Genomic DNA, 144,179 nt, shown 5'->3' with positions numbered 1-144,179 from the left:
TTTTCTAACTCTTAATCTGTTTTTAAATACGAGTCTTATAAAAACGCATTTAGTATTAACAGTATCTCATTAAAATGCGTTGACGTAACGTTACACGGCCCGCGCGTGTGTGCATGCTGCGGTGCAACAGCGTCTACCAGGAATTTATGGAAGTAATCCTACTTCATAATATTCGATATGGCTGTCAGTACAATATTTCATTTAAAATATGATTAAAAAAAGACACTTCATTATGGTAAATGTATGAAATTAATAATATTTGTCACCGATCTTTGATAAGTGCACAAAGTTTGAATTGCATCTTTTCGTTAGAATTAGATCAAAAACGAGTCTACAGCAATCGGTTACATACAAACATAGAGCTAATAAGCTTATAAAAGCGTGCCAAAAAACCGTCTCTCTATTTTAAAAGGCTTCTTATGATACGATATCAATCGACATTGTGATATACTTTATTTTAACTATGAATCGGTATAAACATTTTCATTTATAACAGCTGATTTCATTAAGGTCTTATAACAATAAATATTTTAAACAATTTATTCGCCACGAATCTTATACTATCTATACTAATATTATAAAGCTGAAGAGTTTTTTTGTTTGTTTGAACGCGCTAATCTCGGAAACGAACGGTCCGATTTGAAAAATTATTTCGGTGTAAGATAGCCCATTTATCCTTGAAGGCTATAAATATCATCACGCTAAGACCAACAGGAGTGGAGGAATGCGGGTGAAACCGCGGGGAACAGCTAGTAATATTATAAAGCTGAAGAGTTTGTTTGTTTGAACGCGCTAATCTCGGGAACTTCTGGTCCGATTTGAAAAATTCTTTCGGTAATATATAGCTCATTTATCGAGGAAGGCTATAGGCTATAATATATCATCAGGCTACGACCAACAACAGGAGTGGAGCCACGGGGGTGTAACCGCGCGGAGCAGCTAGTAAGATATATGAAATAACAGAATATTCATGAAACCATTATTCGTGGCATGTTTGAAAAACTCTACATTTATAAAAGCTGTCGAAGACATTTAAGTTTAATACGTAACAAAAGAAAAATCAAATATCTAACATTACATATAACATATATATACATAACATTTTAAATTTGTAGAAATTATTATCAATTGACCGGTTTCACTATCACCCTGTAACGCTATAAGCCGCGCGCGAGTGTGCGGCACTATCAAATTTTATCGAGCCGGTTAGCACACACACATTCGGTGGCGGGGTCACGGCCGGCGGGACTTCGCCCTTGCTCCACCACACTACATGCTCCTTGGCATATACCACCTTGCACTGGTTAGACCATCAGGTAAGATGTGGTATCTGCCTGGAGTCTAGCTGTCAAAGATAAGTAAGGAAGGACCGGAATAGAAATATTTTTATTTGGTTAAAAGCACGCGTATGCGTCAGAATCTAACGGAACTCTATGAGCTCTAGAAGAACCTGGTGATGAGAACGTGGTTTCGATTTGGTAACGAACGTTGATCATCTTCTTGTTCGTGAAAACCAAGTGATGAATGATCATAGCACACATCGCGGGACGTTACGTTGTACTTTCTACAAACATAAGCATGAAATACCGGGATCGTTTGTTGCATAGCGCTACAGATTACTTATTATGAACATGTTTGTTTAGACTTAATATTCGGCTTCAAGACGTCTATCGGTAGCCTGCTCTTAGGTATGTCACAAAATGAGCATTAAGCATAATATTACTAGATAAGTAATTTAAAATATGATCGTCGTAAGTATTTTTATGCCTAGGGCAAATACAAGGCATAATATGTAGGTATATGCATTTTATCCGTCTAAGTACAACGTTAAGGCGCGCACCGACTAGAGCAAGAGTGTTGATATATACAGGAAGTTACACAGTCTAGTAATAGTTAAATTAATTTAATTAAGGAAATGAATTCCACCTCATCGTCTTCATCAAGTACGAGCGTGGTTTTTGTCCGTGTTATGGCGTCATAATCTTGCAGTTGCTTGCTCGGTTAATGTCGTAATTAATTAATTATTAAGCCCATGGAAACTGGGTAAATTAGTGAGAGTTAAACAACGAGGCAACAGTGAGCCGGCTTAACGCGCCTGGCGTTCCGTATTTTTTTATCACAGAGATTCAGATAAGTTACAAATGAGAGAAAGTTGTAAAGATTATTATTGCACAACTTTATTACCTCTTGTATTTTTGTAATGGGCTGACTTTTGATCGCTCAATTCACACACACAAAAAAACTCACAAAAGTAGAGTATTTAATTTTAATTACAATATTTAAGAACAGTAAAGTTTTGTAATATGCATTTATATTGCGCGAATTGTTTATTATTTGTAATTTTATTTCAGACCGAATAATCCATAGTTCTAAGGCTAAAAAAACACTGAAACTTATATACAGTAAATATTTGACTAATTTCAGCACACATTTGAACCTTGTGGTTTAGCACAAAATAAAACCAGCGTTGGATTATGCACAGGACAAACGGAATCCCGAAATAAAATTTGAAACAATTAAACTTATCATTTGTTCTAGAAAAGTGTATAATTGAAGATGATAAACAATGTCATGGTGTTGCAAGTGCGATACGCTATCAGAGTGACCTCTCACCCGCGCCCTCGGAGATAACTCCGCTCCTCCTCACCACTGAAGCCCCTCCCTCTGTCTTAAGTTTTGTAACACTAGCTTTATGCCCGCGGCTTCGTCCGCAGTTATGGGAAATTCTCATATGAATAGGATGTAGTCACAATGTATTATAAAATACTTTTTATATTATATGCTTATAAAAGTTTACACGAATAAAAAACATTGTGTGTTTCATTTTGAATAATTATTGTTTCGCGGTAAAAAGTAAAAAGTAGCTCATCACCTTCTAACTACCTCCAGACACTAATATCATAGCAAAATTTTCGCTCCATTGCGGCGTGAGAGAAAGACAAACAAACAAACAAATTTTCGTATTTTATTATTGCTAGTAATTATTTCAACGATTGCGTACTGAAGGTCAAACACATTGTACCTATATAATATGAAAATTTCTATATCTTAATATATATAAATCTCGTGTCACAATGTTTGTCCTCAATGGACTCCTAAACCACTTAATCGATTATAATAAAATTCGCACACCATGTGCAGTTCAATCCAACTTGAGAGATAGGATAGTTTAAATCTCAAATCGTTTTAGAGAAAGCGGGCGAAGCCGCGGGCGGTAAGCTAGTTGTTTTATAAATTTAATCATGTCATGAGTCGTCAAATGATAGTAGGGGGTTGTGTGGGCAAGATAACGGATTATCGTCAACAGGAGGGAAATGTAGTAATTATTCTTTAGTTTACTTATATTTTGTTTTTAATTTATATCATAAAAATAGTACAAATACATCAAAGCATTTATGTCGGATTTGTTGCTAACAAAATCACAAATATAATATTATTATATACCAAGGTATTTTTTAATTTCGTTTTTTTTTGCAGTTGAAAATAAATAATAATCTAGGAACCTAATTAATTTAACAACCTATTCTTTACATTAAACAATAAAACCTTGATAAGGGGTTTTTTTTAAAAAGGGGTATGGATTAATTCACCGCACTTTGTTTTACCAAGGTATTTCTTGCATAATCACTAGGTAGGTAGGTACTGAAACTACTGAACTGACGTCAAATATGTAATACTTAGGTACCTATAACCTACTTATTTCCTTTGGGATAACTGGTGCGATATAATAATATAGTTATTATGTAATGAAGTGAATACTTTCATCGTTTAGAAAATATTTTTTTAAGTAATCAGGTATTTTGTAAGTGATAAATTAATATAAGATTTACATATTTTTATAATAAAGTTTCAAGAGATATTTTAAGCACATCATAATTGTAATTAATTATTGTAAATTTATTAACAAACATAGTCATACAAAGACGAAATACAACATTCTTAACCGTAATTAATATTTTAAGTATTTAAGTATCTACACTTTAATTTTCCAAATAACTCATGTTCAAAAATATCTCGAACCACATTAATCATAATAATTATCTTTGCAAAAAATTAAAAACATTGAAAATGAAATATTTTTCAGTTTGGTAACAGCGCCATCTAGTGAACATTGTCGAAACAAAAATCTTGAACGATATTAAAAGCTGATTGGCGTAAGTAGTTACCAACATAAAAAACAGATGTCACTCATAAAAGTTTTTACTTTTGTTACTTTTCAATTTTCATACTGTACAATAATAATTATTTATCGAAAAAATTCTTTTTTTATAGGTAGTTTAAAAGGAATCATGGTAAAGATATTCATAAAGAGAATATGATAATTAATTGATTATTTTATGCGACTGCGCTAGTAGAAGTCTGATTTTATATCGCGGGTCTCAAACCATAGGGGCGTATCCACAAAACCCCTACTTTTCAGGAGAGACAAAAAACTTAATAACTTTTTTTGTGATTGAGCCACCTTGTTGTGTTTTTGCATGTAGCTATATATTAACACTGCAGTTAATATGGAATGCTTGGTTTTAAGTTATTCCCTCTGTAACACTAGTTTTTAGCTGATACGTCTATTTGCCATGACGAATAGATGGCAAAACTCCGTCAAATTTCCCCCATAAATGTATGAAATTTATGGACGTAAAACCCTTCTCCTTAAATTATTAATATTTATACTTATATTTATTTTTACCTAGTCGGTAACTCAAAATATTGTAATTTAGGAATGAGAACCCATCGAAATTAACGTTATTTACGCGGTTTTTAAAATTCTTACGCCTGTTTGGCTTGGCATTTATATTGAGAGGCGTTTGAATTCAAAGTAGAGGTATAAACCAGTTTTATTCTACAATCTAGACAAAAAAAACAAATGGGAGTAATTACACAATATTTTCTGTGTGAAAATAAAAATAAGCATATAAAAAAATTAAATTTATTTATAAATCTGAACATAGTTACTTAGGTACCTACTTTAAATGACTAAAGTCACAAACATTTTTAAACAAACGTTAAAAACAACCGACTTCAATATGTAACGGAAAAGTAAAAAATTAAAAAAAAGATTTGATGTTATTTATTTAACATATTATTTAGATGTGCTATTTACTAAATAGGTTTGATACTAAGTGCTTAGTGCTTGGCACCGACTTCAAAGCTATTTAATAAATAACTAGCACATCTAAATAATATGTAGTAATTAATAATATCAGATCTTTTTTTTTATTTTTTACTTTTCCGTTATTGAAGTCGGTTGTTTTTAACGTAGTTATTTTTATTTAATACTTTATAGTGTATTTTTCAACACGAATCAAACGAGCCCAAACTCGATAAAGTTGAGTCAATATATTACTGAGTTCCTATGGCCACCTTCCGATTCCATCATCAAATCAGCTCTATGTCATGATAATGTTTCATCGTTATCCAATTTACATACGTATACAAAATTTCAGCTTAATCGGTTACCGGGAAGTGTATCAAAGTTACTTGCTAGATTTCAATTAAGTTATCGAGATCAGACAAAAATGCTCATAAAATAAAAACTGCTAGGCCTATCCGAATAAATTTTTTATGAGACCAATTCGACAACATTACGCATCAAACAAAAAAATAATCACATAGATCGGTCCAGAAACCTCGGAGTAATCGGTGTACATACATAAAAAAAAATATACCGGCCAAATTGATAACATAATTTTTACATGATTTGCTGGAGACATCATTACATATCTTAGCATTGAAGCTACCACTCAATTTCGATTTTATCCTGGGCAGCAATCAGAATAAAGAATCAGGTTTCCACATTGGTAAGCTTGGTGATATAAGTATACAAACATATTGAGACTTCATTTGCCCCTCTGTTTCTCTCGTACTCTGGCCAAAAGTAACAGTAGCCCTGTTTGCTCACTGCATTATGTATTTTGAAATTCATAAAGCCCAATTTCCTTTTATAAAAGATAGGTTTACCCAAAACTAATGGACAGTATAATACTGCTTCGAAATCAAATACAGGTACAGAAAAGAAGAGTAGAGTCAACCATTGCCTTTAATTTGTCTTCTTCTTTTCTTCTTTGGCATATTCTTTCCTATTAACATGTTCTTCATTATACTCCTCCTGTTTTTCTTTCTGTTCTTCTTCGGGTGACTGCTCAAACTTATGACACCAACATTGGTCTATCCTCGGCTTGTGAAAATCTTAACCTTATTATTCTCCATGCAATGTTCTTTATAAAATAACTAGCTTACCACCCGCGGCTTCGCCCGCTTTCTCTAAAACGATTTGAAATTTGAACTATCCTGTCTCTCAAGTTGGATCGAACTGCACATGGTGTGCGAATTTTATTATAATCGGTTAAGTGGTTTAGGAGTCCATTGAAGACAAACATTGTGACACGAGATTTATATATATATAGTAATAGTAAATTCACTAAAGTTATTCCACGCATTAGAATTAAATCTACTCGCTTTGGCATCTCACTGCAGAATGATCGTGTTTCCGTGTTGTTGACATGACGATACGTCCACCAACTTGCTCTGTGACGTCCTCCTAGTGACGAAATCTGGAGACAGCAATACTAAAATATGTAGACGTATGTGCATACGTCCGCAGTGATGACTAAATATCCCCAGGATCATGCTGTCATTGATGGTCGTATGTGCATACGTCTATATAGCTCGACACAATGATTTCAGGTTAAAATAAAACAAACAGTCGTATGTGCATACGTCTATAAGGCACGTCAAAACTGCCTCAATAAGCAATGATATTGCTCTTACGTCTATTATACGGCTATATGGCCTAACAATAATTGTAGACTGTCTAGCTTACGGCAAATAATATTTTGCATTTTATACAAAAAGTAATCGGTATTAAATTATAAGAAAAATTGAGGTTATGTATTGCTTAAAGTAGAATCCAATGGCATTAAAAACGAAAAATCGCATTTTTGCATATACGCCCCTATGGTTTGAGACCCGCGATATAAGTAAATGACTTAAAATAATATACTTAATATTATTTAGAACTAGAGCCTGCGCCCCGTGGTTTCATTCGCGCGCGTAATGTTCTAAACTTCTAACTCAAACATTTATAACAACAGCTATCTGTCAGTGAAATTCCCGTCAAAACCGGGTCCAGTCGTTCCTGAGACGGACGGACAAAAATTGTAAAAATTACCATTTTGTTATTATAGGTTAATCATATTACATACCTTTAACATTGGAAAAAGAAACGAACAAAACCGTACTCATCCGCTAGCTAAAAGTAAGTTGGACAGAGTTCTCAAGTGAGTATTAATTTGAAGAGTCTAGAATGCATTTGCTTCTCGGATAGAATAGAACAACAACCGTGAGTAGCTTGATACTTTGCAGTTGGAGTGTATGGCGCAATAACACGATATTATTGTGGAATCTTTGCTACAGGGACGAAGTTACAAAGCTTGGGGCCCGTTTCCATGAAATAGCCTGCTGACTTCCGTCACCTTCCGTCGTATAATAAACATTTAAATAAAAGAACACTACTAATGAAATTGACTTTTTCAATAAATAAGTAAAATATTTTGTCAGTATACCAATTATTATATGTAGTATCTCCTATCAACTATAAACTAATTACCTACCTACTGAATAAAGAGATATTATAGTAGGTATATCATAAAATAATAGTGTTATACTTACATAGTATGAAATATTGAATCAATAACAATTTATTAGTCCTACCACAGACTAATAATAATATACTACGTATACAAGTACTACTAAGAAAATTGCTCTTGAAACGTTTTCTTCATAATTTTTTATAAACTTGGAGAGCACTATTATATAACAGTACTAATAAATTATTATTGATTCAGCATTTCATACTATGTAAGAATTACACTATTATTTTATGATATACCTACTTGATCTTGATTGTAGAGCTACGATGTATATAAATTAATTCTAGTAATGATTAATTATTGTTCAAAAGTAATTTTCCTCATCTATAATACGAGCGCTCTTCTCTGATTTAAATAATACTGTTAAATGATACATAAAATTTGTGGAAGGACATTTCATCTATCACATTTTTGTCTGCTTCATCGATGTTGATGAAATTTCGTCGAGACAAAGGCCAGTTTATTAAAGAGCGCGTCCGATCACGTTGTTCTGATGTTAAATGAATATGTATATTTTAGCGTTCAAATACTGATGTAAATTCAATTTTAAATGAACCATAAAATAATACTCCTGCTTCAGTTAGTAATTTTGTATCGATAGTTTACCTACATGTTACTGAATTAAATTTTAAATAACATCATATTATGCCACAATTTAGATAAATGTTATTTCATAAGATTCCTGTTATTATATTATTCGGTAGGGCTTCGACTTCCACTTTGGGGCCTCTATCTCGGCCCGGAATTTCCCCTGGCAAGCACGTCTAACTTTTGTTCTAATACATTTTCATTGTCATCACTTTCAATGCAAAATACATGACTTACAAGAATATCGTTAACAGGTGGAGAGTTGAGTGCTGTTCTTGAATTTATATTTGTTGTATTTACCCGTTTTCTGTCCCGTATTTTTCTTGTGTAGGTACAGTGTATTTTTGATGTTATAAAGTTTGGCAATTTACTATTCATTCCACTTAGCTAGAATTACGATTTTTATTTTATATTAGTTTTATTATTTACAAGTTGAGTCAGCGATTTCGTCTGCGGTGAATGTTTTTTTTGCGGGCAATCCTAATACTTTTACTCAAACATTTTCTTTTCATAAAATATGTTCTGGCTGCTGCTTCACTCGCATTAAGCTTTTTTTCTTGGTCTTTATCCTGTTATGTTGGTCTATATCTGTTTTTTTTTCTTTAGAAAGCCCTAATGAAACACAGACATTAGGGCTTTGTGAAGTAGTTGTGTAGATATTATTTTATTCAATATTCTAGAGAATTATTGACTTATATCATTTTTATGTGTAGTTATCTATTAAAATATAATTACTAGTTACTAGTTATATCTGAGAGGACTGAGACTGTCTGAGACATTACTAATTAAAGAAACTCTAGATATTATCAGTGAAAGGTAAACATAAAATGTTTCTTATATATTAAGAGATCTGACCCAGCAAGCTTCAGACGAAACAATTGCTTTCTGAGCGAGTCTTATTACTTCCAGATGAAGAAATACAAGGCATCCACGTTTCCCGGGGAGCGCTGCGGAATACAGCCGGAGCCGTAAACAGATGACAAAAACTTATTTTGGATGTAAATAACTATTCATCCAATACCATTAGCCACTCTGATATCTCAAAGTTCGACTCAGTTTTAGTCATAAATTATGTAACAAGGAATAATGCTCAGATAAAAATATATGAAAACGGATAAAGTAAATCGAGTGATAATAGAAACATTAAGCTTTCTCAAAGGGCCGCCAGTGAATTTTAATTCCTTGTTAATATTGAAGTTCCCTCGTTGAATTTTTATAAAGGTCGAAAAATAATCGAGACAATTCGAACGTTCGGCAAATGTTTGGAAAGTTCCACAAGGATGGAAATCAAGAAAGGTTAAGGGCAAATATTTACTGAGCGTTTCGGTCGTTAATTTCAATACAAGTACTAGTAACGAGCGGTTAAACGGTGGAGCCTGGGCCAGAATAACATTTTAAGTGGTCCTTAATAATTGTGAGTGAGTGTCGTGAATTCACTGCCACTACCCTTCGGTAGTGGTGAGTTCGGCGCTGACGGTTCAGTTTCTGGGGTCTCGGGGGGTTGGTGCGAAAGGGGGAAGAGGGGGGACAGGGAGGGGAGGTACAGCGAGTGTTCGCGACACACTAATTGATTTACAGCGGGAACAACGGTGGAAGTTGTTTTTTCTGAAATCAATTACTCGTTCTTACTTAGTTCGATCACGCCGCTCGAATCAAAATATGTTCTCTGGAGAATTTTATGATTTTAAGTACTAAAAGTTTAATTTGAAAGATTTTGAATTCAGGAAAGTGGGATCAAGTTATTAAATTAATTAGATTATTATTTTCGCATCATACATTCAAATTAAAACTGTTACGTATTTTATTCGTAATATTTTTATTATTTACATGGAATTAGGATTTGAGTAAAGAACTAAAACTTTAATATTTGTAATTGTTTAATAAAGTTTCCCATTTTTATAAGATCCCATGATATTGAATGGGTGGCTAATAATTTCCTTCCATACAACATAAAAGCCTCCTCTGACCCTTACACGTCAGTTTAGAAAGAAATGCTTACATAAGGATGAAAATACCCGGTTTCCATATTCATAATGTTTTGTGATCCACCGGGAAGGATTGGGCAAAAGGTTCTATAAAGAAAACGTTCATCGAGGTATAATAATAGAGAACATTTCTCTACCATAATATGCATATTATGATTACGTTTTTGTACCTATATCAGATATAATGTTCAGCAATTATCTCTGAAAATATTAGAATTAGGTGAATGTTTTAAGTAGGTATTTTAATTAAATATTGTCAAAACAAAGGTTTTTTGCTGGTAATTTGAACATGGCGTATCATAATATTATGTCAACATAATTATCTTAATAATGGCGAAGACGAGAATGACTAAATTATTGTAAAAATATATTTAGTTTTTACTATCAATTGCTTATTTGCTTGTCTAGATTATGGATTGGTTTAAATTTTATTGTTTCATAGTTATATTATTGGGTGCTATTTGTTTAAGCACACACAATAATTTGTAGAATATAATATTATTTATTGTTTGTCGAGTGACAAATTGAATGCCCTTATAAGGGACGAAGGGATATGGGTCATAGGATATTTCGGCTTTGTGTGTACAAACATACAGCAGTGACTTGCGTTACGGCCTGCGAGACATTGACGAGGATACAAATTATTAAACTTTAATTGGCACTTCTTGTTTCAATTCAGCCTCCACAGTAGTTCCAGAAACTTATGAACATTATGTTACCTATGTCAAGTATATCATGTATCATATATTTGTGTTATATGTGGTGCAAATTGTTCTAATAATGATAACGATGTTTCATTTTTAGTCTGTAGACTGTAGGCACTAAGTAAATATGACAACTAGGAAATTAAAGACATTATTATTGTAATAATGACATTGTATAAACTTATTATAAATAGACGTATAAATCATCATCATCATTAAGCAAAACTTAGTAGGGTAATTGCGCTGGTTTGCCGTCCAGCTTCTGTTTTCGTCCATTTGACTGACCTGCTACAATTACGTGTGTAAAACTTGAATACAAACCTACCTTCCCGCGCAAGTTTGCACTTTTTACGGTCCATAATGTTTAAGCAACAGTACTATCAACATTAAAATTTGATTTGACAAGAAGAGAGTTCAAAAAATTAACGTAAATGTGGCCGCTTCGCATACGTGCCTTGCAGATGTCATCGCGCGAGAGAAAAATTTGCCGGCGAGAAAAGTTCATGGTAAGGTAAATCACTGTTTTAGCTAGTTTACGTAATGTTTTTGGTACGTATGTTTATTTATAAGCATAATAAACGCAATTATAAGTGTTTATCATACATTTTTATAATACTCTTCGAAATATTAAGTGGACGGATACTAGGTTACCAAATTCTCAAAATATTTGGTTTTCGTCCAAGTGGACGGAAACTCAAACAGCTACGTGAATATTTGTTAGGGTCATTTTACTTTATCGGACCTTTAAAATACTGAATAGTTTCTCCCGAAGTGATCTTTATTGCTATTAGTTTAGTTTTTTTGGTTTCCGTCCACTGCTATGTCAGTGCTGCCAAAATAAAAAAATATTTAAAGAAGTGGACGAAAACTAAATTTAGCTTTAAATGTTTTAGTTTTCGTCCATGAATGAGTATTGGAGTATCCAAAAATTAAATATAGCCATTCTTTTGCATTACTTTTCGTCTATTTTTACGTATTGAAAAGTTTTCTATTCAGCATCTTCCTTATAAATAATTGGTGAGGGCCAGAGTGTTGTAGGTACCTAATATTGTCATTCATTCAGTCATGTATCATTCTCCTTATGTGAAGTAGAGTCAATTATTCGTAGCATAAATGGGGGTAGGTCAGACATAATACACTGTATTTTTCTTGATTATCATTCACTTGAGTATCATCTTTTATTCTAGGTCTGTTTTGCCAATGCAGTATTTTTTTATTATACTTACTCAACGTATCCTCAGAAAGATCTTATTGTTTTTAGATGGCCTCGAAGGAGTCTAAGAAATCTAGAAAAAAAAAGACGCTGCGTACACTGAAGATTCTGTAGCTAAAACTTATTATTATGGCTGTGTGTTTATAGTACGTTTCATTTGATAAACAAAGTATTAGAATGAAAATTATTGTTGTTAGAATGAATATTTCTGTTTTTTGATGTTATTTCTTAGTCCTGTAATTATTACTTGTTTCATTTACATTGTAAGGAACGCATTCCTTTCTTTATTACGAATGATTATACAGTCATCACTAACGCCTATAAGGACTGCCAAGTGCTACATAGATCTCAGTGTTGACTAGTTATATTGATTATTATTAGTAAAACCACAAGTAAAACTAAACCTGTAAGGTAGTGAGAAATTGTGATGTTAATTAAATAAACGTATATACCTGTAATTGATTTTTAACTTAATAGTTGACCTACCCTCCTTTTTCTACACGGTGGTCGAAAACTAGCTTACACTAGGACGAAAACCAGTTTTTTTGGACGAAAACTAGCATTTACCCTACTTTTGCAGAAAATAATTTAAATAAAAAGATACATCAAAATGATTTATTTTCCCTTAATATTATCTTAAAGAAGACTATATAAGGACTTAAAAAAAAATTATATGTTTAAGGAAGGGTGCTCCAAAATATTTATTTCGTATCACAAAGTTGGCAACTCCTATAATTGGACGAAAACCAGCGCAATGACCCTATACGAAAATGAAATCTGGATAATATTTCAGGGTATTTTATTTGCTACCTCATAGCCGAATAAGCAAATTAATCACAGGGGTGTTTAGAAAATAGTATTAAAAACCAAAATAAGCTGAAGTTTCATAATGTCTGGGAATGTATTTTAACAAGAAATATTAAGGTTAATTTATAAACCCACCAACAAAATAATTTCGGTTAACCTACCTAATTAATAATTAATTTATAAGTGAATCCATTCGAGAAAACAAATGAGTGTAACATTTTGGAAGTTTCATATTAAAATATTCTTCAGATGAATAGATCAAAAGGAAATTTTTTCGTTCTAATAATTTTTAGACGTCTACTAAAGAAGTGAATAATTATATTTCGGCTTTTAGACGCTCTCTATGTATTTGAGAGTTAAATAAATATGAGCAGATAAGTTTTGGAATCTAAATGAAGTTAATGAGTGTAGGCTGTAGCTATATTTGTGATGTGATTATGTAATATCAGTTTCAAACACTTGATAGAATACATTTTCATAAAGATTTTTTATGAATTTATTCAGTAAGTTTACATTACAGAGTCACAGCCGAAACTATTGAGCGCAGAACGTTGAAATTTGGTTTCTATATAGGTTCGTATCGGACCACTTAGGGAGGAAAATTAAAAATTAAATATTTTGGAAACTTTTATTGTTGTACTTAAATAATTTTGCAAAAATATCAAGTACGATGGAAAACATGTATATTTGCCATCGGCGCCATCGTAATAGCCGTATATTGAAAGCAAGAAATAACTCGAAGGCTGTCGAATCGGATGTTTGTTTGTGAGCGCAATCGGGGCGGTGACGCGTCGCAAACACGCCGTGACGCGCGACACGCGACACTCGACACCTGATTGAATTGATTTCTGAAAGTATAAAGTAGTAAATAAATTATAATAAGTGTCATGTCTGAGGTTGCGGTTTCGGAGATTAAAATTGGATTAAGTTGGGATTAAGGCTGGGACAGTAAGTAATTTTGCATGGTTGGTAGGTTGAAGCATCTTTATAACAGAGTCATTGGAAAGGGCCTTAGGCAGCAGCAGTGAATACATTAGCGTAGTTAAAAGTTTGTTTATGCGAACAATTTCCTTAATTCCAAACAATGTTACTAACATTTTTGCCAAAATTTATCTTGTTTTGTTTTACGTAAGTTCATTCTTTTTTCTTATAAATCGCTTTAAGACATATTGATAGAGACATAATTAAAGTTGTTCTAAAATTGTATTATCCCACACAGATATACAAACCATAAATATAATAAAAAATTATCATATTCTTGAAAACAAGCGTAACTAAACCATCTGAATTAGAATTACATAGAATTGGTACTTGATATGGAGTTCAATTAACCTAATTCCTGTACAAGTTTAAATTTTGATTAGCATTACAATTGTATCAATTTCGCTGACTATGAAATTATTAAGAGCATCTTAAATATTTTTAAATATGAAACGGGTCGCTTCGGGCTCCCGGCTCATACATCACGGCGATTCTGATAGATTTACGATCTCAAAGAATGTAACTCAGCAGTCCGCACAGTGGGCCGGGTTTACACGCTGATCGATCATACTAATTGTTATATAAACAATTTGCGCAAATGGTTTGACGGAACGGTGGGAAGTGACGCCATTCGCCTCTGTGGTATTTATGGATGCTCTATTTAGAATAATACATCATTAACTAGCTGTGCACAAAAAAAGTTGTCGTGTCCTATGATTTATACATATATACCTACAACTAGTTAGCTTTCATCTATCTCTTATCTCCTTACTATTTAATTTTATTAAGCCCATCGCAAATTAGAGTTGTATAGGTACTGTGTCTTTATCAATTTACGTTTTCCATCATCTAACTCAGAGAACGCAGCGCAACGCAAATATTTCTTCAGCAACCCTTCCAAACGAAACAAAGAAGATTGCGTAATTAAACCCAATTATAAAGGATCGCGTTGTACACGCTTATGAATTATTAACAAATACAAGAAAATGCTTAATTGTTAATTACGTAGCCGTTCTGCATTAAGCCAGTTAAGAGGCTGTCAAATATAATGAAGAGTTTGTTAACAATATAACTGAATGTAAGTAAATTGGAGCTGAGTGTCTCGCGCAAACAATGCCGCGTGACGCGACGCGCCGACATCCGATTAATGAGGCTTTGGCAAGGGACTACACATACTTACTGACTTAGACGAGATTAAGATTGTAGCAAAAAGCTTATTGACATTGAATTTCTAATTGTAACGTAAATATGCTGTTTAAGGTTTATTTTTAAGTACGTACCTAGTAAATTAATTATACTAAAAGTTTAAATAGAGAAGGGTTAATTAAATATTTTGTAACCGTATAAAAATAGTATACAACAAAAGTATATAAAACATAGTTAATATCACAAAAAGTAGTCATTAAATTTTCTATACACTATTTCAGCCTTTTCAAGTTTAGTTTTTGTAACAAAAACTAACTTTCAACATTCCATTTAAATAAAATTCAACCCAATTTATTCAGCGTTTCAGTTGCAAACAACAACACGTACGAGCACGTGCGGATAAATGTGTAGAGACTTTAATTGTATCTGTAGCGGATGAATATTCCTCTCGTCGATGACGGCTGGCACGTGATTGATATTGTGAGATCTCCATCAGATTTCCTATCGTAGCTATTGTATCTTATTTGATTTATATCCTACATACATTGTGTGCGGATTTGTAAGCTGTAGTTTTCGTATACCTTATGTGATAGATCCAAAATGTGAATTTGTCTGGGATGTTTGTTATGTTATAATTTGTCCCCTACATATCTACTTAATTGTTACACCCAGGTAACTAATACCTAATGTATTTAAATTGATAAAATCCACGTTTAATGGTACTAAACATTACATATTAGGTATTAAGGTTTCTTTATCTCCGTATCATTAATCTACATTAACATTAATATCACAAAGTAATTAAATTTGTAAGTTTAGTTATTAATCTAATAAACAGAGGAATTAGCCAAAGATAACGAATATACGAAGCAAGCCGTGTCTCTGAAACAAACAAAACTTCTAAATTATAATCCTTTATAGCGGCGTATTTCTATTATATATCTCAAAACTTAGGTATAATATCAATTAATTGGGTATTATAATATTATAACAGGAGATATAAAGCTCATAAAGGTATTAATACAGCCGATGTTAGGATTTAAGGGTGATCACTGATCACACGAAGGTGAGGGTTCGACGACCTGAGAATGGCCCCGATGAGGTAAATGTCAATACACCGCAGATACATCGATATTTACTTCTAATATTATCTCTCTTTATTAGGATTACTTACATGGAGTAAAAGTGATTGAGTGACTCGCATAACCACAATAATAAATAATAATAGATGTATTAGTTAGTACCTACAATTCGGCAAATTAGACTATCTCTTGAAATGACAATTCTTAATTGGGTGCCGAGTTTAAAAATATTTTTAAATAATAATTAATTTATATATTGATACCAGTTTTATTAAACATAATTTTTGTTAATTTACTCAATAATTGTTTCAATAAAAATAACACCAAATTTTATACTTCAGTATCCACACAAAGGAAGTACCGAACCAGTTTTCACAAAAAAAAGAGTAAGTACTCAATGCAGTTTGTTTTGTGAACCACCAAAATAACAGAGATTGCTCAAAAATATGATAATATTCGAATGATTGAAACAAACTTTGTGAATTAACACGAGTGGATACTACAGCGAATAAAAAGTGGCGGGAAATGTTTGTTAAAACTTTGCTGTATTGACTTTCTCTATCGCTAACAAAAACGTTGCTTTGTGTGATTCATATTCTAAAAAATGAAAAAAAAAATCTTTTTTTTTACATTTTAACTTTCATATTAATTGTCCGTGGATCAATTTGAGTTGTTGTAAAGTTGAATAATTGGTATATTTTCAGTAACGTTGTTGTATATTTATAAAATACGAAAATAACATGAATACATTATTTATTTTCATACCCAAGTAAGCAGCTTATAATATAAATAACTAAAATATATTTACTATTTACTGTTGTTAATACTTGGTAAAACTATTGTTTATGGAGGAAGTACTCTTGTCTAAAATAATCCTTAAGCCATATTCGATTTGCAAAATAATTATGTTTTTCGTTATGTTAACGATCACAATATTAAATCTAGAATAAATAGAGGTATATAAATAAAAACTTTCAACTTCTGTAAATTATTCATTGTGAACTATCAATTTATATGTAGCACATAAAATTATGATTAAAGTTCGTACTTAAACTATTTTCAGAACGTGTCCATAGTCTATCCCTACTAATTTCTTACAAAACTTTATAATGAGCGTAGTTAGTTGGAAAGCAGGTATATTGACAAAACATTTGGCAACTATTCGTGTATATCCTGAAAATTCCATAATTACAAAGTTTTTGCGCTTTACCTCCGCTTTATATTCTGAGGTTTAGGGAAAGCGGCGCTTTCTGCTTTATTCGAAATATTACTTGTTCCTGTTTTCTAAAATTGTTAAAATGGAAGATATTATGAGTAATCTAAATTATTATAAAGCTGAAGAGTTTGTTTGTTTGAACGCGCTAATCTCAGCAACTACTGGTCCGATTTGAAAAATTATTTCTGTGTTAGATAGCCCATGTATCTAAGACCAACAGGAGCGGAGCTGAAATCGTGGAGCACATCAAATCACAAATATAGATAGTGTACTGGCACACGTCTCACACAAAAGGTCGGCCGCGTGGCGGAGGTGTTGTAGCCGCGTCTAATTGCGAATTCCTGCTCCCGCGCGCAGCCTGCGGAACTCTCAGCATTCACTCGATACCTACAACTATGCAAATACTTCATAATCATCGTCCCTTCTACCTTTATCTCATTAACATTTGGTAACTGATTGATATGTGCTTATTATTTATCTGCCTAGTTTTATTTTACGGTGAATTGAAGTTGTTATTATCTTTTTTAATGTTGAAATGACAACAAATGTTGTCTATAAAGTAAGTCAGCTTTATTTTTACGTTCTTTTTGTTGACTAAACATGAATGCAAGATAAAGAGAGTTGCTAGAAAAGGAAAATTAAATACAATAATAATTACCATCAACCAAAACTGTGGCTTAATTTATCTCTCTATTATTCATAAAATTCATGCTGTCTTCATAATTCATGTAAGACAAAAGGTTCTATCAGAACAATAACTTGTCCATTAGTAATGGAAATCGCCAAGATTACAAACAACTTAGTAAATTAATCAACTAGTTAGTATAAGTGGAAACAGGCAGTTAACTAAATTCACAGCCAAGTGGGAACTATGCTCAAGTGATCCGTATTGAAATTTGTTAATAAATTCTTAATAATCGATGGTAAGTCGATGAACTTGGAACTCGTGCCGGCGCGTCAAGATTATGCACTTTATCGTTATATTCTGTGGTTATATTGTTTTGTAATTAACGCTTGAGATACGTGTGATGCACAAGGAGGAGTTATTTTATGGCATACATAGTGACTTTCAAAGTTATAAAATTTCCCATCTTATAGGTACTCCTAACTTCAATTATTGTATTTCACATAGCAATACTTTCGCAGTTTAAATATTATTTCTGTACTGCGGGTTGTAGACGCACCGAACGGCTTCGACTGTGAACTTCACTCACACAAAAACATATTATGATTTTTTTTTAAATCTACGAAAAATAAAATCACATTTGCATTGTAAAAATGGAATATTTAAGAACAAAAGATTTTTATAAAGCTGAATGAAAGGCTTAGACAGATACAGTCTGTTGAAATTCCATTGAAATGAGCACGAAATGATTCATATTGTTAATTAGCTGGCGTCCATTAATGAAACGGGAATAACCAAGAGGGATTAACTGTTCAAAGGACATATTTCACTGGAACTCTGAATGTACTGAAATAGATGCCGAGTAGTTTTATATGCTCTATAGTTTGGTTGGCGAATATGTAACGTGGGTTTTAATCGCACCTTTGTCTAACATTTTGTTAATGTTGTTTCAAAAATAGTTTTTAATTTCGTAACTATAGTGTTGTAAAGAGATTTCATATTTGTTTGCGTGTGGCTATTTGTTACCTATTCTTTGTCAGGAGACATACCTAGTCTAATCTAAAATTTTGAGCTATTATTTCTTTTAAGAGTCCGAATAAGTTTTGATTTTTATTCTTGAGTATTCAAAATACATTTTGAATACCCAAGGACAAAATTGACCGCCTCCTTGGTACAGTGGTTGACGCGCGAGCGTAGTACCGAGGGGTCCTGGGTTCAATTCCCGGTAGAGACGAAGAAAAAAAAATCTCTAGGTCTGGCAGGACACAGAAGGCTGATCACCTACTTGTCCCTAAAGAAAATCGATCAGTGAAACAGATGTATAATGCATCTTCCCCTTACCCCACTACATGGGACTTCACTTTTTATTCAAAATACGTTATTGCGAATGGAATACGAAGGAAATAAAAATGATTAGTAGGCATGTAGGTAATATCTCTAGCTAGCTTTAATTTCCAAATACTAATTTATTATCGTAACAAAAGTCTGAAAATTAAAGTATTCTAATTCATCGTTGGGCTTGATTCATCAAAGGGGTTTGAAACTTTTTGTATGGACGCTGGCATATCGACCCGCCGCCATTTTGATTTTTTTTCAAAATCGCGGCGCACGATTTAAGTGGTATGTATGGATAGAGGACACAGGTAAATATTCACTTATGAGTACGACAAACACTAAAAATAGACTTATTACGTGTCTATATGCATGACGTTATCTCCAAATAATCACTCCCAGGTAGATTATTATTATTACAGGAAGAAAGTAGGTATTCATTACATTACTTACATTTTTATGTAATGTATGTATGTTTTTATGTAATGAATCTACCTACTTTCTTCCAATAAACTGTTATTTACCTCCAAATATCTCGGTAATGTGACGCTTTAGGGTACTATGTTATTAGACATTTTTTGTTTGTCTATGTGTCCTCTATCCATACGTACCACTTTAATCGTGCGCCGCGATTTTGAAAAAAAATCAAAATGGCGGCGGGTTTGATATGCCAGAAAGTTTCAATGCTCTTTCTTTTCTTTTTTCTTATTTACAGTCATTTGTTACTAAGTATCGACTTGCTCTACAAGATTTGAATGGAAACATTATAGACAAAGAATAAATAAAATTACAGATATCTTATGTTTCATTATCATAAATTCTTTTTCATTTGATCGTTTAGTTTATAAATTAAAAATTACTCTGAAAATAAATGACACCTCTTGAAGGTCTTGCAAGACGGCAAAGCGGTTCAAAATAACGAATTAAATTAATCTCTATATCTCTATTTAAAGATTACACAATTATACCCAATTGAAATCTATAATTCTTGTTCTTGTTCTTGCTTAACAATTAATACGCAATCGTAACCGTTTATGCGTATTTCCTCGTGGACAGAAGGCACACCGCTGCACCGAGTGGGCGGCGCGTGGGCGCTCGCAGGTCTAAGCCCTATTGAAGAGACCACGTGCCCGTCCATGTACGTGTTACCCTATTGCTGCATAATAAACTATTAATAGTTGTAATGTGTAACAAGGGTCTGTTTCAAACTCAAACATATACTTATAAGACTTTGTGAAGGGCTTTTGAATCGCAATACGTAAGAATACGCTTGGGATAACTTTTTGTAAATCTTATGTTTAAAATTTACTTTAAATACATTACTAACTTTAAAGCTGCAGGCTCAGCCTAATTTAGATGTAAATGTTTATTTGAAATAATTGTTTCCGGTGTAAAGAGACTTGTTCGCTTGGATAAGAAGTTTCTATGAGAGCTTATTTCAGTAAAGTTATCATTTCAAAGCTATCTTCTCAACACCCAGTTACAGGAAATTAGAAGTTTCCAATTCGATGAAACCTTGTGAGTTATGGTGTTAGTTGCTGTTTGTAATATTATTATTATGTTGTATTATTGTGTTACTATTTATATAATTTGTTTAAAGAAATAAGTCGCATAGAAAATTGTATTACATATATTGTTTCTTTAAGGGATAGCTTTCTTTTTACTAAGAAAACATTGCAGTTAGAAAATAGCATTCTTGTGTTATATGCGCGCAAATTAAATTTACAATCAATCGATCTAGCTACGTAGAGATAGAAATAAAAATAATCGTACATAAATTAACAGTTTTACATTCAATTTAATAATGGAAAAGACAGTTATACTCAACTCGTAAGGATTTTTGTATACAATTAATTATTAAATAGCTGGTATAATATTTTCAGATAACAAGAAACGTACTTTTTATCAAAGAGATATTACTTATTAAACTCAGCTATGGAGTCCGGTACTGACATCTTTTCAAATGCAAAAGATACTTTTTAATTTCAGCGAAATAATAATTTCCTGCTCGATTTAATACTTTCAAAATATGTAAAGCGTGTAATTAATGGGCTTAAATATTCATTTCAATACGATTTATCTTTAGTCAGTAGATAAATTAATTAAATAAAAATGATATATTGGAGTCAGACAGAGTCTGAAATGATAAGCGAGTATTAGTAGTAATTAATTATTGAATTTAGTGATTTTTCGTAATTAGATACAATAAGATCTTGTTACTGAAGTCTAGTAAAACATAATTATAATTAGCTTTGATGTGAAACGAAACTTTATCGTGAATTGTGCCTGTAGTTAGATACAATAAATGATATACTAGTATCGTTCTGTATAATAAATAATTGTTAGCAAAAATTCAAGAATAAGATAGCTCTCTGTAATAGTGTAGACAAAAGGAGAGCTAATATGTGAACTCAATATTTTCGTATAACTTTGCTAGCAAATGTAATGACTGATATAAAAATAATTATTCAAAAAAAAAAAAAGAGTGCGAGTGTCGAGCACAACGTGTCAGAAGTGAATAGTAGGTATCGTAGATTCTTTGGCAAGATTCAACGATACTATTATCGTCGTCTTACTCCGTGACGTGACGGTATTGTCATGACGCGACCTTGAAATTTTACTCTCAACGCTCCTAAAGAAGTTTCACTTCAAAACAGCAAATCAAAACTTTGTAAAATGAAGATTAATGATTTTATTTATGTATTTGTAATATTGTATCCTTCAAGTGCACAAGTTATAAATTTAAAAAGAATCAAATTACATGTTTCATAATACAATCGTGTGAATATCCGTTAACTTTATCAGAAGTTTAACTTAATCCCTTTATAAACTATGACCTTTTAAGCCGAGCCTTTAACCTTTAAGCGAGGGTATTGTGGTTGTAAAATTTCACTAATAAATTGTTTTGTCATTATACATTTTGGGTTTTATCATTTATAAGTTGACATAACATGAAATAATGAAATACACGATCCATTAAACGAGTTTGATGCTTGTTAGCTTTAGGTTAAATAATATGTCTTAACTTCAACATATCTAATATTTTAAAGGGCAATTTATTTTGAAAAGTTCAGATGTTTTTGTTTAAAAAACATTCTAAATTTTAAATGAATAGTTTTTTAATCTAGATAAAATTGTTCATGTTCAATGTTTCAAATACGAATAAGTTTACCAACAAACAATTCCATAGAAAACTATTTGAATACGATTTTATATGTAAATGTACGCAATTATTTTCGCTTCGCTCGTAAAAACTAATGATCCACTAAATTTATCTGAAACAAAGAACTAAAAACCAATCCAAAGTTTGCAAACTAATTTTTATTAACGATCTCATAAAAGATGCAAATCGCGACTGGAATTAAGTTTGTATTGCACTTAGTGTGGGTTTCATAAAGCCACTACGTTCATTGTTTTAGCATAAAGTCGCGAAACTTTCTCTGTATAGTGTGTTATATAACTGCGTATATTATATTAAAGTGGCGCACAGAACATCGGTAACACAAAGCTAATAATATGAATGAAAATGTTTACTTGGCTTCTTTCTAAAGCAACAATTGAATCATCAAACGAAAACTAAACTCTACAGTTTGTACTTCTAAAAAAAGTTCAAACTGTTGTGTAATGATTTAATTAAAACAGAAGTACCTACCTACCAATAAGTTCTTTTGTTAGCCTTTGGTGTGTTCCAATTTTCCTTTCATGTATGAAAGTGTTCTTTCTTAATTCTTATAATCTGCTCAAGTTGTACCAGACCGAGACTTTGCCTTCAATCATTGAGATATACATATGGAGACGACACCGCCTACATCACTTATGTTCCGCTCAACATACGCCATATGGCGTAACTGCACGCTCATTTTTTATTTGTTTTAAAGTGAAACGCATCAAATATGCCTTCGTGTGTGTTACGATATTGCACAAATAATACAAATAATACGGAAAAGTGTTAAGGAATAACTTTCATCGGTAAGTAGGTACCTAACTAGATAATCATTTTTAAAACTTAGAGCAAAAAAATGGCGCACAGATTTTGTTCGTGGTGTCTCCTCTATACGTAGTAATATTATCTCAATGTCTTCAATATGATTTATTATAATTCAATATATTTATTCGGTACTATAGTGTGAGATGTGTGTTTTAATATTATATGCTGGATATTAATTATAATATTCTATAGATTTATACTCAGAACAGAAGGTTTGAGATTATAATGCTAATTGCTAAACCGATATTAAACTTCCATCCACATATTATATGATAACAAAACACATTGCCTGCCACAACTATTGCATTATACACTACAGAACATAGTGGAATAGCAGTAACGAATCCTTTGCCTTTTATTAACGTTTTAGTATAACGTAACAAACACTTTACTAACAAAAAAAAAACATTGAGTAAAAAATATTTATTATAAGTTTCCTTTACATAAAAAAAAACATACTAAGTAAAGCTCTTAATTTTTTTTATTTGTTAATTTAGTTAAAAAAAATCAGTTTCATCGTTTGTAGACACTGTGACATACAAGATGTAGATTTTGCCTAACTTTATTGTAGGAATCTTATTAGCTCGGAACAGACAGGAGTTACAGCAGCTTGCACAAAGTCAATACGGAAGCTGGCTCAGTGTAGATGAGATGTAATCAATCATCAACAACTGTATGTTATAGATGTATGTGCTTTGTGCAGTTATAGGTACCCCCTGTGCGAAGCAACCGCTCCCAAAAACAAAATGTTTAAAATTGTGAAATGCGCTAAATGTTATTGTTAACGAAACTAATTGTATTGAACAGTCGTACAATACTATAGTTTATACTTATGTGTGTGTACTAAGCTACAGATAATGAATGAATGAAGTAATGAATAAAGATAATTCTTATATTCTTAAATTTATATTGCTATTGTGTTTTTTTGCTGAAATAAATATACTTTCGTTTTCATTTTCCAAACTTGTGAAAACACAAGAAAACAAAAAGTCACGAAATATTTTTATGGTAACAAAACAGGCGCTTAATGTCATACGTATGTTTAAAATAATGAAATAGGAAGGTATTATCTCTATCATAGCGTGTTAGAGAAAATTTTATCGATACAAAGACGTAAGGTAATTTAATACTATATCTATTAACAGAATGATTGAGGAGCTTGGAATTGATGCAGAAAGACGAGCGGCTTTGGACACAGTGGGTTGAGGTAATTAACAATTAATTAATGAAATTGTTTCCGACACAAGTTTGTAACACGGAGAGAAGTCAATCTGATATCCGAGTACATGAAGCCTGTTTACAAGACACTGCTAGCTAATGTTCTAAGCTGAACATACTGTAGGATTTGAAGAAAGTTTGTAAATTGCAAAGGTATTATTTGCTATTTACTTCGTGTTAACTATCGTTACTGTAATAATATATTGGTAAAAAAAACTAGGATTGTGAAAGAAAGGAGAGTCTTTGGCTTATCCCTAGAAAAAATGTGGTAACATACCTAAAGTATTGTTAAAAGTTTTTAATGTCTTGTTTTTCGCAACTTGTTAGTTTTCAAACATAAATATCATTAATGAAGATAACTTAAAAGTTAAAACTTACTTGAAAATATAACAACTAACAAGTACCAAATTAAATCGAGCTTGTAATATTCTTAATTTTTCCATTAATCAGTTTAAGCCACTTCATTTGGATTCAAAGCAGTCTGTAACTCGGTTACAGCCTAATCACTGTTACTTGTTCTTGCCCGGCTCAAATTAGATTATGCGATATTCATACATTGCGCTCTACCAAGTGCCAACACAATGCCTACAGCCTTCGGAGAGTGTAACGATGTGCTTTGGAGGAATATATTATGTTGAATTGTTAGACCAGTCCGTTTATATATTCCATAATATGTACTATATGTATATAGATTGTCCTTTGGTAGAGAAATTCACTATTATTTGTATCTTTTTTATATATAATCTTGTTTTTTAAGAAATAAATATTTTTTAGTTATTACAAAATTTCGTCAAAGGATCTTTTGCTTAAATGCTTCAATCTGTTCGATTCAATCTGTATAAATATATGTAAATTCCTGCTTCAGTCGCACACGGCACAGCCTCTACGAGCGTTCGAGGAGGCATCGATATTGCAATCCTTTTTATTGCTTTTATTTACTGGTTTGATTTTACCGATAATGACATCGTTAGTTTTGCCACTAATACACGAGCTATGAAGGATTTTTATGAATTCACGATATAACGAAATCATTAAAAGTACATAGCATTTAATAACAATTTCAAATAATCTAAATTTCATAATTTAGGTACGCTGAATTCTAACAAGTCAATTCAAGCATAATATAGAAAGAAATTCTTGGAAGTAGAATCGATCATGCAAACATTATGTAGCTTCTGTCCCATACACCTCAAGGGGACGCGGCGTTTACAAATATTTTACTATACGTAACAAAATATTGAATCTCTAGTGTATTCCTTAACATTTGGCTCACGTACACATATCCAGTAATCGTCATTTCATTTCCCATAGAGTCTCGCAAAAATCGAAATATAATAAACATGTTTATTCTCATAAATGTCAGACATCAAAGAAACTGTTAAAGGACGATGTATGAAGAGTACATGATAATGAATCTCTGACTCGGGCCACTTGTGAAGCGCTTGTGATAAACTGCAAGATAACAGACATTCAATCAATCAGCTGGAGAGGGGAAAGCGAATTGCAGACACAATGTTGTTCCCGATTTGATATCAAGTGCTTTTATACCGTGCTTTACGAGATCATTTGTGATTAGGAGAGATTCAACATGGATATTATGATTTTAATAGCTGAAAAATATATTTAAAACGCTGCGCTTTCATAATTTGCTTGATGTCCAAGAAGTAAAATAATTATCAAAAAGTTTCAGTTAATGTAATTATGAATGGAATATTTCTTTAATTGCCTGCTCAAAATACTGAAATTGAAATACTCTCTTTTAATATCATTATTTCTTTATGTTAAAGTAAAACGAAATGTCTGGATACTTTATTTTCTAACTTTTACGTAGGCTGTTAAAGGTCGAAATTAATCTTTTAAATACAAGTTATTTCATCTCAGCATCTAAAATATTATATACGATAAGACAGGCGTAAATAATTCGCAAATCTTTTCAAACATTACCGATTCAATGTGTAACGTTAGAATTTCAAGATTTTCGAGAGATCAAGTTTTGCGAAGAAAAGATTTAATAAAAGCAGTCGAGATGAATATTCGTCGCTGTTTCACGTTAAAGGGACTTTTGTCTGTTGCAGACAAAGCTATCGAAAATAGTAATATAATAATGGAACTTGTATTGCCTTAAATTTTTGTCTGCATTTTAATATATTGTGATATTAACAAATATATTGGAGACGTTTGCGAGATTTCAAATTGTTTTATTCAAATGCCACCTCGATATTATACCTACTATTTCTGAAGAAATTGTTGATTTTATTTATTTTGAGAATTGTCATATTATCTTATTGTACAATACATTTTCGTTTCATAACAATATAAGATACTTCTCAAAGAAAGACAAGCGACATTTACTGTAATAAATTGATATTATATTATATGTCTGGGTAATGTGTGAAATTCTATATTACCTATATGTATTCACAGAAGTATATGTATTTTGCTTTGCTTGTAGGGATCCCAGGTAATAGCAAAATTTAATTGAGATGTATATCGTTATTTCGATTTTTTTCATTGCTTTGTTGTTACAATTCTAAGGTCTGAAGTAAAAAATTATTTAACGTTCTATTAGGTTCTATTAGGTACTACCATTTTGGAAGACAAAATATTTACGGTGACCTCATTTTTCAAGGCTATAAAAACCTGAAGCAAATTAATTTATTTCTGAGTTATTTACAACTCTTCTGGTCTACTAAATAAATTACACGCCATTAAACCGGCCGAATTTAATTTTTAATAAACCTCCAAATTACATTTTTTCCCCATTGTATGAGAATATAAAATCCCTCTGGATCAGGATGATAACTGTACCGTTGGATTTAAAGAACCGAGTCTTCGCGAATTGCTATTATAATGTGACGTCACTCAAATATTCCTAATGGATACTTCTTCGTGTTCTTTGATAGACTTTTATTTATTTACTTTGATGTTTATATTATTTCTTATGAATGATATTCATTTTTATAACGAAATTGAGTTAAAAGATCATGTTATTATGTTTTAAAAGCACAGATAATACTCAAATCAAATGTGTTTAGAAGAGCCTTTTACGAAAAATATTCTCTTGTTTCTATTAATAGGTCTTCTTTTTTAACTTCTTCTTAACTAAAAAATATACTTAGAAATTAGACTTTAACGCAATTTATTCATTATAATATTATTATTTAACTCGACGTTGCGAACAGCTTTTTTCTGCGTGACCACGCTCGTTCTAAAGTTGCTTTAATTTCTAAATGTACAGGTTATTTTATTACTCGTAAAATAACATATACTAAGATGGATGTAGTTTACGAAGTTTGCAATTGTCCTATCTTCCTATTATGCACAAATGCAAAAGTTTTAAATGTAATTTCCACGCATGAACAGCGCAAGAGACGTGTAAGAATTTGGGCGCACCTGCGAAACAGTTTCGAACTAAAAGCAGGGAAGTTCAGTTTTGTATAAATGCACTCTGCGACTAAAAACAGTTGTACATCTGTTACTTGCGGGATAGTGGAAATGCAATGAATGGTGTTTCTCGGAAATTACAATGTTTGTGGAAAATTCAATCTGCCCCAATTAGCATTCATATTCTATAGTTCATAGAACTGGTATTTCGTGTAGACTACAGCTACAGCGCTTTGATTTGGTTGATTCATTAACAAAGCTTTTCAGTGAATGCAATTGAAATTTTTTAACAAAATGCTTGTGTTGGCAGTGTTTTATTATAACAGGATTTGAGGAAGGTATACAAGGAAGAAATAGACTATACTCGTAAATTGCGAAGTGCAGGTGACAAGGGATTCAATTGTTTGTGATCGTGATAGATAGGAGAAGGGGATCCACCCCTTTTTTCCTGTCAACATGCATGTGAAAAATAATAAACGTACTTTATACAAATTGTGTTTGTACGCTTCTTCTTGTAAGATCGTAAGGTTTGCGCATTGCAAATATTGATTGAATGAAAAACTCAGCTCAGTATTAAGAATACATTTTGGTACCGAAGCGAGAACGAATTATTAATAACATCTTAATTTTAATACAAAGTGAAAGGAATGTCTGCAAAATATGTAATAATCCACATTAAAGCCCTTTAAGTAATTAGATGTAATCTTCAGTGCTCATGTAATGAAATAGCGTTTAATTCCGACCGCAGCTTGACGAGCGCGTGATGTTATATCCATTGTTGTCACGTCTGTCTGCGACTCACAAGGATTTTATAACGTTTATATATTAATTAATGTGATTGTTATGTACAAGTATAAGTTTATAATAAAATAAAATAAATGTTTTGTAAAGAGCATAGGAGAGCCGCAAGTGAAATACTTAAAGCTAATGCCACTCTTGAATAACGTAACAAAATTGGTAGTTTTGTAATTTATTCCTGGACTTGAAATAGAAGTATCCTTGTTATATCTACTACGTATGTCCTTAATAGGCTTAAAGGTTAATTATAATAATTTTTCAACAGATTTCAATTCAAACTCAAACTTTCATTGATCTAAATGTAGAGTTGATTAAATCTTATTTCTTAAATAGTCACCAAATATAAGAATTTATTAAGGAGTTTTAACAGAAAGTCTATTTATGTTACATTTGCGTTTAAGAGCTGTTGTTCAAGACAGGCCTACAGGGCTCAAGCGGTAGTTAGTTTAGGCTTCAAGGCGGACGTGCGCCGAATACTGCTTCTGTTTTTCTATGATGGAAGGAAACGGGTTCTGAATAGACAACGTTGTAAGTTAGAGACCACTATATTATGTATATAATTGTATGAAATAGATCTTTGAATTTTCTTATAGTTGAATAATTGAATTTTTTAAAAGAACATAGAGTACCGTAATAAACTAATGCATTCACTTACTTACAAATCTATTTAATTTGTGATTAAATAAAAAAGTAATGTATTTTATTCACTTTGCTACCGTTTGTCGCAAAAAAAAATATTTTTTGGGCAAACGATGTTTTAGCTCTGCAGTTTTTGTTAAAATACAATCGTCCGTAAAATGTGTTGTTATTACAGTGTATCGCAGTGCCGGCAGCGCTGATTTTTCACAAAAATTTTGAAGGTATCTGTCATTTGCACTTTGTGTAGTGCCGCTATTTCGATGCGATCATTCACTTTGAAAATATTCGAGTTGCGGAAATAGTGGCTATGGACATAAATCTCTGGAATTACGCGTGTTTTGCAAAACTATTTTTATCGCGCACTATATTGAAATATGTGTTGTGCTTGCATAATATTACACTAAGAGTTTTAGTTTATTTTTGTAATTATTTTTTTTTTATGTTGTTAAATGTTATATTTTTTGTTATTTCAATTGTAAAATATATGAATTTGCTGTACTTTTGCTGTAATTTTAATAATTCAAGATGAAGGTTTATTGCAAATTTAAACAATATTTTTGTGGCAATTTTTTTTTAGAAATACAAATTTATCATAATATTTTCAATATTATATTACTTTTACTACAATAGTGAAATAAATCAAGGTTTCATTTGAAATGCAATTTACAGGATTCAAGCAGTAATCGTTTTTCTTAAAAAAATCTAATAATAAATTTCTATCGTGAATTGAACGACATCGATACGAAGTAGGTGGCCTTAAATCATTAAAACTCTAAAAGGCATTACATACATTTTTCTTCTTTGTACAGAGTAATACTGCATTTCAAGACAATATTAGATATATTATTATGTTGGTAAGCAAAGAAATAGTTATTTTATAAAGTAAATGAAGGCTGTTGAATAATATGAAGTAAATTAGAAATTAAGTCGTCGAAATATGTTTTGTTCCAAAATATAAATTGTAATTAAGTTTTAATGAATGTACAACAAGGTGAGTACTGACATTTTCACTGGTTTTCTCTCTTATTATTTTGAAATGTCGTGTCGTAGGCGTTGCTACGGAGGATCTACGGTACGGGTCTACATGCTACGGTGCTACGAGTGTACGCTAGTCCGTTTCAGTTCGCGCTGAGCGCTCGTAGAGAGTGGACGGGTGTTTAGTTGGCGACTAGAGAAACTTTATACGATAACTCGTGTGAAGGAATATATTATAAACTTAGGACATTGTCATTCAAATTTCAGTGTTTTAGAACTGTTTTTAATTTGTGTTTATTGACTGTTTGTGTACTTATTTCTGATTGCTGTAGCAGTTAGGAGGTAAGTTTTAGATTTTTTTTTAGATTACTGTCTGTTTGATAAATATATATTTTTGGTATTGTGAACAGCGCAAAAGCAGTTGTCTTCAGAACTATTACTATCTACTATTTCATTATTAATTTGTGTAATTTCGTGCGTTTAATAATTATTCAGTTTATTTTAAAGATTTCGACCGATAATAATTCATGTAGTGTTTGTCGAGAAAAGAAGCTATGTATATTAGGTACTTTATACTGTATAGTATGTTACTTTAAAAACTTACAAAGCAGCAAAGCAATTTATGCTTAATTTTAAATGTATTTGATATCACTATTATGGTTCTTAAAGTAAAAAAGATATTAGAAAAACTCGGATCAATTTAATTTTTAAAACAAATAAAATGAAAATAGCATGATATATTGTATTTTTAAATTTCAAATGATACCAAATTTTATGTGTTTTTACTACTCCAAAGTTCAAGTTTTCTATATTTAAGTCAAAAATCGTGTTCAATTTCACATTGATTCGTTTTAAAAGAGCGTTCATATAGAAATGTAGAGACCAAGTAGAGAGCGAATCATTTCAACTTATAAGAAAAATGCTGAAAAGTAAAATTTCTTTATCTCGTAACTTAGTATTAGCACAATCATTTGATTGATTGTCGGTCGCGTCGGCGCTGAATAAATTATGTACAAATTATCGTACCGTTTGCTTTTAACATTCAACTCGTATTTGATTATATTGAGAGAGTATTGGAATTTTAAATATTCAATATCAATTGTACCTAACCTAATATATTGTTGATGTCACGGTTAAAATAATACTGGAAGAAAATTATTTTAAAGACGCCGTCCCGAAATTACGAGTTATTTTGCTTACTTTTAAAATAATCACTACATAGTATAAAACAATGTCGTTTTCTCTGTCCCTATTTCCCTTTGTATGCTTAAATCTTTAATACTACGCAACGGATTTTGATGTGGTTTTTTTAATAGATAGAGTGATTCAAGAGGAAGGTTTTAGTATAATATAATTTATAAGGTTTTAGACAAAGCTGGCGAAGCCGCGGGCGGTATGCTAGTTTTCTATAAATTATATAATGTAACTTCTCGGCAACTTTCATAAAATATAAAATCTAACCCAAACCAATTATTATGAACTAACTCATTATTTCTAGTTATTATTATTACTCATACCTTATATTATAATATCATATGTGGTTATACGATAATTTTATAAGCTCGTCGTTAATTTTTATACACTTGAATAAGAATGTAGAGTTGTAGATTATATGATAGTTATCTTACGTTATTATGTAGATTGTAGAGTCTCTTAAAATGTAGAGTTGTAAGATATATTATAGTATTATATAACGTAGAGTCTTTTTATAAATACTGGATTATTTTTTATTATAACTTCATATTTATTGACAATGTATCAAGACAATATCTACATCCGTTCTAGCTACAGTTACAATAAGTTACATCGCTGTTCAGTTCGCTGTCAGCTGCAGCTTATCTGTCGAAACTTGCGCATCCGCCGACGTGTCTGACGTGCTGCCGACATGCCGCTCGGCATGTTGCACTCATTACTATGGAAATCTGTAACGTTTCATTTAAAAGAGTCATGTGTTCTTATAAATGCAGTTCTCACTTTGATTCTCGAAGGGAAATTCTCGAGCGATTAGGCTACTCACTTTACGTGACTTGGGGTCAGTCTTCTCTAAGTATTTAAAATGTAATGAAAATAGAAAGATATTAACTAATAGCAATATAATATAACCTTTAAGTTAGTTTTAGCCCTCTATAAATAACTAATTTTACAAAATATTACCTTTAAATATGTCATTTTATTTAGTTCTCACGGTTGAATAAACATACATTTTTTTAATATTTAGGACTTGCAAAGTTTATGACAGGTAATATTTAGATAACAGTCTAGACAAGCGATAAAGTGAGCTTCTTAATTGTGAGGGAAATGGTCGGTAATGTCTGATATTTTACGCAAGTGCGGGTGAAAACACGATAAGCTGGGACATGCTTAATTTATCGATAGCCCCTTCCATTGACATTTATTTTAACAATTGAATTTTTGTTCTATCTGCCTCAAATATTTGATCACCAATTAAAAATTTAATTGCGTGAAAAATATTGATGAAAATGCGAATGCCTTTTTTACTGAAAATGTAATGCTACGAACTGAGTTTCCGCTTCCGTCGGGAAATCGTTAAAAATTCCAATTAAGAATCTATTAAGGTATAATATAAAAAAGGCTTTTTTCAAAATTTTTTAAGCTCTTCTTTAAATAAGGAAGAAGAATAATTAATATCTTTTAAAAAAATCTGTAATGCGATTTCATTAAAAATATTAATTTCGAAGTCTACAACGTTACTGTGATATCTACACCAAATAAAAATAGTAAAAAAGAAATAAATTAAAATCCGTCGCAAGACACAAACGCATCTAATTGTAATTCGGATCAGTGAATCGAGAACAAGTGTAAAGTCCAACATTACGCCGCATTGTGAAGTTTGAAGGGAAGTGGGAATGAACCGGAGCTGCGAAGCCCTCAAGTCCCAGCTTCAGAGACTTGGCGTATAATTAGACCTTACATGTGCTAATAGAAACTAAGCTACATTTTATATTACTTTTATGGGCGGAGTATATCGCAAATAACTAATAGCATTGTTTAAGTGTCGAGCAGCAGAAATCTGTGTACTATATTAAAATAATTTTATAACAAACATAATTATTTAAGACGACTTTATAACATATTAAGCATAGAGGAGCACAAATTTATATTCGGTTAAACGGAAGAAGTAGATAAGAATTAAAAAACGCAGTTTTTGAAGTACGTGGTAGATATTATTATTTCAGATATATTAATAAAGTTATATATACGACAGTCGAAAATAGTGTGTGGGATGCTAATTTAACAGATTTGAAACGTTACGCGAGGCGCCGATTATTCATACATGTATCATATTTGTTAGTTCCAATCCCACTTTAATGTATGCCCTAAAATGTAATATGGAATCCAGTATGTTAGGAATTTCATAAGGAACAAAGAGTTATATTCGAGCAACATTCTTTTGTTTTCATCTCGTTGTTTTTGTTTTTGCTACGAAATGAATTCGATGTACATTGCGCACCGAGCTTTATTTTCAGGAACAGGAACGTATAGCAGGCGCACATGGTAACGCCTGGACAATAGACTAGCTAGGTGCTAGTGAAAACTGAGTAAAAAATCAGGGAATTTATTGAATTTTAGCTGCAGTTCATATTGCTAGCATAAAAATATCCATATTGTAACCAAATAACAATTATAAATATTGTATTGAGCTCAATATTTCAACGAAATAAAGTTAAATTGGACGCTCTGTCTATGTGTCTAAATTTATTTTCTATTTTTTACGCAACGCACGATGGATTGAGATTGATGGATGAAACATTAGAGAATTGATTTTAGCTACAAAAACCAAGCTTTAATAGTGAAATAGGTGATAGATATTTGTATCGGGAGCAGTGATTTTAAAGAGCAACTACAAAGTTTCTCGCTTGAAACTGCTTTCCGAACCGGTGGTACATGGTACAACTATGACGATTTAAAAGTGATTCTGTGAAGTGATGAAGTCTAATTAATGTTTAAGTGTGTAGTAACGAGATAATGACTATATAGTATGACGAACAAACAAGCGAAACAGCGGGCACAATATATTTACATTTAAAGATAAACTTAAATAAATACGGATGAAGTTTTACGCGGCTCGTGACTGCGCACTGATTGATCGAACACAAACATTGCCGGTGCAGTGTACAATGGGTCTGTGTGTTTGTTTATAACTTAACCGATATTCATATTCAACATGTATTTTGCGCATTTGCATATTGTTCTAATAAATGCCGGTATTAATATGATTTGTATTACAAACATTTGTATTCGTAAATTATTTTGCTTTATTATATGTATGTAAATTGTAGAGTATATTTTTAAACTAAAATGAACTATTTCTATTTATTTAATTACTCAGATTCAGGACTCTAACATTTTTTCGGATACATAAATGCCTATTTTTTTGCTAGCAGAGTTTAGATTAAAAAAAAATCATCTCATTATAATCTTGAATATAAATTCATCAATAATAATATCCCTATATGGTATTTAATGTCATAAATAAATGTATTTTAAATACATTTATTAATCGTTAAAATATACCTAAATTAGGTTACAAGAGCATTAAGGCGTCTTTGCACTAATGCGAAATTATCACGTGAAAAGGCAGTTGTAAATGATAAGAGCGCAATCTGCGCAAGGTTTGCGAGCTCAAGGTCACGGCCTTACACCGGCGATGCAAATTGGAGCAAAGCATTGTCTTCGGTGGTGACGCAGTATGGTACTCATTTGAATGTATTGTACTGTAAAGGTTGTTAGGTAGAAATGGAATAGTTGGTTCTGTTTAAGGAAAATTGTTAGTTAAATATAAATACAGTAGACCCGCGTTACACCGGTATATTAAATTCCAACTATAGCTTTCTGCACGCGGTTTTGCCCGCTTTCTGTAAATCTTACCAAATTATATACTAAAACCTTCCTCGAGAACCGTACATAGTACATATAGATAGACAGCAAGAAGCAATTTTGATTTTTACAACGTACTTATGTAATTTGGAATTTTTATCACAATAAAATTTTAGAAGACGTACATAAGTTAGTCCAAGTTAATTAAAGTCTTACCAATAGACCAATAGCCGCAGGAATACTTGTTTATATATAAGTTAATTTGATATAAATAATTAAGTCGCTCAGCAACGAAATCACTTATATAAAAATACTTCTTCCCAGTATTGAGAGATAAACAAGATGATCGCCTGAAGGAGCGAAGTCACGTGAGCGACGCCACGTGGCGGGGCGGAAGCGATTGAAACGGGATCCTTGTAATTAAGGGCTCTCGGACCCGCAGGGCCTTCACCAACAGATAGATTTATATACAATAAGATGTATTTATTAAGCTTTAAATGGAAAATACTGAAATAGACGATTTTTCTTAGGAATTCAATTCAATCTCATCTTAAGCTAAAAGTCTACATCAAACATTTATTTATTTCACTCAAACTCAAATCCCGAACATTTTATGCAGTTATATACATATTGAAACACACATGAGCAACCTAGTGCAAGTATTGCAATATAAATGGAAGCACTTTTGAATCATTTTACTACATATTCATTTATTGACTATATTATATACAGAATTGTAGAGTAGAACATATTGAATATTATCGAAAAACAGTTTTGAGTATTATATACGAACCTATTTCCACTAAAAATAACAGCATTATACAGCAATACATTTTACCCAAAATAGTTTTAAGCACATAGCAACCTATTTCTACAAAAAATAAGTTGTACAAAAATGTGTTCGCGCTAACAACCTCCCGTTGAAAGACATTTGAAAAGAAAGTTTGTGTGATATTGGCAGCACTGGCAGCCCTGCGAACCTTTCTTTTTTCATTTCCACGTGATGTTAACACGTCGTAGCGTAAACTTATACTCTGATAATTGCAATAGAAATTAAACCTTGTTTCTGGAGAATAACTTTGATATTTGTCGGTTAAAACAAGCTTTCCTGACCAAATATTATATTTTATGTCTTCGACTAGTACTTGGCCATTATTTTGAAAACTTTTAAGAATATAATAATGAATATTGCTAGCGGTTTTTTGTAGAATTTGATAGTTCATATTTTTATAGCCTTCACTCTGGATTCAAATAGAAGAAAAATGTTGACAATGTCTTGACGTAACAATGAGAAGACGCTTCACATTTGACCTTTAACCTTGTTGTCTTATTTTATTGTTTTTGTTTTATTTATGTTGTTTTATTGTTAGCTCAGGGATATAGTTATGTTTATGAAATATTTAGTATGATTGAGGAGAATTTGTCTATCAATTTCCTAATACAGTACATGATAAAGTTGGTTAAATCGTTCAAAGTTCAATAAACTTTTTCCTAGTGTAACATGGCTGAAAAAATATAAAGGAAAGATTAAGTCGGAATGTATAAAATTGAAATAACATTATACTAAAATTCTTGTAGAAATGATATTGAATCGTTACGTAATAATTAGGTTAGGTAACTTTCTACGGAGACTCTTTTCGAATCAGATAAAGTTAATACCGTGTAATTAACATTTCTTTCTTGTGTCTGACCCGGAAAACAGTTTGAAAAGCTATTCTGCGATATTGCCAGAGTCATAATAATATTAAACTTGTCATAATATTAAAAATCTAGATGTTCTTACGTTAAGAGTGCAACAAGAATCTAATACATGTATTAATTAATTATTATTGTTTCGTCGAGATATAATGTTAACACAATTCTTCGAAAAGGCTGGACTGATTTTTATGAACTTTTGTGTGCATATTAGGTCTGAGAAACGCCCAAAAACTATTTTTCTGTACTAAACTATGTTTGCCAAGTTAGTTATTTTATGAAAAAAAAAAAATGGATGAGACGAATAATAACAATTCATTAGGTACACGACATAAGTCCTTAATTGATGTTATTAAAGCAGCTGAAAGCAAATCTCCTTCAGCCGAGGGTCGTCGATATCAATCAAAGCAGTAGCAATTAGACATCCCGGCAACACGTGTCCCTGACATGCAGTACATGTAGCTACGTGTGTGTGTGTCTTGATAGATGGTGTGTAATATACTTGATAGATGGTGTGTGCATTTGCTTTCATTAAACTGATTGAAAGAATAGCAGCAAATACACCCGTGTATGGAATTAATCTATTTAACTAATATGTTAAAGGTTATAAATTTATAAAGAATAGAAAAAAATCGATCACGAGGCGGGACTCGAACCCGCATCCCTTCGCGCCATTCCGGGGCGGATGCCTGACCAATTCAGCCACTCGTGACCCACCAGAGCGATCGAATTTATTCTATTCTTTCAGTTTTATAAAGCATTTGAATGCCATAAAACCAAAAATATCAATTTCAACATGTTAAATGTTGTTTAATTTTTTGTGTGAATTAATTCACAAAGTACTTTTTGGGTTCCAGTTAAAAAAAAATATCTGTGTTATTTACCGATGAAGGTTTATGCTATATTATAATATAACAAAACTACAAGCAAATGAAAAGGCATTTTCAGAGAAAAAGTAAAGTAGCATGGGTCAGCTAGAACAGTTATGAAATTTGATAAAAAATAGACCACGGTTGTAGCGGTCTACGTACGCAAAACAAATTATTTTGAAAATCGTTTTGTCGGATTTGATATTCCCCGTAAGAGGGTTTGTTAGTAATTTGATGTGGTTTCAGGATATATCTCGGGGACGAGCAAATATAATAAACGTTTGGGCCTTTGTATACAGAGTAATATGTTTCAAATAATATCTTGTAAAATATTATTTGTATATTTTGATGATGGAGAAAATTCTAAAAGAGAAATAGGCTACTTTCATAAATACAAAATATATCGTATTATACTCTGCTGTTTATACATATTATGTTTCATATATAATCAGCTGACGTAATGCACTATAATAAAATTTGACAATTTTAGCGAAAAATATACATAATGTTCTCTCCTCGCACAAATCCTCATGCAAAATATATGCATGTTACACAGTTAAAAAAGGCAGCAAAACAACATATTTTATAAGTTTTAATCATTTAACAATACAGGGCGGACACTGGGCGGCCGACACACTACGTATCGAGTGTACCGTGACAGAGGCTTACTTTTAATAACAATAAAACTCTGACCGATAGCAGAGATACTGAAACTTATCGACAATGTTATCTTGACGAGCGTATTTATAACACTGTGACATTTAATCCCGTTGTTTAAAATAACAAAACTAATTATGATATCGTTTACGTTAGTTACGTAATAAATGTATCGTTTTGCAATTATTTGGTTTAAGCTAGATCAGTTGCAGAGTTTGACTGAGACATAACTTTCTCGTGTGTCAATGTCAGACCCATTAAACAATATTTAACAAGCCCATAGCAAGCCTTATATAATAAGTATTATATTATTAATTTGAGCAATCTCAAAAATTGTTTAACGAAACGCTCGCAATCATTAATTAATTTAATTGAACCATGCCGTTTTGTTGGAGAAATAACCAATCTTTGATTTCGATATTAGTAGGTAATAAAAACATTTCAGTTTGGTAAAAGCAGGAAGAAGTACAAGCTTGATCATAATAATTGTTAGACAACGGCCTCCTATGAGTCGTAATCCAGATATTATTAAATTATCATACAGCTTCATATTATATTACAAGTGCAGTTATTAATACAGCATCTACAAATACACAATCCTCCTCGATATCAAATAACGAAGCAAACTGAGAAATACTAAAATACTCTAATATATCTGTAGATTCACAAACTCTGTAATGAATACGTTCGCAAAGCCTCCGGCGAACACGGCGTATAATTGCTACACTAGTTCCTCTTCATGTTCTTAATTGAATACAGACAAATTGAATCCATTTAAAAGCTTCATATTTAAAGCATACATGGATTCAGTTTTCACAGTTTTTAAATATCAGGAAATTGCTAAATAGCTCATTTCCATTGAAATGCTATTTTCAAACTAAATACGCTTTACATTTGCTGTTTCTAAAAATAGTTTGTATTTTATTTATCTACACGTTTAAAATAAAACTGAATGCTTTGTTTGATCGAATGGGCTAATTTCAGGAACTGGAATAATTATAGATGATGTTTTATATAACTGAATTAATGTAACATATTATTGTATATATTTTGGAGAGATATAGAGTCTAGCGTTGTATATTATGAATTTAGTTTAGCAATTATAGAGTTGCAGTCCGATTTTTTTGGGTTCAGGTTGTCATTAGCTTCGTGGCACATTAGCATACTAAGTGTTATTAAACCGAAGTGACGCGTCACCTACTTCCACTATAATACACTTAAATTTAATTTTGTATTCACATGCATGTTTTGCATGCAAATGTCGGCTGGGACATTCGTATGTTAATCGAAGCTGAGCTGCTAATTGGATAAGTATTTAATCTTATGCAAATTGTTATTAAGTGATCCCGTTTCGTATGTGCTCCGAGTTTTGTAATTGCCCTCAAATTCGCCAGTTTGGTTTTCACAATTTGTACCTTAATTTTAACGGAGCTGTTGAGTATAATTTTAAGCATGCTGGTGTTAGATAAGTGAGTATTAAGGCAGTTTGTTATGGAATTTATTCGTTTTATTGTATAATATTAACTGTATAGCTAGTTATTTGCGGAGGTAGTACAAAATTGTAATCGTGGCAGCGGAAAACGGAAAATTTGCGATAAATTTAAGTTTTTCAATACACTCCAACAACAGATAAGACTACGTTCTACGTTTATAGACACAATATAATACAATATGCTTTTACAAATGTATCGAGCGAGTGCATAGCGGAGTTAAACAAATCAAATCGTACTCTTGTTTCGTATGATGTTAATATGTACTGAATATCATGAATATAGCATTACGTATCGGAAATCTGAGATTTCAATTCATAGAATATAAACGAGGAATTCTCTTATTTCCGTACGATCTTCGATATATTACGCAATTCCACATGAATACGAACAGATTGAATGTTGAATTTCTTACACACGAAAACTCTAAAAAAAGTATGTTTGATGTAGGTACTTTTCACGTCCACTTAATACATTTATTAGACGACAAAGAGACAGGTTGTAGGCGGGAATCCGTCGGTTTTTATTTTGTATCTACAAAGTCTGTCTCTAAAGATCAATGGACGAAAAAAAGTGTCAGTAACATCCTCAGATATGCGAAAGTGTCTGTCAAACACAAGGGATGTATTGTATTTGTTATTCGTTGATTTGTAAAAATAGGTTCAAAGTTTATGTAGGTCTATCAAAAGGTTGCCTATGTATCACGTTTGCTTCGGTATAAAACCTTAGGCATATTTTGTATTGAATCTTGTAATAATTACGGATTTACGAAATAATGTCACACGCTTTCACCTTTCATTAAGTAAATTATGAATAAAATCGTTTTACGATCGTATCGTTTTTTTAAGGTCACTTACAAAACGATCATGCAATATTGCTCTGATAACGCATAATAAAATCCAATATTTTATTAAAGCAAGCTCATTTATTACGATTTTTTTATCTTAAACTCAAAAAGGTAACATTATCTCAACCAATCAAGATAAAATATTGCGAAAATTTAATTAAAACGACAACAAATTGAATACAGAAAACATTGCTTCATTCGGTGTTTAAACAAGCTGAACGTGTTTAAATATTTAATAGCGCGTGCAAACGACAATAATTTCCATAAAGTCCTCTCGCTAAACCCACCGTATCCCATTTGATAAGGCCGCCATGTGACCGCGCGCGGTGCGTCATGACTCATGCTTGCGAGTCGCGATATCTGCTTCTTATTTAGTATTTTACATTTATTTTAACACTTTATAACGTAGAAAAAAATTATAATTGAACTAAATACATTTTGAAAAATTTACGGATTCCATGTGGATTGACACTTGCATGCAGTTTGTAGTTGTGTAAGTCTGACTCCAAGTGTATAATGAATAAGCTTTTCTTGCGATATTCTGTGCACCTAAAGGTCTAAACTAATCCTAAAATGATAAAAATTTTAACGCAGTTTTTATTCATAATTATTAACCTCTGTAAAGATTTAACCAAAATCAGTCATCATTGACAAAATATCAAAAAACGCGTAATCATAAACGATCGTAACGCGGCGTTTGTGCCGCACGTGAAGACACCGCCTAAAGCTGACGTTGAGTAATGTATTTCGGACCTCCGAGATCTTGAGTTGAGTGCTCGCCAGTGTCGGCCGGAGTGTGGGTCTTTTGTTGGACCCGTGTATTTGTGGCTGAGAGTCATTATTATATTGAACAAAAACTTATTTAGACAAGAAAGTAACTTTTCCATTTGTCCCTTTATAACGAAGTGTAAGTGATTGTTAGGAAAAGTCTTACAAGAGGGATGTATTATTTTTGTTAATGGGTTTATGTATCGAACTAGAGAAATGGTGAAAACATTAATTTTATTAAACATAATAATACAATTAAGGGTTAACTCAACATCGACTATACGTAGATTGATATTATTAATTTACAAATAAAATAAAATAGTATTTCATATGATTTCGAACATTATCGATAGCTTAAGAGGTTTAAAGTTAAAGTAGTGATTAAAGGACACGCCGCGTTTAAATTTTCTTATTTGTTTCGATTTTGGAAGAGTTTAATTTCCTGTTGGATAAACTGATGAGTTTAAGCTATCAACTTAAAATTGGACTGGACGGAAAAACCAAATTCAATATTAAACAGGAAATTGAAAGTAAAATCTTTAAAATTTCAAATTCCTTGTACAATCTATATTTTCTTCTGCACAACATTGCTAAAAATTTGAGTATTTTTTGGTTAATTTTCTTATCAAAATACAATTGAAATCTAACTTTGCATATTATGTTTAAGAAAATGTATAGATAATGTGTATGTGACTTGAGTTGCTCCTAAAGTCGGCCCTTAGAACCGTCTGTACTCGACATTTTATAGTTTGCTTCGAACGAAGTGGATTTTATCGTCGCGAAAGGTTACTCGTATGATACCTATGTTCCAGTATTTTGTAGCGATATCAAACGCATTCCGTGTCAGTGAATTTTGATTCGAAATTATATGAATAAAAGTTAATGGGTTTGTTTGATAGTACACTTTTGTACTGATAAAGAAATAAGAGGTTATATTGTAGATATTATTCTTATTTTAAATTTTTTCAGTGTTCATGGAAAAGCATTAAAAACTTATGGAGTGTATTGTTATAGATTTTTACTACCTACTGTTAAGTGTACGTTTTCCGAACAAGACACGAATACGGAATTGTAAAAATAATTTTAAGTTCATTTTTTGTCATTAAAGATTAAAAATATTAATTTACAAAAGACCAATAAACAATTGTAAAAGTAAACCATTTATATTTCTTATTTATTCACTAGCTTCAGAAAGATCTAATTAAAACGAGAGGTCTATTTTCAACATATTTATGAAGTTTCCACTTTAATTTTCATATAACAAAAAGTTGTGTATTTGCTAGCGGCTTCACGTGACTGCGGCTAAGTAGGTTAGCGACTGAACACAATAGAAGTCTGTTGTTTTAGAAAACCGGGGCAAATGTATCTGTGTAATTTAGATTTGTAAACTTACGGAGTTGGACTTGAATGAAATGTTTTGTTTGCCATCTGTTTTTGTTAAGCTGGAAAGAGGCTCATAGTAGCTGAGTATAAGTGTTAAGATTTTCTTCATAGTATGGAATAATTAGATATATGGCGTGTTAACAATGTGCTGATTCTTGTCGTTTTTTGTAATTATGTTGTTCAACTTCCATAAATATTAATAAATATAGGTCTTGGTCACAGTGACAACTTCTCTTGCATGGTTGCTTTATGCATCATATATTTTACAGTCATTCGTTACGATGCAATGTGGTTTAACATACATGTTCTCTTTCCAATTTTTATGGTTTATTATGAGTGGAATTTAACCGATAAATGTTGTCTCTATTCCTTAATAATTTCTATGCAATATATTCAAGAATATATTATTTCTTTTTGATTTTTGACGTGACAACGTCTTATAATTCGATAAAGCCGGCTGCACGCACGAAAAAACATGACTCATGCGGCGTTACCTCGCTTTGACTCATCTGAGGCGTTCCATGTAAGGCTTGAAGTGCGAGCGAGAGCGCGGAACGAGCGACAAATCGGACGTTGTCACGTTCAATTATCGTCAGTAAACCGACTTTAAAGACAACCAATTTTTTTTTTCAGAATTTGTAGTAGATACTTAGCAAACACAAGTATAATGAATGAAGCATTTGCAGTTAATCTTAATTTTGTGTTTTAATAAAGCAGAATAATTATAGGTCACCCCGATATTTTACTATCGAAGAATAATTTTCCAATGTTCTTAATTAATTAATAAATTTAAAATTAGCATAGGTACTTTACCTACTTTGACGTCAACTCGACTCTTCAGTCAAGGCTTTCACTGAAAATTAATTAGTTTGCACCGGTTTTATGATTATTCAAAGATTGAATAAATAAGTGCGTTTTATTTATATTCTAGGTGTAGGTTCAATTCATACATTCTTTGAAGAAAAAGCATTTATTTATCTTACTTCTACTGTCAGATGTATTAGAAAAATATTCGTTTTTAAAAAGCTTACTCCATAATATTACCCTACAGAGAATTTAAAATGTTGACTTTCCAGTGATCCGTGAAGCTTAATCAAATACATTATGCATGGAATAAACTGAACAAATAGGAACATGGATTATCTATTTTGCATCGAGTTATGTGCGAGTAACATAAGCGGTATATTTAATGCATAGTTCGTGAAAGCTCTTATGTAATAGCTTTTGCGGTCACCGAGTTTTGTGCGATGTCTATTTTGGGATCACTAAAATACGTTTTAGAGTGATGACAACATTTTTGTGATAGATGTAGAGGTAATATCAATTGACATTATCAAAATGAGGGTGAGTACTGACTACTGAGTACATTTTTTAAACCTAATTGTTCAATAAAACATTCCTAAAGAACCAAGCTGTCTACCTATTAGTGAAGACGTAATGAAAATAAGTGTGTATTTTTTTAATTTAATCGCGACCTGACTTTGCTTGTAGAATATAATTATGATTGTGATGAAATGGTGCGACCTGACTTTGATAAAAGTGTTGTATAACATTGTAAGTAAAGTGACGATAAATCGAAAGGACATTATTGTGTTATCAATCCGTGAATCTTAGAGAAATTAATCTAAATTTAATGGAGTCACTTAACCGTAAAAGCTTTTATAGTTCTGAATTTAATTACACAAAAAAAAATACATTTTTTTGTAGTGTTTCTCAATATTAGCCAGAAGGGCTTCTACATTTTAACGCGGACGCGAAAAAAAAAATCATTACATCGCTGTAGCTAAACAAATCGTGCTTTCACAAAACATATACTTATTCAGTCTTTGTATTAATCACTATAAAAATAATCTTTCAGGAATGATTATCCTTACTACAACAGACGCACCGCTACTTAAGAGCACAATAAAAGCAATTATGCAGTAACGCCTGCACACCGCCGCTATCTGCTGACAATATTTACCTGATAACCTGTTCCAATACGGAAACACGGGGAAAACATTGCACCTTTACGTAATAGAGAACATAGGTAATACTAGGTTTGTAAATATACACGTCCATAGGTTCCAAAACATAATTGTCTCTTTAGTAATTACTAGATAATAAACATTAATTGAATGAAACAATATTATAGAATGGAATTTCACTGCTTTCACTATGCTATTCTTTATTTTGCTTTTTGTCCTCTCATTTATTGTATATTTTATCTTATAAAACTCCTGCTCTTGTTGACGAAGGTCTAACCACAAAATCCTATGTCACGCTGAAAACCCACACTATTAATGAACAAGCGGTGAGATTTTTCCTTTTTAAAGCTTCCTTAAACCGAAATTAAATTCAAAATATTCTAGATACAGACTCAGAAAAGAAACGATCACAAAAAGTAAATAATGAGGACAGCTATAAATAGGAAATAAAACGCTTCCAATTGTTCGTTTAGAAGGCCTGGCAAAAGACCATAGAACACCAATAATAAACGAGATATCTCTTTCTTTTATATAAAAGGAAAAGTAAAACTTCAAAAGCCCGAACGAAATAGGAATCTCTCGCGAGACAATTCAGTTTTTCCGCAAAGAATCGAAAACGGAGCAGAATAATACCAGAAGTGGATGCGTTATCTTATCGCAACCATTTACCCGATTACAACTCATTACTTATCCCCCCCTCCCCCCCTCCGGCGGCCGCCTCACCCCTGCGTCGCGCAAAGCGATGGAAAATATCTCCTATGAAGTATAGTCCACAGAAAGCAGCAAATGCAATGCTAATGGGGCGCTTTTAATGGCTCGCCGATGTAGTTTTTAATTTTAACGACGTTATAACGTGCTTTTGCAACACTAATAAACGATTCATCGTAGTTTGCTTGCATTGTGAAAGAAATTGCTATTAAAGGTCCAATTAGGTTAAAATGTGAATCGAAAGTAATTCCTGTATGGGCTGTAATTTTTCGGTCAATTTGCCCTAATTTTTGCAATTCCTTTGAATTGTGAACAAACGGGCTCAAGCGCTCGCCGAGTAATAAGTCAATTGATCTGAGCTACGTAAGGTTTCTTTTCAATTTGCCCAATTAATAGCGATTTCAAAATACCCTCGGATTTCAATGGATTCCGACAGCTTTTATCGAGAGTCGTTTTATTACAGTATCTGCAGTCCAACTAGTGTTGTGCTACATGAAATGAAATGAAATGAAATAAATAAGTTTATTATGGACACATAAAAAAAGATACAATTTAGTTAAGAAAAAAGGAACTTAAAAGATATAAGTACGTATGCCATAATTAGGCCAACCACTCAGTGTGTTATCACTGATTTTCAGTGGCCGCCTTAGGATGTCTTATTGACAGTAGATGTATTTCCGTTCAGACCTAAGATCATTATAACTTACTTACTTAATGATCCAAGGTTCAGACTAAGGTATCCAACAATATGCAAGTAAAAATATAATTTAATCGATATATATACTTTATAAATACATAATATAATAAGTAAATGAATAATATATATAAATACCAACTTGGGCACTAAGTTGATCCAGCCCGACTGCCGTGCATTCCTGACTCCACCTTTTCCCCCATATTACTCGACTCCGGTTGCATAGATCTTGCCCGGAGTGGCAACGGCGCAAATTTTTAGGCGATGTTGCCAAACGTATTCATGGAGAAATTGATATACTCAACATTTTTATTGCTAAGATCTTGAACTGAATCGACTCCGTAACGGCCGAAATTCAGAAACCCATAAACACTTGTTGACTCCGTTTTATATACCAAATCCAAAGTCGTATGTTGATCAGATCCATTTATATTATCAAAATTACAGCTTTATTTGATCCGACAAAACGAAACTGTATATTAAGTAACGTAGATAAATTTTTCGTAAACACTACAGTATTTGTTGGCTCCGTACAGAAACATATTATAGTTAGCTAATGTTCCATACATTGCTAAATCCGCCTAGACTAGACGAACTCGACTCCGTAACGGTTCAAATTTTGAAATGCTCAAACACTTCTTGACTCCGTTTTATATACCAAATCATTAGTCGTATGTTGATCTGTTCCATTTATATGCACTTGCATGACATTGACATGAGGATATGAAATTAGGGCTAGCAAAAAATCTCCTGAGTTTTATGGTAGTTGAAGAAGTCGACCGTAATTCAATTGAAACTTACAGAAAACGTTGTGAAACTAAAAATACGGAACCCTAAAAAGATACCTACCTACCTCTTGAATCAGGGCAACTCTTTGGCGAACGCTACACGTAAGATCCATATTGTGATCCGTCAATATTTACTATCGGATTACGATATTTATTGACGTGTAGGGTAGTGTATTGACGGATCACAATATATTATCGCTGGATTTCTGGAAATCCTTGTGATCTGATCCCAGGACCTAGATCGCTATATTTATCTTGCCGTCATCACGTCTGGCCCGTACAAAGAACGCTTCAGTACTGACGCGATACGTATTGATGGTGTAGGGTGTGCTGTGATCCTTCCCAAGATACATCAGTAAATATCAGGATAATTATCATAATATTTATTGACGTGTAGCGTTCGCCTTTGCCCTGATTCTGACATCAATCTGATAAAATAATTAAAATGTTAGATTTAGGTCAAACAAATGACGACTCATATTCCTGCACAAATTATCCATTGCGGAGTAAATATGAGTGTACGCAGATCGCCAACATGCAGTGGGTACTGCCGGTGGATCGCATCCCGATCTATCGAAGATTCGAAGCTAAGTTCGTTTTCTACGAGTTCTACGCCAACTGATACTCAAATTACTTACAGAAAACGGAAACAACCGCTAGAACAAGATTGCAGATTTAGTGATGATATGAAGGATATTCGGTTGGAGTTGAGCAGTATTAGTACATTACTTGAAAAATATGTATGCTCAAATGAACAAATAGTAAACAAAATTCATGAAAACATTTCTGAGATAAAAACACAAATTGTCGAAATTAAATCGTCCAACGAACAATCCTTGAATTTAATTCGCCAAAATACGAATCAAATCAATGAAATTAAGTCATCAGCATGTATGATAATTAGGTACTGAACAAAACATATTGAAGAGTACTATTTCTCAATTAGAATCCCAGATAAACCAGGGTGAGAGTAAAATAAAATCACTGGAATTAAATCTTCAATCAATAAATCAGTAAGCCAATCCATCGGGTTTTACGTCTAAAAATCAACTTCATATAAATGAACATTTAATCAAGGAACTACGGGACAGAAAAAAATGTAATTTTTGCTGGTTTCCCAGAATCGACATCTTATAACTCAGAGGAGAGGATATCTAAATACAACTACGAAATTTTAAAAATTACCTCACTAATAAGTTCAGACCTACCAAAGCCAGTAAAAATATATAATTATAAATAAGCTTAATTCAAACTGTAGTACAGGTCTTGATGGTATTACTACAAAAGCAATTAAATGCATCAAAGAAAAATTAAATCATACCTTAAGCGACTGTTTTAACCAAGCCATAAGTCAAAGACGTTTTCCGGACTCGTTAAAAATAGTGAAGGTAACTCCTTTCTGTAAGAGTGACTCAAAATTTGAACCTGATAACTATAGGCCAATTTCGGTTTTGCCAGTATTGTCAAAAATATTGGAGAAGATTTTACACACGAGATAAGAAAAATATTTAGACTCATTTAATTTTATATCCGTGCGTCAATACGGATTCAAGCCAAAAAGTAACACTCTGTCAGCGACTATGGACCTAACTATTTAAAATAAAACAGAACATTGACGCAAACAATATAGTTTTGGGAGTGTTTATTGACCTACAAAAGGCCTTCTCACGACAAACAATATAGTTTTGGGAGTGTTTATTGACCTACAAAAGGCCTTCTCACGAACTTTTAATAAAGAAATTAACATCCATTAACATTAATGGTAAAGCACTAGATATGCTGAAATCATATTTAAAAAATCGATCACAAATAGTTAAAATAGATAACCACGATAGCATTCCCTTACCAATTACATGTGGCATACCACAAGGTTCGATTCTAGCCCATTGCTTTTTTAAATTTATATTAATAATTTACAAGATTTAAAGCTAAATGGTCACCTAACACTTTATGCGGATGACACCTGTCTGTTTTATTTTGGTCCCTCTATACATGATATGATAGCGCAAGCACAAAATGATTTAAATAAATTAAATAAATGATTTCAATGCAATCTACTAAAAATAAATATATCTAAATTCAAAGCTCATAACAAAATTATTCCACCACACGCTCCACTTAAAATTAACGGTGTTGTATTAGAACATAAAACCCACGAGAAATACCTAGGTTTGTGAATCGACAGCTCTCTGAAATTGAATTATCACATAAAAAATAAATTATCAGCACTTCTTAGATCTCTGCGTAATATTACTTCTTGCATTCCTCATAAATTACGCCACACCATCTACAACACGTTAGTAAAGCCGCACGTAATGTATTTAATTAAAGTATGGGGGAGTGCTTACAAAAATAAATTAGCGCCACTCCAAATTTTACAAAATAAAATCATTAAAACTATCTTTAACTATCCTTTTTTAACTTCTACAAATCTACGACGTTACTAAAATAATGAATTTAAAACAATTATAGGTACTTTTATAAAATACGTGTATGTTCATCCGCAAAGCGCTACATAAAAACATAAATACAAATATCATAATCTCAACATAAAATCGCCACTATCCTAATAGACGAGCTAGCTATCTTGCCCTCCCGAAGATCCGAACAAATTATGTAAGGCGAACGGCAACATACGTTTCTATAACGGGAATAAATGTCTTTAAACCTTCAAATGGCTAAGGCCGCAAGCGACCAATGGCTGAGCTCGGTGGGCTGTGATTGGCTCATTTGAATCGGATCAACAAGAGCTAAAACGCAAAAAAGGTGGATTTGTATAAAAAGCACGTAATTATTATTATTACTGATGGTGACACTTGTGGCTCCGTTCGGATCCACATACGGACGGTGGTGTGGCAATGGATCCACAAATACCAACCGGATCAACAAGTGAAAACGGATCAAATAATTACTAACTATATGGCACGTTTGATCAACATAGTGCCCGTGGAGATATCTATATATATATATATATATATATATATAAATACCAACTTGGGCACTAAGTTGATCCAGCCCGACTGCCGTGCATTGCCGATTCCACCTTTTCCCCCATATTACTCGACTCCGGTTGCATAGATCTTGCCCGGAGTGGCAACGGCGCAAATGTTTGGGCGATGTTGCCAAACGTATTCATGGAGAAATTGATATACTCAACATTTTTATTGCTAAGATCTCGAACTGAATCGACTCCGTAACGGCCGAAATTCAGAAACCCATAAACACTTGTTGGCTCCGTTTTATATACCAAATCCAAAGTCGTATGTTGATCATTATCATTTATATTATCAAAATTACAGCTTTATTTGATCCGACAAAACGAAACTGTATATTAAGTAAGGTAGATTAATTTTTCGTAAACTCTACAGTATTTGTTGGCTCCGTACACAAACATATTATAGTTAGTTAATGTTCCATACATTGCTAAATCCGCCTAGACTAGACGAACTCGACTTCGTAACGGTTCAAATTTTGAAATGCTCAAATACTTCTTGACTCCGTTTTATATATACCAAATCATAAGTCGTATGTTGATCTGTTCCATTTATATGCACTTGCATGACATTGACATGGGGATATGAAATTAGGGCTACCAAAAAATCTCCTGAGTTTTATGGAAGTTGAAGAAGTCGACCGTAATTCAATTGAAACTTATAGAAAACGTTGTGAAACTAAAAATTCGGAACCCTAAAAAGATAGATATTTGGACGAACCTTTCGTCATACAGTGATGGTGATAATTCTCAAGTAGTATGCATCCTACAAATAACAACCTACCTCTTGAATCGTCAGTAAATATCAAGATAATTATCATAATATTTATTGACGTAGCCTTTGCTCTGATTCTGATATCAATCTGATAAAATAATTAAAATGTTAGATTTAGGTCAAACAAATGACGACTCATATTCCTGCACAAATTATCCATCATGGAGTAAATATGAGTGTACGCAGATCGCCAACACGTTTAACCAGCAGTGGTGCAGTGGGTACTGCCGGTGGATCGCATCCCGATCTATCGAAGCTAAGTTCGTTTTCTACGAGTTCTACGCCAACTGATACTCAAATTACTTACAGAAAACGGAAACAACCGCTAGAACCAGATTGCAGATTTAGTGATGATATGAAGGATATTCGGTCGGAGTTGAGCCGTATTAGTACATTACTTGAAAAATATGTATGCTCAAATGAACAAAAAGTAAACAAAATTCATGAAAACATTTCTGAGGTAAAAACACAAATTACCGAAATTAAATCGTCCAATGAACAATCATTGAATTTAATTCACCAAAATACGAATCAAATCAATGAAATTAAGTCATCAGCATGTATGATAATTACTGAACAAAACATATTGAAGAGTACTATTTCTCAATTAGAATCCCAGATAAACTAGGGTGAGAGTAAAATAAAATCACTGGAATTAAATCTTTAATCAATAAATCAGTCAGCCAATCCGTCGGGTTTTACGTCTTAAAATCAACTTCATATAATTTAAAACTTAATCAAGGAACTACGGGACAGAAAGAGCCGCGAAAAAATGTAATTTTTACTCGTTTCCCAGAATCGACATTTTATAACTCAAAGGAGAGGAAATCTAAAGACAACTACGAAATTTTAAGAAATTACCTCACTAATAAGTTCAGACCTACCGAAGCCAGTAAAAAATATATATAATTATAAATAACCTTAATTCAAACTGTAGTACAGGTCTTGATAGTATTACTACAAAAACAATTAAATGCATCAAAGAACAAGTAGATAACTGCGTTAAAAACAACCGACTTCAAACTTGCACTTGCAACATTTACAAATACAGACAAAAATGCCCATAAAATAAAAACTACTGGGCCTATCCGAATAAAATTTTTATGGGACCAATTCGACACCATCCCGCATCGAACAAAAAAGAATCACGTAAATCGGTTCAGAAACCTCTGAGTAATCGGTGTACATACATAAAAAAAAACATACCGGCCGAATTGATAACCTCCTCCTTTTTTTTGAAGTCGGTTAAAAATTAAATCATACCTTAAGCGATTGTTTTAACCAAGAAACAACATAAAACCCACGAGAAATTCCTAGGTTTGCGAATCGACAGCTCTCTGAAATGGAATTATCACATCGACCACCTAAAAAATAAATTATCAGCACTTCCTAGATCTCTGCATAATATTACTTCTTGCATTCCTCATAAATTACGCCACACCATCTACAACACGTTAGTAAAGCCGCACCTAATGTATTTAATAGAAGTATGGGAGAGTGCTTACAGAAATAAATTAGCGCCACTCCAAATTTTACAAAATAAAATCATTAAAACTCTCTTCTACTATCCTTTTTTAACTAAAAAAAATCTACGACGACACTAAAATAATGAATTTAAAACAATTATACTTTTATAATACGTGTATGTTCATCCGCAAAGCGCTACATAAAAACATAAATACAAATATTATAATCTCAACATCAAATCGCCACTATCCTAATAGACGAGCTAGCTATCTTGCCCTCCCGAAGATCCGAACAAATTATGGAAGGCGAACGGCAACATACGTTTCCATAACGGGAATTAATGTCTTTAAACCTTCAAATGGCTAAGGCCGCAAGCGACCAATGGCTGAGCTCGGTGGGCTCTGATTGGCTCATTTGAATCGGATCAACAAGAGCTAAAACGCAAAAAAGGTGGATTTGTATAAAAAGCACGTAATTATTATTATTACTGCTGGTGACACTTGTGGCTCCGTTCGGATCCACATACGGACGGTGGTGTGGCAATGGATCCACAAATACCAACCGGATCAACAAGTGAAAACGGATCAAATAATTACTAACTATATGGCACGTTTGATCAACATAGTGCCCGTGGAGATATCTATATATATATATATCGATGCTTTACAGCCAATAAAGGATAACCGCCACCTATAAAATTGTTCATGAGAGTGGTTTAAAGTGAAAAATATAAAAAAAAAATTCATAAAAAAAATTGTATAGACCCCAAAAAGCTGGAGATGTATACAATATAGCATTGAATTTAGTACTTATTAAATGACGTTTTTATTTTTCCATTATATAGCGCAAAATACAATTTACTGTCGCTTATCCTCAAATGGTTTTTATTTTGTAAACAGTAAAAATGGCATAAGTGTAAATACTTGAATTTTTTGCTTGAGCATAAATGACGTAATTCTAATTTAAATGTTATATACATCGAAGAAAAATGTCACAAGCAAAAGTTTTAGGGAAAAAATATAGGTAAATACTGTGTAAGGAGCTACCGAATAACAATTAACAGTATGCAAAACTGTATAAAGTTAAATTTTTTAAAGGAAATATTTTGCATAAGATACTGAAACTTGCTTTGCCCCAAATTTTGCTTTAGGGATGTAAATAATTAGAAGACATCAATATTTATCAAATCAGTCTTTATTTGACGTATTAATAGCACATAACATAAGCATCACAAAATCAAAAACAAAATAAAAAAGCATCTCCGACGAATGGCTCTTACATAGCCAAGCTCAAATTAACTTAAAAATAACAAAGGTAATTTTTTTTTTATGTCAGAGCAAGCAAAGGAGCAGGTGGGCCACCTGATGTTAAGTGGTCACCACCGCCCATAAACACTTACACAAGGAGTGTTACAGGTGCTTTGCCGGTCTTTAATGTACAAATAAGCTCTTTTCTTGAAGGCCCCAATGTCGTAGTTGTTCGGGAACACCGCAGGTGGCAGATCGTTCCACAGTTTCACCGTACGCGGAAGGAAGTTACGGGTAAAGCGGACAGTGGTGGAGCGCCAACCATCCAGATGGTGCGGATGGAACTGGTTTTTACGGCGTGTGGTCCGGTGGTGGAACTGTGCGGCTGGTATAAGGTGGAAAAATTCCTCAGAGCACTCCCCGTAGTAGATTCTGTACAGTATACAGAGAGACGCAACGTCTCTCCGCACTGACAGTGGATCGAGCCTATCGGAAAGCCTACGGTCATCGACAATTCGAGCTGCTCGACGTTGGATGCGGTCAAGTGGAAGGAGTTGGCTCCGGCCCAGAGATGAGAACAGTACTCCATATGCGGTCGCACCTGAGCCTTGTACAGCTGAAGTCGGTGGGCCGGCTTGAAGTACTGTCTCGATCTACTGAGCACACCAAGTTTTTTCGAGGCTAATTTAGCTTTCGCTTCCAAATGACTGCGGAATTGAACGTCACTCGAGATTTCAACTCCGAGGATTCCGATTTTCGGCGATATACTAAGGGGAGTACTCTTAAACCGAGGTTCTACGACAAATGGGGTCTTTTTAGCGGTAAACGCGCAAACCTGTGTCTTTAGGGGATTGAACTCGACAAGATTAAGTTCGCCCCACTCCGAGACTTCTTGGAGAGAAGACCCGACTTCAGACACAAGTTTGTTTCGACTCTTATTGAGGCTTTTCCTTTGAGGTGTTTGCACGGCCGGGATAAAGAGCATCCCCCGTACTGTCGTCTGAATAGCAATGAATGTTACTGATTTGTAACAAATCATTGATATGCAGAAGGAACAGTGTAGGAGATAGCACGCAGCCTTGTGGGACACCAGCGTTCACATGAAGAGGCTTAGAGCAAGAACCGTCGATAACGACCTTAATGCTCCTCTCTTCCAGGAAGCTGGCAACCCAATCGCATAACCTTGCAGGAAGTCCGAAAGATGGTAATTTCGCTAGAAGTGCCTTGTGCCAGACCCGATCGAAGGCTTTCGCTACATCCAAACTTACAGCCAATGCCTCCCCTTTACTCTCAACCGCCTCCGCCCATCTGTGAGTGAGGTACACCAAAAGATCACCAGTCGAGCGACCACTACGGAAACCGTATTGCCGGTCGCTTAGCAACTGGTTCTCCCCCAGATACCTCATGAGCTGGCAGTTAATAATGGATTCCATTATTTTGGAGAGTAAAGAAGTGATGGCGATCGGTCTGTAGTTAGACGGATTTGAGCGATCGCCTTTTTTAGGGATTGGGTGGACAAGAGCAGTCTTCCACGAATTCGGGACAATGCCTTTGGCGTAAGAGAGCCGAAAAAGACGCGTTACAACCGGTGCCAACTCAGGAGTACATGTCCTAAGCACAATAGGGGAGACTCCATCCGGCCCAGTCGACTTATGGATATCAAGGGAAAAGAGAGCGTTTCGAACGGCACGTTGTGTGAAGCGTATATCCGCCATTGAATGGTTGCACCGCGGGATGGTCGGCGGTGTCATTCCCCTGTCATCAAGAGTCGAGTTCCTAGCAAAGAGAGCGCCCAAGAGTTCGGCTTTCTCTTTAGCGGAATGGGCCAGAGAGTCTTCGTCCTTGTGCAAAGGTGGAAAGGATGAACGACAAAAGTTACCTTGGATGGCCTTGGCGAGGGACCAAAACCCCCTTGTTACCGAAGGAAGTCGCGCTAGTCTATCGCCAAGTGCACCAATATAACTAGATTTTTTAAATAGAATTCAACGTTTTGTAATTTTTATGTATATTTAATTTTGTTCTGTGTAGGTATTTCTCATAGAAAACATTACAAAAATTAAAAAAAAAAAACTGCAACTTTAACAAACAAAGTTTTCTTAACATTAATTAAGATTAATGAAATCAGTCTTCTCATCGCGAAGCCGCTTGGGCTCGTAGGTTTGGGGAAACGATACCGATAACCACCATTCCAAACTGTTTTTAGACAGATAAACGACAAATAGGATGAAAACAAATTAGCATTAACGTATTTTTCATTTCTGCTATTTTATCCTAAGCGTCAAAATTTCTTCTGTTTCGGGAGGGAAAAAAAGTATAAGCGACAAACTATTATTAAATATTTATAGGGACAAATGTAGTATCCGCCATTTAAGTGTTTAAAGACTAACCGGAAAAAAACTGCTAAACACCAAATTAAGTCTCAAAAATGTTGCCTTTCTATATCAAACGACAATTTTGTTTTTTGAAGGCACGAGCGTAAAGTACTAAATTAAATTTAACAAAAAATTACAGCGAAGCAAATTATCTTAAGCGCATATTTTTTTATACTTGCCTTCAGGCAAAATGGTTTAACGTTAAAATATTAAAAATTTACAGGAAGCCCAAAAAGTATAAAGGTTGTTTGTATTGAAATATTTTTGATTAACTACCAAAATGCATTCCACACAAAAAAATCTGTCGTTTAAGACGAAGAAATTTGGCCTTAGTCTTTGATTTTACTACCGCCTAACCGACTTAAAGTTTAACCTAGAGATGTGTGAACTAGACCAAACGACGCAGAAAAAAAAGAGCAATTCAGCGGTATATATAAGTCCGTTCTCCAAAAAATGGCGCTTATCCCTTTTTGGCTGTAAGCCATCGATATATATATTGTGTAATATTAAATTAAATTTGTGCACATAAAATTCAATATACATAAATAAAAGTCAGCAATATAATATATTCAGATATTGATACATACACATTTATATTTATATGAAATTTGTAAAAGTGAGTGTATTTTGACAAAAAGAAAATTAATCAATAAAGGACAGTTTGATGGGGTTAAAATTTCTGATTGCGCTTTTGAATGTCAAGAAGATAAGACTTCAGTTTGTTTTTAAAAGAGAATACGCTTTGTTGGGAACGAATAGGCGGCGGTAGGAGGTACATCGATATTTGTGTTATTTCTGTTTTATAAAATATTGTTTAGGTATATGGATATGAAATACTTACTAAGTTACTATATACAATGTAATATCGCATAGATAATTTCGGAATAGCAAGTTATCTGATATTCATGGATGAGTATTATCGCGGTGGTCTATGATTAAAAGTACGTGTCAAACATTATGAAAGGTATTAAACCTATAAGCCTATCTAACCAAGCAGATAATGTGTAGTAACTTTTACATAAATTAAAAAGCAAATCACTTAAATGCACACATTTAAAAGCATTTATTATTGAAATTCCAATTAGTAACATAAAATTCGAACAAATGAAAAAACTTACCTTACAATGCTTTCTGATGGTAAAATAATAAAACCAAAAAAATGATAGAGCAGTTTTCAAGTTTATTCCCTTTATTCGTTACATTTAACTCTTTCAACTTTCCTCTTTACAGCATGACTGTAGAAAACAATCTATCGTATGCGTCCCATCCCTATATCCCGACTCGTGGCAGTAGCATGATGGAACATGTGTTGGCGGGTGCGGCGCACCCGGCGTCAGACCTATATACCTACATACCAAGCTATGTACAAATGCAACGGGCAATCATTTCTTGGTTTATTTCTTGTTACTGTTAACGGTTTTTTGAAAAGTGAAGCAGAATAAGCTTTTGTATCTTATCGTGTAATTAATTTTCTTCTGGTGCTAACTTAATTGGAACATAAATAAACCCAACTGAATACTATGTGGTGATTTTTCACTACGCAAGGAACTAGGACAGGACAGATCAACGGGATTTTTTACATAGTAGTATTTATCACGAAATAATGTAACCGAAGGCTTAGACGAAAGCTTCTTCCGTATACATTCAACGTAAACTTCCACCTTCGAGTGAACTAAAATAAACTATCCTTGTATATTATTTATTAGAACATTTCATGCGATTTCAGCTCTCTCAGTCACTGTGCTAAACTATTCTAGTATGAATGTACGTATATGTATTCGCTTGGCAGGGGTTTGTTAGTTGCCAGTTGCCACAGTGTAGATTCAAGTGAGATCCAATTTGTGCAGCAACGAGCTTCTTACTAGAGCTGATCTGTGTTGTTTGTGATTATGTTCTATATTTTACATATCGTAGTACTAAGAAAATGTTGTATCAAGCTATATTGTAAAAAAATGTATGATGTCTATTATCGAAAAAATATTGTTGCCAATATAACATAGTGTTTTAGCTGTGGTTTTAGTGTATATTTATTTGTACCTAATACCTATGCACGTCTGTAAAATCACATAGGCACCTATCGTGGTGCTTGTTATATTTATAGGCAATAAATTATATTTTTCGGAAGCAAATATTCAAATACTCGCATTGCTTAAATGCTATGTAAAATTCAAATTCAAATGTAAAATTTATGAATTCGTTTGTTCATCACGGTTAGGTATGTAGAGTACCGTATCTACTTGAAAAGCATGCGTTCGATGAATTCCGATTGCTCTTCCATTCATCCAGATAAATCTATATCCATAGGTAGGTATTCTATTTATTATTTATACACATGCAAACATGTACAAATGTTTCGTGACAAGAATGTTTTGTGACTCCGAGAGAATGATGAAGCATAAAATTGTTCTATTTTAATCCAGATAAAAAATGTCGTGACAAAAATTGTTTTTTAGTGGATTTTTTATAATCTTAAAAAAACTGTATTGTCTAGCATTAATAGAATGCGATGCCTAATAATAATAAGTTCGAATGAATCAACGAACTAGGTACATCGATTGCTCCCATTATGCGCGATCTTTGCTGATGATTTCGCAATGTTGATAGGCATTACATTACCGTGTGCATATCACGATTGGCGACCTTCCAAGAGCAGTTGAGCCGACTTCAAACACCGACTTATTACCAGATAAATGTACCACGATTCATCATAATATTGACATGTCTCGGCTAGCAGCGGCCTACTCGAGTTATTATAGTGCAAGTGTGTTTCAACGATAGTCATATTGCACTCTGTGGATTTATTACCGTTTCATTTTTCTCTTTCAAGATTAAAGAAGGAAAGAAAAATGTAGGTTGTATGTATTGATATCAAATTCGAAATCTTTTTATTGTTTATTCTGTTAACGATTATGAATAGATAGTTATTATCTAAATATTTTAACTAGGTATTATTGTTATGATTGGAGGTTGAATTTAGAAATAATGAAGCTTATTTCTGGATACTTCTGCTCAAAATTAACGACGCCCCCAATTTATTTAGATTAAATAGGTCAGTATTTCTTAAATGCATTTAAAAAAGATTGTGGGTTGTGAATTTTGATTGTGTTTAAGCAGAGCAAAAGATTAGGTATTTCACTATTAACGGAAATATATTTAATTCGGTTCTTTATTATCTATACTAGCCGAGTCGTTAGTTAGCTGAGTGCCGATCTTGATACATATTTCAAGCTCTGCAGGAAAGCCCGGAAAATTATTTTTAAAAGTCAAACGTGACTGACTAGCTCCATCGTGCTGAAACCGTATCGAAGTGGAAAGATTGACATTTTTCATAAAAGGTTTTAGAATGACGTCATGTTGAGGACGGTATTTTTCGACACTCGCTCCATGAAGAAGGGTAGCTGATGCATGTTTATTTATCGCGTACTGTATACAATTAGTCTAAAACTCTGTTGGAGTGTATTTCACAGTGACAACACTGTATTGTACTATTGTTATTGCTTCATTGTCAATCCTTCATAACCACTCGACGTTGAAACCAAATAATGGGCCGTGTCAAATGTGTCAAAAACATTTATTTTGAATACAACAACACAAAGGTGTTTTTAACCACAATAGCGCAAGGAATCTGAGTGAAAAGATACGGGGATGGTTTGCGAACCCCAATCACGTGACGTGACAAATTATGAACACTGAGATTTATTTATGTAATATCTGACACTACAAGAGCGAAATAACTTATTTATACATTTTAAATGTTTGTTTTTATACAAATATTTTTATCTCTACTTCGAGGTAAGAGACGCAGATCATGCGTTTTCGAAATAATGTTGGTACTTCTGAAATAAATAAAAAATATCAAATTCACTGTAATGTAAAAAAATATCGGCGAGTATGTCTACTTTGTTTATGAGTTATCGTTGCGAATTTTTTCTCTGAGTATTATATCTAGCATATCTAAGTACCCCCAATTCATCTAGCTATTGTTAAAATATAATCCAGGATCACAGGATCCGCCAAAGACCTTGTAATGTACAAGCGCAATGTTTATCAACGTCGCGAACCGAAACATTACTCATTTGCAGTTGCTCATAAATAAAATGTTTTATTTAAGAAAGAGCTGATGGATTTGTTTATTGTTCCTTTGGAACGTGCGCTCTGTACATCGACGAGCGATATTTTAGCGAGCCGAAATACATTAGGAAAGGAATAAATGGGAAACAGTTATTATTTGTGAGCTCTTTTGTAGAAAAGATAACATATTAATTTGATTAATTCTATTAAGGCTTCAGCTTGTAAGGCTGAAGTTAGGGCACAGTTAGGCTCTCGATTGATACCTTGATTATTAAATCGAGTTCGAGACTACATGATCTTATTTTTATTGCGTCAAACAAGTACAACTTTTAGTTGTATCACAATTTAATTAATAAAAGTATCTCATCAAAAAGTCCATCAATATCGCCCTAACTTTTTGCCCTAAATATGGGGATATCCCCAGACGCGAACAATTTAAAACCGTTATTAAAAATTAAATAAATTCCTATATCATTATGTGGAAACAAGAAGGTTGATACCGTTGCATAAATTAATGATACAAGTAATTTGTGTTAAGCTTTATTGAGTTTGTAAATCCAATTTAGACTTTAGTCATCCATTTTCCACTTCACAATATCTGTAGAAATTTTGCTCCACAGCGTACGACGCTTATAACCAATTACTAAACGAATGTCGATACCATTATAATTATATTATAGTCTTTGAAATAATATGATTATGAATCAAAATATGATATAACACATTATACTAATGCAGATATTTGCGACGAAATCACCAACTTGAATCCAATTTAACTTTCCAAATATTTTAGATATTCCGGCTTGGGGGCCTGCGAGCAAAACAAGCTTTTCACAAGTTACCGGTAAAATATATCACGAGGTTTGGCAGTTTGATTGCACTCTGTCCCACTTACAGTTAAAATGGTGCTTCATCAAAAACTATATCCTATTATCTACTTTAAAAATAGATCGGAGTTTAATGGACTTTGAGATTTTGTATATTCTGGTATGTTAAATTGAAAAATAAACTTTTCAAACAAGTATTGTTATGTGCTATTTCGTGAGGTTTATCCAAGTAAATATTTCTAAAAAGGTGCTTCATTTAATAACTGTTATAATAGACAGAAACACAATATGTTTTTATTTCTTAAAGTTTTATTTTTCTTTTCTTAAAGTAAATTGTAAAAAAATGTTAATTAAAAGTGCAATTAAAGAAAGCTTTGAGTTCTTTGTAGCAACTGCTCTATATGTTTTTATATTAATTTATCATTGTCTTATTAAAATGGCTAAAGGACCAAGTAAAAATATTATAATTAGATTTAAGATAATTATGTTTAAGAGGTATATAAATTCCGATACTTTCTTAATAATATAAGTCTGTACATGGACGACAAATCTAATATATAAAAATCAATGCCACTTTTCGTTGTAATTCCATAACTCGAGAACGGCTGAACCGATTTCGATAATTCTTTTTTTATTATATTCCTTGAAGTACGAGGATGGTTCTTATGTAGAGAAAACGTTAATATGTACCACGGGCGAAGCCGGGGCGGACCGCTAGTAGGGAATATATTGTTATTCAGTTGTGTGATAATTACAATTTGCTAGCTTTAAATAAATTTATAAAACCAGGAAAGAGATTGGATACATTAAACACGTTTATAGAGTATACTATTTAAATTAAACATTGACATTAAACAGCGTATACTTACTGCGGTCGTGTTCATTTCAACGCTAGTGCTGATTAAATTTAAAATTTAATAAGCTTGAGTTTCTTATTTGAATTTTATAATTTTATATAAAAAAAGTAAGTTATTCTTTCCTTTACAATACATTATCGTAAGCCCCAAGTCCCCAAGCCCCAGTCCTACGATAGTATAAAGTCTCATCAGAATAAGGGATACCGTTTTCCGACTAAGATTCTTATTTCCTAAAGGTTGATACATGCAAATAAATACGTAAAAATGATAACAATATGAATTGATATAACAATGAATTTTACACATGTGAAATTAGTGGCTAATAAATTATTTAAAATTAAAAACAAAGTTTTTGCTCCTTACTCCAGGAGAGGACATGAAGACACTTCCACGACACTACTCGAAAATATAAGAGTCGAGAGCTATAGAAATTGTCCATCCACTCACCACATCCAATAAATAATTTGATCACGTGGTATTGGCAGTTTAATAGACTCCTGACCTCAGTACCCTGGAATTGGCACACTTTAAAGTTGAAATGCTCTCAATCATACTTCAAGTTCGAGGAATGGAGCTTGCCCACTCTACAACTACTCGGAAAGTCTATGCATTTCATTCGGAATATAATGTGAATTTTATTGAAACCGAAGAACCGTAAATAATGTTAAATTTCAACTGAGATTCGCTATATTTTCCCGCAGAGTTTCTGCTGATCGGTATGAAGCTAACGAAATAAAAGCGTAGTACCGACTGGAAAAATAGTGTTATCCACAAATTAATGTTAACTAAATGTGTAATAACATTCTGTATTCACGTAAAATATACATTGGTATTCAACAATCAGTTTGTTTATAAACAATCGTATATTTTATTAAACAATCGTTGTCGCTATGTAAACAAATGACACAAACATTTTAAATAAACACATTCCAGTTTGTTGAATAACATAAATATTTATTTAAATACTAATAATTCCGAAATCTAATAATAGGTACTACCTGTATTTATAGAAACATAGGGAGGAGTTGACTCGTAAAATACACGCGTGACTTAAAATTCGGTTTTCAAGACTGCTGATGAGTGGAAGAATAATAATTTTGCACATACTTATCTGTTATTTGATTTTTATGAATGCGTGCATTGTATAAGTTATTCTATTAATTTTATTTTTATGCTCATGGAAGTAGTTTTCTTTATAAATACCAAACAGCTAATATGATAGTTTTTTATTTATTTATGTTCATAACATGTCCTTTTGTTATTCGTATACTGTAAATTTTAATCAACCATATCTCAATCATATTCGTAACCTGTAAGAAGCCTGATAATAATTAATAACTGATTTCATACATATTCTGTGATTTGATGGCATGTAAACAGACTTCATTCATTTCTATCATATTAAAAAATTGAGGGCGGAATATTCGCTCCAGTGCGAATACTAAAACGAGAGAGGCTAATTTTTTAAATTGCAAAAAACACAGATGTAGATTAACATCATACAATTCAGTGCTTGTAAATTAGTAACTCCTCGTGAAAGTCGGTCAGCCTGAGCGACGTATGAAAGGTTTAAATCTAAATGTTTCAGTGGCATACGGGCTGCGGGTACCTACTATACGCATGAACATAAAGATAGAACATTAGATTACATTTCCAAATTACAACGTCCCAATATTCCTCCTTTTAGCTTCAAACAATTTACCGAGTGTGATGTCAAAAGGAACATATTGTCCATATCGTCGAGTGCTGTTGGTGGCGACTGCATTGGACGTACTATGATCTTACCTATCCTAGACATTGTCACACCTGTTATTACCCATATTCTGAATTATTCCATATCCAATAGCTCATTTCCACAGGTGTGGAAAGATTCCCACCTCATACCGATCCCCAAAAGAAATAACCCTTCCTCTTTTTCCGACTTTAGACCCATCTCCATCCTTCCATTCCTTTCTAAAGTTCTGGAAAAGTTGATACATCATCAATTGCAACTGTTTTTAAACTCACATAATCTCCTTAATCCTTACCAATCCGGCGTCCGTCCAGGTCATAGTACGGCCACTGCATTAGCTAAAATAACCGATGATATTCGAATGGGGATGGACAATAAAAGGCTTACAGTACTGACCTTGTTAGACTTCAGTAATGCTTTCAACACTGTAGACCACGACATTCTCCTCACCTTACTGTGTTCACTAAATATATCCGCACCGGTAATTGGTTGGTTTCAGAGCTACCTGGATGGACGACGGCAGCGAATACACATCGATGACGTTTTGTCTTCTTGGTGTGATGTCTCTGCCGGGGTTCCTCAAGGTGGTGTTCTGTCTCCGTTACTGTTCTCAATCTTTATTAATACCATATCAGATACCTTGCTGTCTCTCTACCACATGTATGCTGACGACCTTCAAATATACACACAATTTACACTTGACGAAATACACCAGGCTATTCAAGATACTAATACAGATTTGAATACTATAGTCCAATGGAGCTACCGCTATGGCTTGCAGGTTAATCCACTTAAGACCCAAGTTATTATTATTGGTAGTCCTTCGTTAATCCCAAGGGTTAACTGGGTTAATCTGCCACCCATTGTAGTTGATGGTGCGATAATTCCTTATAGTGAGTCTGTAAGAAATCTGGGTTTGATTTTTGATCAAACCTTATCGTGGAGACCTCATATCAAGGAAGTGAGCAAAAAAATGTACGCAGCAGCTGGATCCCTGAGACGATTAAGAAACTTTCTTCCTTTGCCTACTAAAATCCTTTTAGCTCAGTCCCTCCTTCTCCCTATATTAGACTATGCCGATGTAAGCTATGTAAATTTAACGATGGAACAGTTGAATGTGCTCGAACGCCTACAGAACTTCTGCATACGGTTTATATTTGGGCTCCGTAAATATGATCATGTTTCGGAGTTCCGAAAAAAGCTCAACTGGTTGCCGATTCGCTTGCGGCGGGATGCGCATGCTCTCCAATTACTGTATCGGATTTTATTTGACCCTAAAACGCCAAAATACCTTAAGGAAAGGTTTGAGTTTAGAGGTCATTGTAGTGAGGTTCGTTCATCCGAAATGTTGAGGATAATTATGCCTCAACATCGCACACATTTTTATGATGGATCTTTTACTGTACATGCTACTAAACTTTGGAATGCTCTGCCAGACTCTATCAAAAATGCTCAATCACCAAATAGTTTTAAATGTATGGTTAAATCTCACTTTCTCAGTGTTAGCCGTACATAAAATTTATTTATATTATATATGTATTATTGATTACTATGTATTATTTTAGTATGGTATCTTTCTTCGAATCTCTATTCCCTTTTACTTATTTAGTTTATGTCACAATATAAATAATATGTATGTGTATCCTATATCATAGTTATTGTTGCACTACCCATTTATGTATTTTGGTATTTATTCCTCTATTGTACCAAAGGTTGTCTGGAAGAAATCGCTCTAAGCGATAAGACCGCCAATTGTACTTAGTGTAAGTTATATTTAAGTGTTTGTATTTCTTGTTTTGTTATCTTTAAGTGCAATAAAGTATTTATAAATAAATAAATAAAAATAAATATTATCATACTAACAAGCAATTATTTTACTTTATTTTTCTTTTTTCAGCAAATTTGTAGTATGAAGCTCATATTTCTTTTTTTCAGACGCAACAGCGTCCTATTCGAAATTGAGTGACATGTCAAGTAGGTATTTCAGTATCGACGTTTGAAACATAAATATAAATATAGAAACATGTTTATTGCGAGAATGCAATAGGTACCTTATAATATTAAACAATAACTTCTAGCAAGAGAAACTATTAATTCCCTGATGACTTCCATCAAAATAATTTGCATAGCAGTTAAATAATCCGATATAATTTCTTAATTAAAAGCAATTTGGGCGAAATTAGCGAACGAATCGAAACAATCCAGCATTTGTCTACAGCGATGAATCGCTTGTTTACGCCGGGACGAGCTTTTACTTGTTTCCATTTCAATCCGTTTTCACAATTATATTTATATTATTGGATTATTGGAATCTATACTAATATTATAAAGCTTGTTTGTTTGTTTGAACGCGTTAATCTCAAGAACTACTGGTCTGATTTGAAAAATTCGGTGTTGGATAGCCCATTTATCGAGGAAGGCTATATATCATCACGCTAAGACCAACAGAAGCGGAGCCACGCGGGTGTAACCGCGGAGCGTAGCTAGTATATTATAAAGGGGAAAGATTTATAATTTAACGTATGTTCTATAGAATTCATCAGAACACCTGCATTTATTACTTTCATAACTATTTGTGGTTATAGTCGAATACAAATATTTTAAAATCGAACACTTTTGAATAGTGATACCCGTATTAATATAAATAATCCTGTTTCTTGTTAAAATATACAATACCGAGATATACGACATACAATTTTAAAATTTATAGGGTAAATAATTAGCTATATAAACCCATTGTCTCGTTTTTGTTATAAAAGCGTTTTACTGTGGCGAGATAGATAGTGTAATTCAATTGAAGAAAGTTCACCGCAGCCCCTGATTTATGTCCGCCGCGCGTTTATTGTTTTGTGAAAACTTATTACTGAAACAAATAAATCAAACATTTAGTCGCGTCTGATGCGTGTTTAATGGCTGAATGTCTCGTCGCAGTTCATCTATACGCTGCACTTGCATCGATTTTAATTTTTAATTTATATTTGATACTACGTTTGATTCTTTATAAAAAGTAATTGCCCCTAGGAGGGACAGAAACAAAAAAAAATTATTGAAGCGAAACTTCTTTAGACGCGTCGAGAGTAAAATTTCAAGGTCGCGTCATGGCAATATCGACACATCATGGAGTAAGGCGACGATTTTGGTATCTTTCCAAAGAAGTTTCATTTCTGACGCGTGTGCGTGGGACACACGCTCTTTTTTATCTTTTATTGATATTTTTTTGAAAGAAGTGGACAAAGTGAATGTTTGTGTTCTGTACAATACTAAAATTCGATTCGATTCGATTAAATCTCCATCTGGGATCAAAAACTATTATATTCAACGATAAAATATTCATCGTATATCAAAGTGAATCAAAATAAAACGCTGATGATTGATCGTGAATAGAATTAATAAATGTTCAAACTAAGCTATAAATGTTATCAGAACACAAAGAGCGACGCCCAACAAGGAATGTAATATTTACTTCATAACATTTTCGCCTGTTTTTGCGAACATTCCTATCGAAAACCTATTAATTTAATTTCTGTTCTATCGGCAAAACTATGAAAGAGCATTCATATCGTAGTTGGCACATCAAATAAAACTTTGTTATATATTGCCCGCATTGAGTCTTAAAAGTCACTTACGGATATCGCAGTGCTTAATCAAAAGCTACTTTGGTTTATACTCGCACAGCTCTACCAGTCTAGATTCTGGTTTAAGCTAGATTTATTAGACCTATGGGAAATAAAATAAAAAACGCAGACGGTCAGCGGACGATAGTCCCGATAATGGATGATATTCGGATTGTTTCGAGCGAGTTATATATTTATTTATTTGTATTTTGGTCAGTTCGAAACGAGGATCTAAATTAAACAAAGTTAGATGAATCGTCCGTCCGTAAGTTATTTTCGTAAACAACATTTATAACTACCGTATTAAATTCATATTTTGTGAAATATTGTGCTATCATTTGTTTCATATTTTTAATTTTGGTATACATTTGTGTTGCCAGTCTAGTGAAAAGGGATTTATTTGAAATAGGAGGGGTAAAGGCTGTTGATGTGTAGCTAAATTCTATTTTGTCAATATTTTCTTTCAAATTATATTATGAAAAATAAATTATCAAATTAATATGAAATAAAAGAAATTCAATTAATAAAATGGAATCGCAAACTGGAACCTCTAGAGTACGAAACATATCATTAACCTGAATACTAGATGTTTTTACCTGTTTTATGTGTATGCTAATTAAGTTACCGCCTTTTATTCAGATTTTAGTGCCTATATATTTTAGGTTTTAGTAGTGAGAAGCCTAATTTACGATTGGTCTAGACAGCAAGAAAACTCAAATGTTGGTCTCATTGTTCTTCTATATCATAATAGTTTATGCAAAAAGTCCTTTCAAGAAAACATTAAATGATATTTTTTATGCGACTGGAACAAATGAAATTCATAAATACTTTTTCAGAGACTTACGAAAGTTACTAAGTTTATAGAAAAATACAATTATGTATTTACATATAGATACGTGTTGGATACTGTAATCGTAGAGCTACAGATTTATTTTTTATTGACATTGGTGTTGGTAATACTTTATTGCTGTGTACTTTTTACCAGATCATTCCAAAGAACGGTCGATGATTAACATCCATGTTTACACCGTTGTTTTTCAGAGTTTATTCAGAAAACAGTAAACTAAAGGGACGATAAATTTATAAAAAATCCAATAAATTAAGGTGATTTGCACACGGGCGGTTTTGCCGCGGCATCGAATTAAATTTGGTCGCACCGCACACCGCCCCCTATCAGCGCATAAATTTAAATCCTGGAGAAAACCACCAAAGACAATTAATTGTAAACAAAGCGAGGTTTCGTATAGATTACTTTGTTTATTTTGTTACCTTGAGCATTGTTTTTTAAAACATTTTTTTTATAAATAAGTGTAATTTAAAGCAGGAGGAAGAGGAATCTTCACGGTTCTAAATCGACACTACTAATATTTTTATTAAAAAGGCTAGTATTCTACGAAGTATGTGATAATTAATTGAATTCTGAGTAAGATGGAAGGTTTTTTTTCAGTAATTCCTACACTAGATCCGTTGATCATAGCAAGATTTTTAATTACCACTAAAGGCTAACCGCCTACAAGAAAACTCTACCTTCCGTTAGCTTTATCGATACACGCAAGTAGATTATATTGAGTCTCAACGTTCATTAACGCTAAGTCCCGCAAATGATGTGTAACTAAACACGTAAACACGGTCCCGCGTGCCGGCGCGACTGTCACGCGGCCGCCCGGCCGGGACACGTGACACGCTCTAGAGTCTAGCCTTTATAATAGTTATGATTTCATACGCTTCATTATTAATAGTACATATTAGTAAAACAACCATTATTGATTTTAATTTGTGAGCTGTAAATTTGGAGGTGGAGGACATTTATAAATAAATATTCCAGGACAATTTTCACACACGGCACGATCTGATCCCATACTAAGCTTTCGGTTGTGTTATGGAAACCAGATGGTTGATAAACTATACATATATAATTTTAAATAAATATTTATATATGTTACCGGAAATGTATGTAATCCGTCATTGTATACAATTCCTAGGAAATGTATGTAATTCCTAAAATGGCACGGAAATGTGTGAAATAAATTATCTTATACACATTGTCTAGGAAATCTGTACATTTCCTAAATAGCAATCGGAAATGTAAAACATCTAAGATATTGGAAGGTACGCGGGTCGAGGGCCGAAAATTCGTATTCAGAATTTTAGGTTTGGATAAGCGGGTGGGTTAGGTTAGGTTCGTGTTTTTTAAAACTAGATAGAAATAGGAGCACGACCTCTTTTTGTAGAATTTTGGAAAAAGACGAATTTCGGCATATTACAAAATGCCGGCCGTTTGTAATACGGCGGATTATACAATCCGACTGGGACGTGTAAACGGGGACAGCGTGATGAGGGGACTGATTACTAACCAAATGAAAATTTGATTTGATTGAATATAAGTTGATTTAAGAAATGTTAATTAGTAAGATAATATGAACATATTATTATTATTTTACGGTAAGACTGTTAACCGATACAGTGTTTTATTACAGAAATCATTTAATTTTATACATTTCCTAATACGATATTGGAATTGTATACAATTCCTAGGAAGATTATACATTTCCTAGGATCCTACGTTTATTACGTTTATACGTTTATTTAACAATATTTTATACATTTCCTAAATGGTATCGGAATTGAACACATTTCCTAGGATTTGTTTACAATTCCTTGATTTCATACATTTCCGGTAACATACAGATAATTAACACCCAGACAAAGAGCATATCCTCTTCCCCGCGGACCGTGACAGCGTTTAGACGTGTATTCCGTGAAAGTTATTCATTTTAATTATTAATTTAAAACTAAAATATCACTCATAATTAATATCAAGGGTACTAGGCGCGCAGAAGTGCAATGAAGTTAGTGATACATCGGCTTGACAAGGACAGCAACTGCAGGAACAAAGGTATAATTCCTAGTTGCGCACACGCATGACATTGTATCCAGTGTTGCCTACGCACTGTTTTAAATTTCCCATGCGTAAACTTTGGTAGTTTTTGGAAGAAACTGTCAGTTTGTGTAAATAATTCTAAAATTATTATTTTTTGACTTATATACAAAATGTCATGCTCAAGAACACCCCCAAGGAAGATTTCATTGAAGTCCGCGCCTCAACACCACGGTTCTGACCCATCTCTAAATGCTACAGATAAAAAGGAACTTGGAGAATGTATTATAACTAAACGATTCAAACGTAAGTGTGATGAGATTTCGGGCGACACTCATAATACAATCGTGGAATTGAGAAACATGTTGGATGAGATGAAGACCCAGCAAGAATCAAAGTATGACACCATAAAAACATTCATGGATAGTATTATAAAGCAAAATCAAGACATCAAAACCTCTATTGAACTTATGTCAAGCAAGTATGATGAGATTTTGGATGACGTCAAAAAGATTCAGTTAGAAAACAGACAGCACAAAATTCGTATAAATTACCTTGAAACGAAGCTAGAACAGTGGGAAATAAATTCCAGATCCTCTTGCGTTGAGCTAAAAAATATTCCTGCAGCCGAAAGTGAGAACAAACATAGCTTAATAGAGATGACTAAAAAAATCTGCTCTGCTGTAAATGTTGATGTTCATGAATCTGAAATCCGTGATGTTTTCCGCATGAAAATTAAAAATGTGTCCAACGGGCCAATCGTGGTAGATTTTAACTCCAATCTCAAAAAAGAAAGCTTACTAAAATCTGTCAGGAAGTATAATAAAGAGAGAGACCCGAATCAGCGACTAAGTACTGCTACCGTGAATCTCAACGGGCCAGTTAAACCTGTTTATGTTGCTGAATTCTTAACACCCAAAGTGAGAAAGCTATTCTTCTTAGCAAAAGAATTTATGAAGTCGGAAAAATATGAGAGCTGTTGGACCTCCTACGGAAGAGTGTATTTGCGACGAAAATCTTACGAATCCCGCGTGCGCATCGACAGTGAATCCGATCTAGACGCACTAAAATGTCGTATATGACTAGATTTTGTAATTTTTCTTGTTTTTGTTGATATTACTTATGCCTTGAACTTCTTTTTATTTTTAGTATTAATATTGATTCTCGCCAAAATTTTAAATTGTAAGTACCTTGAAATTTCAACTTTGCCCCAGAACACACTCTACAATAACACCACACAGTTTGCCCAACAGTACTCACCCCAATCAACACCACTTCTTTTCTATAATCACAATATACATATAAAGCCAATTCATCATAGTGTAATTATTATCAGTCTTTACGAAATATGGATAATCTATCAGGTTAAGAGTTATTTAGTTAAAAATTCAATGAAATAGTACAGTTAGAAAATGAAATAGACTCCTTTAAAATAGCTGACTCTTTTTCGTGTGATGTTGAATCATGTAAATCGCTGATTCCTAATTCTGAGCACTGTTTGAAACTATTTACTCAAAATATTAGAAGTATTAAATGTAATCTAAATAGCCTACTCCCTCTTATTGTCAGGTCGAATGTGTCCTGGGATTGTATTATATTAACGGAATGCTGGCTTTTGTCTTCACAAAATATACCACATTTGGATGGATACCAATCCTTTGCATCTGCAAACAATCTGACGCAAAATGAAGGTGTTGTGGTTTATTATAAATCAAACTTAATTATATCGGTAGAAGAAAAAATAATACAGGACGCGAATTGCTTGGTTATCAAAATAAATTCTGATACCGTTGTATTAGCAATTTATCGCCCTCCTGGTTATAAAAACGTTAGTAATTTCATACAGTCATTGGATAAATTGCTACAAGGATACTCATCGACGTTAAATGTATTTTTAGTCGGCGACATAAATATAGACATAGCAAATGACAGCAATGATACCAATAAAGGTCATTATTTAGATATGTTAGCTTTTCACGGAATTCTTCCAACACATACAATACCTACTCACAACAAAACATGTTTAGACCACGCCTTAGCTAAATCAAAGAAGATCACTCGATGTCTAGTAATTCACACGAGTGTGACCGATCATGATAGCGTCGCGTTGTACATTGCTATAAATTATCAACTGAAGGCTTCTAAAACTATTAAACGCTTTGATTACGTTGCTTTTGATGATGAAATAAACAGCAAGGATTTTGGTTTCATAGCTAAAATAGAAGATGCTAATATTGCTACTGATGCTTTTGTTGATACTCTACGTGACTTAATTATGCGGCACACTAAAATTATAACTGTCTCTTGTCGAAAAAAAATACTTGGAAAACTCTGAAAGATATAACATTTACAACAAAGCATAAAGAGTCATCTCACGAACTGTTATGTCATCAGAATCCCTTACAATCCGTGAATGACGTTAGTAACTTTTTTGCAGATATTGGCAGGAACCTAGCGGACAAAATTATTAACAGTCCCCTTTATACAGCATATAACACTCAATATACTCACCCCCACTCGTTTGTTTTGTTACCTACGGACTGTAAAGAAGTTGAAGGACTTATTAATAATCTTAAGAATGATAGTGCCATAGGTTTGGATCTGATTCCGAGCCACATACTAAAAACTTATAAAGATATTTTGACGCCAACCATCACACATATCTGCAACATTTCTCTGGCCTCTGGAGTTTTTCCGAGGGCTTTCAAAAAATCTAGAATCCAACCCATTTATAAAAGTGGTGACAGAAACTGTGTCAACAATTATAGACCAATCTCTATTTTGCCCTCACTATCTAAAATTCTTGAAAGGCTAATTAATTTAAGATTAATAAAATTTTTAGAAAGTAATAAAATATTATCAGATTCACAATTTGGCTTCAGATCAAACAAATCTACATCGGATGCGGTACATAAAGTGACAAATTTTATTGTAAATAAACTAGATACTAAAAAGAAAGTAGTTTCCATATTTATAGACTTAGCAAAAGCATTTGACACGGTTTCTGTCCCAATTCTTTAAAAAAAATTAGAAGATATTGGTATTAGAGGCACTCAGCTTGATTTATTTAAAGACTTTTTAACAAATCGTACACAGTTGGTTAAGATAGATGAATATACCAGCGAAGAAGTTCCTGTTTGTTTTGGTGTGCCACAGGGAAGTATATTGGGGCCAACCTTGTTCTTAGTTTATATTAACGATTTATGTCAGCTAGCCTTAACTCATGGTGAAATAGTATCTTTTGCGGATGACACAGTCCTTCTTTTCTATGGTCATACGTGGGAAGAGGCAATTCTTTATGCCCAATCTGGTTATGATACCGTTTGCAAGTGGTTATATAGCCATGTTCTTACACTTAACACAGATAAGACCAAGTACATGGCCTTTCATCTACGAAACAGAAACATAAGAACGCAGACTTTTCTGATCAAATCTCATCGTTGTCTCAACTTTGATAACTCTACCTGTTCGTGTCCAATACTTCAATGTACAAAATCTATGAAATATTTGGGTGTTGTGTTGGACGATAAGCTAAATTTTCAGGAACACATTGATTTGTTATCTGGAAGAATACGCAAACTTATCTGTGTATTTAAATGCCTGAGAAACGTTGCGGATATAGATGTCATAAAATCTGTATATTATGCCTTGTGTCAATCCCTCCTCTCTTATTGCATAACCTCTTGGGGAGGAGCACCGAAAACTTTTCTGTTAAAACTGGAAAGAGCCCAGAGAGCTGTACTAAAGGTTGGTTCCTTCTTACCTTTTTATCACCCAACGACCGCCCTCTACGCAAAATGGGATGTTTTAACCGTTCGTCAACTCTTTGTTCTTCATACCATTCTCAGACAACACAGTTTACTCATATATGACTCTCAAAAATTAAAAACAAAGCGTCGATTAGATAGAGTTTGTGATCAATATACACCTAATACATCATTCACTCGTCGTTTCTTTTGCTTTCAAGGTAGTTATTTGTATAATAAGTTAAATGGTAAATTATCTATTTATTCATTGACTACAGGTGCTTGCAAATCAAAAACTTCAACATGGCTAAAAGTCTCGATTATGAATCTACTGAGAATTTAATACGCTACGTAAAACTATAGTAAATTTTAATATATACATAGAACACACACACACGCATACATGCATACACATACACACACACACACATATACACGCACACACTTTCACACACACTCACTTATATACTCTACAATATAGGTACCAAATCTATTCTTGTATAAATTGTTCTTTTTTTTTAACTTTTGTAAAATGTTAAATTTTTATCTAACATTTAAGATATTATATTTCCCCTTTTGTTTCTCTTTTGTACTATGTTTTGCACCTCTAAACGGTTTATTTCATGTTTTTAATATTATGTTACTAAGCAAATATTAAACGGTTCGACTGGGTGAGTGCCTGGCGATCTGCATTACAGGCTTTGCCTATCGCAGACACCAGTCCTCTCCAATTTATACTATGTAATACTTTGTAACTGTAGTTGTAAGTTTTTGAGGAAAATAAATAAATATTATTATTATTATTATGTGTATCTCATCCATAATACTCGGGTACCATCATAAGGAAGGTACCCGGTCTTTTGGAAGGCTTACGTGGGGACACGGATCCAACACGCAGAGGCCCTTTAGAGAACTTTACTGTGTTGTGGGACACCAGCCGCAGCCTGCCCATGACTGCACTATAGAGATACAGTCCTAGGCAGTCCGCGGCCGATGTAGGACTATTTCGAGATATGGAAAACAAAATAAACTGGGCTATGGAGTGGGATGTTAAATGGGCCGGTATTTGGGGACTATTGGAAACTATAGCACCTGCCTTTCTACTAAAAGAAATTATTATTATTATATTATGTTCATCATACAAATATTTGCCCCGGGTGGGAATCGAACCCACAAACTCTGGCTTGGAAGGCAGGGCCACTACCAACCAAGCTAACCGGTCAATCAGTCCAAAAATGTCCTTATCACAAAAAAATTCTAAAAAAAAGGAGTTATTTTGCTTATAACGAGCGTAATCATGGGTTGTGGATGTATGTAGATATTAGATATATTATTGCATAGTAACAAATATTATAGGATCCCTATTTTCTCCGAATACCGCTGATAATCTTTGATCATTCTATATCCACATGGAAAACATTAGACAAGCATGAAAAGGAAATATAACAGTTTGCTCGCTTTTCTTAGGGATTTTCGTGGTTAAATAAACGATGTGACATCGATTGGTCGTGTCAAAAGAGTTACAAGGATAAAGCAAAAAGGATAAAAAAGGTAGCCGCAGTTTTTAGATGTATAACTTGTAAGGGATAATCTCTTTCTGCCTTTCCACGTGGAAGCACCTTTTTGCGGATCGTTTTTATTTGTACATTAACTTTGAAAAAAGTTTAGTTTCAGTACAATAGTTATTCGTCTGGTAAAATTTGGCTGTGATAAAATTGTAAGACGATAAAGGGATAAAGGAATATTTAATTGGTAAATTCCTTTGTCTTGCGTAAAGATGATGAAGAAATTATTTTTTGTATTAAAATATTTTGTCTTTAATCATGCTTAGAAAATTTTCGAATCGACTAGCAATTTTGTTTATTGGTCACTACAATCCATACTAATATTATAAATGCGAAAGTAACTCTGTCTGTCTGTCTGTTACTCAATTACGCCTAAACTACTGAACTAATTTTCATGAAATTTGGTATGAAGATATTTTGATACCCGAGAAAGGACATAGGCTACTTTTTATCCCGGGAAAATGACTTGTTTTTCTTTGACTACGCGGGCGAAGCTGCGGGCGGAAACCTGTAGTTTATAAATAAATATACTCAAAGCAATAAAAATTTCGAAGACAGTAAGTATCTGGTATATTCTAGTAGTTTAAATCGACTAAACAAAAATTTGAATATACTCAAAGGCGTTGTAAAAATGTATAACTTCGTTTCACACCAATAAACCTTAATGAAATTGAATCGTTTTTTATAATATTATTTTATGAACAGAACATTTTTTTGTGAATTAATGTTTATTTTTTTATTTTGCTATTGTATAATATTATATTAGGTAAACAATTGTTTGCGGCCACGGGTTATTTTTAAACATCCGCCCTAAACGTTGTTTAGCAGCGGCCGGTCCTTTGTCAATATTTAGGGAGATGAGGTGAAATTAGATTAGCGCACTAGTTTTGGGAGCTGGAGTTTCGGCCAATGTTATCGTCTTTTAGGAGTATTTTCACGTATTGGGCTTCTATAACTAGGCTAGTAGAAGTTTTATTCTGTCCCTAATAATTATTGGTCTATGAACTATAATATATTATGATATATGTATTGTATGTGCAATGTTTTTGCGTTTTATTATAAGCGTAATTAGACAACATAATATTACATCGCCATGTAGTACAGTGTCTTCGAACTTGGAAACAAATCCACCAAGCAAGATAGAAAGATCAGTGAGGAGCTTATATCAATGCAATATAAAGTTACTAGACAACTATTGTATCTAGGTGGAGGGTAATTTTGAAATGTATTTTTATAGAAATTTACAAAAAACTGGGTGGAAGGGAAGATGAAGAATGAATCTTCATTTTATTTGCCTTAACATAACATTACTTTACTAATAGTGTATTCACTCGCGATATTAAACACTCACAATACAATAAATCCTCTATAATAGGTATATTAAAATCAATACATGTCTTTCAAAAGCAATTTAGATTCATCATATTATCTAAGAATTATGAAGCTTTCAGTAATCAGCAAAATCCATAACAATATTATAATTGAATTTTGCTACGGTAAATCTAAATCGCTTTATATGTTTACCGCTAAATTATACAAACACGTCAAAATTACGACTGTTCGCAGCGGTTGAAATAATGAGATTATTATCATTTATCACACGTGCGCGACAACCTATCTTCTGTCTCTATCTATAGCTAATGTCTCGCTCCATCCTTAACAATTATTGTAATTCAAAACGAAGTAGAAACTTTCATGAATTCAGATCAATGGCGGTCTAGACATGATTGATAAAATCCTGACTGTTTTTTTTTGTGATGTTAAAAGGTCATTTTAAAGTTATCACGTAGTCATTTTCATGTTTTGGATTCAATTACATATAATAATAAAATAAGATAAAGTTTTACAAACAAGTTCAAAATTGAATCTACATAATTTTATGCATTATCAAAATTTGTTATTATTTCGATTCTATGTCATCTTAAAAACAATTACCTAATTTAATTGATGATTTAGTTGAAAATACCATTTTTCTTTTTAATATATTGAGCTATAAATAAAAGAAGTCATACAAACTCCGAATCAAATTACAATCGAAGAATGCTCTACACAGCACGTACACGTAACAAAATCAATCTCAACAAAGCTTGCAAATATACGATCGTTCAGATTTACCTGTTGCACCAAGGCACAAGGTACACTAAGCTAGCTATCGGTGAGGATTACCGGGCTGCGAGCTGCAGGCTGCAGGCACGTACCTCATCATACATTATTGGGACTGCATCTTTGTTGTTTGTTGATTTTGTAAAATGTGTATGGAAGCTGTGTACTGTGTAGGAGGTGGTGATAACGCGTTGATACGCGTGTTGTAAAAATATTGCATAATTAAAGTGATTGGTTGGTACCTATTGAGAAAATAATAATTATTTATCGATCTAAAAAGACATTTTTTTTTCAAATCTTTAATTATTTTTATGTTGTTAAACTTAATTGCGACAAAACAAAATATGGTAGGTAATCAATAAATTAATAGTGGTGAAAGGAACATATTTTATTTTGTTGTATTAATTGGTTGCCATTATATTCTTAATAAATCTGGGTTACAGATCAAGTTATATGAAAATTAATTTAATTTGTAACTAAGTTTCCACAAAACCATAATTATGTATCCTCCTTAACACACTTATGTTAATAACAGTATGTAAGTAGTCCGTGTATTTAGGTCAGATTCGGTCCTTTGTAATTAAACAAATTAAGTAATAACATCAACAGACTGGTAATTCAATGGTCTAGAAACTTCATCTATATAATAAATGCTTTTTTAGTCCCATTCTTTTGTTCTGAATTATTTTCAAATTGAGCATTGTTTATAATTATTATCCTATTAATTCAAAGTTTATAGCTGATAATTCTATCCCACCAAAAACATTTTCATGTAAAATGTTGCCAAGACGAGCCCATTTATGACTCGCACTGTCAAAAAGTTATCAGATCTCATGTAGAGCGAAGCTTCTAACACTACACGCCCTAACTCTACAAGGCCTAACTTCACAAACTCTACACCTTAGTCAAAATATGTGGCTTGGCCATTTCGCTACATTCACATCGGCGTAAGGTGAAAAATTAATTCACTGTGCATTACTTTTGTGTTATACAATAGTTCTTGTAGTAACGAACGGCCAAGCCACATATTTTGACTAAGGTGTAGAGTTTGTGAAGTTAGGCCTTGTAGAGTTAGGGCGTGTAGTGTTAGAAGCTTCGCTCTACATGAGATCTGATAACTTTTTGACAGTGCGAGTCATAAATGGGCTCGTCTTGGCAACATTTTACATGAAAATGTTTTTGGTGGGATTTCATTTCTTTTTGTAAGTTGTTTGTAACAAAATTTTATAAGTATGTCGATTAAAGTTTTAATTTTTTTTTAACAAGGAGTACCTATACATATATATATCTAGGGGAACCAAGTTTTAGATTATTAGATTAGACCTCTAGCGTCATCAAAATTTAATTTAAAATTACAGGTCTCATACAAACTCCCATCCCCTAGTTTAAGGGGTTGGGGGATGAAAGTTACAAGTTTTATAATTTTTTTGTTGTTTGTGTGCTAATACTAGCTTACATACAAAATTTCAGCTTTCTAGGACATTAGGAAATACCTTAAGAATTTTGATGATCATCAGTGAGTCAGTGACGAAATTAGCGTTTTTTAGATATAAATAAAATCTGAAGTATAAAAGCTAATGTAATTAAAACTTAATATTTTCAATAAGTCCGCTATTGGCAATATATCCCGAAAATTTTGTTGATCTAGCATAATCCAAACCCAAGTTATGAGGGTTCAAAAAAACGTCGAAGCGCTTCGAGAAAAGGTAGGTAGTGCCCGTGCGCTTCGCTTGTTCGCTTTGCTCGTCTTGGCGGGGGCACTACCGTGCCCCCAGATAAAACAAGTTTATTTCTTCATTGGAGGAAATGTTAGAAATGGTTACGATCAAAAACATCATTAAGGAGAGGAATCCAATTAGTTCCCCTCCTCTTTAATGCTGTCAATTATAAAATAATATCCAATCCTTAAAAGGCTACGCGAAAGTTCCGTAGTTGCCAGAAATTATATTTTATTGACTTCTATTGCACAGAGTATATAAAACACACGCCAAAATATAAGCTGTTGATATTACAAAGAAAATAATGTAAGTTTTTGGGCGCCAAATTATTTCCACACAAGTTTTCACGTAGTTTATCTCGTATGTATGTAAAAGTTTCTTTCTTTGGATATTTTTTTCTATGCTATTATTACGCAAAAGAGAATGAACCAATTGTCTGTAATTTGGGAAGAACAGGTTATTACTTAGACTAAAATTTGGTTATTATTTATTAAATAAGACACGCGTAACACCGGGACAAACAGCAAGTATAAAATTACTGTGTGAAAATATTTACTTATTCGACCTTTTTGCATTTGAAGGTACAACCACATTGTTAATGGTTACGCAGAGCCTAAACAAATGAACCAAATGAAACGTAAAATTATATATAAAATTAAATATTCTTTAATGAAGATGTCGGATAAGTTGATTATTTTTGCAATAACGATGGAGTAATCACAAAATGAGGTAAGCCATCACTCAAAGTGATTAAGTATCTCGATGTGACGCCGCCATAAATCACAGATCAGAGTTTGCAAAAATACTGCTTCAAATTCACGGAGAAACTGACGGCTCATGGTGTATACGATTTCCATTGCTGAGTACATTGCTATTTATTTCGGTTTATATTAATGAACTAGCGAATTAATGCAGCAATGTATAATATATATTTTTTTTTGTTTTCAGGTCGTTTTTTGGTGGCTGCCGTATGATCAAGGTATAAATTATGTTCTCTTTGAGTATATACTTTTAGAAAATCAAAGACTTTAACCGATTTAAAGCGAAATTTATTCAACGTTAAAATATCTTCAAACACATTGAAAATACCATCCACTCTACATAAATTCTATGTAATAAGTAAGTATGTGATGATGTCTGATTTCGGAAAGGTACTGAAGGCTTATCACTAAAATAAACACATACCTACACATATTTGGTTCAAAGGCGTAAGGTATATAAAGGAAAACATAACTTAAATAAAAACCCCGTTATATTTTGTACAGGCACTTTATAGGCTTTGAAAACATTTTTTCAATCATTTTAATTTACTTTCAAGAAGGGCTTTTATAATAAAAGGGCCTAATAATAATATTTTAATTATATATAAATAATAATAATAGATATATAATTAATATATAAATAATAATATTTTATTATAAAAATTTGTAAACTAGTTTAACAGGCAATCGATGATAACATTTCCAATGTTTGCAAATACATATTATGTAACGTTACATAACTTAACCCTTCGTACAGAATTGTGAAAATACAAATATTGCTTATGTACACTACACATAAATATTGGATAAAAATCGCAGTTCACAATAATTGTGTACATAGTATAATTTATTTATACCGTACTCAAAACACACTTACAAACCTCAAGTGCTTAACAATGAGAACCTTAACAAATATAAGTCACTCATATCAGCTTCAAGTGAGATTAGTCACCTGTCGCGAGTTACGACAGGTCAACGACCTTCACCTTTAGACGTGTAATAAATTGCCAATTTCCTCTGATCAGCTACTGCATGCCGTAACGTCTTTTTTAAGGGACTTTAACTGCTTCCGTTATTTTTAAGTATATTTTCAGATAATCTTTTCATCGTTTATGGCGTATTGTATGGGATACTTGCATTGTCATTTTGGATATGAAATTTAATATTGTTTTGGGAAAAATGCGGTTAGTTATTGTTATCCTACTAATATCTATTATACATGCGAAAGTTTGTATGTTATTTTGTTACTCCTTCACGCAATAACTACTGAACCGATTCTCATGATATTTGACTCACCCATAGAGGGTTACTTGGCTAAACATAAAGGATTGTTTTTATCTCGAAAATCTCACGAGAACGGGAACTATGCGAGCTTTTCTTTGAAAAGTTAGTGGTAAATGTAAAAACACACATGTACTACATGCTAACGGCTCTACCCTATTCTTTAAATATTGAGTTCATATTTCATCACTCGAGTGTGAATGTGATAAACATAATAATGATATCAACCATTACTTAATGCTAACGCACTTTATACAACGCAACTGCGTAATGTTTTCGTGTGTCATTACCTTCCTACATTACGTAGTTAAACTAAAAGCTCACCTTAATTAGAAATCCCGCTTTATTACGGTAATATACCATGCTCTGGTAACATATAGAGGATAGCTAATAAACGCGAGTGAACACTCCAAATATATTTTCCGTAAAAAATGCAGAAAGCTGTAAATCTGGGGATGAATAGAGGCGAAGTATGTAACTACTAACTATAGTACTGTGAAAGGAAAAATGGTTGAGGCTTTGAAGAGATCTTTTCAGAGCTGAAATTTGGGATAAGCGAATTGAAATGGCGAGTTATTTTTGGGCTTGCGGAGTAATAATGAATTCAATGCAGCTAGTTAGCTGGTTGTGGGTTATTTGCGGATTAAATTTGTTGTTTTATGAAAATCTTTTCATACTTATTTGTAGAATTAAATATTTTAACAGTAAGTAGGTATGTAATTATATGGAACAAAGAGGTACAATTTTAAACTTTCCAGAATATACGTCAAAATAACATTTAAAAATTGATTAAAAATGATATGAATGCATGTTAAACCTTTAACATGCATTCATTTAATGCATGTCAAAGGTTTATACAAAAGATTACACAATAAAGAGTTATGGAACGCAAAAAACCGCTAATTGGAAATGAAATACGCATTTAAAAAGTTATTTACAATATTATTCAGTTTGCAGTTACTTTTCTTCGAGCGTATTCATTGTTATTTTATCAGTTCATTTTTATTTGTAAAAGCTTATCCTTATAATCGTGAATGTTTGTAATGGGTGGATGTTTACCTATATCAAGCAAAACACGACTGATTGTACTTGCATAAAATTTTGTACGATAATAGACAATTTTCTGGATTATAATCTATCTTGTTCATGATAAGTTACTTTTAACCGCCTCTACAATGCGAGTAAATTCACGTGTTTCGGCTAGTCGTATATTTATATCACGTATTAACACATCTCTCAAATGAGTCCAATAACCCTTTGCTGAATTCGGACATAATTTGTGTATCAACGGACGAATGGACGGACATGAGCTCTCCGTAATCATATTGATCCCACTCAAACTTTGAACCACAGAGCATTGTATGCTGGATGGAGCAAGATTATGTTTTTATTGTTAATTTAAGTAGAGGCACTTAATATTACAATGTACATAGCATAATTTTGGTAGGTATGTATATAGGTTGCAGATGGATATTAGTAATCGATCTTTATAAGTGTCTACAATATAAATTATATATGGTGGTGGTAGTATGGTATAGTAGATTTCTCCTGCTGCTTCATTCGCGTGGTGCCCGCATGAAAAGTAATTTATGTACACTATAATCTGTTTTTGTTCCAAAAGTTACAAGTATCTCTACATTCTAATGAAAATCCACGTATAATTGTATCTGAGATTCTACTTAATAATACTAATTAATAGAAATTAAATACACGTCATCTAAGAATCAAAGAATGTAAGATACAAACCTTATCCAGTCCAATCTCGATCTGTGGTTTGAACTCGCATGTTAAGGCGGAGCATTGTCATTGATATCAGCTGATCACAATGAGAATTACTGAATAAAATGTTTGTGTGAACGATCCCTAACAAAAATATAGCCTTGTCAATTTTTTTTTTCAAATAGCAATTTTTTTGCCACTTATATTTTACTACTAGTCACGTTTATACCAAAACATTAAGTCTAAATATTTATCCATTAGGAGGTATACGATAATACTAGTGATTCATTACTTGGTTACTGTAGCCTTGATTTGAAATCACATGATACCCAAACACAACACGTTAACAACGATCAGTTGCAAATACTAACGTTTTCAATTTATTTTGTTTATACGAACGAAAAGCGAATTCTACGAACTCGGAAAAGCAGAGAAATAGTTTACTTTCTGATCTCTATCTCTGTACTATGCATTTTCATATTTGTTGTGATTTCCCCATCGTTTAACTTACTTAATTTTGCTGTTCAGAGCGTAAAAAAACACCAATCGCTGCCACCAAACTTTAGTCCAACCGTTAATTAAAAACTCATGTATTATTTACATAGCTAGTTCCGCGTGCTACGTAGCGGCTGTGAGGCGCCAGGGGGGAGTGGGCAAGGCGGGGGGGGGGGCACAAATCGGTGGTTATCAATGTCACGATAGTAAACACCCACTCGACGAGCGCTAATTAAAAGCCGATATCTTATCGAACGGGATCGCTTGTAAATGCTTGCCATGCTGTACTATGTAGGTACCCTGGAAGTGAACGGTTGGCATAGGTAATGTAAAATTTGAAAAAAAAAAATGAATGAAAAACCTGTTCAACACAAATAAAGTTAATACAATAGAGTTTTCTTTTACATAAACTTTTTGATGTCACGCCAAATATTATGTTTTTAGCTGAGCCCCGCGGTTTCACACGCGTGGCTCAGCTCCTGTAGTCTTAGCGTGATGGTATATAGCCTATAATAGCCTTCCTCGATAAATGAACTTTCTAACACCGAAAGAATTTTTGAAATCGGACCAGTAGTTCCCGAGATTAGCGCGTTCAAACAAACAAATAAACAAACAAACAAACTCTTCAGCTTTATAATATTAGTATAGATTAGACAATACAAGAAACACGCCAATAATATTTCTGCCAATTTATTACAAAACATCATAATAGGTATTTAATATATAATAATATGTATTCAATCAGCGATACAGGATAAACACAGCCGATATGGCCATTAAGTTATCCTCAACAAGTAGGTTTTTGAGCTTACACGGGGTAATAAATAGTATTATTTGCGGGAAAGAATTAATCCATGAGATAAAGTGCGTATTTCGGAGAGAAGCTGTTGATTGACAACGTGTGAAGAATTGTTGTTTGTGGCTTTATTAATCTTATGTATTCGATGTACTGGAATAGTGCTTTCTGTTTATATAAATAGATTTATTTAGAAATTAACATTCAATAGAACTTTACGCAAAAAATATATATTTGTAATGTTACGAGATTTTTCATATTAAAACAATTAAACTCCAATTAATTCAAAAACACTTATTGAGAACGTAAGTTTACCAATTAAAATTATTGCAAAGCCCCAATTATACAAAAAAAAAATCTGTCACTGCATCTTTCACTGTTTACATCACTGTATGAACACGCGCTTATGAATGAATGAATGAATGAAACGGTACGGTACGGTTTTTTTATGACATGTATGGAATGCGACAAACATCACAATATCAATTAATTAACGCACCCTTCATGCCACATAAATGTAAATCTCAGGCAAATACAGATTTTTACGAAATATTTCAACAAATTCTTGCTAAAACGTGCTAAAAGCAAAATCATTTATTTTGAATAGGTACACGAGATTTCTATAGGAAATCAATGTAAATGTGATCACTGATCATATTGTTACGAACACGGTATTTTTGTATGTAGCGCCGATTTTAGACAGTCACTGTTTGTTATTTTTTATATGAAGTATAAATGAAATGATCTTATATATGTACGTACAATATGGAATATTGCTTCTTAGTTTTTTCTTGACAGTAAAAATACATACAATTTAACCATCAATCTCGTAGTGAAAATATCAGTTTAGTTCGAAGCAATACGATACCATTGCACAATCAAAAGATAACGTGAAACAATGAATTCTTATGCGAATTAACATAATTTTGCAAACAATATTGGTGTTAAAAGATAATAATCAGCTGATTGTGAGCAAATATTCCTCATGAATGTATAATTATGCGCATTACCGCTTGTGTTTGATAAAAGCTTATGTGTCGTGTTATACGAATTTCAACTCTAATAGAATCGATATAAAGTTCAATAATATATTTGACCGCTTTAGCTTTGCTATGGAGTATTTGCATATTTTTTAGTCGAATTCTGCTTTGCATAAAGTCGTTAATGCTTTGGCATGTTTATGATATTATAACGTTCGAGCAATGACCTTCCTAATTGTTCATACTTCTCTACAAAATAAGTTATGTATAAACTTCTTTATAATATTCTTTATTAAATCTTTGATTTTATTGTGTTGTATTGTTTTGAGTTTATTAGCATATTGCCAATGCTGGGCAAGAGACTTCCCAAGGCGGTTCTGTGAATCGAAAACTTGTTTTATTAAATTTCAATCATTTGTGATTGGGTCTACTCAATTAAAACTTTTAATGGGGGTAAATATTATTAATTAATTTGTACAAGTTACAATATTTCAATATATTATTCAAAATAACGAAGACTTACAACGGTCTTTAATTTAATTTGCGGATTTACTTCACAAAATCTTCGCTTCCGACGATTTCATTGTGACTAAGATTGTGACATTATTTCCCCAATTCCATTAATAGCCTCATTTACCTGAAGGTACCTGTATCTCAATCACTGTCTATATAAATGTCCGTTGCCATGACAACCCGATATTGCAATCTTATCTACAAATAGTCATATAACGTCCTTTTCAGTGGAGATTCTCAAACTTTTGCGGACTATGAAATTGATTCTATGATGTTTGTAATAAATACTTTCACTAAAGTTTTCTTTATTTCTATTCAGAAGGGAAATATATAAAGATATACATTCAAGTTAAATAGTATGGTTATCGTTGAATCTTAAGTAACATATTATGGAAACATAAAGACAAAGTTTGTTTAATGTCGCGAAAGAAAAACTCGAAAAGGGTAAATTAAGGGGTGGAATTTATACGGAAAACTCAAAATTTTTTGGTATTTTTTTGCAATAATTTTTTTTACAACTTACGATTATGAGTAGTTTTTATTAGTAGTTTGTTGACAAACCTGGGAATTCATTTTGTATATAGTTTGAGAAGCTTACGGGTGTTCTTTGGGCGAGGGAGGGGAGTGGGAGGGACGGGGGGGTGTCGATGTCTAATTACATTTCCGATATTGCGATATTCCTGACTTGCTTTTACAATGGTTACAGTTTCAACCTGCTCTTTTGTTCTCTGGCTTTCTCTTTGAGATTAGGGGATACTTCTCTGTTATCTGATCTATGTATTTTAGTCGAAGTTCTTATGTAGATGATTATAATATTTCTTGAAATTGTTAAGTTTTTATACTAGTAAAATGTTATAGCGTGTACGATAGAAAATCTATCGTACACTATGATCGTACACGGTAACATTTCTCTACAATACCAATCAAATCAAAACAAATCTACCATTCTAATTTCTAAACAAATCTAACAAAATCTGATCCAACTTTTATTTAGCCATGGACTTCAAGATATATTATTTGAAAAAGTTTAACTAAACTTTACTCAAGTTAAGTAATGATTTAAAAGTTATTAAAGTGATATATAAATGATAATGAGAGTAACAAGTGAATAGCTTCGTACACAATGGAGTTAATCGCATTAACAACTTTTAATTGGCTTTTTGTAACCGCTTCCCTAACTGGCGGGGAAAGGTCAGCCATGGTTGGAATAAATTATTTATTTATTTTTTAACAGAGATATCCCTAAAACGTACAAAAAGGGAAAACACTGTGTCAAAGTGGTCAACACTGTAAACGTATTTTTTCTCATATTTTTTCTTACTCTATGTGATATTAGATATCAAAAATAATATAATCTTGGTTTAATATACATATAACTGCCTTGTAAATTACTTGAGTTGTGAAAATAAAGAAATTGGTTCATTTGATAAGCTTTCCGAAGAAACAAATTTAAATACAGTTATAAGATACTATGTTTATAACTTGAGCAAAATCCATGCAAAATCTGGTGTATTTATGTTAGAATTATTGATTGAAATCATTAAGTTTACATATGTTTCTGTTCGAGTATTGAAGGTAGTATCACATCATCAGAACTGCTGCGTCCGATAAAAAAAATTTGTGTGCGTGTACTAGTGTACACACGTAAGAAGTGAAACTTCTTTATGACCTTATTTTTCAAAAAATAATTAACTATATGCAACTTTACAGAAATACGTTGAATCACGCGTGGTAGGGATAAGAAAAATATGGCGCGTAACGGAAAAATGTCACGCGTAACGAAAAAATGTTACACTAAATTTTTTTCCAATCCCGATAAAGAAGTTTCACTCACTTCAATAAAAAAAAACAAAGTTAAACATTTATGAATGTTATTGATTATAAATTACTGACATTCCACTCATAAACAAATCAAAACATAACGGATATAAAATACATTCAAAGGAAATGTTATGATATTCAAAACGGAATAAAGTTACCGAATCACGCATTTGACATTTAAATAAATCGGGATTCATGTGCATTTGGACAGGCGATGTGTAAATATTCAAACAGCTCAATGCAATAATATCGTATTTGCTGAAACATTATATAAATGGGAATGTAATAAATATTAATGTTTTGTGAATTCAGTCGTGAATGTATAACAAGTAGAGATAATGATTGCTTCGATATTTTCATATATAATTTGATTTGTCTGTATAAATTATTGTAAGTGTTGTTTACATCTATTTTATAGAACAGTAACAAGAGAAATAGTAGGTACCTTGATGCTACGAATTTTAGCCAAAAAGCTCTAAATTCTCAATATATCTCTAAAGTTCTAGCTACTAATATTTAGCTCTACGCACTTAAGTATATTAAGGTCCAAATTATAACATCATCAGCCCTTCATACATATTCTAAAGTCGAAATTATAACACCATCATTTCAAACAGTTTAGTCCAGCAAAGTCAGATTGGGTCATTAGTTTTAAATAATTTAATAACTAGCGGTCAAATTACTTGAAAGTTTCCTATCCCTTAACCCTGAGCCGTGACAGGACAGAAGGGCACTTGCAGAGCAAACTCAGCCAAACTCAATTACGGGACTGTTGATTTTGTTAATTAATACTTGATTTAGTATCGTGCTATCTATTGTTCTAAATTGTAGAACAAAACTCTTTTATAAGAATACTAGCTTACCGCCCGCGGCTTCGCCCGCTTTTTCTAAAACCTAATAAATTATATACTTAAACCTTCCTCTTGAATGACTCTATCTATAAAAAACACATCAAAATCCGTTGGGTAGTTTTCAAGATTTAAGCATACTTATGCTTAAATCTAGAAAACTACCCAACGGATTTTAATGTGTTTTTTTTACTATATATATAGGTATACTTATATAGGGACAGAGAAAGCGACTTTGTTTTATACTCTGTAGTGAAGCTTATAAATAAATTAAATTCAAATAAAGTATATTCAGGTTATGAAAAATAATCTTAATATTATGGAAATAAAGATTTAAATACTAATATTTGAATGCTAAATTAATAATATCTCTCTATTAATTGTTTGCATGTCTAAACCACTGCACAGTTTAGTTTGATTTATTCAATTTGTCAACCGAGACTAGACAACTTGTAACGAAAATTATAAACAGTGTGAAATAGAGTTCGACTCTTTCGTCACATAATATCTTCTATAACATTGGAATACGAATAGTTTTGTAAATATGAATCGCAAGCCCGTGAAAAGTTTCGTTGCATCGCGACGGGAAGCGTTGGCTGCCAAGCGCGTTTCAGAGCGTGGAGATGTTGACTATTGCCGTCGTAAAATTGCATGAAATCTCATGTAGAGCCAAACTATATTAGTTTTTTATTTATTCTAAAATTATGTATATTTATGTTATTAGTATATTACATATTATAAAGATTTATGTTTAAGGATTTCTTTTAATTTTTTCACCATTCGTGAATAATTTTGTAATTTCACTTTTATGTGTTCACTTTTTTCACGTTCACTGTTATGTGATATATAATAGGTAGGTAACGTTTTACTCAGGTCTTAGTAATCTCACAAAAGTTATTATACTTGCAGTCTATGAGAGTACTAGGCTATGCGAACAATTAAATTAATTATGTATTTTGTTCCTTTCAATTGTATTATATTATTATTCGTATCTTCAATTAATTAATTATTTTAATGAAAATTAAACCACCTATTGCGATATAGAATCCATCTATCTATTTTTTAATATTTCGTCTAGTAATCTAACTATTGTTTTAAATCAAATCATCTAGTCAGCACTATTAGTAGACGTATCTACGTTTACAGTGCCACGTCTATTGTTTTGACATTGATAAGTAAACAAATAAAACAATGCAGACTCGCACTTGGCCAATATAATTAACATACGCCCATAAAGCAGCTATAAACCGTCTCATTTTCGTTTGGGACATAAACAAAACAATGTCACCTGCTTTTGTTTTACGATCCGATCCATGTTTGTATGAAAATGCTTTTTTTTTGCTATTTTATTGATATTTGTATTGGACTAATAAGCAGTAAATAAACTGAATGGTGTCATAAAACTGTTTAATAAACTTTGTTGAAGACCTATCAGCAATACTGCAAAGATTGAAATATGTTTTGAAATCATTGAAATATACATATGGAGACGACACCGCCTACATCATTTATGTTCCGCTCAACATACGCCACATGGCGTAACTGCACGCTCATTTTTTATTTGTTTTAAAGTGAAACGTATCAAATATGCCTTCGTGTGTGTTACGATATTGCACAAATAATACGGAAAAGTGCAAAGGAATAACTTTCATCGGTAAGTACCTAACTAGATAATAATTTTTAAAACTTAGTTAGAGCAAAAAAATGGCGCACAGATTTTGTTCGTGGTGTCTCCTCCATACGTAGTAATATTATCTCAATGTTTGAAATTAAAGTTTTATATCCTACAAGACAGGTAACATACTACTACATGTATAACATGATAAGTATATGGAATTCTTCACCCTCGTTTTCATTATTTTATTTAATAATAATGATAATACTTAAACAATTAACTCATCATGTTGTTTTTTATTTAACACAGGTAAAAAAACACCCAAATAATTTTCTTTTATTGACCTCTTTGAATGGGTATGAGGTAAACCAACGAAACGTATTAAAAGAAATCTTTGTGATAATATTATCTATTTAGAAAGGTCACTGACCTCTCCAATCTCTAAGCCTTATTTGCGTACAATGTTTAGCTCTTGAGGCCTTTACATGAAACTCTCTCATAGTGATATATTGTGAGCTTTTGATCAAATGCCAATGTATTGAAATCTGATGGCGACATCAATCACTGACAGAACTTAGTGTCATCCCTTGATACTGAGTGATTGATTGACTTTTAAAACTAAACAAATGTATCGATACGTTACTTTTTAGTCGTTAGTTTGGTTTGTTTTGCTAAAAAGTTGAATGATAGTTTATAGTAATATTTTTTAAGCTATTGCATAGCTTCTATCGCGGGCCTTGAGCGCGGGGACCGAATCGAGAAATTCCGTAACGAAAAACCTCACGCTCCCCACTCCGACGGGCGGAGGTGTGGCTTGAAGGTGTGGAGGAAGGAAGGTGGAATTCCTCCATCGAAAAAGAGAGAATTCACGACTAGTCTACTCGACTGGCCGGCCATTAATTTATCATAGGTACCGTATTTTCTTTTACTATAATTTCTTTTACTATAATTATACTTTTAATGAAGTTTGAGAAGCCACTCGAAGATTCTGTAACTTGTTACGAATACTTTTCCGAGTAAGGCATTATATTTTAATCAATTCATTCTAAACGGTCGTGAAGTTTTGAATTATTCAACATGTCTCTGAAAGTTAAACAATGCTACGAAATCATTATTCAATGTTTATTCTTATTCTAACAATAATTTCCATTAGGAGAGTGAACGCGACTGTTTATTTTCAATAACAATAAGTATATATTTCTCAAGGCAAGATGTTTATGTTGAGTTTGGAAATATAGAAGTTATATTGTTATGTTAAAGTTTACAATATCGCGGGAAAGTATTCGAGCTTATCTTCAGTTACAATAACATTCTATTTTCCTTCTTATTCTTGAGTTATATTATTGTATGTATAACTCAGAATTGCATATTTTATCGTAGGGGATATTAGTTTGAAGTGTTTTTCTTCGATAATTATGTATATTATACTAACTGTGCCGCGCGGTTACACCCGCATTTCTCCGCTCCTATTGGTCTTAGCGCGATAATATATAGCCTACAGCCTTCCTCGATAAATGGGTTATCTAACACTAAATGAATTTTTCAAATCAGACCAGTAGTTTCTGAGATAAGCGCGTTCAAACAAACAAACTCTTCAGCTTTTTAATACATAATATTATTATAGATTCGTGCAGTATTAAAAACAGTTACCGAACTCTGCCATATAATATTGCTGGTCTTCTAAGACAAATTACTTAGTGTGCAAAAAATATTATGAAATGTAATAAATTAATTTATATTCTGTATCGTAGATAGGTACTTAATATAAAAATGGAAATAATTATTAGGTTTAGAAAAATAATATTTTTGACAGCGAGTTTGCTCTTCATTAAAAATTTTATACGAGTTTCGTAGAAACTAGAAACCTTAAATTTAGCGCGAATTTTAGTTGTAGCACGTCGTTCATTATGCAATGCACGGTACATTACATTACTCGTACTAAATGTTCTATGACGAGATTTGGTGCCCGTAATTAAATGATATCATTAAGTTAACATGGCGTTTTAGCGGAATTTCCAACATTTTAGACCTTGCATGGTTTGAGAAAGTAAAAGATATACAGCATTAAAACATAACAGCATAATAAAAAATAGGCGCGTATAGGTATACAATGTTTTATGAGGTTTATTGGGCAATGATTAATCAGAGTTTAAATATTTTTTTAAATATTGTCAGTTTATAATTTCGAATAAGTATAGGTATTTTGTGCTTCTTTTGCATTTGAAATTATGGAAATAACATGAAATTAAACATTTATGTATAATGTATGTGGGAATGCAATCACGAGGTTTCCTGCTTGCCAGTAAATCTCTAAATCGCCTAGACTTTATCAAGTAAATTAGAAATTTGTAGTGTTTCAAATTGTGAATGCATATTCACAATTTGAAACACTAATTATTATTAAGCTAATTCTTCGTTATTTAGTAACTATGTTTTTCAAATAGCTATTCAAATATTAAATTATTAGATATGTTTGTTTGTTAATCCTTCACGCAAAAACTTCTGAACCGATTTTCAAAAATTTGACACACATACACAGAATAACTTGGATTAACGCATATAATAGTTTTTATTCCAAAAATCCCACGGTAACTATGCTCGGTTTCGTTCAACTGCGCGGACAAAGCTACGAGAGAAAAGCTAGTAAAGTCATAATCAACTAATTATAATATTTGAATTCAAGCTAAGATTGTTTTCAATTAACACAATAGCTCATAATAATTTCAACCTGCAAATAGACTTATATAAACACACGTATATATCAACTATTAATTATTACCAATACGACCTACATTTCCCTATACAATATTAGTTTCAGCAATCAGGCTAGGATATCCTTTGATGACGATATTCATCCATTTTCATCAGAGCCATATGATACTAATAGACGGGGTTTCCTTCATGTATTAATTGATACGTAGACACGGCACGTTGATGTTATGTAATGAGGTATGATAATAACTTGTATATTGTGGTTATTATGTATTGTAAAAATGTTTTGAGAAATAAATAAGTGGATTGATTTCATCCTCAATACATTTCCAGTTACTTCTTTATCAAATATAGAGCTTTAAACTCACCAGCTTATTAAGAAAGCGTCTATTATTAATCTTTTCATTACTTAGCGAAAAGAATACGAATAGATGTTTACTATCATTATCGTATTAAAAAGAAGAATAAATAAAATTGTTAGTAAAAGTTTTTTCATCGTTTTAACTTAAAATTATTTTAATTAGGTAGAATTTTTTTTAAGTCGGAAAAACACAATCTGTAAAACTTTGTTTAAACGGTAACTTAGGTATAACATTTTTTCGTGTAAATCGCTCAGAGATTTCTAAGAAAAATCTTAAGGTACAAGTTTGATAAACTTAAATTTTGTGTTCCATGTTAATTTACTGAAAAATTATCTAGATCTAGGGATAAGTTTAATAACATTACATTGTTATGAGACTACGAAAAAAACTTTGGACAAAATATAAACGATGAAATATATTATTGCCTAAGATTGAAGAGGGAAAGTTTTCATAAAGGAGTAAGATTTATGAAATGTTCTCGATTGCGTAAAAATAGATTTTATTTTAAATTTTTAAATTAGTATCATTGACTAATTTGATTAAGCGTAAGCGTAATTAAGTTTAGCCTTTTAAAAAAAAAAGACTAATTTTGGTCAGAAAGAAAACTCGAAGGTGCAACAGTGGGCACGAATTTTTTATGCAGTTCAATAAAGGAAGATAATTTTCGCCAAGTCAACTAGTGTTTAAATAAAAAAATAAATAACTGATGTTCTTGCTTTCTCCACAAAGAAGATAATATTAATGTTTCACTAGAGTTTATTTGTTCTGTTATTAAAACTTTTCAACTCGAACTACGCTGTGTTCTTGTTGTGAGCAATTTAATTTAGAAAAGCGTTGATTTTTCAGCTATTTATTATCTTCTTACCACCCAGTGTGACTCGTGTAGAAGTGTAATCGTTTTATTTATTTGACAGAATTGTACTTTACACGCTTCCAGTCATAAATTATTGAATGTGACAATCACAAATTACAAATGTTGGAAAGTAAACGATGAAGTATTTTAAACAGTTATATTTCTACTGCATTTCATTCGTATACAAAACATTTTAAATTGTTTATGTAAACAATACGAAAATAGAAAATATGTTTATTTCAATTATATAATTGTATTCATCATTATCATCTATTTATAATGTTATTAAGGTAAGTTTATTTTAATAGGTTATTGTAAATAATATTCATCTCGTAAGTACAAAAACTATTGACAAAATGTTAGTAGGTCTATTCATCGACATAATCAAACCAAATCAGAACAAAATACGTAATTTTACAGGTGCGAAAATCACCTGAACATCTTTATAAAAACACAAAAAACTAAGAGCCAAGTAAAAGCTTTTTCAGTCTTTATTAAAAGCAAAACTTTCACGCGGTAAAAAGTTTTGTTAATTCCGCTCTTAAAATACATTCTGTTTCATTATATTTGCTACTAGCGGTTCGCCCCGGCTTCGCCCGTGGTACCTGCATGTTTACGTTTTTTTTTCATAAGAACCATCCTCGTACTTCAAGGAATAGATTCCGCAGCGCACGCGATGACAGATTTTTTATTAAGGAATTTTTTACATCTCGGGTTACATTAGGTATTGCATTTTTGGTAAGGATCTCGAACTTTTTTGAAAATGCAATATAGCCTATGATGCTCAGTGAAGATGCAGCTTTCTAATGGTGAAAGAATTTTTGAAATCGGTCCAGTTATAGTCTAAGCGTGAAAACCTTACATACATACATACAAACCTTTCCTCTTTATAATATTAGTATAGAAGAATAGATTAGGATTTTGTGTAGAGTCTATTTATATTTTTATTGAAAATAGTTTTTGTACGCGGTCATATAGAATTGTAGAGATATATAGATCTTCAATTTAATAGCGCTATTGATATAAAATTTTCGTTTCACATAGTAATATTATATTATATTATGTACTAGGTACTTCCAAATTATGTCCATTGGGCCGGCAAGTCAAATAGACCGATTCCCTTCGCAATTAAGAAATAATATTACAATCGTCCTACTTCCACATGTTCTTTTATTCATGTCTGATTCAGACCAATTATTTATTATTGAAGCGGATGAACTCTATTTTACTCAGTGAGTAGGATTCTAAAACAAACGATAATTGCACTACCAATAACATTAATTTAGCTTTTTCAATTCGTACAGTGAAATTAGAAATTATAAATAGAATAAGTCAATAACAACCTTTAAACATTTAATTACCTACTTATAACTTCGAAAATTCTTAAAATATTTTACTTTTTACTTTAAATCTAACTTTGTTCTCGTTATTTGTTAGACTTCTTAATCTTTCGCTATGTTTTGAAGTTTTTCATTTTATTATCCGATTTTAAATAGTATCTAAGTATACATATATAATAAATCTGTAGAAGGGTCAATTCTGTACATTGAAAATATTGAAAAAATAAATAGCAGGGGGTGTTACTGGATCGATACTAAACCCAAATATGTGGTTAAAAAAATTTTTGTCTGTCTGTCTGTCTGTCTGTCTGTCTGTCTGTATGTTCAGGCATCACGTGAAAACTAACGGTTCGATTTCGATGAAACTTGGTATAATTATACCTTATTATCCTGGGCATAAAACAGGATACTTTTTATCCCGGAAAAATACGTAGAAAAAAATAAATCTTAATTTTTCCGCGCGGACGGAGTCGCGGGCGGAAGCTAGTTTTGAATAAAAAAGAAAATTTCAACATTCAATTGCTCTTAAATGTTGTAAATGACTTGTAAAGTGTTTACTTCATTAATTGTTAGACATCTTCAATGACGATTGTAATATTAGATGTACTTGAAAATCTATTTAAGTGAACAAAGAATACATGCGCAAATGATAAATATTTATTTCATGTAATATTATGTTACTTTATAATTCAATCTTCTTATACTGATAAACAATATATAGAAAATAATTGCATAATTTACCAACGATAGCCGTTCAGCCTGTTCTTCATAGTTTATACGTACATAAATACAAACGTACATAAATACAAACGTATATAAATACAAACGTACATAAATACAAACGCCATTAAAATCACACTAAAACATTACAATAGTAAGATAAAGATAGAAATCTTATTGAAAAGCACGTACATGGTTTTGTTTGTAATCCACGAACACAAATAACTAATAAGTGCATTGTGCATCGTCTGGAAAAATGAATACAAATGAACAAGTGTACTGTTGTGACCAAGTGATGGATCTGTTGTTATTGAAGTATCCTATAGGTACCTATAGGCACAGCATTACAACATTGGCTTGTAATACTCTGGTATAGGTTCTTATAGGTTCACTAGGTCAAGTTAGAAGGATAGGAGTGACAATCTATCAACTGCTGTGATGGGTTTTGAAAGGTTACAATAATCACGAGAGTGTTACCGTATATTTTAAAATTAAAATGTTATGGGTTTCATTTCTGCTAACAACGAATAAAATTGGTATTTCAGTGATAGCTCATTTATCAAGGTAGGCTTGCTTTAAATGATTACGCTAAGATCAATAGGAGTGGAGCAATGTGAGGGCAAAACTTGTATAGTGTATAAGCGTTATTTATATCGCATATTAAAAAAACTCTCCTTGGAGCAAGATGTAAGTCATATTTAAGAATATTAAAAATTACTAAAGATGTGAAGATAAATATGCGTGAAATGTACTTTATTTTCATTAGAATTTCTTTCGTAAAATAGGTATTTTTAATATTAATATTTAACATTCCTCAAATAGTTTCTATCTTGCGTGAATACCTATCTTGATAAAGAAATGTTTTTCATAGAAGATGAGAACATTGAACTCAGTTCCTTGTTGTTTTCTGTATTAACAAAATAGTGTGTCCTGAAATAACTTAGAGCGAAATAATGTGCAAAATTCCCAATCCTATTATAAGGCCATTATCACGATTTTCATGGATGGTGAATCTTTATCACTGCACAGAAATGATCAGTGTAGCGAAGATTGGTTTTCGGAAATTAGTTTATAGTGTGAACATTGAACTAGTATGTAGTGATGATCTGTGCTTACATAATTATGTGTAGTCGTAAATACATATTTCAATCCTGTACATCATCCGAATTGAAGTATCGTTTGAATCAGAAAATGTATAGCTGTAATACTTTTATTTTCAAAGTACTTTGGCACAACATAATATAGATAGGTTAAGACACTATAATATTTCGTTACTTGTACTAGCTTTCCGCCCGCGGCTTTGCCCGCATTTTCAAAGAAAACCCCCATAGTTCCCGTTCCCGTGGGATTTCCGGGATAAAAACGTATCCTATGTGTTAATCTCATTTCTCACTATATGTGCGCTTAATTTCATTGTAATCGCTTCAGTAGTATTTGCGTGAAAGAGTAACAAATACACACACACACACACACATCCTCACAAACTCTCGCATTTATAATATTATAGTAGGATTCAGTAATAATATACCGACTTTATATTTGCATTAGAGTAAAGCAGCTGTCTATTTATCTTTTACATTTTCATGGTCTTATTTTAAAATAATAATAAAACTCAAAATAACATTTACGAAAAAAGAATATTTTAAATCTTAATATTACATCATGGAAAACCCAATTTATGAATAGACGGGAAAAAAATAATCAACTCCCACATTATATGCTTCCGCGTAAATAAATTGACCAAATGTCGGAAATATTTTTGATATTAAACTATTTAAACATTAAATACGTAGTAAATTGGCTTACAAATTATCTATGAGTATTCCAGTAGCTACTGTCTCGTCTTCTGTCGTTTTAGATTCATAGAATAGAAAGTGCACTAGTGCAAGATAAATACCATAATATCTGAGTACTCCATACTGGAAGTTCGCATAGAATCTTCGTTAGTATAATTTTATTAGTGTTTAATTATATTTTTGTTACAGATTTGAAGATCAAACGAAAAATCAGAGATCCACAGTAGCAGAAAACTAATGGTATGTATGTTTGTTATTGATTACTTGAGTAGCATAGTGAACCTTTCTTTCTACTTTTTGGACTTCAGATTTGAGTTTATCTTTCGGTGGTTTCATCCGTACAATCTAGATTCAGTTAATACATGAATAGTTCAATATACTAATTGATACTTACCTTACTTAGATATAAGAAAATTAATAAGAAATGTATTGTAATGTATTTTCGGTAATGAGCAATTATCTCCTATACGTTAATGTACGTACTTTTGCATACCTTAAACCTTATAATTAATTACACGTCAGAAGCATTAGCCATCCTCCACCATAAAAAGGTGTTCGCAACTCAACTCAATGACTATGCAGTTTAAATCTAATTTTGTTTGTGATCCAAAAACTCTATAAACAGCGGCAAGTAAACCGACTTTATTTATAATTTATCGCTGTCTTTAAATAAAATTAAGTGAATAATTGGATGTTATTCTTTAAAATCTCCAAACAAATAGCTGCGGCGGGAATTAGGCGTATCTTTCGCAAGTGCTGGCTCCCCGCCAACTTCTCAAATGTTTTCTTATTCATACGAATGAATAGAAAGTAATGGGGTTATATTTATTTAATGAAGTAGATTTTATTGCTTGTTCCCGCGGTATTTGTATTTGCATTCGATATTTTTTGTGACATTGTATAATTTTGTACGATTCTGAATTTCATATACAGCCGTTAACTTTTTCTTTCTGAATCAATGCTTATAATATGAAAAAACAGTATGAAATTTTTGCCAAAGCTCTTGATTGTTTTTAAGAGTGACTTATTGTCTATAGTGACCACGTTTCAGATAATTATTATTATCTGAAGCATATGGACTGAGATAGCAACAATTTTAACATTGATCCATAAAGTTCTTATCTAAAGTAGTTATCACTCCTTCCCTTTAGCTGATAAATTTAGCTAGCTTTTTCTTATTTCCCGTTTGTTTGTCACGCGTAAATTGAAACACAAGATACCCATAGCATCTGTGTATGACTTAAATCTGTTCAACGAAGTAATTTAACTGAGTGATTACATTTGCTCGGATCGGATTCAGTTATACGGGAGTATCAGCAACATAACTGGATTGTGCCGATTGAGAGGAAACTCGAACAAACGGTCTGATCGAGTGCGTGTCGAGTTTGCATCGAGTTGCGGTAGTAATGACTCGAATTGTAATTATTACGTGATTGCAAGCTGATGTGGGTCATGAAACTGATGAAATGACTGTTACAAATTAATGGATGTATTACAAAGGTACTTAATAATACGAATTGTATATTGCACTAGAGGTCCACCCCGGCTTCGCCCGTGGTACATATTTCGCAATAAAAGGTAGCCTATGTCCTTTCTCGGGTATCAAAATATCTCCATACCAAATTTTATGCAAATTGGTTCAGTAGTTTGGGCGTGATTGAGTAACAGACAGACAGACAGAGTTACTTTCGCATTTATAATATTAGTATGGATTAAAATATGGGACATAACATGTCATTATTTTTGATTTTAATATAGTTTAATTAAAATGTTGGAACCTTCGGTTAATTTGTGAGAGTTTTATGAATAGATTAATAACATGACTATTATGCTTGTGGTTAATTTATTTGTCCGTGAAAATTGACATCGTGTTTCATTACCTAGTTCTAATATGAAATAGGTAATAAATAAATAAATTGTATAAAACATCTTTTGTACAATAAAATGTCGAATTAAATGATTATAATATAATCGTCGAACGGAAACACATGAATAGATAATTGAGCCGTGGATTAAATTTAAATGTGAGATAAAATCACGTTTCCTGTCTGACCGCGACCGTGCGGACAGAAAATTATAATTTTATAATCCAAATGAGATGGGAAATTTTATGAATTTTTAGAGAAATAAATTGGGAACTTCTTCAATGCTTTAACAACTTGAATCATTAATTTAGTGCGATGAAACCTCAACCAACAATCAAGTAGGTAAAAAATCAGTATTGTAAAGTGTGAGTTATTTATGTGTATTCTGGACGGTATCCATTTCCTTACCTTAACTTTTTCTTTCCTTTTTCCCCAATCAATGTTTATCCCATTCTTACAAAGTTAGTTATCCATTTGCAGAGAAGAAAGGCCTCAAAATGTGCTTTTACAATTTACAATTAAAACGCTATACTTAAATTATAATTTTGGGGTTTAGAAGGAATTCGGCAAATAGTGTTATAGCACTTTTAACAGCGTGGTGATACTCACGCTTACATGAAAATTAGCGCTAACACAATTAAACATATTTAAATTGCTCTAAGCCTTTAACCCAATTCTCGTCACCTCAACGAAAAAACCTTAAACTACTTACAGCGTATGTTAAATCCATCTTAAAGATATATGGTCACCATAAAATCGTGTTTTGTTTGACCGTTTTACGATAAGCAAAGCGACATTAATGGTTTAGTGGGCGCTTAAAGACGTATCAGGGCTTTATTGCCCTTTCATTGCCCCTTGCCCCGTCTGCCCCTCTGCCCTAGCTCCCGTAACCTATATACGATTCTTTGTGACCGCTACATTCGCAATTTATGAGTTATAATTTTGATTCATATTGCGATGGAAATAGGAATTCTATTTCTATTTATGGCCACTTTATTTGGGTAAATTTTGGTATTAACAGATTTGTCTGAAGAGGTTGGATGAGGTACTAGTTTATACATAGGAGATTTATGTTTATTTCTTGTGTAACGTTTTTATGTAAGTTCAACGTACAGGAATTACTCAAAATTTAACATAATACACAGGTATACTTCCTTAAACCATTTTAACACCACACACTTGCAAACAAAACAGAAAATATTAATATTTTCAAAGACAGGTGTCATATAAATCTTTGAAAAATTCGCTTCAAGTAGAGACTTGACCTACATGTTGTGTTGAATTTCTTATATTTGGGAAAACGCCTCGTGTTCGCGCATATAACGTTACAGCTTTCGTATAAACGAAGGGGAATTTTTCATATATTCAGCTAGATAACGATCTATTTGTACCAACAACTTAGTTATATTTTGGGGAAGTTATGAAAATTTCGCTGGTTCATTTATGTTTTATAATGCAAAACCTTCCTAATTTGGTCTACCACTTAAGTTTCCCTGAAAAGTACGTCCTAATGTTTTATTAAAACTTAATAGAGATTTGGATAAAAAAATAATGTGTATTAAAAGCAAGATTATTTTTATTAAAAAAAAAAAATTGATTACCAAGTGCTCCAACATTGAGAACAGCTACAGATTGCTTTATTATAATATATGATCTTTCATCTTGACATAAAAGGAATTCGCGTTAAAAATAATGAATAACGAAATCACAAACGAAATCAATAACGAAGCGGCCATGACGGAGGGATTTAAAAGCACCGGTATTAAATTATCAGTATGTTTGATGTCGTAAAGAGATTCTTGATGCGTAAAATCTGCTTCTAAAGACTACAAAATGGGTTACATTTGGGTCATTGACGCAATTCACGTGAACGGTAATAGATTCAAAACATTCGCACGTCAAAAATAATCGGCTTTCAATATTTCTTAGTCAAAACCCGCGGCTGGAGTCGGGAAGGTCAGAGATTGTATCGCACGTACGGCGGTAATCTGACGACAATGCTGAGATCAGACCTGGCCTCTTGCAATGGCAATCATACATAATGTAACACGATTATTTCAATGTATTGTTGGGACGGATTCGTTGGAATAATTTACGGTTGTTCTGAAGCGCAGATACAGTTAGCATTAGCATGAATATCAAGCGTTTGTTTATCTCGCTCCTTATTTGCCGGTGTCACCGATTGAGTTTACATTGCCAACTTGTACCAGAATACCATTATTTACAATGACAATCTTTGAGTTTCTAGTTGATTGAGTCGAATATTGAAAGACTGGGTGAATACAATTTGTGAACGTTTAAAGCAAATACACATTGAGTAAATACTTTGAAATAAATTGCTGTTTCGTAATGAAGTCTAAAGTATTTGCTCTGAACCTGAACAATAAACTGTCTGATTTTAATATAATTCAGACAGGCTACATTTTAAGAGTTACACCTTTACAAGAATGCAATCAAAAAGCAAATAAAAAAGTTGAACTTCCAAAAGATGAAATACGGGAACTTATTAAAAAGAAAAAGCAAATGTTTCAAGTACAAATTAAATATGCGAGGCGGAGAGAGCGGGCGCGTCTCATTATTGTTCTTTATAGTTCCTATGAAATGAAGTATTTATGCACTTGTGAGCAAATAGCTGTATCCTCTTGGAAAATGCAATATAATTTTTAATAAACGAGATGAAAGATCATAACTGAAGGGGTATTGAATGACGATAGCTAAGTTTATTCAATTTTTAATGGTCACGCAATCTTGATTCTTTTTTATGTGATTTCTTGTACTTTTACAGCTGTTGGTTCAAAAGGTTAATATAAATTTGGTTATAATTCTTTTAATTTGTACAATATTCTCGCAATGTTAAGGGGCGGCGGATATCACTTTCCAACAGGTGATCTGTCAGCCCGTTGGCAATAAGAAAAAGATTTGTTAGGTACTTTTTCGGGCTACTACCTACTAGGTGCGTACTTAATTAGTATAATAATGAATACCTACATATTATCTGTTATTAGTTTAATGGGCACTGCAAACGGTCGATGGCAGCCTGTTGGTCGCGACGGCACGCCCGTGCAAACGCTTCGCTACAAATCACTGTCTGGCCCAACCCTCTCCAGAATGAGGTTATGTGTTCAAATGCAAAGCAATTAACTTTATATCCCAGCTTTGCCCGTTGTTTGTGCATTAAAATTGGTTTTAAGCATTTAACACACTTTAAGATTGATGTACTACTTGATGTATATACCTACCTAAAAAGTGTAAAAATTAGTCTTATGTACCTATATTTTAAAATCTCCAAGTTTGATAAGCGCCACATACCAAATTTGTAGTTCGTGTTTGATCAAGTAATTACTGCTTCTAAAATAATTTTAATCAGTTAGGGACACAATGCAGCCTATATATTTTATTAGGTTCCATTGAACTAAAAAAATATGAGAAGTCAATTTAGAACATCAATAATTGCAAATAATAAACAAACACATCGGCTTTTGCGGTGTTTATATTATAAATTAGATTATGTGTTTATGTGTTAGCATAATTTGCGATTTAACTCAAATCTCAATTTACCACCAATCTATAATCGATCTACTTAGAATACATATGACTATTTAGAAGTTATTAACCTCTAGTGTAATATTAAGTATGTACTACTACCACTTGGCCCCACTTCGCCCGGTATATTAAAATATCCTATCTCACTCTTGAATAGTGTACTTTTTTATTAGTGGTAGAATAATAATGATTGGATCAGTATTTCCGAAGATTAACCCTAAAACATGCAAGTTAAAAACTTTAGGTACTTATTTATAAAATTAGTACCTAGTCGATCACGTATTTAACTTATCTTATAAGATTAAGAGAAAAAGAGCAATAATATTTTCCAAACTAATTCGCCATCCTATTCTCTACGGTCTTAATAAAAAATGCATACAAAGCAAATGTTTTCTTGCATTCTTTGTGTACAATATGTTGGTGTTACGAAGCACACATTACGAATAAAACACGACGTAGCAATACTTTATGGTTTAATGTAGCATACTGCGACACTGTTGAGTCTGTTGCCTCATTTACTTTGCACTAAATCTTTGTATTGTAATAACTTTGTTTCTTTTGTATCGTAAAACATTAAAAGCGTAGATTCAGTCTATTTAAAAGTTGTGAATCTCTTGGCTATCTAGATTTAGTTTATTGCTATGTCGTAGATTTTCTTTATCCCCGTCAATATTATATAGTGAAGACTGAAACCCTAAAGTTAGCTAAGATCACCAAGTTCGATTACAGTTTATAAAAATGTAAAGAATACACACACATTGAAACAATTTGATATACGTATTAAAAACTCATAGAAGTAATAAAAATACAGCCACATATAAGGCTATTCGCTCCACGAATTTTTTCCATCATAAATAAGAAAAACTATCATTCACAGTTCAGTCTCCCCAAATATTGCCACCCTGTCTAGGGCTCGTAGGGCTGCCTCTCATTTATTTTTATTTTACATATTTATTAAACAATTTCATGAAGATATTACTGTAGTACATTTTGGGGTATCTTGATCCGAGAAAATTGAAATCTGGCTTGTAAGAGAATTTGGTGATGTATGAATACATTTATTTGGTGTATGTATTGTAATGACATTCCGGTGAGAAGGTACAACACGAAAACATTAATATGTATTAGTTCCCAGTAAAGGTGTTGCAAGAAAAAGAGTATTGAACTTAGGTATTGAATATCAAAATAATGTATTTGATTTAGGACATTATATAACAACATAGATCTTTAAATAGTATTCATTTACAATTTAAAAGAAATTAAATTATGTAATTTCAAAACTAACAAATAGAAAATGATTGAAATATCCTTTAGTGTCCTGTTGAACTATAGTGTATCCATCTGTTTTACATGTTTAAACCACAATAAAAACAGCGGCAGCCCTAGGTCCCCACCATCAATCTCAGATAGCAAACATTCGTCAACAGAGTGTATAAAAAGTGCATTCGGGTTGATACCGCAATCCGGAAAGTCATAACAACTTCAGACGAAAAGCAATTTTTACTTCATTTAGTCGGTTTCACTGAATTATTGCTCGAATATTTTACAAACTTTCGGATCCAGTTTATGGAAAGTTTTTTACTGCATATTTCACTCGGTAGTAAAACAAATAACGTGAAATATAACGCTCCATGATGTTGCGATGCTTTCCAATTTGTTGGACCTTTTTGGCGTGTTTGTCTACCATTTATGGCTGGATTAAATTAGAGTTACTGCTTGGGGCATTCATGTACTTTATTCTGAAGTTATTTTATGATGATATGATTTATTGAACATTTAAGAAGAATAGAACTTGGTTTATCAGGCAATGGACGGTGTAGGGTCATCTGTAGCAATATTTTTCAGGAATATATTATTACATACATACATACATACATACATTACCAGCCTTTGTTCGTCCACTGCTGGACGAAGGCCTCTTCCAAAGCATGCCACTGAGCCCGGTCGACGGCCCTCTGCCGCCAATTGTTGCCTGCAACCCTGCGGACGTCGTCACTCCACCGTGTAGCAGGGCGTCCTACGGCTACGCTACGTTTGCCGAGCCGCGGTCTCCACTCCAAGACATGTGTGCCCCAGCGGTTGTCCGTTCTACGGCACATATGACCGGCCCACTGCCACTTCAGCTTGCTAATTCGTTGAGCTATGTCGGTGACTTTCGTTCTCTGGCGAATAACTTCGTTCCGGACTTGGTCCCTTAGAGAAATACCGAGCATAGCTCTCTCCATAGCTCGCTGAGCGACTTTAAGCTGGTGGACCAGTCGTACTGTCAGTGTCCACGTCTCGGCTCCGTAGGTCATAACAGGTAGGACGCACTGATTACATACATAATATATATAACATATTAACATACATAATATATTATTATGTACGTTTAATGTTGGTACGCACGCATCAATGCATTCATATTGAAAATTATTTGTTTCTCTTTGAATAAACACAATTATCCCAAAAGCATTCATGCGTTTTGTATTTCATCGAAAATATTGAATAGATAACATAATAATTGTCACGGTTTTATTGTATTGAGATTATATTTAGTTTATATTAGCGAAGTTTCAAATGCTCTTCTCTAGGTGAATCAGAAACAATATTTCAGTCCTTTTTAAAACTTATCCGACCAAATAAGTTTAAGACGCACATTTTGAATATATTTTTCGAAATGACAGTATTCAACAGTTCAATATTCAACAGAATACGCTATTTCAGTAATTAATTTTAACCAAGGATTGAAAAAACAGCCATCCATAAATGTTTGAGTTTTGAATTCAAATGATATACCTACTTACATCTTCTTCGATCTTCAGAAAACCTGTTTTTCTCATATTTCCGATGCCGATGATGTCGATGCTCTAACTAAAATTAATCACAGATAAAACCACAAGGTAAAGCTAGCAAAAAATAGCTTGGAGAACAAATTATGAACGTTAAATAATAATGTATATTGATGCATGAATATTTAAAACTCCTCTGTAGGTACCTTATAAACTAGTAACTCGTGAACAGCTGAACAATTACCAAACATTTCAACATCGCTTGAAATAAAACTGAAATTGAGTTTTCTGTGAGATTCCACGAAAAATTTAACTCAGTTCACGTCAAAAGGCCAGAACTTTATGCTAAACTAGTTTTGATTACACTACATAAATAAATAACGATAACAAAAGTTTAGTTGTGGAGTCTGAAAATCTTGTTGCTCTCATTTGTCTTTAGTAGGATGTATGTACCTACATTGTATTAACCTTCGCACTAATGTTTTAAATTATAGTTTAAAAATATCGAAATTTACAGAAATAAACTTCACATCTACTATTAGATGAACTATTCGATGCTGATGAGACAGGTTCAGCTTTTCTAGTGCCAAATTATTATTTTTTCGATTATCTTTATAATCTAGTTACCTATACCTAAACCAATAACTAACGAAATATTAAACTGTAAATTATCAATCGATATTCCCAAATAGTTTACAATTCGGAGCTTAATTGCATTAAAACAATCTTAAGAAACTATAGAACTCTAATTAATAACTCTTTAAACCTTAATTAATAACAACCTACTCCTTCGTCCGAAGCTATAACGCAGTGTAGCGTTCCATGTTTCATTTCATGCACATATAAGTATATTAAGAAGAGCTGGAACGTCAACACATTTACACATTGCACATGTTAGGCCGGGAGATACTGACACAAAATTTCGGGTCATTTGTAACAGGATGGCGGTCTAGAGGGGTCTTACTTATCCGACGAGTGTGACTTACGCCCACGCGACTAGTCCGCCGGTACCAGCATTCTGACCATCATTTTTCTTTTTGTCATTGCGTAATAAGACCTCTGTAGAACCGCCATTCTGTTACAAATGACCCGAAATTTTGTGTCAGTATCTCCCGGCCTATGTATGTGTCATATTTTGCAATTGTTTATAAATACAGGGTGATGTAATTGGTGTAGTACGAATATCTAAAAATCTATGAAGAATTTTGTGATACAGTAAATGGAAGAATTATATACTATTTTACAGTATTTAATAAAATCATTTAATTTTTTGTTCATTTTCATTAGAAATGTCAATTTTTCTCACCAAGGTGGAAATTTGGATGATAAGGATCTTGTTAGAAAAATATAAATTTTGACTAAAATCGGCATATTTTTTTTCAAAAATCAAATTACTAATTAATAATCAGAGTTATCACCATTTACATTAATTTACAAACGATATCGGTTGTTCGTACTTAAAATTGAATACCAATGTCTTATTGCGGTAGGTATGTGTTCTTTGGAAGTGTTCGTAAAGTTGTTGATCCGTAATTAAATTTTGCGGAAAATCTTTTAGAGCGCTTAGTTGTGACATATCCTAAGCATATTCAATAGAATTCTATTAATTAAAAGACGAGCGAATATGCAAGCCAGTCTAAAACTTGAATATTTTCTAAAATGAAACTAGAGTCGCATTTATTTTTGAACATACTGTAAGTGAAATTGCATAAGTGTGAGTACTGTGAACATGCCAGCTTTGCTTAATTGACCGATACCGTAGTTAAAGCCTAAGCTTCGACAAACATACAAACGTACACAGAACTCGTTATTTTTACTGCTCTAATTTCTTTTGTACAAAGCACGCTGCAGTTATAGCTTGCCTTCATATTTTAGTCCAGTTTTTCCATTATGTTTTACAACATTTTTAATTCCTTACTTTTACGACGTTGAATTTTCAGTTCGTTAAACTTGATTCACTAGAATGTGGTTTTAAAACGACAAAAAATATTCAGAATGATTTTTTTATTCACCTAGACATGAGACGCAGTGATTTAACGTTACATAATATAATATGAGATAACATTTCATCAATTGAATAACTCACGTATCATCTTGTAAAAATATCATTAAAAAATGTCTTAGATTTTCAAACGAAACATTGAATAAACTTTTATAGTTTGCATTGTGTGCTATAGCGAATATTATTTTATTATGAAAAGCCTATGTTTCTTTTATATGTGACCCGCATACATGTTTGCTTGCTCTGCTATATCACACAACACTACACTTTAGAGAGAGCTTATGTTGATAATAATGAGACAACAAAACTGCACCTTGCTGGAAATGTTGGTATTTATTCGATATTACGCCTCTAGTATAATATCATTTAAGTAGGTATGAGTCTTATTATAGTTACAGAACGCAGTGTCGTTAAAGTGGTAAAAAATTGCATTACATCGTAGAAATTAAAGGTAATTTTGCACAACGTAAAGTTCAACATATTTTGAATTGCAATAAATATTAAGTTTACGTGCCGTTAATTGCATATAAATATTATAATAGTGTAGAATGTGTAATAAACGGCGCAGCGTGTCGCGGAAAATGGCGGAAAAACGATCAAAATGCTAATGGTCGTCAATATGGCAGGCGACAGTGATGGATCGCCTCCGTGTGTGCTCTGCCCAACTGCTTCACTCGCAATCCGACTATTCTGGATTCCATTCCACATCATTCTTGAATAGTTTTGGAATAGATACAAAGATTTTTGTCTGATATCTGTTGCGTAGCGTTGTGTTAGAAAACGGTAGGTATATAAAAGAGATCTTGTAGAGAGGACATCGGCCCAGGTTGGTAAAGTGAAAAACTTTTCCCGTTACATTGAACAAAATGTTTTATAAATTCTAATCTTATGTATGAATTCTATAAAACTGCTAAATATTCACGAATGATAATCTTATAACTTTCAAATAATATCTTGTTACATCGACTTCTTATAAAATTGATGGAAATAATGTAATAGTTGCTTATATTCAGGACATGGACATGACCTTTACTAATAAAAAATACTGACAAATATTTAAACATATCACGTACCTAATGAACTACGAAAAATTCAAAAGTAATCTAAATGTAAATGCTAGTTATAGACTCGTGTTTCGGAGCCAAGATACGAGTTAGTCGTTTTTGTAAAGTTTTGGAGAACTTCACTCTCAGGTATGATAATGGGCGAGGTTGTTGCGAAATTTTAGAAAACTTTCACAAAACTTAAACATTACAAACTGTCGTAGTCTATTTGGAGGATTGCAAATTGTTGTTTGATCACGCAATTTAACTTTTATTTACTGAAATTGAAATGAAACCAGTCTTTTTCAGTTTATGCCTCATTGGTTTCACTTTGTATTTTTTATATCATATTTTTTTTCTCAAGAATATGGAATTTATGTAGGTACGGGAGTAACAGACGGCCAAATAGAATTTAATATACCTATCAGATAAAAAAAAATAAAAGAAATCTCGTTACATTTAATCATTTTTCTTCAGCACCAACAAAGCGAAGAAAAGCGAAAGCGAGCCGCTTCTGCCATTAAAGAAATTATTTACCTCTTTGATAAAATTTCACTAATTTTTGACCTAATTGTTTTGAACTTCAATTGTTAAAAAATGGCCGCTTCAGCGAGTGAAAATAGTAAAAGCAAGCAAGCAGTAGTAGGTCAGTTTATTGTGTATCTAGGATATGCGGGAAAAAGCGGGTGTACACTAATTACGTGTAGAGTTAGCGAAGCGGGGTTGTGTGTATATGTATTTATAATATGTTCTATTACATATTTGTTTTGTTAATTCAGTCATACGTCTCATGGATGCACTATATCCATAGACCATATTATAATTAATTTGAAATATAATACGAGACCTATCCATTAAGTATTATGGTAAATTACAGATTTAATTAAAGGTACAAAAGTTTTTGATTAAATAATTGGTATACACAGCTGATAATTTGTTGAAATGGTTCTTAAATTACATTATTGAATACAAATTTGATTTGATAAATAGCTCTATATTTGTCTATTCGCCAGAGATTTAACTTGTTTATTATATGTAAAGAATTTCAATTTTATCTCCATCTAAATGTAGTCTATATCCTCTTTTATAATACATCGAACCTAAAATTCTAAACCCTAATTTTAGAATTATTATATTAATTTATAACAAAATCAGTTAAGCAAATAGAAATGAAAAGGTACCTAAGAAGATAAGACTGGAAATGTTAAATGATATACAGACAGATATAAGTACGTTGCCTTTCATAATGAATGAGAATCCGAAATAAAACAAACATTAAAATACTTGTACAAAATTAAACAGAAAAAGAATACTAAACACGTGTAAGAATCAATAAAATACTCAACTTCAATTATTATCTTATACAACCTCAATTACATATCGCACCTTCGGTAGAACAAGGGCACAATTACAGTTTTTGCAATTTTACAGGAGAGCCATTTTAAGATATTTGTAGTACTTAATGTGGTCTAGCTATGATAATAATTTTTTTATGGTTGTTCTGCTTTGTATGACATAAACTATATACTATATTCTTTTAGGTGTATCGTTTACAAATATTAAAAACTGCTAGTTTTTTTTTAATAATATTTTTTTCTTAAGTAGGTGTACATTTGTGCCCTTGTTCCACCAACAAGAAAATTAATTTGTAAATATGGCCATATCTAAAGCTTTAAGTTAATAATTTTCGAATGATAATAACGTGTTTTTTTGTATAAATGTTTTATTTTCTTAAACACTTTAGAAAGCACTTTACACAGTACTTTATCACAAAAATAGAGATCAAAACTTACTAATCAGCCACTATACATCTTCAACAATCTGAAACTATTATGTTTCCTAGCAAAATTCTTTGGAATCGCTTTAAAAATTGGAATAATATTATATTAAGATAACAGAACAAGAAAGAATCATAATTCAATTCCTTGTCATTAAATAATTCCTCCTTTTTCGTGGCATTTTTTATAAGGCTTATGTATTCTGCCGGAGTGCATATTGATATTGGGCCAGCTTTTTTTGCACGTTTTACATTCCAGAATGGACGGCATCGGCTTTATGCTGGGTCCCCTAATTTATGTATGATCGATTTTATAGGCAATGTGTTCACAGCAAAATAATACATTCCAAAAACAAATTTGAAAAAGAAAAATAATTATTTACGAATAAATATCTTACTAATATTATTATTTATTATGTAAACTCGAAAGTTTTTGAGGATAGATTTGTGGGTGTGAGGGTATGTTTGTTGTATTTTGATTGGCAGTCCTATCGTTTAAATTTCTAAAAAACTAACTTGTTTTTTTTGCTCTCTACAGCAATTATCGGAATAAAATCGCACCTTCGGTAGAACAAGGGCATAATTGTCATAAATTGCCAAAATGACTTAAATATGCAGAAATGCTTTAAAAAGGCCCTTTCAACTGGAGGGACAAAGACATTCGTTTAATTCCTACAAAAAACAGCCAGATTGAAATAGTGGCGTTGTCATTTTGGCGCTATTTTGTTTCTCTCTTGGCGAGACAAAGTCTCATTGGTTAGTTGTGCCATCGGCGGGGACTGAGCTAGCTTTCACTTGGAGCGCTAACGTCGTTTATGTAAATATGCCCTATAATGTTTTTGATTTCTGGAACGACAAGGCCATATCTGTCACACTTATGCCTAGTTTACGATTTAAAAATTGGGAGGACAAAGTCGTTCAGACAATTGTGCCCTTGTCTGTCCAAGATTTGTTATACTCCATGGTCTTAAAAGTAACATTTTATTCCGATAATTGCTGTAGAGAGCAAAAAAACAAGTTAGTTTTTTAGAAATTTAAACGATAGGACTGCCAATCAAAATACAACAAACATACCCTCACACCCACAAATCTATCCTCAAAAACTTTCGAGTTTACATAATAAATAATAATATTAGTAAGATTTTATTCGTAATTAATTATTTTTCTTTTTCAAATTTGTTTTTGGAATGTATTATTTTGCTGTGAACACATTGCCTATAAAATCGATCATACATAAATTAGGGGACCCAGCATAAAGCCGATGCCGTCCATTCTGGAATGTAAAACGTGCAAAAAAAGCTGGCCCAATATCAATATGCACTCCGGCAGAATACATAAGCCTTATAAAAAATGCCACGAAAAAGGAGGAATTATTTAATGTCAAGGAATTGAATTATGATTCTTTCTTGTTCTGTTATCTTAATATAATATTATTCCAATTTTTAAAGCGATTCCAAAGAATTTTGCTAGGAAACATAATAGTTTCAGATTGTTGAAGATGTATAGTGGCTGATTAGTAAGTTTTGATCTCTATTTTTGTGATAAAGTACTGTGTAAAGTGCTTTCTAAAGTGTTTAAGAAAATAAAACATTTATACAAAAAAACACGTTATTATCATTCCAAAATTATTAACTTAAAGCTTTAGATATGGCCATATTTACAAATTAATTTTCTTGTTGGTGGAACAAGGGCACAAATGTACACCTACTTAAGAAAAAAATATTATTAAAAAAAAACTAGCAGTTTTTAATATTTGTAAACGATACACCTAAAAGAATATAGTATATAGTTTATGTCATACAAAGCAGAACAACCATAAAAAAATTATTATCATAGCTAGACCACATTAAGTACTACAAATATCTTAAAATGGCTCTCCTGTAAAATTGCAAAAACTGTAATTGTGCCCTTGTTCTACCGAAGGTGCGAAATGTTACTTTTAAGACCATGGAGTATAACAAATCTTGGACAGACAAGGGCACAATTGTCTGAACGACTTTGTCCTCCCAATTTTTAAATCGTAAACTAGGCATAAGTGTGACAGATATGGCCTTGTCGTTCCAGAAATCAAAAACATTATAGGGCATATTTACATAAACGACGTTAGCGCTCCAAGTGACAGCTAGCTCAGTCCCCGCCGATGGCACAACTAACCAATGAGACTTTGTCTCGCCAAGAGAGAAACAAAATAGCGCCAAAATGACAACGCCACTATTTCAATCTGGCTGTTTTTTGTAGGAATTAAACGAATGTCTTTGTCCCTCCAGTTGAAAGGGCCTTTTTAAAGCATTTCTGCATATTTAAGTCATTTTGGCAATTTATGACAATTATGCCCTTGTTCTACCGAAGGTGCGATATTATCTATTTGAAAGAAAGAAACATTTATTTCCAAAGCACACTAACTATATTTCGAAGACCTTTATTGATATATAATCAAACAAATTCAGTAATTTATTAGTTTTCATGAATATTTTAATTCCACTACCTTTTTACTTTATGTAATTCTCAATTATATAGAATAGATTTAGCCCAAGCTATAACGTTGTATCTAGTTGAAAAGCCAATATATTAATCCAGGCTTTAATAATCTATCTCTTAGATAAGTGCTGTTCGCAGCTGTTTGCATAGCGCATCCATCCATCCTCACAAACTATCGTGATTATAATATCATGTCAAATACTGCATATAATATTTTTATAACCAACTAGTTTTCCGCCCGCGGCTTCGCGTGCGTTTTTTCAGAAAAACCCGCATAGGTCCCGTTTCCGTGGGATTTTCGGGATAAAACCTATCCTATGTATTAATCCAAGTTACGCTCTATACGTGTGCTAAATTTCATTATAATCGGTTAAGTAGTATTTGCGTGAAAGAGTAACAAACACACACATGCACATCCTCACAAACTTACGCATTTATAATATTAGTAGGATTAGTAGGATCTCAAATTCTGCATATTTTTATTACCAACTAACTAGATATTCAAGAACTAGTATTTACTCGAATCAATCATAGAACAATGAACTATAGTCATGATTAATGTAACATCAGGTAAGATTGCTAGCTTCATTTGCGAAGGCTTGATTGATAGTCCTCACAGCCAGGTATAGACTAGATACTAGACTAAGGGTAATGAATTAGGTTCTGAACAGACGACAGAGATAATTTTATTGGATGAGTAAAACGTATCAAAGGGAATGAGGATCAATTTATCTTTGTGAACTTTATTAAATAATGGGTTTATTGTTTCAGGTGCGCACAATTTTTTTATTGAATACCAGTCTGTAAAGAATGTGGCTGAAACTAAATATATTTGGAACACCACAGAATTAATTTCTTTTCAATTCAGTTTCAAGAATTCTGCTTATTTTTAAAGCGACTGTGTTTCATCAAACATAGCTTTGACTACAGTCATCAGGTTTAAAAATAAACGCATTTAAACTGTTCATCTGTTTAGAATGAAAACACAAAAATACACGTGTGATAAGTTAGTTTCGTTAAGGTTGTCGTGACATAACGCCGCGGGGGAAATGTGCGGTGAAAAACTAATAACAAAGAAACGAAAAAGAGATTTGCCATTTATTTATTAACGAAAGACTGTTATGGTTATAAAGATTTTTTTTTATTGAATCTACACTAATATTATAAAGCTGAAGAGTTTGTTTGTATGTTTGATTGTTTGTTTGTTTGTTTGAACGCGCTAATCTCGGGAACTTCTGGTCAGATTTGAATAATTCTTTCGGTGTTATCCCATTTATCGAGGAAGGCTATATATCATCGCGAAGACCAACAGGAACGGAGCAATGCGGGTGAAACCGCGGGGAACAGCTAGTATTATATAAAATCAAATCAATTTTCTAACCATAAAATTCCTCTACAAAACCGAGAGAAACACGTCTATTGTTATGTACGAATTAGTATTTTAATTAAACAGCGAATATCAAAATCTTTGGATGTAATTCCTGTATAGTCAAGTCATACATTCTTCATTAGTATATTATCGTACATATTCTAATATGTTCGGCATGAAAGGACACAGCCTGTAACGTCAGCAGGATATCCTTGTGTACAATCTAATGCCATCTATCAATGTCCGGTCTATACATATTAGTTACATCGCTAACGCTTTAGCAAATAAATTTCGAATTGTGTTGGTTGGATTATAAAAGTAGTCTTGTAACATTAATAGTTTTTGGAAACTTTGAGATAACGTTTACGTAAGTTCCTTTTATTAATGAAATGTTTGAAGGGCGATTTATATGGTTAAAAATAAACCGCAAAATTTATTCGAGTTGAAGCCTGGAAATATGAAGTTTGAGTGATGTTTTGATAAAGCTTTTATAAACTTAATCTATTACAACTTTGTTTTATTTGATTGATTTATTAACCATTCTATTTATTTATTATTGAGCTTTGTTTTTCAAAATTATTTGTTACTGAATAGAAACTTTCCAATAACAACGAAGACGTGATAAGACGTAACTAAATCCAAAGCTTTCTGCGATTTTCCTTTACAAAATCAAACCAAGATAATCAAGTCACAAATAATATTGGTAATAGATACGCAAAGGAGAACTAGCAATAACAATGATGTTGGTCCATCCATCTCTGGCGTCACGTTGAACTATAATTTTTCACTGAGCCACGTGACGAAGCGCACCTGCGTCTTGCGCGTGATCGGATTTGTTTAGAAAGGTGTTAATGGTAAATAGAAATAGAGTTTAATTTTGGATTTTTTTTGTGTTAATGGTATTAGCTGACGTTGACTTATAGCGAATAAATTAGGTATTTTTCAAAAATACTTAAAACTGTATCGGCCAGCGTCTCTAAAAATTTTCCTATATCGTCGGTTGGCACGGTTTCCTGAAACAAAAGAAAACATTGTTTTTATTGTGAAGTTCCAATCGTACACTTGTTTTTAATTTATGTAGATTATTATCTAATTGAATTAAAAATGTTGCTTTGCAAATTTTAATAATTTTAAACCAGACGGGTGAGAGATTTATAGTAATCTCGTGATACATAAATAATAGAGCGCTTAAATTAAAAGGGTTTAAGGTCTAGTGAAATCCTTTAATAATGATAATTGGAAGGTTACGGCCAAAGTAATTAAATATTAAATAACTTTTACCACAAATTTAATAAATTTTAGTGTAAAGGTTAATGATGGATATTGATTTCACTAATAAAAATACTCCTTATATATCATACTTGCTTCCCTCAGTAATTATAAAATATGTTTTTCGGACAACATTTTGAACGTCTCCATTTTCATCTATTTTACACCATTACTTATCAATAAAATCAAAATAAAATACATTAGCTTTTACACTTCTTAAACCTTCAAATAAACTATTTATTTTTTAAATTCCTCTTCCTATATGACTAAAGTTGTTTTCGTAATTTAAAACGGTCACAGGAGGATTTTCCAACTGACTACAATGTCGGAATGTTGTTTGTTACGTGACACCGCGTGACATGACATGTTTAGATAGGGGACGCCCGGTGGGAGAGGATGTGTTCAATCTTTACAGAAAAATCTCAGCTTAATCTTGTATAATATCTTTTTGCAGTTTGGCATTTACAGCGACAATCTTAATAGCGGTTATATATTATTAAGTAGTAAGTATATAATATACTTCGAAAAGTATAGGAAAGGTTTCCACTGAGACAGTTACCCATTGTTGTTGTTCAATAATATCGATGGATAAAGGATCGATATCAGTGCATTTAAAGAAGAATGATGCATGCTTATAGCATAAGGATGTATGTGGTAGATGTTTACAGTACCTATTTTTAATGTACTAGCGATTCGATAAAAGCAATGTTTGAATTCCTTATTCGGTAGAGTAAAGTTAAAGGCACCTCTCATTTTTCACTAATTTAATTACGTGATTCTTCAGTTTGTTTGCATTTCAGTACATTAGAACTATCATCATCATCATCATCATCATCATCAGCCCATATACGTTCCCACTGCTGGGACACGGGCCTCCTATGAGGGTACAGGCCATAATCCACCACGCTGGCCAAGTGCGGGTTGGCGGATGACACATGTCGTCGAACTTTTTTTTTTTTTTTTAATTCTTCGACATGTCGGTTTCCTCACGATGTTTTCCTTCACCGTTCGAGCAGTGGTGATGTTACAACATGCGCAGATAAATTGAAAAATCAATTTATTTCCTGCGCGCTCGCCTGGTCTCGAACCACGGACTTATCGATTCGAAGTCCGAGGTCTCACCACTGAGCCACCACTGCTCCTTATACATTAGAACTAACATTCACAAATAAATGGAACCTAAAATAGAAGTTTTAATTAACACAACATTAAATAAACAAATGACACACGGTCACAGAACTCACCTGTTTCGCTAAATAAATGCTTTTAGCGAAATGAATTTTACATTTTTAATCTTGCCAAATATTTGTAAAGCTTTGCCTCGAATTTGTTCCGAGTTTGGAAGTTTTCTTGTTTACTCTATATTCAATATCAATTTGTATCAAAGTATCCCTGGGCTTGTTTGCGATGGTTATTAGGGAAACAGTTTTTATACAAATAGCTTTGTGTTTGCAAAACGATGTAATATTTAAGTATGTTTAATGTTCATGTTACTAGTGGAAAATGTTTTACGTTTATGGTGTGCCAACTACGTAATAAATGAATGTATTGGATTTAATTTGCTATGAGTAATTGTTAAATTCCATCCTAATGATTAAAAAAATCTATCAATTCTTTCACGTTTCTATAAAATAAACTCAATAGTTCATTCATTCATCTTACCTAATTTATTTCATACCTAAAAACTTTCTGACCTTAGTTTTGGAACAATGTTAAACGCCAACTTTTGAGCTTAGTACATAAACTTTTGATAGAAAATCCCAATATTATTATGACTGCACAGAAATGATGGCCAAGCCCTAACTAGTGTTACAATTGAAGTTAGAAAAATAATATAATATATCGATTCGTGATATCGTGTAAGCCGCGGGCGGAAAACTAATAATACATTATTAAACAGATAACGAAACCGTATCATTAAAGAATTCTCAGAATTAACGCCACAGGGTAAATACAAGAGGTTTATCTCATATATTTCGTTTAAAGGTAAGAAACGAAATGTCAACAAAATATAATTTGAATATAAATGAGGTGACCCGAAATACGCGGCGGGAAAAATAATTTGTGTCAAAATATCAGATATTTCTGTTCGATTCCAATCAACAGGATTTGTGAGGATGACACTGAATACGTATCTAAAGTGTCGTATTACGGATTATTTTTAGCGATCTGTATTAGAAGTATCGAATTCTAATAAAGATGGGTAATTAAATGATGATCTATTAGATTTCCGCCTGCGGCTTCGAAAACGTTTTCATAGGAAAAACCGCATAGTTCCCGTTCCTGTGGGATTGCGGGGATAAAAAGTAGCCTTTGTCTTATTCTGGGTCATTAGCTACCTACATATCAAATTTCATTATGATCGGTTCAGTAGTTTTTACGTGAAAGAATAACAAACAAACATCCATCCATCCATCCTCACAAACTTTCGCGTTTATAATATTAGTAGGATTGAGTATATTGTTCAGCCAGTGATTTGAACTGATTTACATTTTAAACATTAACAAAAATATTGTTTAGTGTTCTTTTTAACACTTATTATTTATTAATTATTATCCATCCACTATTATAAATATTATGTACGTATGTTTAAAAATTATTATAAAACCTGCACGATTTTATAAAGAGCATCATAATATCTAAAATCTACATAGGATTATTCCTTATTATAATCCTTATTATAAATTGTTTAACTACATGCCTTATTTCTGAGCAAATACTTAGGTGCTATATTTAGAATACCCATCAGTGACAAATTTCCAATAATGCAGTCAACCAAATATTGAATGTCCAACCAACAATAATAGTCTGAGCTATTAAATCATATTATTGAATGAACATGATACCTAAAGGGGTCGTGTCTGACCACAGATGAGGGTCATGAGGGGTCACTGTGTGTCTGATTCTCTAGGCTGTTACTGTTTCTTTACTCCACTTGCTTTGACGGACACATCCTTTGATACATTGAGATGCTTTAGGGTTTTTTCGGCCACATTCCGTTATATGGGCCCGGATTATCCGACCATTTTTGGGTGATTATGTACTTTATTCGTGTATATAATGATATTTACCCATATGGTATGTGTAACTCACTAATATAAGTTTGTAAGTCGGATTATGAATAGGTAATATTTAAACTTTTCTCCTAATACCCCGTGTATCGGGCTCAGGGCCGGCAGTAACTTAATATCGAAAGTAATATTTTTCTTTACCTTGGACATCTCGACCAGTGCTCAATTCAGAAAATTACTACTAAAATAATTTGTTTATATAATATATTATAATTTATTAATCGTACTTAATGCTAGCAAGCATCTCAGCGTTTCGTACACTTTAGGGCGATCTGTGATAATAACACCCGGCAAGATAAGTATTAGGTACCCATATCATAAAATAATTAGGTAAAATAGAATACATTATTTCGATGAATAGGTACTGACGCCTTCTCAATAGTACATTATTGAAATATAATTTCATCAGAGAGTCTCCTTTGACATCAAAATTGGCTGTGGCCTTTCAATATTCAATTTTGTTGACTCTTTTTCATTATGAAGGATGGATTGACGTATGACGTTGAGTGACATTATATTGTAAGTAATACAAAATATTATGAAAATACAATGAAATATGAATGAAATAATATTTTCTTTATGACACATTCTCTGAATCTTATTTCAGAAGTACGACATTTCTCATGCAAAAAGACGCACGCTAACATTAACAAGACCAAAACACAATTTTTTTACTCAATTATCATTCATTGGTAATATTATTCCCAATTTTTTTTAATCAAAAGAGTTTTTTAAGCATTATCATACATCTTCTACTTCTACGTGAATTTAAATCATTATGTCGTCTTTTTCCGCATATTTTTGCGATCTCGCGAGTTCAATTAAAAATAACAAATTTCATAACCAACCTGATTTCTAACACGTTTTAATCAATCTGCGTGAAATCGTTTTTATAAACAAACCAATAAAATTCCCTTGTGATCTTTATTAATTTATTTTATACTAGCTTCCGCCCGCGACTCCGTCCGCGCGGATGTCGGTCTTCGCGTGGATGGTTTATTTCTCCATTTTGAGACCTCTGACAATAACATCTTATAAATATCTATTGGACCCAATTCCCAAATACGGTTAGGCCTATAATAATACGCAACGTGTGTTCGCGGTTCTACGGAACAACGTCTATGGATAAAACTGAAAAATTAAGATTAATTTTTTTCTACGTATTTTTCCAGGATAAAAAGTATCCTATTTTACGCCCAGGATAATAAGGTATAATTATACCAAGTTTCATCGAAATCGAACCGCTAGTTTTCACGTGATGCCTTCACATACAGACAGACAGACAGACAGACAGACAGACAAAAACTTTTTTAATCACATATTTGGGTTTGGTATCGATCCAGTAACACCCCCTGGTATTTATTTTTTCAATATTTTCAATGTACAGAATTGACCCTTCTACAGATTTATTATATGTATAGATTTTGCCTCAAGTAACCAAATATTAAAGAATAGCCACTTCATTAAGTTTTAATTGAGTTTTAATCACATGTAGGTACATACAATAAAGTTATACTTACACTATAAAGACCTATTTCAAAATGCATACATAAACATAATATTTAAGCGATATTTCTGCAATAAGTATAGTTGTTTACGTTACTCGAAGTCCTTCACTTTACGTGTATATTTGCCTTAACATGAAAAATGTGTGTAGGTACAATTAACACACACCACACTATCAGGTGTAAGCCGAAGTTAATGTGTTCATTCACCTCACACATTCCCCTGACACGAACAAACAATACCAACATCGAATTCAAATATTTACTTAAGTAAGCGATTAATTTTTGCTTGTCGTATTTATTTATCGTTGATATATAATATATTCCGCCCGCGGCTCCACCTACTTTTTCAAAAATCCCACAAAGTTCCCTTTCCTGTATGATTTCTGAGATAATAAATAGCTTATATCTTATTCTATATATTGAGCTACCTACATACCAAAATTCATTGTAATCAGTTCAGTAGTATTTGTTTGAAAGAGTAACAAACATCCATTCATCCTCACAAACTTTCGCATTTATAATATAAGTAGGATTAAGATGTTATAAAAGAATAAAAAGTTATCTAAGAATGTATCCGATCGAAACGCTTAAATATTTCCGTAACTCATTGAGAATTCTGAAAACTCTACATTCTACAGCACTCGTTTGAAATAACATATTGCTTCTAATATTATTATGTTTGGTTTCAAGTAAAAAGTCGCTCTTCAACATGAAAACGGTCCTTGAGAGATAATTTAAAACGTTCCAACAAAAGGATCGGGATTTCTTTTTATGTAATGTGAAATGTAATGAATAATTATGTACTGTTTTTTAACATTCACGATAGAGCTCTAGGCGTTTTTTATTTTTAACTTTTGAATTGAAGGGAGATTTTCTTCTAACTTTAAGCACATGAATGATTTATTACACAAATAAAAGTTCAAAGGAGTGAAGTATCTTGTAAGTTTGCAACTTGTAATAGACTCGTAAGGAATAAATAAATGCGAAAATATTTAATAACATTGTTTGATAAAAACATTTATCAAGCTGGAAAAGCAGTATTAACTATAAGCACTTTGAGATAAAAACTTAAGGAGATATGACGGACGTGCACAACAATGTGTAAATAATTGGAAGATAAATATTTATAATGTTAAGGTGAAAAAGAAATATGAAATGTATAATTTTGTTCTTAGAAGATCACTTGTTTAATTTATTATAGTACTTTACTAGACAGCTTAAAAGTTATTCGAAGAAAACAAAAACCATGCTCACCCCTTGTCTGTGAAAGTACTTGGATAACTTTTTTACAGTCATCTATCACAGGAAAAGCTATAAGAAGTCTCGTGTTTGTTTGGGTTTTTGTTTCAAATTTAAAACTATTGGAATGGCTTTTGTTTTACAACCACTGCAACTATTTTCTGAAGTCCATAACATACTTATATTGTTAAATACTATAAAAAATAAGACAATAGTTACCTATAATATTTCTTTATTCCATTAAAATTAAATTGGAGCAATTAATCATACTAGAGCCGTTTATTTCGTATGCAATGTATGCAGAGGCAATAAATAAAACGAATTTTAATTTGATATCGCGAAACGTAACACATTCAGTTCTTTAGCGCAAATATTTTCAGTGTGCCACTTCCGTAGTAATTATTTACATTTGAATTATACGATAGTCGTACTTTGAAGAACTATGCATATATTTACTCATTTATAATATTGAATACATACACAGTTTATGTGTATGTTTTATATTCTGGGAGCAAAAGATAAAGTTTTTCCTGCTCTATGGTTTTACTAGGTGTTGGTAATAATCATTTGTATTATTTAATTTTTGAAAAGCAAAACCGATTGATAAATTTAAATAATAACTGACTGCCTCTGCCCGTCATACAATACATACATACCATAATGCAGCTTCGTTAATTCAGCTAATTTTAGTCCATCCATTCAAACTGTCTTTTATAACATTTTGACGACGCGGTTGGCGCAGTGGTAAAGTAACTGCCTACTGAGCCGACGGTCCCGGGTTCGATCCCCGGTCAGGGCAAATATTTGTGTGATGAACTCAATTATTTGTTCTTGGGTCTGGGTGTTATTATCTATATATGTATTTATTAAATATTATATATTATATTTATCGTCGCCTAGTACCCACAACACAAGCCTTAATTGAGCTTACTGTGGGACTAGGTCGATTTGTGTAATAATGTCCTATAATATTAATTTATTTATTTATTTATAACAATATTAAAATGAAAGGAAAGGATTAAGTAAGCTCATTATTGTGTTATAATTAAAAATCTAATTTATTCATTCAATTAAAGATATATCGCATTGCTCTTTACCCATAACAAAAAATCTCTGCCCATGTCATGCCATGAAAGTAACCAGTAAGCGGTATTATATCCGTGACTGAACCCATTCCGGCCATAGCTACCAGACAAGTGAGCACGTTAAATCTAGCAGAATATACGGAGCCGTAATAAACGACCAGCGGCCGAGGACCTTTGTCCTTAAGTTTAATCACTCGAAAGCGATGTCTTGCACATTCCATTGTTTGTAAAATGCGTTGTTGTTGTTTAAATTTGTGGAAAGTTCTCACGTACCGAAGTATGTATTGTTTCTATAGTATGATTGTTACGCATGTATAGTAAGATGTACCGAATAAAATTGTAATGTTTTGTTTTCTGTTCGTTTGTAATTGATAAAGATAAAAACTGGACTGATTTTCAAAATTGTTTTACTAGTAAAAGACTACGTAAACTACTAGAGTAAAAAACTACGTTTTGCTTGAGTATTTTGGCCAGGCCAAGTGAGGTAGAGCCGGCTCTAGGAACTAGTAAATACTAGTTCCTAGAGCCGGCTCTACCTATCTCCGTCGGCTCCGTATAAATATACGGACTCTTTATAAATTGCTCACTTTGCTATCTTCGTATCGATGCAAATATATTTCATGTAGATATATCTTCAGTTAACCATTTCTTACATTGCAGAACGGTGTAGGAAATTTGCTTTACATATATTAAAATGCATGAAACTTGGTGTCATTGAAAATGCTATTTTCACATCCACTACCAAAGCGTTTCTCACAACTACAATATTACATTACGTAAACATTATTTATTTTTCTCTGTGTGCAATATTTTGTGTGAACGAATACGAATTTTCATGCTTCGAAATATAGAGCTCGTATTTTGTTATCGATAAAAAGATTAACTCTTTTAAAAGTAAAAAGACAAATTGGGGCAATGTGATTAACTACGAACATCCCTATTTAACCTTATCACAATATTTTAGGTATATTAATTATGTTTTAAATACAAGACAGGTGTAAAAAAAATTGAAAATGTGTCCTCATCGTAATGTTATAATAATCAAATACTAAAATTAGACATTTTATAATAGACCATTACTAAATATAATAAATTATGGATCCATCAGCTTTTTATCGTCATTCCCTTCATTAAACGTCTTTATACTTTATACCCTATAAACATAATAGAGGTAATTTTGTAAGTTTGTTTTTATGCTATCTTATTACAATTTTATAGTTAATCAATACTTAAGTACAAAGAAATAATAGAATTAATTTAATCAGTGTTTTATAGGTACCTACACAAAATTTGTCAGGTTGTGTAGTCTATTCAAGTATGCCTTACAATTTATATGTTTGCCAAAATGATGAAAAACTGAAAGAAAACCATGGTATCTAACTAATTTAAAGTTCCAATACAAAAAGATAAACATAGCAAAAGATTACCTGCAATTGGATACATAAACAGATACCGTGAGCTAACTTTCAGGAAACTTCCTTCAGTTTATTCTCAAATTGACAGCCACTTAAATCTGTAACGTTGGAACACTTCAGAGAGTCGTAAAAAATATGCTGATCTATTTAATAAAAGCAAATCATTGGCGCGGATGCAGTTTTATTGCTTCTCAGAGATCCTTCCGACTCTCTCCTCTCGCTAACAAACTACGGACATAAAAATCACTTCGAGCCACATTATACTTTACACCCCCAGATTTAAAGTCGAAACTCGAGTACAAAGTGATTTAAAGCGAGACAGATTAGGGCAACTGCCCTAGATACGGGAAAATTTGAGATTGAGCGTTTCACATCGCTGCTGCAGTGAGTACGTCGTGTCATGTTGCTGTGACGTAACAAGCAATGTAATTTAAACGAGTTGGAAAGATGTTTTCGTGTGCCAAAGGTATTACGGAGTTGGCCGTCTGTCCGGGACGCGGGTCGCCGACCGACACAGAGTGCTTCTAATGGTTAGGGAGCCAGGTGCAAATTTGGTTAATTATTTCCTCTCAAGAGATAATTCGTCAGACGCATCAGAGTATAGTATTATAAAGCCTCGTGAACGTCAGCTGGCGCTCGGTTGGGGGGGTGAGCGGTTGTAGCCTCCCACGCACGTAGGAAAAAAAATACATTCATTCATTTCCTCTCAGCTAAAAATTTGTCAAATTGTAGCTAACCCAATATCTCAACGAAAAAAAATAATCAGCTGGTTACAACATGGTGGATTATACGTCAGCTGGTGTCTCGAACATGAAAAAAATAAAATTATTTTCCGTGATTTCCTCTCAAACAAAAATTTACCTGATGATAGCTTATATGTAACTGTGGATATATATATAGGTCAGCTGGCTGTATCTTGGTGGAAAAACCGTCAGCTGATACTTTGAAAGTTATTACATAGGAGTTAGACAGAAGCATCTATTGCCAATTTATATGCATCAAGTGACTAGGTTTTCCTCGAATTATTGCTAGCTGATTTTTTTTATTTATCGCATCAGTATATTAACAATCAGCTCACAAATTTTCATCTGAGATGAAATGACGTGTCTTTAATTATTATCGTTATTTTTAAAAATTCAAGCAACACACGCTAGCATAATATAGACAGTAATAAGGTACTTGGAGGTGGTTAGTTGTGCGCATGATCGGGGTACTACGTACATTCAGCCACATCGGTAAACATGTTTTTACAAATATTATAAACTGCATTTAAAAATAACTATCATATCATCAAATTCACATAACTACCTAAAAGTGTAACAAATACGAAATAACCCACTAAAAACATTAGTTAACTATAATTATTAAAAAAATAATAGTATATTATATAATTAATAAAGTTATTACTTATCTTTTACGGGGACTTATGTTGATGGAATTCCACGTATATCGATGATTTTGTTAATGTCTCATTATATTCGAGACACCAGCTGACGTATAATACACCATGCTGTAACCAGCTGATTATTATTTTTCGTTAAGGTATTGGGTTAGCTACAATTTGACAAATTTTTAGCTGAGAGGAAATGAATGAATATGCTTTTTTTTCTTACGTGCGTGGGAGGCTACAACCGCTCACCCCCCCAACCGAGCTCCAGCTGACGTTCACGAGGCTTCATAATACTATACTTTGATGCATTTTACTAATTACCGCTTGAGAGGAACTTGGTCATAAAATCTGCTTCTGGCTCCCGGACCATAACTTTTAATACTTTGTGTAAATAAAACTCAACGAAAATGTAGTTCGTAGTTTGTAAGTTAAAAGCTCTTTAATCAAAATGTAGTTTGTTCAGCCACCTAATAATTATCTATAAATAATAAATAAATATTATAATGTCCTATAATATTTATTTATTTACTTATTTGAGCTAAGGGTATTGTTTAAGGCCCCTTGTTTACCAATGTGTCATGTTTATGGAATATGGTTACATGATGTTTGTATTAGACCGTTCGGTTGCTTTGTTTATACACAATTAATGTTGAAAAAATATACATTTACTATACATATTATCAAAGTCCCCGAGTAAATAAGAAAAAAAAAGGAATAGAATATATACTCAGTTATAATAAATACTAAGTATTAGTCTAGGTTTAATGAAAAATATAACAAACCTGAACATATTTACAATCGTCTCAGATTTTCATTAGAGTCCCCAGAGCTCTTAAATTTCAATTTACTCGTAATGAAATCTGATGAAGAGCGCATGGACCGTTTAATACCAATATGATTGTGTCACGCTCGTCACGCCGTCACGCCCGTCACGCCTGTCACGCTTGTCGCGCCTGTCACGCGCCGTCACGCTGACAGAATGTGACGGCGTTTATTTTACGCGCCCAAAATCGCTCATTGATATACAACTCATTATTTATACATTTCATGTATCTGTGTTTTCAAAGGATATTAATATTTACATAAATGGAAATGCTGTTATTGAAAGAAATATGAAGGACATTTATTTTATTTTATTGTTGACACTCTGCTTGATGAATTATTGATTATATTGATATTTATTTCATAAATACACATTATAAGTATAACTTATTCATTATATAATAACAATACATAATATTTTCTCCTCTTTTCTTTAGAGGTAAGGAACAACGGGATAGATATCCTTATTCTGCGGATAAGGAGCAAGGGGTCTTCACGTAAATATCTTGTTACGGATGCACGCATGTTATCTTTTCCAAGTATTTTTCTGGTGTAGTGGTAACTGGTAATAAACGACAATATGGTATCATTTGCAGCACTTTTTCAGCAAATACTATTCACATTGTTACTGGGATGAGAGATTCCGGGAGGGTTACATGTATATTCCTCATTGAATTTACATTTTTTCGGAATCTGTCCCTATGTTACGCTTATAAAATTATATTTGTGCACATTCTGTAGTGTAATTAAGTTCTTTGATCGAGCGAGCTTCAGCGAATTAATACGTATGCAAGGTATTTTTATATTCATTTATTTTCATGAATCGGAAAGTATTTATTATTGCAATTGTAAAATAATAACATAAAGTATGAGAGCATTCGAGTTGAATTCCTTTTTGTTTCAGCTTATATTAATTTTTATTGTATTGAACTGCGGTGCACGACCCACTTTCATAGAAAAGTCTTCATTTTTCGACATTGTTTGATTTATTAAAAGGCTGCTACAGAAAAACACGACGCAACAGCCTTTGAAAACACTCCGTTTAATTGAATCAATATTTCAACACTAAAGAAAACGTCCACCTTCATTGTAAGATCTATTGATACAACTTTATATCTTTGTACATTTTAATGTTTCCACCGAGCTATAACTAGGACTAAATTTCGAATATTCATCTTCATTATATATAGTTTTATTGAACATAGAGCGCTAGAGCTCAATGTTGCTAACGAAAAGGGCTCATTAAAATATTTAGGCTTGGCAAGTAGATGGTAAAGGTACATTTGAAGTACATCCGCTGAATCTGTATAACAAATATAAATATAAAGTAACAACTACCTCTACTACTTATGTAAATTAATATTCGCTATTCTTATTGGACTCAGAAATATCATCTCAACGTCAATACAATAACGATAAGCTCCTGTAAACAGGCTCCGAAGTTGTAAAGCTTTAATAATAAAAGTGAGTAAAGCTTTAACATAAAGATGAGATTATTCAATGTTATCCGATTTATGTTTTATGGTTGTTTCAAAAAAAAACAATCTATTATCTATATCAAACACTATTTAACAATTATTATTGGCGATTCGATATAATTTTCTCACTCCTTCAAATCATAATCTTGTTTCATGTAATTAAAGTTCATCCAAGTTCGGGGTAGACAAATATATACACCTTGTTTTCTTGTTATGGATACTTTTATGAAATAGTATTTGTTTTATTTCGTATTAGTACACTGAAAATCGTCACTTATTTGAATTTTCTCCAATCAAAGACACTACTAGAGTTTCTTACGACCGGTAGCAATAAGGCAGGTTCTCTTTGATTCTAAGCCATGTTTACGATAGGCATTCAAAATAAATCATGAAACAAACAGGCGATTTAAATATCGAGTCAATGACCCCGTTCGGAGCCATTACCTCTGTAATCTTGTTTACCAAACAAAGGCAATACTCCAACGGTATCGGATCGGAATAACTCGCCAAAGTAGTGTTTATGTCTGTCCGTCCGTAAATAATGAAGATTTAACTCGTTTTACGATCGCTCCGGGAACCATCATCGACGCTACATAAACTTTGTACTATTCGACATTGTGCCAATAGTTAATATGCAAAGAAGATAATAATTCTGTTTATAAACTTTACCGCAGAAGTGTGATAAGATTCTATTATTCTGTCTGGATATATCAGAGTGCCTAGTTCCTAATATAATTTGGAAATGGTTGGCATTTGGCGGATCTAGAAGTGCTTTTACTTACTTTTACAAAACGTGTTATCGTGAAGGTTCCCCATTCAGTCTTATATCAGTTTAACACGTTCACTGCGGCACCTAAAATGCCAAACTTACCGTTGTTGCGGCATGTCTTCCATACTTCACATCGGCAAGTTCACCACCGTGCGTCATGAGCCATTTTTATCACATCGCACCTTCTGACTTTGAAGGTTAATAATTTCATGAAATTTCAAGATATTTCAAAAATTTTTTTCAGATAATAGTATGTATAGTCTAGTATATACCGCATAAATAGCTTTTAGTTTGACCCAATAGTTTAAAAGATATGAGGGAAAATGTAAACCCCTGATTTTGTGAAAAATTATTTGCCATCCCGCACTGCGTTGATACGGCATGTTTACAGTAATAGCGATGGGAAACACTGTAAAATAAAACATCGATATCGATATAAATCAATTTTGTATATTTCAGTCTGTTTGTTAACAGATAACGAGATCGTCGATACAAAATAAAAAAAAATATAAAACAAGGTACTTGATAGAGTACCATCAGGAAATTGTTCAGTAACTTTTGTTTTAATTTGTTCAGTAACTTTTGTTTTAATGTTTTATATTATTTTCACAACTGTCATCACATTTTTGCATTTATGCTACGAAATAAAAGAAAGTAAAAAAACTAAAGCCTCTAAGGTATCATTGTCATTTAAAAATTTGATAACGACGCGTGCGGTCCTGGTACATCACTATGCGAGACAGACACGCAGCGCGCTCGCAGTACAGTGCGGCATGAGGTGCTTGTCCATGGCAAAATATTTGACATGCCGCACACAAAAGAAACGGTTTCTTTTCTATGCGTGTGTCCAATATTTTGCCATACGATTTTTAAACGAAATTAAGTCCTACTTCAAACTGTGATCACAAAAATATATTTGTCTCTTTTCTAGTCATTGATTAACATATAAAGAACCTCGCCGCACCACGGTGAAAACTGCGATTTTGGGCGCCGCACTGTGGTGTAGTCGCTGATGGCCCGATACTGGACATGCCGCAGTGAACGTGTTAAAGTTATAAATAATATCGAAAGGTTATAAGCAACTATAATAATAATATAATATATTATAATAATATTTCTATGTAATTTATAAATACAATTTCCTGAGTATCACAATATATTTCATAGATAATAATATTTAAGTGGAAATGTTTTATTTGATAGAGTACAAGTATTCGTAATCTTTCAAAAGGTTACATCGGGTAGCTTTGAATAATCTTAATTAAAAGTTAATTTGCACTTACATATAATATTGCTGAGATATTAAATAATTACATACTTATGCTGAGAAATAATTATCTGAATAAAAATATTATGAAGAAAAAACTGAGATCGTAATCACGTGGGCCACTATAAAAATGTTTAATAAAAATCCAATTAATATGATCAAACGTAATTGAGTTATTTTATTAAATTTATAAAAAAGGAATTAATTTATTGGCTTATACAGAAGCTAGAAGTTATTTATGGATAAGATTTTTAGGAATTTAAAATAACTTCTCATGATATTAACTTTATTTCCAAGTACATTTTTTAAACTCGATATATATGCCCTTAAACATTTCGAGTTAAAAATAACCTAATGTGTTAAAGCTTGCAGCTAAATCGTTGTTTTCACTCTAAAATTGTGTTTTTAGACAGGATAATGTTACGTCTATTATAGTTATATTTGCAGTGACGTCACGGGTTTAGAAATACTTGACATAAAGTGAGATTCCAGGTATCGTGTCCTTTGTTTTAATTTGACAAGAGAAATACAATTTCCGGGAGCTGTTGAGATAATACTGAAATAAGTTAAGCATGGGGATGACATAATTTGTTAGCTTTTTACGCGAAGGGATATTTAATATTTTGCTTATAATTATGAAGAGAGATTATTGCATTTTTATTAACACTCATAAAACCTTTATTTATCAGTTTTAACAAGCTACCAACCATTTTACAGTGGTTGTAGTTGATCCCTTTAAGTTAAGAGAAACGATCAGCTCAAAATATATAGAATACAATATCTCCATTGAAGTACTTATTTATAGAAATGAATTGAATACAGTTACAGAAACGCGTAATTAGTTATTAATTAAAAAAACCGATAATAATTATATAACTTTTGCAAACAATTAAGCTGTCAACTGTCTATTTACGCGTTTGAAGTTAAATATAATAACGTCGTATTTATGAATTCCCTATGGATATTGACGTCAACGGCTCTATTATGGTTCATTGAATTAAAATTAAATTCCAACTCTTTAAATGCAAAGTTATTCACCTTCGTAGTATGTGAGAAATTAAAATTCTAATATTACCTGGGCTTAATATACTTTTATAAATTCCTATAGTCTATATGTCCGAGGTCGATGTTAGTAGGATATCAATTCGATACATGGAAAATTCACTTTTACGATTATTAAATAGCTTAATCGAGTGTACAGATTGCATTTTTATACATTTATCCTCTGCAATTCATCGTATCGTACCTATATATTATTCAATATCTATAGAAAATGAAAAAAATGCTAAACAAATACCTGGAATTGCATGACAGGCGCTCGATTAAATATTTAAGAGATTTTATAAATCTCCACCCTAAAGGGGGACAAATCGGGATTGGAATGTGAGAGAAAAAATATAAAATTCACACAAACAACGCTACAGGTTCTATATTGAGATATTTTAAATAATTTAGCGTTTGTTTTCCCAACTAGATCTTAAGAAATGTATAATTTATTAATATTGTATGACGTCACCTGAAACTAATGTGTTTTTATTGGAAGAAGGGCGAACGGAAAGACGGATAAGTTATTTTATTTTTATTCATATTATATAAATCAATATAACAAAACATTTTGGATAAAGAAAACAACATGAAAAGTTTCCAATTCGTCGATATTATTTGTTGTGATATTAATGGGTTGGATATCAAAGAGTTGGCTTCGTAAAGAATAAGCCTTATAGCTGTTTCCCTGTGTTTGACTTTATGCGAATATTTGTATATTTCATAATGAGGAGCATGTCTCATCAGTTTGCCAGCGAACACGACCATGATTTAAAATACTTTATAATCTTAAAGGTTTTTTTTTTATATTGAATTGTTAGGTTAATTCAACAATACTTTCATTCTATTGACGAAAAACCTTTATAACGATAGCTGTTACAAGCGATATACAAGCGTAGATTTCATGATTATTCACTAATGTTAATTTGCCATGAATGCCTCGCTACCCACCTGAAATACGAAACACTCTCCAATAAATTAAAATAAAAACAAGTATAAAAATAATATTCTTGATCCTCTTCTTATTATTTTATCAGACTTATTCATAACTAGCTGTGCCCGCGACTTCGTCCGCGTGGAATAGTGACTGCATAGTAGTTACTACTTATCTTAAATTATTGAGTAAACACAGACTACCATAAATAATTAAAAGAACTGTAAGTAAAATTTATTACTAAACTGAGCTAAACAAAACAAAAAAAATTATTACTTATTAATACTTATTAATTTTCTACGTAAAATTTCTTTTAAATTATGTCATATTATTTTTAGGCACCAGGGGGGAGGGGAGCAAATTTCTTTTCCTTCCTTCCTTGTATGGATGTTTTTAACTATGTATCGTGCAGCAACTGATCAGCTTAATCGATACTCAGTTTTTATCAAATCCAGCACAAAATCCAAATCAGATCTCTCCTGAATCCTGTCTCACCCCTGTAGGTAGTAACTAAACCGTTTAGACCGTGCAATAAAAATTAAATAAAAAAAAAACAGCGCTACGAAGAAAAGTGCATACATAGAAAAAGGAATAAATAATTTCACAAACTTCCCGAAGATTTTTAAAAATAAATACCATTTTAAATATTTATAAAAAAAAACAAAGTCATCTGGGCTGCCATGCCAACATCATCTTAATATACCTCATTATCAAAATACATATATGGTACTTAATTTTAAAGATCGTCGGGAAGTTTGTAAAATAATTATTTATTCCTTTCGGTTTCTTATTTTCATGTAATATTTTCAAGTGAGCGAGACCTACCTCTACCTCCATATTACATTCCTACATCATATTGATATCTATAAGTTTGTTGCTCCTTGACATCTTTTAAGTTGGGCCGTAACCGTGCACAAATTGTAATGGACCACAGTGGCAAAAGAAGTGGTATACTTAGGAAAAAATATTGCCAAGGGCCAGGCCTATGTAGCTTTGAGTAGAGTTCAAAATTTCCAGGGTGTGGCTATCCTCTCGCTCCCATATCCCCTCTTCTTTCACAGACTTTCAACCCTTCCCTTTCCATCCCTAGTAAATGGCAGAACCGATTTTGATGTAAACCATATCTAATTGTACCTATATGTACACGTCATATCCTGTAGTTTGATGCTCCATTTGGTTTATTTATCCCCACTGTCACCCCTAAAAGGCCCTAAATGTAATAAACGGATGAACCGATTTCGATAAAATATGACTAATTGTAATTCACACGTTGCCCTTTCATATTTTGATATGCCGCTTCAGTATATTATTTGACCACATTATTCATTCCCACTTTTACCGCTGTAATCTAATAAATGGATAAACCGAATTGGATAAAAATATAACTAAGTGTACTTCACCCGTAATGCACTTTTATTTGATATGTCACTTGGGTATATTTGACAACATTCGTTTTTTTTTTTCATTCCCACTTTTACCCATAAAAAGGTATAATAAATGGATGAACCGATTTTGATAAAACATGTCTAATTAAACTTTACACGTCATGCCCCTTCATATGATATGTCACTTGAGTATATTTTTGACAAATTCATTTTTTTATTACCACTTTTATACCTTTACTTTTATAACTTTTATACCATAAATGGATGAACCGATTTGTTACTGATAGGTCGTTCACTTTCATTTAATATATCACTTAGGTACTTATATTTGACAACTTTCGTTTTTTTCATTCCCACATTTACCCCTATAATAATATACCTAGGTATAATAAATGAATGAACCGATTTTGATACACTTTATCTAAGAACCAGCGTCGGAAAATATGCTGCCTAACTAAAAAAACCGCATCTAATTCGGATTACCTGTTAGCGAGCTACGGTGGCACAAACAGACACACACACACAGACACACATACCTAGCGGTCAAACACTTATCACCCATCTTTTTGCGTCGGGGGTTAAAAATATAATACGACATAATTTAAAGGACATTTTATGTATAAAATTTACCTAGAAGTAAGAATAATTCTAATTTGACCAACCCCACCCCCCACCCTTGGGCACTTTCGATATGATCACTTGGACATTTACAGGAATAATAATTGTAACAGATAACTTACGTTTTATCGTACAGTGTATAGAATGCCTTAGCAAATGTTCGCCGTGAATACTTAAATGGTCATTACTTTTTTATTTACGAACCGATTGACATGAAATAAACACTAAATGTTAAATGAAGATTACCACAATATATTAGTGAAAACCGCATCTTAATCGGATAAGCCGTTTCTGAGATTAGCGTGCACGAACATACAGACAAACAGACAAACAGACAAACCGACAAACAGACAAAAATTTTTTTAACTACAGTTTTGGATTTGGGATCGATTTAATAATAGCACCTGCTAATTTTTTTTATATATTTTGATTGTACAGACACGACTTTTCTAGAATTTTATTATATGTATATTGATGATGATGATGATGATGATCATAAAAGGAAGTGAACAATAAAATAAATTAAAGGAATAAAATATTATGTATATTTTAGCTTTTCCGTATATTTTAAAACATGCGATTGATCATTAGCATCAATATTATTGTAATGCCCTTCATGAATAAGGTTTACGCCTACAGTATAACGCACTACCAACGTACACCAATCATTTTGTTTTTCCCAACTATGTATAATTTACGGCGCTTGTGACGTTACTGTGCTGTGTTTATTGTTCTAGGGAATTACGGAACGGCACGAACATCAACAGTCGTTACTTATCCTACTATTGGTCTTATTTTAGAACAGTCCCTGACTTGTTTGAAAAATTCATCATTAATTGTTATGTAAATCTTTAGATATATCAATATCTCAATATATTCATACATTATACCTATTATTACATGTAATTGGTTATGACGATAGAGTTGTAACATACTTCTTTGTTAAATTTAGTTGTTTAAGTAAGTTTTCCTCATTGTATTTGTTCGCAAAACATATTTTATTTATTACGATGATACGATCATAGTGAATGCGGAAGTTGGAGGAATGTTGCTTTTTGTATCTACTATGTTCTCTTCATACGATGTCGTATGAAATACATTCCCGGATACTTCTCTTTTTTTATATCAGTGTTGTTCTATTATCTGTATTATATACAATACATGGCCATGTGTCAGTTTAAATATAAATGCTTTGATGCCGTTCGATTTTATTGGCTATAAAGTGAAATATTCTTTTCATCAACTCACAATATAAAGACAAATTATTTATGGCTTGAAACAGTAGTGTAGAGTCTCAAATAAAAGACTAGATTTTTTCATCGACAGCCCTTTTTGTCCCGATAAATTTCGATGTCAATTTGTTTACAAAGAGTTTTTCAGTTGGATAGCTTTTTCGGTAGGCAATGCGCTCAATTTCATTTGATAAATTCGACTCAGAAACAAAGCAAAAAACCTGTTCATTCCAGTGTATTTAACATTATTTTAAAACACTCATTCATTGGTTTATTTCTATTTGAATAAATCTCTATGATTTTATTTTTTTTTATTAAAAATATTGAAAGTTGTATTTTGTTAGTGAAAGAACTGTAATGATAGAAGGCAATAAATGCTATATAAAACAATTATATAACCATTAAATATATTATATTCCATGAAAGTTTTACAAGTCATTATTTTCATTAATATTTCATGTTTAGTTTTATAAAAGTTATTACTTATTAACTATAAAATTAACATTATTCGTTTAATAATTTTAACAAAATTATTAGAACCAATTATGAACTAAAAACTCCAATTTCAATTAATAAAAATTCATCATTGATTAATTCCAACAAACTTTAAATAAAATTACTCAGAAAATAAAAACGGTTTTATGTCTCGAATATAGTCTGTTATTTTTGATGTTTTTTAATTATAAATCATTATAGCACTAATAATTTTATGTAAATTTTAATGAAACGCGCCTTAACCGAAATTCATTAATTTTTAAAAAATTAAGAAAACTTTCTAGAGAGATAGATTAAATTTAATAAGAATTATAATAATATCTATCATGTAAAGTGAGCTGTTCTAAAATATTTTAATATTAGGTACAATAACTTCAACAATAAACAAAAATCAATGAATTCAATATTAAATAATAATAACATATTGATACTGATACATCTTCGATTAGCACAATACGAAATTGACCTATTTCCTTCTCCATCAAGTGGAATTCCCTCAAATGATATTTCATACTTGACAGCAATTTATTTTTATTGTTTCAGATGCGACACGGCGTCTAGAATCAATTTTATTACATCGCCACTTACGCTGTTACTTCCAAGGTAATATCTCTTATATTATATTTTATTATTTTGTTATTATAATGTACTACTAGCTTTCCGCCCACGGCCTAACCGGTATAAATTCCAGAACTACTCTACCTTTTTAAAGAAACCACATCTAAACGATACGAATCAGGACCTACAGGTCTAGGCATATATTATAAGAACAGACAGCGGGAAGCGACTTTGCTTTGCTAAATAGTTAAAAGCACTTCAAATATAAATTTTCTACTTCAAGTCAAAATATTAGTAAACAAATTAATTATACGATTGTAATTTATCTCCACAACTCCAAATAGTGATAAATAACTTATAATTACGGTTTGTAAAATGATGCATGAAATCTTCTCGCCAAGAACAATAAGCTGAGTATTTATAGTGTGTAATAACAATGGCCCCTCGTGTCTAAAATTAAATAAATGTAAATATAAATACGGCATTAGATCCGTGTAGTGGAACGCAAATATCTTGTTTATTGATAAACATGAATGAAACCGCATGGTTTTATTTATAAGTTCATAATAAAAGTTCTATTTCTATTTCGTTAGCCATTTATTTGCAAACTTTACAAATGTTATTAATTTCATTCAAAAGTTTTAGTGGGCTAAAGGTTTATCGCTTGGTTGAGACTTCACAATATTATCATGTTGACCGTATGCATACCTGAATATTCATTCAAAATATATCTGTAAGCTTTGATAAATAATCATACTAATATTATAAATGCGAAAGTAACTCTGTCTGTATGTTACTCAATCACGCCTAAACTACTGAACCAATTTTCATGAAATTTGGTATGGAGATTTATTGATACCCGAAAAAGGACATAGGCTACTTTTTATCCCGGAAAAATGACGCAATCCCGAAAATCCCACGGGAACGGGAACTATGCGGGTTTTTCTTTGACTGCGCGGGCGAAGCCGCGGGCGGAAACCTAGTACACTATATAGGATCTTTGAGTCTTACCAGTTGAGAAGTCACAAATATAAATAAAAAAATCTATCTTAATAAAACTCACCAACTACGGAATAAACATCAACAAAAACACAATACATATTATATCTAATGTGTAAACATTCTTGCAAAAGAAGAATAACTCGCTCATAATGCCCCTACGATTCATAAGACGATGGATTGTACCACGATATGGATATACGGACAAAGCAAGGCGATAAGAAGAAAGTATATACTCGTATTTTAGTTATAAATTTTTAAAGAATAGACTTATTATGGTTGTTTTTGCTCTGAAGCCAAAGGCTGGTAACACTTGATAGACATTGTTGGTAGACAAAAGCCTTTGTCCAGTAGATTGGATTGTAGATACTGCTTCTAGTGTGTGCATACAATGTAGCCACACTAACATCTTCTTCAGAGTTCAAGTTCCTATCCCAATATATGAACATCATCTTAATTAGACGACTCATAGAGTGCTATAAAGCGAAGCATTAGAGAATGCATAGTATTTTCTAGGGTTCGATGTCTCCCCGTGACCACGCTCGCTGTAAAGTGTTCGAAACGTCGGGAAATAAATCGCGTTTAAAATCGTTAAAAAGTCTGTAATAATGAATAAATCGCGTTTAAAATCGTTAAAAAGTCTTTAATTTCATTAGAGAATGCTTTACGATAGATTTGCCTTGTTTTTTTTACTGCCGAGTTTTCCCTCAGGTGCATATAGGCTGGATAAAAAGTTTTATGCAACAGGCTCTTGTAACGTTCTCGGCTCTATTAATAGAGAAATTATTTTAATGAGGATCAAATGTGATGTATTACTATTTCGTAGATATTCATTAAAATTCAATGGTTTATTTCAAAATAATAAGGCTCTATAAAAATAGCGTTATTTGAAAAGCTTTAAACTATGACAAATTAACATGTAGATCAATAAATGTTGAACATACACCAAATCGGTTCTCATTTTCTATTTGACAGCAGCATGTCTCACCCCACGCGTGCAGACAATATTTAACAAACAATACGTTATTAATACGTCTTTATTTATCTGCCATCAAACGTACAGACTCACCCATTGTTCTATTTTAGCGGAACACCTTGTAAACACCGAGGCTTGACTGCCAAATATCCAGTCTACAACCACAAATAGGTATTTAACTAATTCTTGGAGAACATTACATAATTTGTTGCCAGAATGTTCGGGAAAATAAATACAAGTTTGTTGAGGGGATCAATTTTGGTCTATTTGTTGTATCTGTATTTAGTTTACTAGTTTATGTTAACCAAAATAGCTAGAGATCTATTCTCTCTGTGTATCTTAATACTTTATATCTTAGTTATGGATCAAGAAAGTAAAATTTAATTTATTAATAAGACAGTAAAAGTGTCATAGATTAACTTTCAATCTTTGAGACTATAGAAATATCAACTTTATTACAGCGATTGATATTTATTTCATAGCGAATAAATGTAATATAAAATTCAAGCACTGAAAAATGATACACATCTAATACGCAATTCAAAAGATGCAAATTCTAACATAATCTTATTTTGTTCCAGATCCATTGCGCGCCTAGCAGCATTATTATTATAAGCAACAGAAACAAAATGTAAGTGAACAGCGTCCAATATAAAATTATATTATATAAGAGCTACTTGGTAAAAGTTGAAATGGTCCTATGGAAATTCTTCGGACATTTTCGAGGGTAATCTAATAATCTTGACGTATAATCAGGGTAAAAGGCCAAAGAAAACAATCGCTATTTTAAAGTGATTTTGTGAGAATCAGGAATTCAGGTCACTCGTATTATGTCATAAATTTGGACGTGTTTTGAAATGATATTATGCATATTTTAGAATTAATTTTATGCATACTTGATATTCTTTATGCGTCAAGTAAAATAGTCATTATTCTTATTCAATAATTATGTTACACTGAGTTTAAGTAAGCGATTATTACACGAGCATAGGTATAGAAATTATCATGTGGTATTGAAATGTGAATTGATGGGTTCTATAAGTTCTCTTATATCGTGTATGCGATATCCATAGAAAGTCTTAAAAAAACTTGTACACACATGGAAAGTAATTAAAAACCTTCTCTTTTAATTTCATAATAAAAACAGGTTATCATAAATATAATAATTAATGTTAATTTCCTTTCTTTGCAGGTAAAAAACTTGAAGTAGACAACAATTTACATTAACCGGACAGACAAACGGTGCAACAATGGAGATAGAAGAAGTAGAAATGTACGGGAACGGCAACTACGCGTACGATGAAAATGGCACCTTCAATAGCACTTTCGAGAACTGCCCCAACATAAATCTGCCAGTTGTGTATGTGGTGACACAAATCCTGTACGCAATAGTGTGTGTTGTGGGCCTTCTGGGTAACACTCTGGTCATATACGTCGTCCTGCGCTACTCGAAAATGCAAACAGTAACCAACATGTACATCGTCAATCTAGCCATCGCAGATGAATGCTTTTTGATCGGCATACCCTTCCTCATCATAACCATGTCGCGTGGGGCGTGGCCCTTCGGCAGGTTCATGTGCAAAGCTTACATGATATCCACCGGAATCAACCAATTCACGAGCAGTATTTTCCATTGCATCATGAGCGCCGATAGATACATAGCGGTGTGTCATCCGATCGCCGCGCCGCGGTTTCGGACGCCATTCGTGTCTCGTATCGTGGCGGCAACCGCCTGGACCGCGTCCGCTCTCGTCATGACGCCGATATTTATGTACACAACCTTGATACCCACCGAGAGCGGGGTATCTTGCAACATCGTGTGGCCGGAACGTGACTTCAACAAAGGATCGAGGACTTTTACGTTATACTCATTTGCATTGGGCTTTGCCGCGCCATTAACACTCATTTTCATCTTCTACTGCCTCGTTATTCGCAAGCTGAAAACTGTGGGCCCGAAAAATAAATCCAAAGAAAAGAAACGCTCGCACAGGAAGGTGACGCGGCTGGTGTTAACGGTTATAGCGGTATACGTATTGTGTTGGCTTCCTTATTGGACGTTTCAAGTAGCCCTAATTTATTCCCCTCCCACGGAGTGTGCGAGCCGCATAACAATTACCGTTTTCCTAGTCGCCGCCTGCTTCAGCTACAGCAACTCGGCTATGAATCCTATTCTTTACGCTTTCTTGTCGGATAATTTCAAGAAGAGCTTCCTGAAGGCGTGTACGTGCGCCGCCGGGAAGGATGTGAATGCGGCTTTGCATGTGGAAAATAGTGTGATACCGCGGAAGAAAGGTGCCGGGGCAGCCCGGGCGCAAGCTAGAGCCGCCAACGAGAAAAGAAAGGCTGCTCCGGGGATTGGCGGGTCTAGATCCGAGGCATCCACCGCGATGACGTCCCAGTCGATGGCGGTGAACGAGCCGCTACACCTGGACAGCCGGCCGTCGACGCTGACCCCGCTCATAACGCCAAACGGCCTCACGCACACGAGGCTCTGAGTGCGGGCCTCTCGCCGCCAGCGCGAGCCCTCCCAGTCGCTCCTCGAGGAAGACACTCTGATTGTATCTATAGATTAGTTCTGTGTAAGCGCATACGTGTATAATCTCCGACAGCTGAGTGACATGAGCCCTGTCATTCTAGCTGTCGTATATCTTATCAAATCTCGATGTTATTTAAATGTCAAATTGATGTGTTGCGCGGGCACTGGGCGCGTATACGAGGTTCCTTGGCGTCGCGGCGAGTGAACATTAGGTGTGAGGTTATGTGTAAAGTTTTGTGGACGGACGTGTTTCGACCTGGGGTTGTAACGATGAATTTATTAAGTTTAGGTAGTTTTCTCGCAAGGCGAATAAGTTAAACATTTGTATACCAGTTAGTGTAAAAATGTACATATCGTGTAAATATTCATAAATTGTCATATTGTCAGAATTGGATTAAATAACATATTGAATATTGGAGTTGTGTTTTTTGTTTTACTTTCCTACCTTATACATATAATAAATCTGTAGAAGGGTCAATTCTGTACATTGAAAATATTGAAAAAATAAATAGCAGGGGGTGTTACTGGATCGATACCAAGCCCAAATATGTGATTAAAAAAATTTTTGTCTGTCTGTATGTTCAGGCATCACGTGAAAACTAACGGTTCGATTTCGATGAAACTTGGTATAATTATTCCTTATTATCCTGGGCATAAAATAGGATACTTTTTATCCCGGAAAAATACGTAGAAAAAAATAAATCTTAATTTTTCTTAATTTTTCCGCGCGGACGGAGTCGCGGGCGGAAGCTAGTAACATATTATCAGCCTATCAGAAAATATTGATGTCCCGAGTGACCTGGTGAAAGCGAAAAATCTATACCTACTTATACTACAGTCATTTCCTGATTTCCTGATCGATTTTCTTTTAGGGCAAGGGTGGACTTCACTGTCCTACTGAACTAAAATATATTTTTCTAGATGAACTTATATATTTCCTTGAACATCAGACAAACCGATATGGATTTTCTTACTAAATAAATAGAGACTACTGTAAAGAGTGTATCTTACGCTATAAACACTGGACCGATTTATTAATGTTAAATTACCTATAAGAATGAACAAGAGGCTTAGTCATTCCTTAAATAACAACTTTTTGGTACTTTTTCAGATATATCATGCATTTTCAATATAAGCAGTAAACACATATCATAAGAAAATAACTATAATTAAAAGTTTTTACTATATGTTTTCAATAATCAACGAAAGAGCTCTACCGATTCTGATAATTTAAGATAGTGTAGTAACGAGTGTTCTAGAGTCTAGACTAGATTCTTAAAAAGAAATTTAAAGTTTGGGCTCAAAAATGCTGTTACATATTAATAATTTTTAACTAAGCTACACTTTTCACAGTAATGGTATAATTGATATTATAGTAAAGAGCTGGGCATTTAAAATACAAATACAAACATTTATTTTTAATAATTGCAACCCAATATTTAAATCACAGATCACTATAGTTAGCATATTCCTATATTCAATCAACATTGCAGAGCTGAAACCAAAATAATGCATAAAGGAGAAGGAGAGTATCTAAAATTTTCTTGGCACGATCTTGTTTACTCTAGTGGAAATTACTCTTTATGTACTGAACCTAAACCCATGACCTTTTATACAAGTAATAATAATTTAGTAAAGAAGCTCAACACAATTTCACAGACGAATTTACTTGAGAGAGCATAAACTATCAACCAAAATAAATGTCAACGATGCTGATATTTACGTTGCAATAGCAAAGAAGACTTTAAAGTGATTATAGCTTTACAAGGAATTGAGTTCACAACAAACGTTTCAGTCTGATTAACTCGAGTTTTTAAAGGGCATCGTTGACTTTTAATATCAACTCAAGAAAACGGAGTTTAAACGCAATCTCTTTATAAGTTTAACTTTTAAAGGATTCAAATGATTATATTGTTAACTCGACTCCGAGAGCAAGTCATATATTATGGAAAGTACATATTCCGAGCATGTTACATTTTTAAGGCCTCAGTAATAGGTTATGAGAAAATTAAATAAGGCATTGAAGTTAGGAATTTAATAAATCTCGACGCGTTTGATCGAAAATTGTTTACGATAATAAAAAAACTTTTTAATAAATTATCGTTCACTTATTATTATGATACAGATGTTATTATTGGTAAAGTTTGATTCTATGTTATGATCAGGCAATAAATTCTCCATTTGCTTTGTAGAGATATTATATTTACAGGTAACTTAATAAACCTTCAAACTTACATTAATTCTCTTTACGACTTTGTTTTTATTGAAGTTAATATTTTTAAGAAAGCTTTAAACTTTCCTTAATGTAAAATTTAAATAGGTTAAAATCTACCGTGATCTACAATCTGCTTTAAAACTAATGAACTACGAAACTACTCTAACTTAAGAAGTTTCCCGACTAACTTGTTTAAATTTTAATTTTTATGCTAATTTGAACTACGTAATTACTGGTTTGTTATTGAAACAATAACTAAAAATAACAATCACATAGAATGCATTCAAAATCTATTATTAGACTTTCCATTTTAGGTTATCAAATAATATGAAAATAGTTTATTACTAAAGAGCATAACCATCTATCATTCTTAAAGTCTAATGTGACATATGACCGACAACCAAAGAGAGGCAGAGCGAATTACATAAAAAACAACTAAAGCTCTAAAGAGCGAGGTTGTGTGTTAAACATGTATACCACGTACCAAATATTTATTATTTAAAAAACTAAAATATACAAAGAAACTCACGTACAAAAGCCAATAAAGCAAATGAGTAGAAGATTAATCTGCCGATGTGTGTCACTCCGACGCGACGGAGGGGCAGACAAATTGACAAGCCGCCCTATATTTACATGTACACGGCTTCACATGAGATTAATATTTGCATACAAATATGAGCAAGTGGCTGACGTCAGCTGTGGTCAGTCTGAGCGATTGAATCGAGCGCAATTATGCATGTGCTAGCAATGAAGAAACTGTATGTAAATTAATGTTAGTTAAGAAATTGAGTTAAGATCGTGAACAGTATAATAATATGGTATGGTGAATGTTGGAAGGTTTGTAGTCACAATCGAAATAGAATTTTAATCTTAAATGTCTCTTGAAATTTATAGCTTCTGTACTCTTATTGGATTCATTTATATAGTTTAAACCATTTTTTATTCACTAATTAAAGAAACAATTCATAACATTGCTACATTTACTTTTACTTTACTTCAAATAATAATAAAATAAAATATTTATTTTTGCAAGAACTGTGGAAGATTTATGTGTACATAATTCATAATTCATCACAAATCGCAATTATATTATATATAGAAACAAGAGGACAAATCGCCAATTTACTTCACCACGAGATTATTAGAAACATATTAAGTATTCCTTTTAGGCAGCCACCTTTCAAGTTCCTTACTTCAAACGTTAACTTATTTCCTTATAATAATACCATCAAAGCTCACGATATTTAATTTCCGTGCTATTAGCGTTGTTTGCGTATAGAATGAGGTGTCCGTATGTTGGTCAGCTTATTGAATTGGGTTTGTGGGTCAATTGTGTACCACGCTATCTTATGCAGGCTTGGAGGTAACATCATTAATAATGTTGTATTTTCTATGTGTCAGTGGTGGAGTTGATT

At 32.6% G+C, this 144,179-nt stretch overlaps 1 protein-coding gene across 2 annotated transcripts; it reads left to right on the top strand.

The window, feature by feature from the left end:
- The first annotated feature begins 30,489 nt into the window (after positions 1-30,489).
- Positions 30,490-140,967, top strand: LOC123691516 (somatostatin receptor type 2-like). 2 transcript variants are annotated; one of them, XM_045635977.1, is made up of 6 exons: positions 30,490-30,672; positions 79,948-79,978; positions 97,801-97,851; positions 136,024-136,083; positions 138,595-138,644; positions 139,206-140,967. In XM_045635977.1, the coding sequence occupies exon 6, from the start codon at positions 139,264-139,266 to the stop codon at positions 140,506-140,508; it is 1,245 nt and encodes a 414-aa protein (XP_045491933.1). In that variant the 5' UTR covers positions 30,490-30,672; positions 79,948-79,978; positions 97,801-97,851; positions 136,024-136,083; positions 138,595-138,644; positions 139,206-139,263; the 3' UTR covers positions 140,509-140,967. The 2 variants fall into 2 exon arrangements, with proteins under 2 accessions (XP_045491933.1, XP_045491935.1); XM_045635979.1 differs by lacking the exon at positions 79,948-79,978.
- The last annotated feature ends 3,212 nt before the right edge of the window (positions 140,968-144,179 follow it).

This window comes from Colias croceus, chromosome 4 (genome assembly GCF_905220415.1).
Source record: "Colias croceus chromosome 4, ilColCroc2.1".
NCBI classification, from domain to species: domain Eukaryota; kingdom Metazoa; phylum Arthropoda; class Insecta; order Lepidoptera; family Pieridae; genus Colias; species Colias croceus.
Note: the sequence above shows the minus strand (reverse complement) of the source record. Positions and strands in the feature narration are given on the sequence as shown.

Coding starts and splice junctions, on each gene's coding strand:
- LOC123691516 (XM_045635979.1), top strand. CDS start 139,264: ATGGAGATAGAAGAAGTAGAAATGTACGGGAACGGCAACTACGCGTAC.